Genomic DNA, 144,179 nt, shown 5'->3' on the forward strand with positions numbered 1-144,179 from the left:
GACATGTGTTGTGTAAGTTATAACTATTTATACACCATGTATACGTAAATAATATAACATATTTTTATGTAAAGACCGTTAGAAATAACAAATTTCCTAATATAAAAGTAACCAAAAATAAGACATCTAAAATCAACCGAAAATTTTAATTTAGAGTTAATTGCCCATGGTCTTAGATATGTATGCTTTAGACTATTTTAGAGTTTATTAAAATAAAAAAGATTATTATAGCAAATAGCAATAATTATAAACGTATCTATATGTTTTTAACGCGTAAACGCATCGCTGGCTCGTTGAAGTAGTTTTTTATTGACACGTATACAGTAAATGCGTCTATAACATCAAAAATACTATTCTTATCAGGAAATAATATTTAAATAGATTGTTATAAAGAAGACCTAAATTTTCGACGTTAGTCTTAAATCACCTGAATCGCGGATGTATTGGTATCTATTTAGTATTTACACCACTCTGATAAAATGATGATTGCTATAAAATATACTTAGAAAAATATGTGTCTCAGATAGATATAATATCTTAGTTAATATAACTATTAAGAATAGGTTGTTATCAATAAAAATATGTACACTAAATAAAACCTTAAAATCTAATCGATATACGTATTATCTAGCAAGACTTTTCATGCTAATAAATTGATTTCCTGTTTATACATTTTTATAAATGTTTTCTATTTTTTTGTGATATTTTTAATTATAATTCTCCATTTAAAACATAAAAAATTGCCTTTTATAAATTTTTATCTTTACGAAAATTAGTCAAGTTATAGCTCAAGAATATAAAACTTGATACCTATTTAAAATTTATACAATATCAGTAGCTACGTGCATGCAATCGATAATACATACAGTTTATATTTCAATAAATTTAAGCTGCAAGTAATTCGATGAAATAATGATTTGACCAAATTTATTTCGTTGTATTATTCGAATTGTCTGTACACAGTAAAGAATTCACAACGAAAATACACATATAACCGATATAGTAAACACAACCTTTCGATTAACACTACAGAAAAACAACTGTTCAATTAAATTGCAAAAAAAGTTGAGGATAAGATGTAACTACCATATAAAATGTGTTTGGTAAAAATAAAATAATTTGCTACTAAAACTATAAGAATTTAATTACAGTATTAAAGTCATTAACGCTTATTTCTTGTCTGCTATGTAACGACGTTTCAATTGAAATACAAATCATGAATATCGACTATTACATCGATTTAACTAGGTATGTACTAAAATTATAAAATTGTAACATCTTAAACATTTTTAATTTATTGAATTTTAATTTTTAATATTCTTATAACTTAATTAGCCATTTATTATTGGTTACTCGTCAGCGACCTATTGAACTAATACATAAAATCTAATATAATAGGTATAGTTTTTATCACAAATAATATATTATGTTGAACTAAACGATTCATTATAATAATATAAAAATATTTGTGATATATCATTAGGTACTTAGATGATACCTAATAAATCAAATAAATTATACCTATTAAACAGAATTGGTAAATTTTTATTTTGTATTAGTTTAAGTTATTTCGAGTATATGTCAATATTATCAAATGCGTTAGACGATATTAAAGTATCGTAATTGAATAAAATTTAAAATATTTTAGAAATTTTACACTTGAACTTTTGTATTTTTTTTATTTATTATGTATGTATATTTAATTAAAATAATATATCTAAAATATTAAAGTGAATATTTTCATTATAATAATTTTCCTGGTAAAATTGATGTATATTTAGGAGTTATTATCAATTGCGCTTAAAATTACTATTGTATGTACCTATCAATTGCGCTATATAAATTTTAGGGTCGGTAGACCGATTGCGCCCAAAACATTTTAAAATACTTAATGAAAACTTATTAATTAGTTATAATTAAACAATAAATGAATACACACATCGATTTTTTGCGAGAACCTATAAATACATAATATAATATTAATAATTAAATATAGTTAATTATTTAAAATTAAAGTTATATCAGTTACATATTATAATTCACATTTAAACTTTTTTACAACAATAATAAGTAAAAGAGAAAATTGTAAAAAAAAATACACGATAAAAATAAATTAGAAAATAATGAACTAATCAATTAATAATACGTGTAGTAATTCCATAGTATAAAAATAGTTAATCAATATATCTAAAATCTAAATCGAATTTTTACGTCGGCAAATCATATCAGTCCGATCGTCGATCTAGGTGCCTCCGACTACTTAGTCGGGCAACACTATTTTTTGTCAATGATCGTAATAATATTACTAGACGTTAATTTTGTCTACGTCTGAAACGCGGACAGACTCGGTGAGCTCCCCGAGTCTCCAACGTAACGGCCAACACGCACTTACTCCTCTGTCTCTACAAACGTTAATTTCGGCCAAAATAAAAAAAAACCTCGTTTCGTAGTTCACGGAGGCCTAGTGCCGTAACATCCACTCGAGCAGCCAGGAAAATGCACTAATAAAACGTTTCTCTTACATATTAAGAACTTATAGTTTATATACATACTATACATACATTATATAACTATATTGCCACGGATAATTAAACATACTGTAACATTAGTAACTCGTTAGTTACTCTGACTTCAAACCTAAAATTATTTGTACAAAAACAATGATAAAGTTGTAGGCTGTTAGTATTAAAAATAATAATAGGCATTTGTTGGAGTTTTAATGGGGAATCCTAATATCCGTTGATCTGCGTTATCTCGACGGCCTTAGTCTAGCGATCTCTTAGTTTATATTGGGACATTCAATATTTATGGGTATAGTATAACAGTAATTGTATGCCTAAGACGGAGTGCAACAGCCAACATCACATGCGAGTGTGACGTCCTTTTAACAGAAATCTTTGGGTAATATTGATGTGGATACTATATGGTTTCCAGTTTAATACTTATGTTGACCAGTTTAAAAGTGTGGAATATTTTAACAATATGAACAGTAAATAAACTATTTTTTTTTTCTGGATATTAGCCCCTAAATAATCCTTTGCCCCCAGGGCTAAGAAATTCTAGTCGCCGCACTGCGGAAGCTCCTCCTCTCTCTCCCGTACTGTAGACGCGGCGCACGACAATGCGTAATATTATACCATCTCTTACGTACCGCCGAAATGTCGGGCAGACCAAACGGCGGGGTAACCAGAAGGCAAAAAAAAAGAAAAACTCGAGTTAAAGGCGCCGAACGCCTTTAATGATAATAATGATAATAATGATAATAATAATAATAATAATAATAATGTTTACATATTATAATAATATAATATTATTATAAGCATTATTGTTGTCGGACGCACGTCGAACACACACAAAGCGCCCCGGGAAAAACGTATTGTGCGTTAATCGATTTCGGTGGTGGCGGAATACGCGGAAAACAGAAAGGCCGATCCGAAGACCACACACGCCGTCACCGATGTTTTGTGCGCCGTACAGCGCACGTAGGTATAATAGCGTTTGCTTGGCAGGTTCACGACGACGTATCGTGTGAGTCCGCGCCGACTTCTGGACGCGATGGAAACGACGAACCGTGAACGAGACACTCGGCCCCGAGACCGTGCATCGCGTTCGACCGGCGTTGTTATGATTTTTGTGTTTTGGTATTATTTATTATTATCATAACAACAACAACAACAACAACCCGCCGCTGTCGTCGCGGCTTCCGCGGTGTTTGTTTTATTCAGTCCGCTTGACTAAACGTTTTTATTGAATTCCCCGCGTACTCGCGCGCCGCGGTTAGCTCGGGTATATTATACACACACGCGCACACACACACTCATACACACATACACATATATATAGGTACTAGATTTACCGCGAGCGCACAAAGGGTCCGCCGAAACAACGACGACCGCGGCCACGACGACGTTACAACATATCATAATAATAATAAAATATATTATATTATTATATTATTATTATTGTATACTGTGTACACGCGGCGGCGCACCGATACGCCCGTGTAACAATAACGATGATGAATTATTATTATTATTATTATTACATGTGTGCGCCGCCGCCGTATCGCGTTATTCAATATATTATATTATTATTATTATATAATGTACGCGTACAAGCCAACATTGTTGCGAGTAGGTACGAACGCGGAAACTATCCCGCGAGCGCAGATCCGTATTGTTGTCGTCGTTGTTGTTGTTGTTGTTGCTGCTGTTGTTATTATACCTACGCGCATAGAGGGGTACCGGCTCTTATCCCGCTGGGGGCTCGAGATGTGCGGTGGCGGTAGCCGAGACTGGTATAAGGTTATATTATGTGTGTACGCTCCGCCTATAACATGGTCGTTAACGTCAACCGCGCACGGAGGGTATCGTCTCGATATTGTTACCGAACGTATATTATATTTTATATATTTGTGTGTGTACACGCAAACACTCCACACACACACACACACACATACACAACAACAGTCGTGCCGAACCGTAGCGCAACAGACTCTCAGCTCGCCGCTGCGGCGGTCGTCGAGCTCTCCTTCCTGGTTCCACGGACCACGATCGTTTTCATTATTATTATACCGCACTGTGGGACGTGTATTTCGGTTGTTATAATACCTGTGTGCGTGCGTGCACATTATACCGGCGCGAAGGGAAATATTGGGGGGGAGGAGAGAGAGGGGACCTACTAACTGCAGTTTCGGCGATTATCTTTGCCCACCACGCGTAAGCTACCGATTACGTTACTCCGACGGCCATTTTAAATGAAATTCGTATCCCATAGCGCCGGTGGTTACAGTATTGTGGTATTGTGTTATGCGAGTCCGTCGATCGAAGTGCACGACACGAGCATGCGATTTTATCCATACGAAATTATCGTATACCCCACCTCATCATATTTCATCGCTATCTATCCGAACTTGGCGACCGATTATTGCACACCGAACCGGACGTGAAGTATCGTCTTGCTTAACTCACTGAAAACCTAACGTTACACGGATGTATATAGTAATAGGCTATTTGTGGACCTCCCATCTGTACCGTTATACCATATTATAATAATATCAATTCATCAAAATCGCCAGATTACATAACAGTATGGCCCAGACGTCAATGACCTAGTACACCTGTCTGAGAAAATGTGTACCCTTAAATATTTAAAAATGACTAAAAAAAATCGTAAAATATAAGTAAGGCAGTGGGCGCAATAGGCATATTAACGAGTTAAAAATTAATTTGTTTTTAATTTTTTTAACTAATTATTACTATTGGATTTCCATTAATTTGATCACTAACTCAATTGTTTTTTATTTAACGTAAAATCAACTAATCATTAAATTTATTTTTATTTTTTTATTGTATTTATTCTAATCGTACTTAGTTCTGTGATTTATGTATATTTCAACTAAATAGCAATATATTTTGACATTATTTATACGACAGTTTAATTAATTTTTTCCAAAAACGAATTAAATATTAGGTACTAATATATTAGCAATGTTGGGCTCAAATTTTTTTTATCAAGATAATAACGAGATTTTAAAATCTATACAAATTGTTTTACATTTTTTATTTTAAGTATTGTATGATATTTTAAATCCGTATTTATTGAAAATATTATTGTTTATAGAAAATAATAATTTAAGTGATGACTGAATGTTTCAAGTTAATAAGATTAGTATGTTTATACAATAAAACGAAAATCGTAAAAAGTAAATCGTTATTATACATTTAAATACTAAAAAATGCTAAAATTTTTACTTCAATCACATCAAATTTTTAAATCCTAAATGTTAAAAATAAAAATGTATCAATAAAATAATTTTTAAATTTTCGTGGTCTTGATGAATTTTGTAAAAATTTAACTTTAAATGCTTAAAAAAAATCTGAGTACGCATTTGAATAACTTTAAATTAAGTTTAGAAAAAATTACTCGGAAAAATTTAAATGTGTAAAAAACATAAAAAAAATTAAAATATTTTGAACATTTTATATCAGTTTAAAAGATAATAATAATTTGATAAAATATCCAAGTTTCGATACCTATATTTATTTTTGAATTACATTAAAAAACATTACATATTTTATTAAAATCCAATTTTGCATAAAACTCTAATTATTTTTAAAAATGTAAAGAATTTTTATTTTTGACTTCTTGATAAGTACTTACAACTTACAAGGTCCAACTTTCCATTAAAAGCTATCCTCAAAATGCAAAATCAAAGTTTTTTTACTACTCAAACAGTCAAACATGTAATTAAGTAATTATTGGTACAAAAATCAAAAACACATCTTACTAAAATAATAAATTCGTTGTCTTGCTTAGAATCTAAAATTTATTCGAAATTTGAGCCTTTTTAATTGATAATTAAGTGTCAATGGTTGTTAACGTTATTAAAATTCCCTGTTTTTTTGTTAGTGTAGACAGTGTAGTACTATAGTCTATAGCTTAATATGCGTATTGATGACATCATACTTACGAATCTATATATTGTAGTACATATTATAGCAGTTACGTTATTATATTCATAGGCGGAGCTACTGGGCGTGCAGGGTATGTAGCTGCACGCCCTAATCATCAACAAAAGGGCTGTTTTAAATAAGATTTAATGGCCACCAAATTTTTAAGTTTTTTGATTATGCAATATAATTTTAGTAAATAGTAAATTATGTAATAGAAAATTATATAAAAGATATTTAAATATCAAAAAATCATTATCAATAATTATTTTAACGTAACTGTTATAATCAAATATATACATAATATTTAATTATGCATCAGTAAAGTATACATACTAAATTTAGTACAATTTAATTTTTGGTAAAAACAATTCAGTGCTTTGTGATAATATATTAATACCGTAAACTATGGGTAAATAAACAGCAGTCGGTGGTCAACTAATTAAACAATATTTTATTCAACGTTATCTACTTGAGTGGTATTATTGATCATACCTACAATAGTTATGACAAAAGAAAATAACTTTGATGGTTGTTTTCATTTTGTAAGATTATGTTAAGTGCTTAGGTGATAGTAAAATTGCAAGTTTATCATGACTGTGTTTCTGTAAAAATTAATTTTATTTTTGGCCAATTTTAAGTTTTCTTAACAAAATATTTAATTATGAAACAAATGTTTAATTTTTGTTCAATTTTAGATTATACATTACATATTTTTAATATTACCTTAGTAATATATTTTCTTTTTATTGCATTTTATGGTATCTTTAACAATAATTATAATTGTTATAGTAGTTTTTACTTACATTTTTTTGTATTTTATTTTGTTTAAAAACAAGCTGTATAAATATTGTTCTTTAATTTATAAGTACCAACCTAAATAAATTAAACAAAGGTATCTATATACAATTATATGGTGATAAAAATTCATGTCACAGGCGTTTTTATCATATAAATATTTAAAATAGAAAACATGCATGACACGAAAGGTGTTTATTAAAGAAAATCTAAAATTACTTGTACATTTAATTTTGTTTTAAATTATTAGGGGGTTAACTTAAGAAAATCATTTTGAAACTTATAATATTTTTGCAAACATAATGTAAAGACATTTTTTTTTATAAATTATAATGGTTGAATAACACTTATCAATGCAAAACTTTATGCTTAAGATTTGAGAGTGATTTAAAGTTGACCCCCAAAACTTCAAACTACTAAAACATTTTTATTAATAATTGATATCAGTATAAAGTATTTTATAATATTATTGTGCTCTAGTTTACTTAGAACTATTGTATTGGTGATGTGAAAATTAGGTTACAAAACATTTCAAAAAAAAGTTACTCAAGTATCGGGTTTATGAAAAAAAAAATAATCTGACATAATGTGAATTGTGAAAATATTTTAGTAACATAGATTTTATTTACATGTTTCTTTATCAAGTTTTAGAAGTATATAGGAGCCCCAATAGGTACTCGTATCTAAATCAAGCATGGTACCTATAGTAATATATTCAGTATAATTTATAATAAAATATTATTTTATTAATTTCATATTAATTAAGTTTTATAACTTTTAAGTGTTATTATTAAATACAAAAAACATATTATTTGTAAATTTTAGAAAAAAGTTTTATAACACAACCTTAATACCGCATATAGTAACTATAAAATAATAACCAATTCATTAATAAGTAATAACTAACAATCTAAATTGTAGCCATCTATCCCAGAATGCAAAATTATACATATTACCCTTATGTACCTATAATAAATTTTAATGGAAAATTTATAAAAAAAAAGTGTAATGTAAACGCAATTCCGCGTCTATGAAAATTAAATCATTGACGCCATTACTGAATACGTGAAATCTGTAATTTGGTTGAAAACTTCATATTGATAGAAAAATTTACGAAATCGACAACATTTGTTTGCTGATTTCATGAATTATGCAAACTTTTTTCTGCCAGATGCATATAACTATAAATTATTCAAATAAATAGCAATTTTGTGCATGATAGTCACAGATTTAATTTTTTTTTTTTTAGATTTATTTGTAGCTATTTAGACCCATTGCCGCTTCTATTTTAACTCACCATGCTATTATTTATCCAATGCTAGTCTTTCTCCATCCTTGATTCCTTGGAGCCTCAGATCTTCTTTGACACGATCGCTCTACCGCTGTCTTAAGTCGTCCTCTTCACAGATTTAAATGTATTAAATATTAATAAAAAAAATACACGACAAGAAATCTTTTATACCGAAATCGTTATATTTAATATTCACAAATAAATGAAAAAAAAAATACTAGTCTACAACCACATATTGTGTTTTATTAAAAATAATAAAAATTCGATTTTAATATTTGTCGATAACATTTTTGAAATCTGTTTAATTGGACTAACTAATGTTTATAAATATTAAAATTTATATTGCCTATTCATGGTGTAATTATTTTCAAAATTAGATATTTAAATAAAGAACAACGATTTTAGTTATTTTATTGCGATTAAAAAATATTTTTCTTGGCGATTTGAAATTTAATTGTTTATTAATATATTATTTTATAGATGTAATGACTTTTAAAAAAAATTAAAATAATTGTATGCTACTGTCTATATCACGAATCCATTCACATCGTTTTACAGTAATTTGAAATTGACTCAAAAGTTAACATTTTAACAATACCTGATATATAATATAAATATTATGTAATAATTTAATAATTGAACATTAATAACAAAATCAATGTAACGAATAAACGTTATGATGATGTAACAATCTGTTTTCGAAAATAATGATTTGTTATTGAATTCAAACACATAGATTACAACCACTCATTTAATAACGAGGTACACTCAACATTCATTGTATTTCCTTTTTTTTCCTTTTTAAATCCTTGATAATTTTTAAAAGTACTAAAAATTGTCTACTTTTCTGATCAAAAACATTATGATGGGAATAAAAACAAACAAATAAAATACAAGTACCTATATAAAAACAAATTTGTGAAACCTACAATATCATTTATACATAGCACACTAAAAAATCTCTACCTTTTCTAACTTAGCACGCATCAAATTTCAAATTATTCAATTTTTTATTTTTATTTACATGATAGCTGTAAAATGAATTCAGCAACTTTTATAATAACAGTTTCTTTGTATTATATTATTTTTTTTTTGAATTTGGACCCTGTTTTCGGTTATTGCACTTATTAAGTATAATATTTCAAATATTTTTTTTATATTATGATAATAATAAATTTATAGTCCCCCTTTTGAAAAAATGTATTACGTTTTCCCATTCATAACTCCTCTCGAAATATAAAACAGGAAATTCAAATAAATTTAATACAAGTTGTCCGATCTGTATGCCGTACAAACGAATAAATAAAACTGAGTACTATTTTTAGGTATATGATGTTTTTAAATTTTAAAATCATTAATAACAAATAATATTATAAGTTAAAACATTTATAACCTATGCACTTTTTAAACAAGTAAACTTATAAGTGAAACAAATGACATCCAGTGAAAATATTTTATCAACTAGTTAACTGTTTTCTTAATGACTGCATAATATACTATATAAAATTGAGTGTATTTATTTTGAGAAAATAATTTTTTGTCACATAAGTAGTGAGAATTCCTTAAAATTGCACTGAATCTAACTGACATAATAATATACATAACTTACATAAAAATTATTAGTATGTATTTTTTTTTATTTTATATTTCTTATCTTATGTTATGTCAAAATGTGATGCTTATTGGCATTTTTGTTATATTTTTATATTAAGATAACCCAGGGGTCTCCATATAAGTCTTCACAGTAAAGCTAATCTTTATTCTTCGGATATTAAAAATATAGCATCAAACAAATATCAAATTATTGTAGTAACTAAACAGTATACATACAGCATACTGATTATTAACATTTCAAAGTCACATCTTAACTATTTTCATTTTTATAATAAGGTTTAAAACACTGTTAATTCCCTAATATTATTTTATTTTTAATAAAATTACATAAGCTATTATTTGTATTTTTTATTTTTTCTACGTATAGAATTTTTTTATTGTTTTAATTATATTTTATTTTCATCATTTTAGGTATTTTTAAATATTGTTATTGCGTGATAATTAATTATTGACATAGTTACTGAACATATATAAAGAATCATACACTTTTCGACTTTATGAAATTCGTACTTAGTCTTTTAGGACACTTCTATTATTACTGAAAAATTAAGAAAAAAAAATTAATTTAATTAATATTATTGCGTTATAATAACAATGTATATTTTATTTTTCTCTTATATCTAAAATAATAATAAAATAATACTTTTTGGTCATACATTGGACGCTGACATTGTACTACTGTCTACTAATATACACGTTAATACATTATAGTTTTGAAAAAATAACTCAATAATATTATTATAACTAGTTATTATTAAAAAAAAAGAAATAATTTATGAATTAATTCCAAATTTACTTGGTTAGCTTCATAATAATAATTATGACTCATGCCCATTCAAAAAGTTATAAGAAGAACTTGACGTTGGTACAGGAATAGTACGAAAGGATTAATAATTTATAGTTTTCGTTTCATTACTTCTCCGACTGTATTAAACGTATTCACTGACTGAACGGAAGAGGAATTGAAAACGTTATTTATCGTATGTTTTTTCGTGCCTACTAACAACGCCACAACGGTATAATAATCAAAAGTCGTGTAAAATGAAACGATGAATTTTACGAGAAATCTGGTAGCTCAGACGTGACATACGATATAATGTTATAAATATTAAAATATTAGTAAGCCGTTCCTTTCAAAAACCGCTGATCCGTTCATAACGCTTGTTGAAGTCTTCGGTATGAACAGGCGGCTATTCTTTGTCTACCTTATTGAGATGTGTGTTTGTTCGTGCCGACTACGAACAAAGTACAAAAAAAAACCTATAGATCTTGAATATTTTAATAGCTATCCTAATCGTAATGTGAAAACAAAAAATTAAAATTAAAATAATAATAATATTATAATAATGACAAAAAAACGAACGAATAAAAACCGGTGTGGGGTGCCCGTATAGGTGGTGTGGTTTTTCGGTAAACTTAATACCATGATTAGACACGGATGATGATAATAATATGACAGTGTAAATAACTCGTTGGTGCCCGTACGGGCGGGGACCCTCGGCATCGCTTCTGCACGACTTTTTTGCGATTCGTCGTATCCGACGTCCATCGTCCTCGCGCGCGGTGACTTGTCCTGCGGCGGCGGAGGAACATAAACGTACACGACGACGTCTCCGGCCAACTCGCGCGCGCGGACCAACTGTTTCGCGTAAGCCTTTATAGTAATAAATTATTATTATTATTATTACATATAATCGTATATGCAATGACGTAGCTACGAAAGGGTCAGAGGGGGTGCTTGCCCCCCAACCTTCTCTGAAAATTTTAGAGAAAAAGTAAATGATACAGGAAAGACTTGAGTCATTGATTTTGGTATATCTATTGAAAAAGAAATTTTAGAAAAACTTCTAATTCAACTGCGCCACTGATCGTAGGGTACAAACTGGCGTGTGTGACGACAAACACTCGGGTAATAATAATTAGGGATGGACCGATACTACTTATTACCGATATCCAATACACCGATACATGCTGCCGATATAAAACCGATATCCGATAATGTATGGAAATCTTGAAACAACATTTTTGGAAAAAATACATGAGCGCCTCTTAGTTCAAATTTAGCACCCCTTATTTTTCATACCTAACTGTTATTATTTTAGTGAAATACCATGGCTCTGTGGAATACTGAAATATTAACAGTTTTAGCATACCACATTTTAGAGGTTTAGTTGCGCCTATGTCACCAACCTATACATCACAAAACCGATACCCGATAACACAAAAATTACCTAGCGAAGTGAAATTACGTTGAATATTAATGGTAATAAATGATTATTTAATAGTTATTTTTATTTGAGTCTTTAATATTTTCAAGCTATAATAAACGGACTTCACTATAAATTTTCGTTAATAAATTTAAAAATATAAAATAATAGAAATTAATAATAATGTCATAGTTAAATGACTACGAATTACGACAAATAGCACTCGTAAGCTGTATAGTTAATAAAAGTATTTGATATTTCACTGTACATGACGTGCACTTTTGAATAATAATTGTGATGCTATGGATAGATTTTTTTTATCGGTATCGGTGGGTGGAAGTATCGGTTTCGAAAAAGACCGATATCGGCCGATATTCAGTGTCGGTTCTCTAGTATCGGCCCATCCCTAAATCATATTATACCTATAAAACATATTATTGTGAAACGGCCGGGCGCGAAAATCCAATAACTTCCTCGGGCGGGTGTGTGTGCGCGTGTGTGGCAAGTATCTATATACATATTATACGGGTACCCGAAGGCCGCTGAAGCGTGGTTATTGAAAAATAAACAAAAACGCATCGGATATCGATGGCCAATTCTCCGGGACGCGGAGATATTATTATTTTTGTAATAATAATAATAACAATATTCTTATTATTCCGTCCCGCGCGTAAACTGGTTTCGGTCGGTGTGCGTGTGTGCGCGCTCACACGGACACACACACACGCCGCGCGGGGATGCGGCAACAAGTTAATAGAAAATTTCCGCTTAATTAACCCGGTCGCGTATACGGTAGTACATAATATTATTTATATTGTATTTATCGGCGGCGGCGGCGTGTGGTTTATAAACCGCACCTACCTGGCCTGCCGACCATATTATGTACGCGTATTATAATGCGCGCGTACAATGCGCCTCCTCGTCCACGCTACCCTTCTACGAAACGAGAACCGATCCCCTCGCTGGCGCGCGGAGCACCGAAGTGGCGACGGCGGTGGCGGTGACCGCGGTAGTGGTGGTAGGTAGCAATAGTCGAAAAAAAAAAATGTATACATTTTATTCGTGTGTGTGCGTGTGTGTGCGCGTGTGTGTGCACTCGTTTTTCTTTCTTTTTTTTTTTTTCGGTAACGCATTTATCTTTGGCCGATTTGTGTGTGTTATCTGCACCACCGCGACGGCGGTCAGTAGCCATCTAGACCGTCTCCGATAAACAGTCTCCGCGGGACTCGCCAACTGCCGCTACCAGTCACCGCGGTAACACGCGCGTCAACCGTATACCTACTTCGGTGCCCGCCGGTTTCGTGTCACCTAATACTCACGGGTAAGTCGGAGCAGGCTTTCACGCGTAATCTTAACCGAAATTTTCTCTCTCTCTCTCTCTCTCTCTTTCTCTTTCTCTCTATTCATTTGTTTTTATTCCACTCCGTTTGTAATTTTATACGCCATTTTGGTTCTCTTCAGTTTGTCAAACATTGCTTTTCCACTCGTTCGCCTAAATCTCACAATGATTTTATTCTGTTTTATCTGTATCGCTTTGACTGCTATTGTTAAGAAAAAATAACCCCAAATCAATTAAAATAACGTCGTTCTCTGATTACACCGTCAATCCTTTGACATTGCGAATGTATATTAATTCGACTACATATTTTCAAACTAGGTATAGTGCTTTTATATTATAATATACAACTTAGATGATAAGTATACTTTAACTCGACTGCCTTCTTTGAAAAATTGCTTTAGCGTTGTGTTATTTGTTTTGTCTACTGCCAAGATGAGCATATTTATATTTGGCACTCATTCCGTTTACTGTGTCTTGTGACAAGAGCACTGATTGACTTCGTCTAATAACTATAAACTTTTAAATCATTTTCTTTATTCTCTATCTTACTCGGCGAAAAGTTTGACGCGTTGTAGAATATAAATACTATACTTAACTAATACAGTACCTATATACTATTTTGCATACACCTCCAAAATATGATTCTTATCATTTAACCTAATTATATTGTCTATGTTTTGAAATTGAAACATTTATTGTACTTAATTATAATTTATTTTAAATTTAAACAGTAAGCAAAATTATTTTGATGTTTTATCTTAATTTTTCAAATTTTAAACATTTAAAACCCTGATCTAAATTAATTCTCACTTTTAAATTACAGGGCATTTTTTAATTTCCGTCAATTACTACTCAATACCATGCAATACTGCTTAAAACTCTCCATAGTACTTGCGTTCAAAATTATAATAAGGAAGTTGCGTCTAAATGAAAAAAAATCAGCAAGTTTCTTAGGTGATTTGTGTCCCGCGCTCCTTTTTAACATAGTTTCGTCATTATAACTGCGATAACTACCGACATGATAATTAATTGGTTTATTATAGTAAACGAAGCAAAATATGTATCAAGAATGCCAAAAATCTTTTGTACCTATAAATATAAAAAACAGAATAATATTTATCATAATTTATATTTTCTGTTAAAATATTTCACATAAAGCATAAAAAATAAATAATTATAATTAGAATAACTATGTATAATAAAATAAAATTGTAACGAAAAACACGTACAGTAAATACATATTATTTAATTTCTCTGTATATTTTATTAGTTACCTATAGGTACTGTTTAAACTTATAAAATACATTTTTATTTAAAAAGCCTCAAAAGTATAATAGTAATTTCGGTAAATAATAAAAGTAATTATATAATATTTATAATTGAATTGTTATAAAAATATACTATACAGGTCGAAATTAAAAAAAAAAAATTAAGTGTAAAATATTTTTATTTTTTTAAATGTTTTATTTGTTTTTTTAAGAATTTTTTTTATTTTTTATTTATTTAAAGTACATATAAGAATAAATATATTATATGTTATTATTATAAAGTTATACAAAAGTACTTATCTTCATACATAGGTAAATAGGTTTAATATTTCTACAGTCAAATTCATACAATTAACAACTTTTCATAAATAATTGATGTTGATAATTTTGTATAATATCATTGTATAGCCCGCAACAATAATTTAATATTTATTAATTAACTTTTTTTGGGGGAAACAAGTGTAAACAGCACTTAATGCCTTTACGTCATACAATTGATTTATACAGCTGTTTACATATTGCGTTCCATTCATAAGAATTGTGATAAGTGACTTACAAATTGCACCGGGCTATTCTATACTAATTGCATCCCGATCATCTGATGAAATATGAGTTTTATGACTAATTATTATCATCCATCGAACAATAATTCAAAACTTATGAATAAAATTGATACGGTTAGTACCTAGCTTAGCGTTTTGATTATGCGTCATTGACCATCGTACGTTATTCTATTTTTAATTCTTAAAACCTGAGTTTAATGGTAAGATTGATAAGTCATGTTATAAATGGTGAAAAAAATAATATTTTTACGTACCTTATTAGTATTTAATATTGCTATTGACAGTCTTAAGTCTGAATTACATGGATAAGGAAATAATGTGTTTAGACTGGACGTAATAATTAGTATAGTTCTTACATATTATCTGGATGTAATTTGTTTGCTGCATCTGAGTTGGGTCCGAAAATAATATTAGTTTTACATTTTACACGAATTGGGTCCGAGCGTGTAAAATGATGTGTTTGAATTGGGCCCGTGTATAATTCTATTATTTATCGTATCGTAGTAATAATTTAAATCAACGTTTATATTAAAATTAGAAGTCTGGAGGGAAGAAGAAAAATCTGTAAAATATAGAATTCCTTATAAATAAGGAAGATTTCGTAAAGGAAAAGATGACTGAAAAAATATTGGGAAAAATTAATTTCTATGAATTTGTTAAATATATATCTTATAAATTTCAACCCAATTATTAATTAAAAATTAAAGAAAAAAACCTTATTGACAATTAGATGACAGATGGTTGTAAATTACGAAAATAAAATAGTAAACATTAGAAAAAAAAAATTTTTAACTATACCTGTAAAGACTAGATGTTATTAGACAGTCCTAAGTCTGTAAAAATGATAAGGAAAGTGTTAGTACACTAGTATAGCAGGCTTTTTAATACGGGACATAATTGGTAAACAATTTTAATCTGGGACCCAACTAGTATACATCAGAATAATTCACGTATACGTTATCAGCGGACAGAGAATTCAATTCTAGACGGATGAATTCATACAATAACAACCTTAATAAAGAAAATGCTTATAATATAACGTATAGTGTATGTATTATATTATCTTATTATTTATATTTTATTAACAATTAGATTAGTTATAATAAAATATAATCGTCGTCGTCATTGACGACTTAAATCTGTCTCTGATGATATATACACTATAATCTTATAACAATAATGTATTAATGTGTAATATGTCATATTTGTATTAGTGTAAATCAATATGGCAATAATAATATATGCTTTTGCTCTGTATTAAATATTTTAATCAAAGCTATCTCAGTCAAATATTATATTATTTTTTTATTCAAGATACATATTGTATTTAATAATTATGATAAGTTATTAATAAATATCCACTGATGTCTTGCTCCAATTATACAATATCTCAACATGAACTAATTTAATTTTATAAAAAAAAGAAAATTAAATTTTCTTTTTCAATTTAGCTAAAATGCTACTTTCAGATTATGAGATAAGTTCAAAAAGTACTCCTTCCTCCGCTTTCCAAATATATTATTTTATCGTTTATTTTTGTATTCTACTTTGATCTATTGTTTGTTATTTGTTATACCTATTATTAGATGTTTCTGTATTATAAATAATATCTAAATAATATACACAAAAAAAAAAAAAAAATATTATAAATACCTTGTGTAATGTTCATGTTTAACATGAAGTAGAATTAAATGATCATTAATATTTCTAAGAATAACTATATTATTGAAATAATAATTTAATTTTGATCTAAACAAAATCAGGCTGTAGCCCATAAGTGTCAAATATGACCCAAACGCAACCCAATAGCGCAGAAAGAATATTCCATAAGTGCAAAAAAAATGCATTTTTAGCAAACCATAAGTGCAAATAAAATTTATAAAAATAAAGTGTATTTTATATGTTAGATATAAGTTTATACTGTATATTAAATTGTATAGTTATCTTAAATGATTATCAACCTTCACTATAATTCGTTATGATAAAATACGGTATGATAATACTAAACTTCAACTAAACTTGATCACTGTTGATATACCTATTTTTGAATTATAAAAATACTATATATTTAATTGAAATGAATAATTTAATTTAATAACTAATAATTTTAAAATGAAACTTATAGTATAACGGGTACAATATTTATTTTTGCGCTTTTATCTCACTACTAAGATATAAAAGCACGAAATGAATTTGCGCTTTTGGTCTATCGAAAAAATCGACAATTTGCACTTTTGGGTTTTACCGTAAAATCGTTAATGATTGGATACCTTTGAAATTGTCATTAATTACGTTTTATAGGAATAAAATGTGATTTAATAATATAATAAAAATTAATATTTTACAATAATTGCTTTACTATCAAATAATTGGTGTCTTTATATTATTAAAATAAAACATGAAAGAAATAAAAGTTATTAATATATAGGGTATATGTTATAATATTTATAGCTTTTAAATAGACCATGTTATATGTAATACTGGTAATAATTATGATATGAATAATGACTATGATGTCGTTATGTATAGGTATAATATTAGTAATTATTATTTATAGTTCATACTTAAATATTAATTATCTAATTAAATATACTAAACAACTTAAAAAAAGTGTGATAATAAATTATTATACTATTAATATTATCTTAAGTAATAGTTGTAGTCAATAGGTATAGATAATAAAATTACCTGAACAGAGCTAGTTCTTAGCAAGGTAAATTATTTTGATTTAAAATGCACAATATAGTTAACATTTAGTAAAAGAAAATTAAAGTGTATAGAATAATATTTCTTTAATTTATACATCTATTGTTTGTGTAAATTTGTTTATAAAATACCTAATTATTCTTTGACATATAGATATTGTCTTTTGAACATGGTAGTTAGAGAATTTGACTAATTTGTAACATTGATAGTAGTATAATTACATAATATGCAAATTATATAAATTCGCTTCAAAATCATTATTTTTCGTTTAACAACTTGGCATTTATGTTCTTGGATTAATAAATTATTTTCGACCAAGTAGATAATGCATGTAAATTAAAGATTTATTAGAATAATATATTTTACTGAATATAAAATATATGCATTATATAGGATTATTTATATTTTATCTTTATTTTTAGTTTTTACTATGTGACATGTATCCTAGTATCAAAAAAGTAAAACAATTTTACAGTTGTTTTTATGATTTAGATGATAAGAATATTATAAATAAAATAAAATTGTTTTTACAATTTATTCTAAAAATATGAATTTCATTAATAGTTGAATTAAATATTAATTAGTTTTAGACGATAAATTGAATAAATATTTGAGTTTCATTAAATAACTTACGCTCTTAAAATTTCAAAACTTCATTTGTTAAATCTAAAACATTTAAAATAATTAACTTAAAAAAGTACCTTAATGATGTAGATAAATTTTAGGGTTAAATTATTTGAATTTTTAATGATTTGGAAGTATCATTTTAATTTTTAAACCTAGAAATCACATATATACAGCATCTTGTATCTATCTATTTAAAAATTAAATTTAATCAAAAATTCTTTATGATTAATTAAAATAATAAATAAATGATATCGTAAAATTCACTAAAAATGTATAAAATACCATTGATGCTAATGATAATTACTTATTGTTATTGAAATAAGGTTTACGTCATTTAACTACGAATCGGAGCGGGTGCTTAATAAAGACGACTTAAAGTTACCTTTTTAAGTCACTAAGCTACACACAAACTAATTTTTATTCATGTCTGTAGCAACAATACTGTTTAATGTGAAATTGTGTGTACTAATTATTAATTATTAGTAAATATTAAATTTTATAAAAAACATTTTATATAAATTGATTAATTTTTTGATTATTAAAGCATTTAAGCATAAGTACTATTTTATAATATAATACGCTGTATAATATAAGAGCTTTTCTTTAATAACAAATTTTATTTTACATTATTTAAAACTAAAAGCTTTAGAATTTTTAAGTTTATCGTTTTTAAAAATGTAAACGTTTTATATACTTACTGCGTTGACACTATCTTACCTACGCATAACATTGTGAATTTTATGATTAAAAAATCTGTTTTACTCTGTTACTTTTAATATTAGAATCAATATTAAAGAATTTACTTACTATCAAATTTAAAGGAAATAACATTATCTTAGAATTAAGGAACCTCGAAAAGTTTTTTATTTTTTATATTGTAATTTTTAACCAAGTCATGAGCATTTTAAATAGTAAATTTAATGAATTGTATAATTATCATAACTTGTTTCAAAATTTAAATACCAAGAATACCTCTATTTAACAATAATATTTATTGGTAATACCGTTATGACTAGGATATGAAATAAAAGATAATATAGTATAGTGTTCAGACTTTTTACAATTCACAAAAATAATAAATCTTGCGAAAAAGTATTTCCATAAAACCAATATATTTGAAAATATTAATTTATTGTGATGAAACAGAAATATAAAATAGTTTTAATTACTTCGTTGTTTTTTTTCCGTATATTGTTTTCTCTTTTATAATTAAATTAAAAAATTTCAATTATTCTTTGTCATTATAATTAATGTTATATATTCGGGCGGTATATCTAATCATAGCAATGATTATTTAAAATAAAAATGGATATTTTTTTAAATAATTTAATATACATTTATTTTAATTTTATCCAATGAAATTATATCAATATGTGTAATTTCCTTGAAAATTATTTGGTAAATTATAAAACGTAACAAAGTTCAAACTTGTTGAATAAATTAATTTATTCGAAAATTAAATTTTAATTGCTAAATTATATTATATCTAATTGAATAATGGATATGATTATTATATTTAATACGATTTTGATGTTTTAATTATTATAATACAATATATTTATTTATTATATAGACCAATACCGCGAATTATATCAAAAATCTCAGAATCTGAAACTACAGCAATGAACTTAAACACCTCAGAACGTCCTGAAAATGACAAAGTTTTAAAAACACAAAACGATGATGACCAAAGAAGAAAACCCATGTTTTTATTTAGCGTAGATTACATATTGAATAAAGCCGGGGAGACGAATGCTAAAGATGATACCGATCAACAAAATAAACAGCACTTTGACTGGTTGTATTGTACACGATTCAAGCCTCCAAAACTTGACAGTGAGTAAAAATTTATATGATTTTATACGTATACTCATAATGCACGATATAAAAAATACTAAAAAATAAATACAGTGGAAAAAATACATAATATTAAATGGACAGTTAAGTATTCTTCTATTATAAAGTATTTTAAACAAAATAAAAGTAGTTGTTTCCTTTTTAATTGCTTTAAGAAAAATAATATTGAACTATATTAAAATAAAACAAGGTTAAATTTATATCTAGAACTACTAAAAAAAGAAGATATTAAATTCAAAATGGGTAAGTTTCAATCGTTTTTGGTTTACAACTTAAAATGTATTTATTTTTTATTTATTTACTCATGAAGGGTAAGAAGGTACAGAAATATATACGCGTAGAACAATAATAATTACAACGTGCATACAATTTAAATTAATAATATTTAAAAATAGGTATATGAGGATATTTTTATAATTTAACAATGATAAATAATTAATTAGTAATAGATTAAAAAAAAAGGTACATGGTAAAATTAAATATTAAATTTAAAAAATAGTAACTAATAAGTATATTAGTTAATATACTATTATATACTAAATATATCTTTGATTTGTTAACATTAACAAATTTTAATAATTTTTCTGTAAATTCAAATTCTTTATTTTCTAAAAAGTCAAAATTCATAAAATTTAACTACAATTTATTTTGCTTATATCATTTTTAATATTATAGTTAAGTTCACTAATAATTGTGCCTGAAATAAACTTCTATAATTTGCTAAAAAAAAAAAAAAAACAATAGCAAACCTAACTATAGTTATATATTGCTTAGTATATTTTATTGTATTGTATTTGTAGGTGACTATTTGAAATATTTTAATTATGAATAAAAAAATACGTATTTATTAACAATAGTGGTTATTTTATCTTCAAACTTTTTCAAACCTCTATAAACTTAAAATCTTATCCAGATAATATTGATTTTTATTTTTTTACTTTCCATATCACTCAACTATAGACAGTATAAATTCACTAATCAACAAAAATAAAGCTACCGAATCAAATATCAATAAATATGTTCCTAAATTATAAAAATATTTTTTATAAGATGAAAGTTTTTTTATTCTCAATTTATAGGTATACAGAACATGTTAAATAAGAAATTATATAATTTTCATTAAAAATTAAAATATAGAAAAATGGCAAACCTAATAAATATATAATAGCTGTTATAAGTTATAAATGGCTTATAATTTATAATATTTAAAATCAATAAGAATAATAATAAAACATAAAAACTAAAATGTTTATTGTAAGTATTATTTACTATTATCTATTACTATATTAAATGAAATAATTATATATTATGTTGATATGTGTATTAATATATGGTTATTTTTTTTTTCTATAACAATATTATAATAATATACGAATGTTTAGGAATAAAAAGGAAGGATGGGCAACATAGACAAAAACGGAGACCTGGACGTAATCCCAGGATACCATTTACCACTCAACAAGTTACGGTATTGGAACATGAATTCCGCCGGAGCGCATATTTAGGAGGAACTAACGATGTACATGTATTGTCTGACAGATTGCGACTATCAGAAAGTAGAGTGAGTATCTGTATAAAAAAAACTATATTATTTAAGTACTTAAAACTTAAAGTAATCAAAATATGTTTCCGGCAAAAAACAATTATATCATAAATATAATACATGGTAACTGGGAAGAAAGTGATTTATATTTATTATATAAATACCTGTCTTATTAACTTTAAAACAATGATAAATCATTCAATCTCTAAGCAAATTAATTTAATTTGAGTAAACATTCACAATTTACGATAGTCATAAATAATAACCTAACTGGTAATTAATAGATTAAAAAGTGGGCATATCACTAAATTATATTCATCTCATTTTATTTATATACATATATATGAGTTATTTTAATTTAAATAGTAAATATTTTAATCTAAAACATAATTAAAAAAAAAATTATACATACATATGATATTAAGGTTTAAAAGAATTTTTTTATTTCAAATATCTTAAATTTTCGTAAACTCATAGAAAGGTATCTACGAAAGTTAGAGTTTACGAAAATTTAAGTTTGATTTTAATTTTTGATTTATCCCACTTTGAGATAAAGTATCCAATTCGAAATTTTACTATTGGTTTTTAATCTTATTTTTAATATGTATATAAATATTGGGCCTGTGGCGGTTAACTGTCCAATTTAAAGTTATGTGCTATCCTTCCAAAAGATAAATTAAGATAATTAAGTAAGTAAAATAAAAAAGATAAATTCTTTAATAACAATAGTATTATACTTTTATTATTATGCCAAGAATCATATATTATCGTTATTAATGAATTGGGCATTTTTTGAAAACTATCAAAAACTGGTTTTATGATCAAAAAACATGTTATCGGCGAACTAGGCACATGTAAACCACAATAGGTGTTAAGCATAACTTCACCGTAAATTAAAATAGTCGTATTAAATTTGAATTTAATAATAAATCAATATGATAAAAAATGAGTTATAGCAAACAAATTCTGTTAGCCTATTTGTTTACAATATCATTCCCGATTTGGACAAATTTCTTAAAATTTGAAATTTTAACCTTCATAAAAAAATTATTCTGGCTTTAAGTTAAATCTTTTTTTTCTTAAATTCTTATAACGAAAATTTGGAAAAATTGAATAATATTTTCAACCCTGAACTATAAAAATTATAAATCAATACATTTTTAAACAAAAGCAAGTTTGAAAATGTTCACGGTTTTGATGAAATTTATTAGGTAATCTTTGAAAATTAAACCCTAATAAAAATTGTGAATATACACTACGAAATTTTTCAATTGTTATAACTTATAAGAAACTAGTGAAGGACATACTATTAAAATTTAAAGTTCTTTAACTTGTAATCAAAAAAAATCAACAAAATTTGTTTAAGTTTAAACTTTAAACATTTTGAATGTTCATAAATAGCTCAAAGAGAATCAAAATATTTTTAAAAATAAATAGTTTATAGATAATACTAATAATATAATTATTTTATAAATTTTAGACGATATACCGGTTATTTGTTTTTAGAAGGCTATATTTCAATAAAGTAATTAAGTTAGTTTTATGCATATTAAAAATCGAAATGCTGATCTTGATAAACATTTTTCAAATTATAATACTAATCATTAAATACTACACAGGTACCTACTAAAAATACTTTATATTTTTATATTTATGTTTGCATCATTATTTTTAATATTTTTAAAAAAAGAAACTTTTAAATATAATTATTACACTATAATATTATAAACTTAATTTATCTCTGAAGTTACAATATCTATTGTATATTATATCGTATTATATTTTTATCTTACTTAAATGAATTGTGATAGATTAAATAATTGGTAGAAAAAAAAATGTTTGATATTTTAAATAATTGTTATTAATGAATCAGATTATTTTTATTTTGAAAATAAAGATTTTAATCTTTTTTTCAAAAGTCGATATTATTGTCTTAAGGTAAAAAAAAAAATTTACAAATGTTTATTAATTGGAAAATATAATGATAAAAATAAGTATTTAAAATTAAAAACAATTTATTGAAGAATTATTTTTTGATTAAACCTATAATATTAAATATTTTCTATTCAATGATAAAAATTAGAATTATTCTCTGCTCCCCCCTCCCAAAAAAAAATTGTTTTAAAATAGATACATTCCTTATCTCTACTAGAATCTAAAATATGAAAATATACACTAAAAGAATAACATATTTTTAATTTTAAAATCATTTTGAAATTGACATGCACTTAGAATAACTAAAAAAATTTAATAATTCATAATCCAGCTTCTAATATTATAAGATACTCGGAATAATACTCACGTACTTGTATAGCCTATTCAAAACGCCGTGTGATCGTACATTTTGTACCATCAAAATTAGTTTTAAAATATTTCATAATAATTATTACGAATTTTTATTTATAAAATACTGATAATTTAAATCCATTAATAAGACTGGATAATGGACGAGTTAATTATATATTTGAACTGAGTAAAGTTGTTGGTTAAAAATGTTGAAGGTATAATTTACTTATTTTTTCAAATTCAGTTAAAAATATTAAGTTTTATGATATAGAAACCCACAATAACTGAGTTTAATTGTTTAAAATATATATTTAGACAAAATATAGTTTAAAATAGATACTAGTGTGGTATCAAAAATATATTATTTTAATTGGACAAGTCTGATAATGGTATCAAGAGTAAATTTAAGAGTTAATTTTCTACTATGTATAATTAATAATTATCTAATTTCATTTATAATTTATTTATTTATAAATAAAGGAAACCAGTATTTGATTTAAAGAAACTTACTATTTATTAATATTAATATTAAATTAAATTAATTACTTTTAATTTAAGTTAATAAAAATTAAATGCAATAAAGTTTTGTTAAAACATAAAATGTTTAACTCGCTTAGACTATATATTTCTAATCGAAATTCAAATAATATTCATTATTAGTTATTATTAAACTTTACTCCTAAACACACACACACACGTGCGCGCGCGCGCGCACATATGCACTCGAATTGAATGCCTCTATTTGATGAACCCTCTTAAACACAAACAGTTTACATTTAGAACCATTGAAACAGTTTTATCATTTTTATATTTATGCAAATATTATCCAAATAATATTTGATATGTTTGTCAGAAAACATGTTAAAATAAATTATAAATTTTAACCCTGTACCGGATGATTTGACGAGGAAACCTCCAGTGCAGACATAGTAGATGAACCAATCTGATAGACAAGTAGGCATGTTGTTTAACAGCTGGTATGTTGGTAAGATGCGTAATGCGAATGTCTAACTAGCCGAGTGTTTTGTATACTAAAATATTAAATTATTAAATTCAACACTAGTTATGGAAATATAATATTTTAACAATAATTTTATATAAAAATGTTTATTGGGTTTTTTCTAAAGGAACCGATTTTCTAAGGAATGTTATGTAATATTATAATTTGTAACATTTTTTTACAGATAAAAATATGGTTTCAAAATCGTAGGGCCAGAGAACGTAGAGATCATCACAGTGGATGTTCACCTGGATCATCTAGTACTAACTCTACTAATTATTCTCAACAACAACTGCCAATATCATCTACGTCTGCATTCAAACCATTGATGCCATCACACACTTATATTGAAGGAAATGATTCTTCGTCTTGAAAACAAAACTTATAAAATATATCTTAGCAAACAAAATTAATTAAATGCAAAATGTTCCCTGCAAACTTTACATGAAATATTTTAAATATAAGTTTGTATCATTTTAATATAATGTGATTTATATATAATTGGAATTGTTTTCAATATCTTAGATTTTTATACGTTGCACGTTGTATTAATCATTATTTTTAATAATGTGCCATGCAGGCTTATGTAATATAAAGTATTAAATTTGAAAACGACTAAAAAATTTCGATTGAGTGACAAATTTAACTGAAATAAAATTTTTTTCCGTACCTATTTGTTGTAATCGAAATTTAAAGCGTTGGAAAATTTAAATTAAATGTAAATATTTTAAAATTGTATAAAAATAAATAAACTGTATGAATATAATCTTGTATTGAAATAAGGTTGTTAATTTTTTAAAAGAGCTAAGATAATTTCAATAATTTGAAAATGTGGTTTATTACTATTATTTTTACAGATTTGCTATACTTATTTTAATTATGATTAAGATAGATTTAAAATTGGATTTACCTACCATTTAAATTGCACTGGACCTTTCGTTAATAATGATTAGTAAACGTATTTTAAAAATATTTTATTCTTATTATTTATTATATAAATTACTTATCATTAGATTTATGTAAAATTATATAATCAATATAAAGATGAGACAAATTTTCACTTATTCTCACCAATAACAGAAATGTAAAATTTTAACTTATACAGTTATACGACACTGTATAATACATACTTTGAAAAGCTAAATACTATAATATCGTACTAATTGCAAGTTCTATTAAGCGTGTCGTATCATAATAATATTACAGAAATAGTTTACGTTTCAATACAGTTGTACAAATTGCTGGTTTTTACTTAAGCCGACCATGATAAAAATAGTCTTTACGATGCTAAGTAAAAAAACATTGAAATGTAATACTGTAATGTAACAATTATAATATGTTTATTATTTGTCGGTACGCTCTATACGTAAATGACACCTGTTTACACCCACACAATATTACACGGAAAAACAAGCTAAAACATAATACCTTCACATCCACAACGTTAGGAAGGAGAAGGCAAATACCACTAACGCGTACTGTTCACTACTGTTTGTTACCCAAACCCACTATTAAATAATCAGTCTAAAATCGATATCAAACTATAGCTAAAAGTGTTAAAACACGATTTCATAGTCGGATTATGTCCTAAATGATGAGCATTGGATAACCATATTATGAAGCACGAAATAAATTGAAGAATAGTGATTAGTGATAGTACCGATCTTAGATTTTGATATCACTACATATTATTTGACAACAGAATACTCGAAATATGCAACAATTCACTTTAAAATACACGAAAAATAAACATTTATTATATTTTATGAATGATGTTATTCCAGAAACATAGAGTAAAGTATAATTGTAATAATATTTTAGTATTTTTTAGCCACTATAATTTAGATTTAGACTAAAACTTGTAACTGATTATGCTAGATGATTAGTGATAAACACATAAATACAATCAAATGTATTTATATAGTTAGGTAAATATTTAAGTAGAACCAGACGCATGATATCCCGACTACATACGATGATATACCTTTTTGAGAACACGATTGCGCATGTTGTTTGAATAACAATGGAAACCTATAAATATGACACAATTCTATATCTATTTCTATTAAACGTTGCCAAATTCAAAATTTACAATTTTTACGTAAAACTTAGTGTTTAATTTTCACAGTTGTATTTATAGTATTATAATTATGCTAAACCAAAATTTGAAATATTTTGAATATTCATCAATTTACTATCAAATAACTTTTATTTGTATACTATTAATTTATTAGGTAACGTATAAAATAGAAACGTAAAACTTTTCTTTTTTAAAGTAACTTCTAAACTTTAAAAAAATATATATGCTCTATAAATAACGAATGAAATCGTGTTATGATGACCTACTGCTGAAAAACACGGTACCCAATATTATACCTAATTATTTAACTTCCACCCGCTATCGTAATTCTAATATTATGGAGGTAAATGTTGTAACTATATTTATATTTTTATAATTCACAATTATAACTGTTGTTTATTTGTTTTTATCAATATTATAAAAATGCGTTTTTCCCTTTTAAAATGTGAATTATTTGATTTGTAAGTGCACGTTTTTTTTTAGATATTTATCAACTGAAATAAATAATATTATTTAGGTAAGTACGTTATATTTTTCAAAAATATTTATTGAACGGATAATTTTGAAGTGCAATTAATTTATACCAATGACAAGAACATATTAATAGATAGTTTTTAGAAGTAGTTTTTAAATTATACCAATGAAAATATCAATAAAATATACATTTCTTAAAATAAGATTAGAAATAAAGAAGAGCACTACCTAACTGTATTAAATTTTAATAAGGTAAAAAACTAGTAGCAAGATTTTTAAAATTTACAAAATGGGAATTTCCACTTTAATGTAGATAATAATATTATGTATAATTTTTGGTTAAATAATTATACTAAGATAAATAAGGCCTGAAACATAGGTTTATTAATAATATGCCTGGTGAAGATTAGGTTAATTTTTTTTCCTTTGTAGATTTAATATTGTTATTTATTAAAATATATTATTGTAATACATTCCTACTTATTCATATTTTGAACTAAAATGAAACAAATTTCATGATTGTGAAATAAGGCAAAAAACACCCAGATATTATCAAAGGTACCTCTAAAACTAAGATTTTTGTATTGTTCTGTACTTTCTCAAATAGTAAAATATAATTAGTTCATTACTTAATGTCTATATAAGTATTGTATAACTTTACAAGATCAACTAATAAGCCCAACGTAGATTGATTGCTGAATCCAACGAGTTGTTAAGAATAGCAATGAAAATGGTTGGTTTGATATTCCTATTTATGAAAAATGGTTTGTTTCATGCTTTTTATTGTTATCCAAACATTTATATGGGATGAAATAATAATTATTAATTAGCAATAATTTAGCCTGTTATTTATCGCAAATGGTACCTTTTTTTAATTTGTGATGAAAATAATATTTATTTTTTATTAACCCATAAAGCCATAAAAGTCACATGTCACACATCTATTTCAATCTCTTGTTTTTGTTACTTTTCGGTTGTTAAAATGGAATGTAGGAAAGTTTTGGATAAACTAGAAGAGACAATTATTTTAGTTCTGTATCTAAGTATGAACTCTTAAGTTTCCTTAAAATAACAGCTAGTTAACACCTTATGTTGAAAATATGACTGGTGATTTATATTAATAGTATCACTGCATTGAGTAAAAACAAATAACATTTTACACTTGATAAAAATGCAAGTGTCGATTGAGCTAATATAATTTAATCAATAAAAAAAATATTAATTCATTACTAACAACTATTTAGCATAAATCAAACGATTTAAAAAAGTAAATAGATTTATCACTTTCTAATAGATTATGGACTATATATTTTATGTTTGGCCACTATTACTAAAATCATAGTTATTTATTTTATAAACAAAAAAGCTGCTGTGATAATTTTTCAGAAAAAATAATTTCTAAATTTGGCCAGACGTGTATATAATACTGTTTATTTTGTTCTATTCTTGGAAAATTTATTTTTAACTGTAATAATAGATAAATGTAGTTCTTAATAGGTAGTTAAAAGTTTAAAACTTGAAACCCATTCACAATTTACAGATTATTTTTACCCCTGATGTTTTTTTGGAGTTGTTGACTCAACGATTGCTTTATGTGGTGAGTTATGTAAATAACATGAATATTATATTTGCATATATTATACTCTATTCTGTACATCTGATAAGTCTAAAATATAATCATGACTATTTTATCTTACCATCTGTAATACTCCAAGCTGGTATTTCTATCTTTATTCTAAATTTTCAGTTAAAATATAATATATATGCAATCATTTATTATGTAGAAATATTTAAGTTAGGTTAAAATGTTAATACTTCTCGAAATACACTCATAGTGACCAATTAAACAAACATATAATTTATATTTTTATGAAAAGTTTCCGGGAAATATATCTACCTTTAAGATATAATATCATAAATTATCATAGATTACTTTGAAAACCGTGATGTATTATTAACATTCTAGTAATATCAACGTACAATTTATAAACATATATAATATATATTATATAAATAATTATTTTCAACGAGCATTGCAAAAATGAGTACAAAATTCTCCAATAATGGTGTGAAATTAAGTTCATCAAAAAAGTTAAAAATACAAAAACAATATAAAAAACCATGTGAAGTGTTCTTAAAAGGACGCAAGGATGATAAAAAAAATTCGAAATCTATGATAACCGATGAAAGTTCCAAACATCAACTGCGCAATGACTTGGACCAGTATAAATTACAAGAGCGTATATGCAAGCTAGACAAATTAGGTAAATCGATTCAATCTTTACCGGGCAAACGAGTGTTAGACAAAAACACATACGGGCGGTTAAAAAATGCTTCTGTGGTGGTAACTGCGGAAGAACGGCAAAAGGCTATTCTACAGCATATTGCCAACGAAGAACGGCTTAAGGCTGAAAGCGAAACCAGAAAAGAACAATTACAAAAATTTAACATGTTGACAAAAACTAAAGGACCAAAACTTGCTCAGGTCAGCAGTATATTTTAAATAATAAAACAAACTATAATTATTTAAAATCACAAAATATCAAGAAAAACGATTTTAATTTTTAAACGGAATTATTATTTTGCATATTTTATTATTAAATATTTATTTTTTTATATTTCGTATTTATGTTATATACTTGATAAGTATTATCACAATCAGTATTGTACATTGTAATTACTTGTATCTAGAATTTAATTTCTCTGTGCCTCATAATAATCCTTGCTAAAAAAATTTTGTTTTTAACAGTTGGACGATGAAGCGAACAAAAAGACCAACTATCTTCTGAATAGAGCATATGAATTAAAGCAGGAACAAGAGTACGAAATAAAACAATGCAATTCATTAATATTGAGTACCAAATGCCATGCAATTAGATGTGCACAAATTGAAGAAAAAGAACTTATACAGTAAGTAATATAGATAAACAACAGTATTTCCTCACCATTTAATTTCAACGACACACTGAAAATATAGAAAATACACAAGCTAATAAATATATTGAACATTTGCCTCTTGATTTAACAATCAAAATATGTTGATGGTAAATAAGTTTTTTTTATTAAATTTTAGGAATAAATTTCAAATGTATTCGATATACATCGTAATACTACAGTGATTTATAGAATGCAAATGGAATTATTATTAATTATTTATTTTATGGAATTTGCATTCCATAGATGCACTTATATATTCTACAAATTAATTATTGAAAACAATAATCGCTTTATCAACGTTTAAATGGTTTTAAACATAATAAAAGTGATTACTTTTTTTTTTTTTTAATTTGAATTACTTTCCTTAACTAGATGATATAGTTTATATACAAGAAAATTATACGATAGGGCCACTAAATTATATTTTAAATTTAATTTTACTAAATCATTTTTAATTAAAAAAATATATTAATAATCTTTACAATTATTTAACATTATATAATAAAGCTAGTAATTTGTTTTAATTTGTACTAAAGAAAAAACAATTAATAACAATTTATTAAAATGTTGTTGTGTTTGATAATATTTCTTAAATCTGAAAGTTGAAAAATAAAAGTATCGCTAATGATTAACTCCTTTCTTAATGACAAATATCTAGATTAACAATAATCAAAAATTATGCGTTATTACATATAAAAAAAAGTAGGCAAGTGGGTACCATTTAGTAGTAAATTAGGTAAGTAATGGAGTACTATTATGGATATGTTCATTTTGAATTCAATGATATATCATTTTATGAGAAAAGTAATTTTAAGCAGAGACAGTCTGTCAACCTATATCATTATTTCATGATATGTTTTTTGGTATAGCTATTAAAGTCATTTATTTTACTTTTAAAATTACGTTAGGTTCGTCTAAGTTTTAATTTAAAATGTCTATAAAAAATAATAACCTTTATATATTTATTAGATTTTATAGCTTTAGTATAAATTACTTATAAGTAGGATCCGAATATAAATACATTTGCATGTTTTTTTCTAAACAGGCCAAAAAATAGCTAGGTGAGCTTTAAGTTTGATTTGTAATCAATAGATCTAAAATAGCAAGTTTTATTTTGTATTTTACGATTTTTTTATTGCATGTTTACTGTTTTTAAATGTTTAATATGCAATATTTTGCTTATTTGAATTAAAATAACATATTTATAGTTATATTTATAGTCCATGTAATTTGGAAAAATCGTTTTCTTATCTTATCTGAAACTTATCGAGACAAGTAGTCATATTTTATTAAGTAGGTTTTAGTGAATCATACATTAGTCGTGTTTGTCGTGATCTGAGTGCGCATAACTTTCATTCGATTTTATTTATTTATATTTAATGAAAATAAAAGATTTTTTTTAATCATTTTTTTTTTTATATTTATTTATTTTTTAGGGTATATTTCTATAAAATAAGAGCATAAGTGCATATTTCTGAGGTTTTTAGAGCATATAAATCCGGGCCTTACTTTTAAAGAATATTGTATAAAAGTTTCAAAACTTACATACAAAAAAGAAAAATTTTTATGAATTTCTAACTACAAAAAGTTATCAACTTTTTTTCTTCAAAATTCTAATTTTATATGCATTAAAAAAAAACTGTGCTTGTGTATTTTTTATATATATATATATATACAAACAACTTATATTATTTTAAATTAACATGTCAATAAATAGCTTAAAAATTGTCAAAATGCTTTAAATTTTTTTATTGTAAATAAAAATACAATAATATTTTGTAAAGATTTCAAGTTCATATGGTTATTTGTTTTTGATTTACACCTAAAAAACAAAATCAATTTGGTAAAATACTGAATTTGCGTAAAAATCCTCATTTATCTAGTTTTTTTAAAATTTTTCTTAATTATTAAATGTAGTTTTAGGAATATTTTACTTTTACTCTCTCTCCCCTTCCCCCACCAAAAAAACATACTAACTAAGTCTAATTTTTTACCAGAAACAACCCTTTATTTTTGAAAACAGAAGTATTTTTATTGTCCCAAAAATTGTTTACAGATACAAAAAAAAAAAAAAAAAAACAAAATACATATCATTGTAAAATCAATACGTTCATCGCTCCACTCAGGATCTAAAATGTATAGATAGCCTACATTACAACTAAAAATCAGAAATTAGCTATTAATAATTTTTATATTTCACGTAAAGTAAAATTCTAAACCAACACCTCTGGAGTCATCAGTTAAATGTTAAAAGCTTAAAGTTTATAAGTAATGTATAATTTACTTTAAATTATTAGTTTATATAAAACCAACTCCGTTATATAGACGTTGATACTATTTAATACACATTCCCATTAATGAAAAATTAAAATACGTTATAGAAAAGAAATGAAACAAGAACAACGCAGATCGGAAGAAATCATGGAACAACAACGTTTATTAGCAGCTAAGCAGTATAAAAAGGCAGTAGAAGCTGACAGATTAAAAAAAAAATTACAAGCGACAGAAATTATACAACAAATGAAAGAAAATGAGATCACCAGAGAATGGGATGCTGCTAGAGCTTCAGAAGTATAACTAATAATCCATTATATTTTATTATTTAAATATCAATTATTATTGTATTAAAACTATTTGTTTAGGATGCAAGGATTCGCACCGAAGCTGCAATCGAGGCTCAACGTGCCGAAGTGATAGACTATAAGAATAAATTGATAAAACAAGCTGAGATGAGAAAAGAATTTTTACAAATAAATGCACAGTTAAAAGATTTAAAAACAATAGAAAAAGAATTAGTCAAATTTGAAATCCTACAGGTACTTTTACAAATATATATATATATATATATATATATATATTAAAGGTAGTATAGTTTATACCTATATACCTTTTGTATTGCTAGAATAAAATTGCATTGAATTGAATTTACTAAAACTAAATATTTTTACCCTCACCATACATACACATAAAATGGTAGGCAAAAGGGTACTGCTCTGCTATACAAAAATACATTAGATGTTGAGTAGATCACTTTAATAGGTATGATAAATTTAATTTCAATGATATATCATTGTATACAAAAAATGATTCCGATCAAAGGTGGTCTGTCAGTCTATATAATTAGACACTAAGTATATTTCATAATATGTTTTTTGATATAGCTATTAAAGTCATTTATTTAACTTTTAATAAAACATTAAGTTGTGAATTTAAGTTAATAATACTTTATTATAAATACCGTAAAACTTGAATAGGTTCTAGTATAAACAGACAATAATTTTAAAATTGATCTCTATATTTAGAAAGTTTTATTGCTATATTAAAATTCATAGTATATACAAAAGTTTTATGTACCCAAGAAAATTTTTTTTGAATTATAACAACAAAAAAAACAACATCATTATTTATCATTGACACATGTAATTTTGTACAAATTTAAAATAAAAAAATAGATATGAAAAATAATTGCGATCTTTAGACTTTTTTAGTCTCAGTATGAACTACTATTGTGGAACATAGTATTAAATTTTCATACCTTAGCTATAAAAATTGAAAATCTTATAAATTTTGTACTTCAAAATAATCGTTATTAATACATTTTTGGGATTTTTACGGATTTTTCAAAATTTAGATTTTAATACTTATAAAAAAAGGCGATGAAAAATAAAAAAATATATACATCATTGTAAAATCAATACATTCATCACTCTGCTTAAAATCTAAAATGCTATTTGTTTTTAAATTTGTATTGTCTTTATATATAGATACAAGAATACGATCGAAAAAAGAATGAACGGGAAATGGCGTTTGAAGAGGAGGTTAAAAAACTTAAAATGTCTAAAGAAAAAGAAATCGCCAAGATTCAAGCGAATCAAAAAGCCTCGCAAGATTTTCAGGCGGCTAAGGATGAGCTAAACGCACTCCGAACACAAGACAAAGTAATTTTTTAAATAATCTGAAAGCCACGTATTACATTTATAACATATAAATTGGGCACATAGGTAGAACGAGAATGGCGACGTAAAGAACGCGAAGAAGCTATAAGAAAGATAAAACAAAATGAAGATTTGAAGCAAGCTCGACTACAACAAATTGAAGGACAAAGGGAAAATTATGCTTTCGAAATTCAAAGAGAGAAAGAAGAATTTGACAAAATTATTAAACTTAACGTGGAGGAAATCGAAAGAACCAAAGAATTTGATAGACAAACTAAAATGGTATGATTCTGTTGATTAAAATTATTGTATACAGTTTTGATTAAAACCTAATTTCTTTGATGTTAGAAACTCGATACACACAGGAAGAATTTACTGAAGCAGATTAGTGAAAAAGAATTGGAAAGAATCAAAGAAAGAAGACAATTTTTCCAGGAAGGCGTCACATACCAACAAGGTGAAGCTGCCAGGAAAAAAGAATTACGTGCTACAATGCAAAAGAAAGTCGAAGAACTTAGGTAAAATCAATTATAATATTTATAATAAATTAAAAAAGTTATTATATTTGTATTGTCATTTTAGGGCATTTAAATTACCAACAAAGTATGTACAAGGTGTTGAGAGACAATTAAAATTAAGAGACTGATATCGCAACAACAATTGTTAATAAAAGTACATTTGAATTCATTTTATTGTTATAATCATAATATTATATCAACTGAATAGTGTTATTGATGAATAATATTATTTATAAACGTAAAATAAAATAAATTGTAAATTATAGGTACAATCAAAAATATTACTAAATATATTATATTTATAATCATACCTGAGTTAACCAATGCAGAGACAAACACAATGTATACTAAAAAAATAATTTTATTTTTATGAGTTGGTTTTAAATAATTTTAAGAGGTACTCGGTGTCTTAGTCTAAGAAATATACATGAAACGTCAAACAACAATATAAAATAATAAATGCGTATTTACCTTATATCTATTATATGAAATGTATTATTATACATAAAAACTGCGAATTGTGACTAATAATGTTATTAATTATTATAATTATTTATATTAAACAATATACAGCTTTTACTGTCCCAATTTAAAATTTATAAAGCAGGTATACTATAAAATATAAAATACAAATATGAACTGTACTGTACTAGTAAAACCATACTTGTACGTCGCGTGATGGTGAGGATTGATTAATTTTTAAAGTATTATTGCTAATTGATAACTGATAACCGATAAGAAAGTGTTTAATTTATTTATAAAAAATATTAAATAAAACAGCAGGGATAACAATACATGAAGTATAATTATTTAAATGTTTATCTCTAATTGTATGTAAATAATAATAATTTAAAATATATATTTAGTATAAAATATATTTTGATATAAAAAGTTATTAGATTATATTATGAACATTAATAATAAACAAGTTCGTAATTATTTAAGCTTATAAAAATTAAAAACTAAAAGTTGATGTATATAATTTTATAGTTATTTTTACCTTCTTTTCATCAGTTATAAAAATTATTTAGTAAAATCTGAGAAAAATATGAATTTAACTCTTTAAATAGTCCACAAATGTATCAATGTTTTAACCGGTAGATAGCGTACGTATTATTTAAAAATCAAACAATAATTTTATTACTATCAAATACATATAAAATCATGAAATAATATTTCAGTAATGAATTTAGTTTAGGTACATTTTATTTTGAGGTAATAACGTATAAACTATTAAAATATAATATAACTATAAAATATAATAAGATACAAAATAATAGAATTTTTTTTTTTTAATAATTATCGTTTCTTTTCTTTTCAAGTAATTTGGTTAGAAATTTGATGCGTTAAAATAACAAATAAAATTATTTAAGTAGATAACTAAAATGAATCAAGATAAGCAAAAACTGAAGAACGTGAGTAATTTTAGTCGAAATATTATCTGTGCCTATTTGCTTTTTAATAATGACAAAAGAAATAATATAAATAAATAAAAACAATTATCATAAAATTATAATTAATTAATAAAATTAGATACAAGAATTTTACCGACAAAGCAAAGTAATATTCTTTAGTTATAAAATAATAGTTCAACAAAGTTAAATAATTGTTTGGTATTATTTTACCTGGCTACATAACCAATTAATTAATTAAAAAATTCACTGATATTTATTGAGCCTTAAAGTTTGTAAATAATAATTAATAATTAATAGTTAATTAATTAATTTATATTAATTATTATTTGGACCATTATTTCATTATTAATTAATATTAAATGTTTAGTAAATGTATAACCAATAAGTATTAAACTTTAGTCTTTTGATTACTTATTTATGACTTAATGAATATTCATTACCTATTTGAATACTTAATTTTTTTTTTTTATTTATTTATTTAAGAAGTATAGAAAATTTAAAATTTATATGCATATTACAATTTACAATAAGCAGATTGATTTAAAATGTGCAATATGTATGTCAAAATGGTATAAGGTAAATTAGAAATTATTATTATTTTTTTTTTTTTTAAATATAATACCTATTTACTGTTTACTACAATAAACAATAAAACAAATAAAATTACTCAAATAATTTTGATTTGTTTTGATTCGGCTATTAAAGTATTAAATTGCTAATTATCAGCTATTTTTTCATTATAAATATCGAAAATTAATATGTTTACTGATCAAAATACCAATGTATAAAAATGATAATGATTTAATTCACACTAAACTATAACTATCTATTATTATCATTTTTATTATAATATAAGATATACGTATGTATCAGAGGAAAGGCTGTTTAAATTGCATTTAAAGTTAAATATTTACACATTAGTACTTCTCCTAAAGGTGATAACAAACGAAAATATACACTCATTTATCACTCTGCTCGGAATCTTAAAAATAATTAGTTCAAAACTTTTTCATGTTATACAGTGTATACATCCAAAAAAGCTTTACATATTGTTTTCCCTTTTGATAAAACCTCACAGGAATTCATATTGAAGTTTAAGGATGTTAAAATTAATTTAGTTTTTCATAAAAAAACTCAGAAAATTAACTTCATTATTAATATTTAGAATTATCCAAAATAATAATCAATATTAGAAATAAAATTAGACAAGTACTTATTTACAACTTACTTATATATTTTTATTTTTATTATAACATTACTAAGCAATAACCATATTAAAATAATAAAAAGTGTTACCAAGACTTAAATAAAGAAAATAACTTATCATGTATCAAATATCTTATAGTGGACTTAATTTTAAAATTAACAATCACTATTAAAGTTTATAATCCAGAGACCACAGTGCAATATTTTATATACTTTATTTCGTAGATGAAAATCTAATTTTTGAATTATTAAAGAAATTAATACTCATTAAGTTATTATGATATTAAAACTTCTAAAGTAAATTACGTATTAAATAACGTTTATATCTCCATTAACCTAGTTAATATAAAATTATTAGCATCCGACTTAAAAACAATCCGTAGGAAACTAGGGAAGTAAACGATATTTTACACTTTATGTTTAACTTATTATAATAGATTATTAATAGATGTTCTTCATAAACTTCCATTAAAAAAATTAATTATTTTAAATTATTTATGTACTTATAAATTAATTTTTTGACAGCATAACTCAAATCAAATCATAAAATAAAATAGATAAAATCAGATTTTAACCATTAACCTTTACATATTTTACTTTTGCATACATGAAACGCTACCTACCTACTAATTAATAATAATGATAATATCCAGTTATTTAAAACCCGATTTTGAGAGAGAGCTTAATTTAATATAGTGCTAATAACCTTATATGTATTCAACATTTTTAATAACAACATAAAGCTAAAAATCAAATTTGTTTAAAAATGTATTATAAACGTCTAAAGGTTTACACATTGAGGTAACGGAGGTAGTAATAAAATGTAGTCAGACAAAATTTACCGATGCAGTGAAAGATAATAAAATTTTACCACCACCGCTGCAGTGTGTAAACATACATATTTTTATAATTTATTATAATTTTTTCAATTTAAATAATTATAAATATTTTTTAAATTTATTTTTATTTTTTTATTGAATGTAAATTAATATATAAGGAGATGTGAAAAAATCAAAATACAATCTTTAGGAATTATTTAATGAACATATAATTTAAAATAAATTGATATTAATTTTCTACAAATTATTGAAATAACACATTTTTAAATTTGTATATTTTATTGATTATTAGTTATTACACGGTGAATATAATGTGTATATGTAGTTGAGATAAATATTTAGTTTTTAAATTTATTAAATCAAATTATATTAAAAATAAAATTAAAAATAAGAATAGATGATTCTAAAATGAAAGAATTTAATGATTAATTTTAACATTCGATAACTTATACAGTTAAATCTCTAAACAGGTATCTGTTATTTAATGGTAGAAGGGGGTAGGTGAAAAAATTAATAATATCAAAAAAATGAGACATATATATATTTATATTATTTGCATGTATGAATATACTTGTATGTATTACATATTATTAAAAAAACAAAGCAATTACCGACTGATATAGACGATATTGTCATTCCCTACAACGGATAAAATAAACTATGATAGTATAATAATTTGTAAAATGTATATTGTGCCTATTAAAATTAAGGTGCAATAAAACTAATCGAAATTTAGCTATAAAGTGTCCATTATTTAGAGTGTCCTGTACATAATGGTTTTTCTATAGATAATTATTGAAAATATTACTGTTTCAGAAAAAATGTCCACTATTTGGAGATGTCACTGTATTTCAATTAATAAAAAAAATCAAATTTAGGTGCTGTAGTGATTGATTTTACTCTCATTTTACATTCATGTGCTCAATTCTTTATTTATATATTATTTTTTTCTTCAAATTTTATTATTATAGGTACGTTGTTTATATAGATTGTTAATATTTTTAATTATAAAGAAAAATAAACAACAAAAATATTTTATTTATATTATATTATATATAAATTATATAATTTATATATTTAACTTGATAAATTTATGTATATACTTTTTATGTTTGTATTGTAATTTAATTAATAGATTGTATATTTTTTATACCTATAAATAACGAAGAAATTTAAGAACATAGTATAATTCGTTATTATTATGTGTGGCCTAAATCAAAAAAGGAGTTTGCGCTCACAATACTTGCTGGGTGATTTTTCCACCCTGCGCTCGTTGTTCCTTCGTTATAAAAGCTGGAACTGTTAAAGTATTACTCAGAATCTATTTAGTATACTTCGTACTCTAACGTCTATCGTTTTACGTCATCTATACGCATCTTAAAAGTAAGGTTTTTATGTTTTATTTTATCGATATAAAATCAAATGGACAAATTTTATATTATACATAATATACTTACAAACACTTTTAATATCCATAATAGTTATTATAATAAATAATAAAATAAAAATTATATTATATTGTATATTATGATTTTTAATATCTAATATTAAGGCATCTAATATAATATTATATTTATATAATTAGTTTACTATTTAAAAGTATTTTGTTGAACAATTTTTTTATGGAATTATTACAATATATTAAACAAAAAAAAAATATATAACTATCAAACAAATAATTAGTAGGCAATTAAATATGAGTATATTTATTTGTAACTACATGTTATTAGTTTCAATACAAATATTGGTTATATGATTTGTTTGATAACTTAATTATCCAGTTATAATTATAATACAATACAATATAATATTATAAAATAACCATATTTTTTATCAAAATAATTAAACCAATTTAATAAGTAATCATTAGAAATCTTGAAAAAAATTATAATTCATCCCTTTAAAATAAATAACAATTTGTAAATTTATAAACATTTAAATTTTGTGTTTGTACACACGGTATTATGCATGTTGTCTACCATAATTAGTTTTAAATATTATTCTCATTACTATGTTATCTGTAAATTATTATAAAAATATTATTTTTTTTCCTGATACATAAATTGTATTATTCGTAATACAAGTAAACTGTTAAAAATAAAGTATCTGCATTTTATTTTTTGTAAAGATTCATAAAAGTAAAAAATGTTTTAAAGGTAGTATTTTATATTTATATTTTTTTTATTAGAAGAATAAAAGTTGTAACCACTACTCACTAGATATTTGGAGAAATAAATTATATTATAATACATGATAATTTTTTAAATATACAGGACATATAGGTATTTAGTAATAAAATATTTATGTTATTTTTTGTCATTTATTTAATTAAATACTAGGTAGGTACATAATTAAAGCTAGAGTTTTTTTTTTTTGTTTTTTTATTGATCTTACATATTTTATTTATGATAGTTATTAGCTTTAATAACTTAAAGTTAATTGTTGTTTTAAATACGCCTTATAAATCATAGGTACTAATTTAATTTAAAAATATAAAAGCTAAGAATTTGTAATATTATAAATAATGATAACCAGTAAATAAAATTCTGTTAAGTCCTTTAAAATTATAAACGATTATTTGAAATAGTATTTAAATAATATTTGTTATTTTTTCATTAAAAATAGTACGTAATAAACAAACCATAATCATTTTTTAAAATTAAAATATCATTATTTAATTTTTTTAATGATTCATAATGAGTTATGTTAGATATAAATCATACAAATAAAATATCAATTAATTTAAACATAATTCGATCGGTATTTTTTTTAAAGTTTTTTTAATTATCATGAGTTGATCTCTGATTTGGGATAGATTTAATATACGTATACCTTGTTTTTTGGGATTAGTTCATTATATAAAAAAATAAATAAATGGCTAATAAATAAAATAGTATAGTTAAGATATATAATATTTTATACTTTTATAGTGTAAAAATAGGGGGCAAAAATGAATTTTATTATGGTGGAGATAGACATTTAACAAGGTTTTGATTCAGCCTGTGTTTATTTAATTAACAAATATTTTATCTTTTAACATTATTGGAACATAGGTTCTTATTTTAATTTATTAAATAAATATATTTTAAGCAATAATCTATATTAGATTAAAAATAAATAAATTCTATAATTAAATTATTATTATTATTTAAAAATAGCCTGTGCCGAAACAATACTAAAATATAATAAAATACAGAACTTGTATAATTAAGTTATATTGAATAATAATAAGATAACAATGTAAAATGTTTGAAAAATATAGCTATTTTAATAAAATATTATGACTCACTCAGCATAAAAATTAATTGCAAGTCTATGGTTTAAATAATAAAATACATATTAGTTTTTAAGTATAATTTAATTAATTTATACTCTATTGCATTTGATGTTTTATTAAAAAGTTGAATATATTTTTGTGGATTCATACTTAATTTAATGATTATAGGTTGAATTATTACAAACTAAAAATAACATTAATCTAAAGATCGTATAAATACAGGTGCAGATTCAGCAGGAGGCGGAGGGACACCCCCTCCCCTCGTAATCTGTGTTTTATTTAGGAAAAATACTTGGTAAAAAAAAAAAAAAAATCATAACAAATTTTAAGTTATTTGTATAGTATATAAGTTATTTTTAATATCACCCCTCCCGCCATAATCTCGGGCTGGATCCGCTACTGTATAAATATGATACATTATTTTGTGTACTAAAAAAAATAAATATAATTCAATTTGTTAAAATACAAGATAAACGTGATGCTCGAATTAAATAAGCCATATTATTTCACTCACTTGGATATGAATTATTATAAATTATGAACTAATTATTTTATCAATCACTTATTCGTTATTTTTACTTATTAGTCATTATTACAAACACAGAATGAATTTTAGTATTTCCTAGTACTAACTTATACTATAAAAAAAAAAAATTACAGATATGATTGATAGATAGTGATAGTAATAGTGTATATTATGATAGTGTTTCAAATATTTTTGAATTTCGTCATATTATGAAATTATTTTAGAATAATAGACAAAAAAAAACTGTAAAACTACACGAGAAAATTATTAAAATCTAATTTTAAACTTATACCTAAGTATTTTTATTAACAACAATTTCAAGACTTTAGTTAGGTTACTTATTTAAATTGAATGACAAAATTCATAGAAGTCCACGCACCTAACTAACTCATATTGTTCGAATACACTATTCAGTCGATTCATCCAAAAAATTCATGCTGGCTGTAAAAAAACTGAAAGTTTAATATCCTCCTATAGACATTTGCTAACACATTACTTTATGGTTAACTAATATGAATAAATATAAGGTTTTTGAATAATAGCTGCTAGGTGCAGTATTTTGTCGTACCCATAAGTATACACTCCAAACATAATATATTATCGGTCATTATGTAAACACATTATTACGTTAACGACAGCTATTGTTTTAATGTAATGCGAAACACTGGAATGTGTTCTAAGATGAATTTCATAAATAACTACAAACTGTTCCAGGTTACTACCTAAACACTATATTATTTTAATTTTAATGTACGTGTCATTACAACCAATCGGTAATAAAAAATAAAAATAAGACCTTCTGAATACAATATATATAATATTACCTAAATGAATGCACTTCTATGAAATAATTATTTTGTATGATATTTAATAGTACTTACTGGCTTCTGTATATAGTATGTATAATAAAACGTAATATATAACACATAACTTAATATTTTATTTGTTAGCTGTCGAAACCACGCGTTAACGAAGAAAAAAACGTTAAAAACTCAAATGAAAATAATATTTAGTAGGTACCTGCTATGTGACTAAGTGATTTCATTACATTATAACTTTGCTTTAATAATAAATTTTATAGCTGTGAATATAAACAGAAATTTAAATAACATTCGTAATGGTATAACTTTCGTAAAACTAAGAAAAAATTAATAAAAGTTTGTACGAATAAAAAAAAATATATTAAATACTTATTTAATAACTACATTGAATAAACAACATTAAAAAACCACCAATCTTAATTTAGATTCGAATTTTTTTATAATTTTAACATTAATATATTTTATTTTTTTTTACAATGTGATTTGTAAAGTTTACTAAATATATTTATAAACATATAACAAACACATTTATGACTATTTTTTATTTTACAAATTTATTAAAAATAATTTAACTTTTTTTTTATCCTAGAAATTAAAAATGAAATACTTCATTACCGTTTTTATGGTTTTCCATATATATTTCATTATGTTACAAAGAACATCAACTGCATTGCCTCTAGATAACTACTCCGATAAAGATTCGTTTGGTAAGTATAGAATTTAATTTTTTTTTAACTAGTTAGGAAAAACATTTAGTATTTAACTAGTAATCTAACAACAGTGCTATGATAAGTTCACTTAGCTAAGGTCAAATATTTTAATAAAAAAGCTCTATTTTTTAAATTGATATTTTTAGTATATTTTTACTAGGTATGTAAAAATAACATAAATAATAACAGTGCTATCTTAGACGATAAAGATATTATCCTCAAATAGGTTATTTAAATTTTAAAATGTTTGCAAAATATAAAATTAGATTAAAAAATCTAATGTTGTTGAGTGAAAATATTATTTTTTTTATTTTAATATTTTCACTGTTTATTATATTATTATTTATATTCTTTTAAACAATTTTAACAATTACAAAAACATATGCGTTTTGATTAATATTTTAAGAAATGAAATTCACTTATAAATTGTCTTGATTAAGAGAATTTAGTTGGTATTCAGGAATTTCATTCTTTATAAAATAGTTATGTAATTAACGGAATAATTTTTCACGTATGATATTTAAACTTCAATAATAATAACCTACCTTAAACCAAAATTACCTTTGTAAAATATAAATATTAAAAATTATAATAATTTATAATCAAAAGTTTATTATTTTATTATTTTATCACATTTGTGTTAAAGACTTTTAATAATTAATCATGCCTAATTCATAATGAATATCAATAATAATAAGCAATAACACAATCACTACTTATATAATATTAAGTAGTATAGGTAATAAAATTAGGTACGTAATTTAATAAGCACATCGATTAAATAGTATTTTAAATTATGTATTAAAAAATATTATCATACAATACCTTATACATTAGCATTTTACATATTTAATAGAATTCTGTGAAAAATAATGATATACCTAATATATTTTATTAAATTATAATTGAAAGAAAAAATATAGTGTTTGGTTTTAATATACTATTTAAATACGCAATTATGTTTTTAAATTTCTTAAAAGAACTGTTCTTTTGACTGGGGGGTCTCAATATGAATACTCTATAATATTTTCTTCATCTTCGTGTTTACGTTTCTTATACGTGATAATTAAAATGATTTACTTACCACGTCGAACAGCACTTTAAAGGCAAATCCACGTGTATAAGTATTTTATGAAGACAAAATTATATCACATACGAAATGTAATCTAACATTACTTTACGTTATTATATTGTTTCGTATTCTACTAATTTTATTAAATTTGATATCTTATTAAGATAATATTGAAAATCTTTTTTTTTCTGTTCTTGGCTCTTTTGTATTTTTCATTATATCTTGCGGCTCACGATCGACTCTCTTATTGCTGGCCACCTCTAATATAGTACTTTACTTAATTTAAAATATTGATTCCTTTGGGATTTTGATCTAAATTTAACTGATATGATAGCTATCTATTTAGCACCCATTTTTATATAGTATATTCCATTGCTATACAATTAAATAAATTCAGATTACCTACCTAAACCTAATGCAATTTTATTTAATTTCTTTGACACTCCTTGAACTAAATACTATATTTTATTTGATAAGTCAATTTTAAAGCTAATAATTTATACAGTCTATAACAAAAAGGTCACCAAAATCTTAATAACCTGCATTCCTATGCCCCTTGGTTATTATCAGTATATTATTATTTTTAATGTTTGATTTTAACCGTGTAATAAAAAAAAAAAAAAACGCCTTGACTAAACGTTTTTTAGTTCAGATGTAGATAAACGATAATTATTAATATTTTGTGATTAGTTATAATAATATGAAGAAAAATAAAGTTGTTAGATTCTACGGAAAATAATATTTGTGAGCTAAAATTAAACCGTACGTGTTGTGTAATTAAATTTGTCATTTACAAATATAAAGTACAATATATGAGCATATTTATATTATTATTTTTTAAGTTTTTGTACTTAAAAATAATTGAAAATAGAATTGTAATAATTCTATATTTTACAATATGTGTTAAATAATAAGATGTGTTTTAAAAATATAAAAATTAAAAAATGACATGTAGATATATTTTTATTTTTGTTTCAGAAGAAAATGAAATTGCACTATTTACAGGCATAGAAGACATGGATAAGGATGTAGAAGATGATGGATTGATTTTAGATTTTCCTGATATACAAAAAAGGTAATAACCAACATATTATGCAGTAATACAATAACTATTAAAATATCATTTTTCCATTGAATCAATTTGTTACATACAATTTAAAATTAAAAACACTTTTTATGGGAATAATATAATATAGTAAACATTTTCTGTTTTGTCTATTTTTTTTTTTTTTTGTTAAATAAGGAAAACGTCGACTCATAAAATCTTTCGTAGACATTGTGTGCCAAGAGGAGGAAACTGCGATCACAGGCCCAAGTATTGCTGTAACAGTAGTTCTTGTCGTTGCAATCTTTGGGGAGCGAATTGCAAATGTCAAAGAATGGGAATCTTTCAAAAGTGGGGAAAGTAAATAACTTAGAATTATAATGACTAATAATTAAAGAATTGTTTCAAGATTAATTCATTCTATCAAAATAATATCTTTTTGCTTCAATTACAACGATGTAATAAATACATTTTTATTTGTTTGTCATTTGTTATGTTTTCTTTAAAATAAAACTAATACCTCATAGTCTATAATTAATTGTTTTTTATAAAAGTTAGATTTTCAGTTTTTATGGTTATATCTTTATTACCTTACAATATTGTTAGTATTGTATATTAGTATATTACCAACTTTTTTATTCATTTAAAAAATTATATCTGTGTTAAAAAAAAAAAATCATTTTTCTACCAATTCTAATTGAATTTTATTTAAATAAATCGTATTATTTGTTAGTAACGATTATTTTTTTTTAATAAAAATATTTAATATATATACTTTTATTATAAGGTTGAAATTAATGTAGGTCATCACAATATTTAAACAATATCGTAAACATAGTTTCACAAACGCTAATTGAAAAAAAAATTGATTAAAACTGTTTTTAAAAACTTTTTCTGACCAAAGCTTAATCTACATTCTATAATTTTTAAATTTTAAGTTAAAGATTATAATATTTTCAGAATTTAAATTACACAAATTTAGTAAAGTTATTTTGGTTAATTGATTATATACTATATAGTAATCATAATCTTAATTTGTAAGTAAATATCAGTAATTTACATAATGGATTCTAAAAGTTAGTTCTAAATATGAAGTAAAATTATTAATAATAAATATAGGTAACTAGATATAAACATATTATATAATCAATATATAACCAATACAATTCAGTTAATTTTATGAAATGTTATAGTTTATTGAATAATTTGAACGGCGAAGACGTTTTTTTAAGTATTTCTTTAACATAATTTATATTCCTAAAAGGGCTTAATCGATACTAATATAGTTAGTGTAATTATTTTTATTTTTTAATTATGTAATTATAATAAGCACATTAAATAAATATTATTGTTTCTTCAAATATTTCCAATACTTTCTTGTTCTGCGTATTAACCACTAAAATTTAATAAATATGTGAAGTATACTGTATAATTTTAAAATTACCAAAGTAATAATTAATTACGTAATTATAATTTAGCAATATTTTTTTTTTATAAGTTATTATAATAACCACAACATTTGGATTGTATATTACATTGATTACTGGAAAAATATTTTTGGATTAAGTGTGGTCTTTTTCAGCGCTTTCTTTTTATTTTTAATTTACATAAATTTACTTTTTTCAATAGTTATAATATTATGTTTTACTTGCATAACAGTAATGTCTAATCTGACTAACATGTTTAGTTGCATCTTGTTTATAAAATTCTATGACAAAAATGTATAATTATTTTGACGGTTACTATACGTAATATACATATTATAATTATAATGATGCGTACAAAATATTATTCTAAATCGATGCCTTAAAAATCACGACGGCACATCATAAAGATTACATAATATATTGTATTATAATACCTATCTAAATATTATTTCCAAAATTCTAAACATACTTTTCTGTGCAACTGATTGTCATAATATCTAATGCATATTTTCACCCTGGCAGCCCAACCTATACTATAAGTATGCATAAGACTAGGTATTTTCCCGCTGAGACATAGATAATTTTATTTCGCCGGCTATCAGAATCTATAAATAGTAGCAAAAGGTCGTACCACCCTCAATCGTTATATTATATTACTAATACTGCAATATTATGAATGCTCGCCTCGTCATCTTATCCTAGAGATTTAATGAAACGAGAATTTTAACTGTCAGTCTATTTGTTCCAATTTAAACATCTCGTTGTTTACTTCTTGAAATTTAATATTTTCTATTGCATTTAAATAATAATAGTGTATAAAAATGTCGAAACTGTCATTAGTATTTCGTATATTATTTATGATCGGTATTGTATAAATTGTTAATGTGCATTATAGATTTTAAATATTAGAATCTTAAATAAATTCTGAATTTCTGAATAAATAAGAAGGAAATTAAAAAAATGAAGTTCTCATACAAAATACTTACAATTTAATATTTTAGAAAACTAATAAATTCTTTGCTACCACTTTAAATTTGAAATTAATGTTTACCTACTTAACAAAAAAAAAAAAAACTAAACTTAAATTATTTTCATATACAATGAAAATAACTATGTTAAAAAAATTACGATATTATAGGTTTAAACTTAACTTTAAACTTTTAAATATAATAAAATACTGCACTAAATCAATTATACAGTACACCTATGAAAAAAATCATGTTATTATTGAAATTGTTTTTGATATTCACTTACATACTTTGCTTTAATCTTTCAATAAAATCCTTTACTGGTATATAACAAAGAAGAGACTCAAATAGCAAATAATAATAAGACCGTGAACGTAAGCTATAATCTTAGCTTAAACACGTTACATAAACCACCATTCGAGATCTTCTAGGGTTTAAGCGTAATTTTAATTTCTCGAGAGAACGTGTATCGAATTCCATGAAAGGGATGAAGTTTCATGTGCCAGAGTAAAACATGATGACATTTTAACAGAATAATTACTAAATATTTTATATAAATTTATAGGAATACATGTCGTGGACTCAAAACCGAAATATTGAATTGTTAAGGAAAGCAATTTTAAACTTCTAACTACAATATTTTGAATAATTGTTAAAATTCAAAAATTAACAAAGCTTTTATGCGTTAAGTATTAAAATTTATTTTTGTTCTTAATAATAATGTATATGAACAAAAAACAACAACGTAAGATATTTCTATTAAAATTCTAACTATTCTATGTTTGAACTTTTAAGTTGTTAATATACAGTGTTTCACGATGAACAGACAGTCGCAATAACTTTTGTTCTGATAAACATTTTCAACTTTTTTTTTTTTTAATTGTCAATTTTCGTCTGTGTTACATTTAAAATATTTCTCGATTTTTTTCAATATTTTGTATGCAAAATTAAAAAAATTAATAAAATTTTCTATTTGATATTTAAAACATTAAGATCGCCATTTTGTAAATCTGATTTTTAAAAAAATGTTCGAATCAAAAACTTTTTCTAAAGTTGAGTCAATAATTTTTAAGCAATTTTTAAAATTTGTTTTAATTAAAATGTATTTCTTGTTTATTAGTGTTACACCGATTATCGATTATCCAGAAAATCTATTTAAAATAGTATAAAATTGCGAAAGCTTTAAAATATCGTAGCAAATAAACGGCTGAACATTTTTTATGTAAAAATATATTAATTGCCATTCGCCATTATTTGAGAGCAAAAGTTATATTTTATATTATTTTAGAGGTAGGTAATAAAATACATATATAGCAATTGAGAAAACGTAACCTAAACCGTAATTATTGGAGTCTAATAAACCATTAACGAGATACCTATAATATTAATCAGATATTTCGATATTTTACGAATATTTAAAATATTATTTAATACTTTGATTAGATATTTAATTCGTTGTAATAAGAAATATTTTTGGTAAGTTAGATTTTTTTCAATTTTCATTAACTACTTATTTCCAAACCTTGACCGTTGTATACAAATGTTCACTGTAAGTAAGAGAAAATTATCTTCATCTACTTGTATTTTAGAAACTAAGAACAAAAAACAAATTTTCTAGGAATAAAATAAATTGCATAGTACCATATTTAAAACTGTCGATAATTTAAGATTATTCGTGGTTTTATATCTTATTATTTGAATGCTAGGTGAGTATATAATATTGGGTAGATAATACAATGTATATTTTTAAATATATAATGGTACTCTGAATATTTTAAAAAAAATTACTTCAACTTTAGTTTGGAAAAAAATGTATACTAATATTCAATTTAAAAACCAGAAAATAAACATTCAAATATAAATTTACAAATACCTTTACAGGTATAAAATATATTTTGTTTATAATATATTCGTATTTACTTTTAAAGATTTTATCAACAATTGTTTACGATAATGTATACTTAATTATTTTAATTTATATAATAAAATGTTTAATAATGACGTAACACATTAACATATACCTAATGTTGTATTTTATATCTTTGTTATATTTCTTATGATTTAAGTTGATATTTTTAAAAGATAGGTTTATCATAATGATATTTTAGGCCATCTATCAATATGCGGTTTATCAATTAACATGTTCTACCGTAATAAAAATTACAGTATAGTATTTGGCCTATACCTACATTCTCAATTTAAACAAAGTTAAAAGGACCTCTAAATTGTTGTCATTTGTTAAATAGACGTTGAGAGATGCCTCTGCAGAAATTTATCCAGTCACTACCACATTTGTGGCATTGTGTTGTATAAGGTAGCAGGTTATGATCTTAAAAGTATTTAACTATGGATTTTTCAGTCAAAAAAGTATTCTACAATTCTTTTAATTCAGTTCAATACACCACAAACCACATTAAACCATTTAAACTATTTTTATGCCAACAACAAACTCTCACCTCGATATGGTTCGCTTATGATTGCGACGTAGATTGGGTAGATTATCTTTAATTAATAAGGTTATCGATGATAACCATTGAGAAGTACAGAGATAAAATGCATAAAATGATATAAAATACCAGTGCGAGCATTTAATCAATGGTAGAACACAAAATATTAGTAGACCACATATTGGGAGATAGCCATATTATATTTATAATAAAGTTTTATTTAATCCCAGCAAGCTGCAACTCACAAACAAATTAATAATTTCAATATTAATTATTAAATTTATGAATTCAGTCATGATACATATTTAATAATTAAGTATACCTAATATTATAATGAATGTAAGTGATCGTTATACTTTATGATGAAAGAAAAAAAAAATTGGTTTTAATAATTTTTAGAAGTCTTACTATTTTAAAATTAATTTATAAAATTAATGAATCTATACTGAATATATTATGAATAAAGTATAATACACACACACACATATATATATATATACACTTGATTATGAAGTATTTTATAATATTGCATAATACCTATCTTTTTTTTTTTAATGTACAAAATTATACTTAAAAAGTGAAAACAGACGCAATATTAGCAGTATTTAACTTATATGGTGGTACAAAATAATTAAATATCAACAAATAGTATCATTTTAATATTTTGTACAATATTATTAATTATTATGTCTATTACATCTATCACCTTTTTACTTGTATTGATGAGTACAAAATAAACTAAAAATATAACATTGGTCAACAACGGAATCGTGATGACGAACAGAACCTAGACATGAAAACAGGTTTTCGATATGATTGTAAAATACATAATATGTTGATGTTATTATTCCACATCTTGTAGGTCCAAATATAATATACCCAATTTATATTATAAGTTATAACGTCTAGAAAACAGTCTTAATAATATATGTATACGTATACGTATTGCGTTTACGTTCTTATATACAAGAACTTTTTACACCGAGATTATTTAAGTTCAATGATATTAAATTTTGGGTATTCATGTTATTCAAATACAAGAAAGTTTAAAAATAAAAAACTCGATGATTCATGAAATGCTTAGATGTGTGGTTGTTTGAAATTATAATCGGTAAAGTGAACGAATAAAAAAATCATTGAAACATCGAACCCGCGGGATAGCTGTACGAAATATATTTTAATATTTACAATTAAATCAAACACGCATTTTATCGATACGTCTTCGTGGTAAATAATTAATTGTATTTGTTTACGACGCATAGGTACTAGGTAGGTACTTATAATTAAAAACAAAAACAAAATTCGTACCTACTCTATACTTGAGTCGTAATATTATAACACGGGTTTCAACATCGGGCCCTACTGCAGCTGGTGCAGCATGCATATTATTATAATAATATCATATTACCCACCACTATTCAGTATAATATGCTTCTATAGATATTATATTCACTTGCAGTCTTCGCAAGTTGTTATGCCGCGCCAACGGCATGTGGCGGTAACCGGAACTGGCGGGGCGCAGAACCGTTGTGACCGTCTCACGTCACCATAATAATATAATATGTGATCACTCTTTGCCGTAACAATAGTAAGTACGATTAGAAATATTAGTAGAGATACATGCTGAGTAAAATTAGTAACAACTAATAACAATGCGAGCGCGCACACCGTGCGATACCTACGTCTCTGTCGTCGGCGTATGCTCTCTACAACATAATAATATAATAAACCTACTTCTTTAAAGTACGATACCATAATTATTTTTGCATCGAAAGCTCATAAACTAACAATTATTATTACTATTATTATTATTATTATAATTCATTGTTTTAACGATAATAACCATTGTATCACGATTACATGACATCGATATCGGTTCTTCCGTCCGGCGAGAATCGACGATAACTCTGTTAACCCGGCCCGGCAGCTACAGGTATAGTAGACCAAGGTTTACCCTCCCCGATAATATTTACACATCGTGTGGCATCGGACTAAAGGTGCGCGGCGATCACGACATGTAAGGTTCAGCGGCGGCGCGCCGGTCCGTCGCGTCCTCGTCACGTTCGGCCGGCTACGGGTATACCGTACATGCGATATTGCGCGCGTACACCGCAGACGATACGCCGTCCAACCGGCGGCAGCGTCGGCGCAGTCTTCCGTGGCAGTCCAGCGTCCGAATAAAATTAACGACGACGAGGACAAGATAAAAAAGAAGAGAAAAAATATACCGGGTAACACGATTCACACGAGTCCCACTACCGCTGCCGCCGCCGCCCCACTCTTTCCAAAAAAAACAACTCTTGTGTTGGTAATATTAAACGTATTTCGTGTGTGCGTGTAGCGCGTGTACCTACAAAATATTATATTACATACCTATATTATTATTATTATCGTTATTATCATTTCAATTTTTAACCACCGGCCGATAGCGCAGCCTCACTATGTGTTATTATAAATACAACATAATATGTACTTACGACGTCATAATGACATTACATGGGTGGTTTATTTACCTACTGCAGGTGCGCGCATTTTATAACATTCTAATAGTAGGTATATGGTTTATAGGTATAATAGGTACTGGTAATACGGTAATGTACATACCTATTCCTCTACATAATAAAACTAATATAGGTATACCGTATACGGCGTATACGCACGTGATGCGCGTTTTTAAAACATTACATTATATCATTGAATGCACCGTGGTATAGGTACGTACCGTGGTATAAGATTATTATTATTATTATTACACGTTATACGCACAGGTATTATACACCTATACCTACAACTCCGACAGCCGACGTATAGCGCGGGCTCCGCGGCGCGCGCGCGTGTGTGTGTGTGTGTGTTGTTGGTTACGTGTATTCGTTCGGCCGCCCCACCATCGGACGGGTTTTGTTTTGTTGTCGTGTGTATGGTTTTTTTTTTTTCCACCGCCGCCGTCGTGGAGAGAGAGCTTGCTGGCCTACTCTGTAACCACACCGTTTGCCAGCAGTGTACCAGCGACGTGTAATACGGCCAGTAAGTTGTTATACGATATTTTACCAATTATTGTTGTTGTTGTTGTAACTGTTATCATCGCCATAGTTGTTATCGTTGTTTAAATATATATTATTCAGTTAAAATATTATAACAATACTTATACGTACGCGCACCGTCCGCTTGTACCGCCGTAAAATTATCACGGGTCATATTATTTATCATAATATAATATCTTGGGAACGATGTACCCGTCGATGAGAAAAATGTAACTACTCGTTACCCGTAAACCGACCGCGGGAGACAAACAGCCGACTTTCGAACTTGGCTTCGAGCACTGCATACCTGACGTAGTAAACAATTCTACTGGAAACGTCGCGCGCGAAGATCGGCGGTTGCCGTACGCCGTATCGTCCTATTGCAGCTGCTGCCGCCACTCACGAACGTGTGTCTGCTAGGTATATCGTATTATAAGTAAGTCAAAAAATGTTTTGAAATTCACTAATATATAAGTTATAACAATATCATCACGATTATAAGCGACAACCATGATGTATACCTATACTGTATTATTCTAATACGAGTACCTACACGTATTTGACAATCTATTAAAATACTATCGATATTGACGTCATCGCTATAATACTTTTTCACACAATAGATCGCTGTAAGATATAGGTAACAAATAAATAAATAAGAATTTTAATAATATGCTAGAATGTAAACAATTTATACCTAATGCACGAATTACGTCCGCTTTGTTTTTTTTTCTTGTGAAATTTGGAAAAAGTTTTTCCGCACCAAGTGACGTTGCATTTCAAATTTCCATGCCAACCAGCAGGTCGCGGGAAACGTTTGTGTGTCTGTGTGTGCGTGTGTGCTTATGTGTCGTGTGTGTGCGCGCGCGCGCGCCTAGCGTCCGAGTCGCGTTTAGGTATAATATTATTATGCGGTGTGTTTGTGTGAACGCGCGGGCGGGAGCGTATTGCCGTCCTTCGCAACGATTTCCGACTGCTAATCAATTGCGTCAAAAACAAAAAAATAAATAATAATCATAAAAATACCTACATTACCGAGTCACTCTTTTTCCAAGACACTTAACCGTGCTTAACCCTGCTCGTTGGTCGCTGACTAGTTTCACAACACGTAAAACAATTATTTTATTTTATAATAATATATTATACGTCTGTATATAATAATATCGATGTATAGTGATCCCCTTGATCAACATGCATACGGAATAAGAAAAAAAAGAGTCCACTTCTCGTTGTTATAACACACACGTGTACTGTAGTTAGATCTCTACCTATACTCATATTTTATAACTAGAGGTAATACAGGTTTTGGTTAACGCGCGCGCGCATATCCTTAAAATTCCGATATAATATTATTATGCATTATTATTGATTACACTTTGGCCATACTCAAACACTGTAACACCAGAAACGACGTCATCGGTTTTATTTTCTTGCAAATCGACCGTTTTTGCTTTTTATAGGTATCCACACGAAACACGCGAATTAATATACACAGTTATTGGCGTCTATTGCGCGTGTCCATCGTATTGTGCAGTATTACATAGGTAGGTGGGTGTATAGGTGTACGTGTTAAAATCCATTCGTTTTAAAACCGTCAAATAGTGTACAATTGAACCATTATTGTTCAGTCGAATTTCAGTTTTGTTACGCCCTGTCACGTCCTGTATATCTACCGTACCAATCTATTTATTTTAAATATCCGTATTTCAAAAAAAAATGTATATATATTAAATAATACTATTGCGATGTAGTATAAAAAATTACATAGCTTATAATATTATCACTTTTGAATTATCTCTCAATAGAATTTAATTCGTTATTATATTTAAGAAACCTATACAATTTAAAGTGTACACTTGCCCCTAATTAAGACAATATTATTCATATAGTATATTTTCAATAGTGTCATATTACTAAGCATTAAAATGTATAAGCTTATAACATGAAATTAAATTAAAAAAACAAAACCTCATTGTATCCGTGTTATGGTTCATTAGATATTAACTTATATAAGTTCCAACTATTATTATTGTAAATGTTATTCTATTAAAAAACAAATTCAAAATCATATCAAATTAAAATGTTTTATTTTAACAAAAGAAAGCGATATTGAACTAAATATCCATGATTATTTGATTAGTTATTAATTATTATTTAAAATTACATAGTTGTAGATTTTGACCAAATGTAAGAATTATAATCAATATAATACCTGTATTATATATGGTTATTGAATATCTTTTACCTAAATTTACTGTTTTTAAAAAAAATTAATACCACATTTTTAAGAAAAAAAAATATTCGAAAGTTTTTTTTCAACCATTAGTTAAAAATGTATTGTTTATTTACAATATTTTGTTAAAATCTTTTTAATAACATATACAATTACCATTTGCTGATATCGTATTATTTCAACGTAGATTTAACATTATTCCTTTATTCCAATTAAAATAAAAAATGTATCAATAATGACATTAATAATTTATCAATAAATACTAAATATACTGGATATATTAAATAGCAAGAATATTATTAAGCTATTATGGTAAGGTACTTGGAATTTTGACAACAAATTTACATTTATTTTGTTTTTGTAAATTTCATATTTTAAAATTTTAAAAAGAGTATTACGACACATTTTTTTAAAAAGATACCTTAGAATTTAATGCTTAAATAATATTATTACCTTTAAATTTTATAATAAGCCAATTCAGGCCAATTAAATATAAGACTATGGTAAATGAATTCTTCTGAACATAATTATTGTCTATGTTATGTATTAGTAAGACGGAGAAAATAGCATATGCGGGTACCTATTGAAATAATTTCCATAAATCTAAATGAAATCATGATGAATATTTTTAACTTCCGTTTTCCTTATATATTAAAAATGTCAACTGTGGAGTACCATATTATTCCTACGGTTTAGATTTTTTTAAATGTAATAATGACGAGTGTATACTCGTATTTTATAATATTTATACCTATTAAGTATTAACTACTAATATTAAAGTAATAAAGTTGATAATTTCAAAATACATTTATTTAAATATATATTTCTTGTTGGTATAATAGGTACAATATCTTCTAACTTAAAAGTTAAACATTTTATTTTATATTTTATTGTTATAAAATTAAACCATTGAACAACTATTTTAATTCAACACGGCGTCATACGGTTGATTTTAGGATTAAATGTTTTTCAATATCTCATAGTAACCAATAATTTAATTTTTAAAAGTTGAATATGAGATTCTATGTATTTTATTTAATATTAATCTCAAATCCTATGCTTAAAATTTTATTTTAATTAAAAATTTGCATGATATGCAAAATTAGATATTGATAATCGACAAAAAAAAAAAAAAATCGAGATAAAAATTTAATAATATTCATAATAAGGTGATTATAATGATTTTAGCATTTATAGTGATATCCATATGGTATAATATTATATTACAACGGAAATAAATTTTAATCGATATAAATTGCGAGTGAAACTTAAATATTTAAACGGACGTTCAACGCGATAAACATAATCCATTAAAAAAAGAATGTAATCTTGTAGAAGTATTTTAAAATTGATAATAACAGAATAAATAAAAACTAGATTGAGGTAGTCAAGGGAATAAAAATAGACGTACTTATGCTCAAAGAAGAATTTGAAAAAAAAAATATAAACCAATTGAACAATATTAATATAATATTGAAATAATTTTATTAACCAGAACATAGATATTTATATATTGTTTAAAAACTTAGTTATGATACCTACCTACAGTTAAATGTTACAAAAACTTTGTTTTTATTATACATATTATTTTAAGTGTATGTATTTATTTGATGAATATGATTGAAATTAATCAATTAAAAGTTACTTAACCTTAAATATTATAGCATTGTTGTTGTTTTTTTTTTTTTTTAATATTATTACTAATTTTAATTTAATATCTTAAGTACCTATTAGTTTTAAAAAAAATTAAATTGATAATAATTATTTAATTGGACGGATGAATAAATAAATTGAACGTGGTATCTTTGCACAAACAATATTTTAATATAAAGATGGTCATTGGTCTAGTGATTAAATTATATATTTCTTCATTCTTTATTAATAAAATAATATTTTTTTCAATGTCTATTTACAGTTAACGACAAAAGTATACTGACCACTAGACCAAATAAATATTTTTAGGTAACTATTCACTTGTGACCGTTACGTTTTGTTAGGTTACATTAAGGTTAGGTAACTAGATAATTTGGCGCGAATCATTTATACACGCACAATACGGATGATATTTGACCGAGTTTATGTAATCGAGTTGGTTCCAATCAGCAGCTGGTAACCAATTGTCAATAGAGCATAACGTTGGTCAGTTTTACTTTCTATATTATACAAATAACCGTTTTACTTCATTTTAGGTATGTATTTTTATCTCTAAAAATAATGATTAATCTATTAAAAATTGTACTTACATAGTAACTTATGTTTTAAGTTGTCTTTTCGTTGGTTTATTATAATTTCCAATTTACACACATTCTCATTTTACTTATATATATTGTATCAGCATATTTGGTATTTTAAAAAACATTTACCCGTTGTTTATACCAAAATATATGCTGTATATATATATGGTTAAATAAATAAGTATATAAAGGCATAGATATAATAAATTTCTCAACGAATAAAAAAATCTTAATTTTATGTGGGTTGTTTGAGTGTTTTTTTTTTTAACGTCTAGTCATATGCATAACATAATATTACGTAAAGATTTAAAATTATAATTTATATTAATAATAAAGATATCTGAATTAAATACAATAAATACATTCAATATAATTGTATTTTAAAAAGTATCTAAATAGTCATAATTTATGTCATACAATTTAAAGCCATATAATAAATATTAATTTTTATGACCATAATTTATGAACATTTAATTAATTTTAATAGGAATTCTCGCATCTCGCTTCTAATAAACTAAAATGTTTTTGTCAAATTTTTAAATTAAAATCTTATAATATTGCTAATTAAGGTGTATTTTTTATATACTCGCGTTCTTAATATCTTGTACTGATTATAGAAGTATGTTGTACTTGTGTAGTGTGTACATAGTTATATCAATAATGTGTTTCCTAATAAGTAATAATAAAACTAAATAAACATTAAATGTACAAAAAAAAATGTAGCTACCTATTTTTTTCATGTGTGCTAATATAATAATTTATAATCATTATAGGTACTCCTATATTAATTATTTTATGATTAGATGATTACTCAATGATTTAATAAAAAATCAAAACTATTTTGATTTCTAGTAACTTAGAAATATCAAATTATATTAAGTAAAATATTATTTTAAATTTAAATTATGTTTACAATATGTGGAATAAATAATAAGTTCATTCAATAAGTAAATTTGAGATAAAATGTTTAAATAATCAAAATATGAGAGTAGAAGTCACCTAGTGGTACACTTCTAAGTGAAACTTGGGGCTATATCTAAATGTGCTTTAATTTTCTTATAAAATTAATATTTAATATTTAACACATCAGGTATTATTATGGTATAATTTATATATTAAATATTATTATATAGATACCTAATAATAGAAAAGTCCGACAACAATAAATTACTATTTAATTATTTTTGTCATTATTTGACGATTAAAAAAGCTGAAATAAATAAACATGTATACCTATGCTAAGATAAAAATTACGTCTATAAAATTACATCAACAATAAATGTAAGTAAACATAGTGAAATTATAATTCAATTGTTATAAAAGCAATAAGTAAAACAGTAGAACAAATATATATTATTTTAATTATATAAAACAATAGTGAATTTATAGTTTTTTTTTTACTTGGCGTATTGAATCATAATACTTACTTTTGTTAGATTTTAAATAAAATAAAATATGTATTTTAAAACACTAATATCTTTATTTTTGAAGATAAATAACTATATTACCACCAAAGTTTAGGAGTTATCCTCATCAGTCATTACTATAGTGGATAGTACAGTAAACAACCAATCATTTATTTTAGGTTAAGCAGTATTTATTAAATTATTTTATTTCTTTTCACCTCTGTTTGAACTATATTTGGCCTGTTAATAATTTGCACATGGGTTTAACAACCTATAAATTGAGGACAATTATTATAAGATTTATTCCAATGTCACAATCATCCTCGTAAATTGCTATAAAGACTATTTTAACGATAGCAATATTTTCAAACATCATACCATTACTTATGCATATCGTATATATAATTTGAATACATTTATGGGTACCTAAAGAAAAAGCTTTTCTGAAAAAAATTAAAACGTAACTTATTAATTAGGCTGTTTGTTTCAATAATTTGTATGCTATTCCTTATAGATAATTATTAATTGTAGGTCGCTTATGAATCATAACTAATTTTTGTGTTAAACAAAAACTAAATAATATGTTTTAATATAGTAAGTAAGACGATTTTCTTCGTATGAAACAGTTATTTCATAAGTTCTTATAACGCAAATTTTAATGATTACGAATTTCGGTCAAAACATTAAATAGGTCATAGTAATATAATCATATAATATATTTCTTATCTATTGAGAATTAAATAGTGAAATATATCAAATTAGCTACGATAAAATAAATGTATTAAATTATAATTTTAGATTTTGTCAAGGTACATATTATTATCATGTATAATTTAAATATTAAATTTATATTGTAATGACTGATTAGATTTTGTTTAATTTTAAAAGTAGATTTTTGAATTTTATAATAGTATAATTATACTTTTCATTAAAATAGTAATTAATTATTTTTTTGAATTTATGAACCATTAATTAAAACATATTTGATAAATAATATTAATTGAATAAATATTAAAAAAATAAAAAATGTATTAAGCACCTATCTAATATTCTAATAACCTAATATATTATGTAATGCAATACAAGGATACTGAGGTACAAACATATTTTTGTTAAACAATACATCATATTATTATTATTTTAAAATTTATGAATGAAATTTAAATAAGTATTTAATAGAATAAAATAACTTCATGAGATAGTAAATTATTTTTACTTGTTTATCTGTGTTTAGAATTGGTCTATATGTAATGTAATAATATAACAATATCTTATGTATAGAAGTATATTATAGCTCACTCTATGAAACTCAATATATAGTTCAATATAAATCAATTTTCGATTCTTTTATTTAAAATGACAAGAAATAAACCTTTAAGTTTTAGATATCGATATTTAATTATAGAAGAAAATCGTTTCTTGGATATTTGGTTACCAACTAGTGACAATGATAATTAATTTACCTTTGACGCTACATTAGAAAATATCGTTTATATTAATATAGGTAACCTAAATTCACTATATAGACAATTAACTATGTCATTGCAAGTGGGCTGGGGTTAATAAATTACACTAGTCAGGTCAAATGACTAAAATGTTATGTACCTTAGACTCTAATTGCTCGCGCCTATTTTATAATGTGTCTGAGAGAAGAAATTTTATTGTCTTCAGCAACCATCATGTAAATTAATACTCGCTTTAATTATATTCAAAACAGTTGAGTTATACTTTTCTTAGAAAAACATTTTCTAAGCAGGAATAGTTAATAATAATATTTGATGATATTATAATAGTAAATTAATTTCGGATAATTTTTTAATTTTTGTATATCGAATTATTTATATTACTAAAATCTATATATTATTGTATATATATAAAACTACGTATTAAAACTTAAAAGTTTACAGCTTAATTTTTTATTAAAAAAAACTTTAATTAAATACATTTTTTGTAAAAAAAAATTAAAAATACATTAGAGATATAGTTACTTTTATTTATTAAGAACATTTTTTCGTTTTATTATAAATATATTAATATAATAGTTTATAATATTATAAATAAATATTACTAAGTGGTTCGCACTTGTTTTAACACTACAATTAAGTGTGTATGTGTGATTTCTTCTTTTAACGTACCTATTAATTTTACTTTATTTTTAAATCTTATTTATAATTTAAATGGTTTCTTCATGTTTAAATATTACTGTTAACTCTAGCTTCTAGATTGTCTATTTTGTAAGAACTTTTTAAATTTTACTTTAAAGTAAATGATACATGTGTTCAAATTTTGTCTTTGTCCTTGTCGTCTTGGTCGTTTTATGATTCTGTCTGATGAATGGCACACGAGCATATTAATAAAGAATACTTTCACCAACAGTAGACACAGACCAAACGCGTCGTCGCACACGTCTATTTTTTTACTATTATTATTATTATTATTATTATTTTTTTTTTTTTTTGTAACGCTAAACTATTATAGTTATACACTATACAGAGTGCTTTTACTTAGTATTTTCATACTTTTATTTTTTGTGTATTTATAATACTTAATATAAATAGTGATAGTTTACATTATGTACTTATAGTACATATTAACATTTTTATAAATAAATTATTAAATCAAAAATTCAATTTACATTTAATTATATTTTAAAAATGTATACTTTTTGTTAGGTATTTATAATATTTATATGTAACAATTGTTTGTATTTAGATTCTAATTAAATTATTAGTTATATTAAATCATAAATGCAAATAATAGTATTGTGTTTAATAAAAAATGTTGTATAATATTTAAATGTTTTAGTTTTTAAATAACTCTTACACCGTGTATTTTGTTTTAACAGTTTTTTTTAAATCTGTTTATGAGGTACATAAAATTATACCACCTACTACCAACTATAATTTCTAATGGGACGGGTTTTATGTAAAAAAAAAAAAAAACAGTTATTTCTTATAGTTTTTCCGTTGACTTGAAATAATTACTAAACCATATTATATTTTATTTTATTTGGGTGTTTGATAAACTTAAAATAATATTTTATCAGTGAATTAATCGTGGACAATAATGTAGCTATTTACCATTCATAATACAGTTATGGAATACATTCTAAGTTTGCTGATATGGCAATGACGAGTATTGAATTATACAAGTACTTATGTATGTACTAACATACTTCATAATATATTATTATAGGTAGGTACTAAAATAACTTATTACTCTTTCACCGTCATCTATGCTGCTATATGACGGTTGTTCCTTGTGATATTTTTTATTTTTGTTTAATAAACGACAGCAGTTGCAGCAACTATTCGCAGAGATATTGGTTGTGGCTTTGATGACATTGCACCATGTTGGCAAAGGTAATATAGTGACTATGAATAAAATAAATAAAAATAAAAATGCATACAATAAAGAGTGAAAACCAGTTCCGGGGATCGTGTGATGTAGAGAGCGTCGATAATGTTGGATAGGCAGATATGAAATCCATAATAAACACATATACTTCTCTGTACTCAAACCTAAAACAAATCGGAGTGACTTACTGCAGACGAATTTTTTTTATACAAACAAAGGACAAATACGTTTGACAAATTATAGGGATAATGTTATAACTAGACAATTATTCTATTGTTAAAATTTAATTATTTAATGAATATTATTATATAAATATTTAAACTTTGTTTCATTGATTAATTATACGCTAAAATGTAGTTACCTGAGTATTAAGTTGATAATAATATTTAATTATATCACTAACAATGATAATTTATAATTATCTGAATTCATAATAATTTACATATGCATTCTCACTACTGACGAAGAAAATATTTCCCATTCGTCTATAATCGAAAAAATATGAATTCTGTGTGTTTAAAAACATAGATATTATTAATAACAACTTGATTGTTCTAGATGATAATCAACGTACGGACAGTTGACATGGCTAATATGGATGCTAAAAAAGTAGACGAATGGACGTGGAGCAAATTGGACAGCTGAATGACACCGACTGCGGATTTGTGTGTGAGGCTGGCTAAGAAGCGTCGGGAAACACCATGTGGTTTGGCGTAAAATGGCTGATCCAAATAAGAGTAAAGCGTTGTATTCGTCCGGGGTGGCATTCCTAGGGTTCGCGTGTTTTGCACTAGCCGCCACTGCCATTGGGTTGCCGTTATGGGGTTACTACGAAAATCCTCAAGGTGAGTTATGAGCATGGTATAATAAACTATTACGATCAATAAATTGTGTAAAATTGCCAATTTGAGTATTATATCATTTATAAATTATTGAAGAAAATGAACCTATACTAATAAACAAAATATGAATGATTTTTAAATTGTATTACATAATCATTAGTATTATCGGATTTGTGCCTAATCCATAACTACTTAAATAATATATAAATTACGTATTAAATTTTAATTATTTTTTTTTTTACTTTTATTTATTTCTCAAAAAATAATAATAATAATGGTCCTTACCGAGACTCTTATATGATTATATTATGTACAAGTTAAGAAGAAATTCAGTTAAATTAATCATTATAACTCGGTATACATAGTTATCCGTTTAATAATATGTTTATTATAACATATCTGTGTAATATATTATATTATAAAACCTAGGTAAAATTAGGTACTAATTCTAGTTGTATGTGTATATGTTATGTTTATAATTTGAAACAATAAATTTAAAATTTATAACGATAAATAATTAGAGCTATTTCACCTAGCAGTACTCCTAAAAAATGTCTTAACAAAACAACATAGTTATATGTGTCGACCATTTTATTGAAGCATTGTTAAAAAAAAAAAAAAACATGAACATAAGATTAGCATATCAACAGACAACATTTGTTTATATTTCAATCAATAACTTTCATAAAAGCTTAATATTATTTGCCGAGTTTTCATTAAATTTACATAAACTAATTTATTCTGACAGTTTCTATCAACTCCATTATTTTGATTTGATGGAGCCGTACATTAATATTTATTAGGTACACAGAAATGAGTTTTTGTGATCAAATAAAAAGAAATTATTCATCTTTCAGACTAAATTATTCTTCTCAAACACCATTATTGTGTGTAATATTTATTTAGTTCTTAATCTTTATTTATTATATTTTAGTATAATTCTAAATATTCAATTGTCAATCCATCAATATGTTTATTCTGAAATACTTAGTTTTTTTTAGGTTAATAAGTAATAATTTTTAATAATTAAATTGCTAATAATATTAATTAAGTATTTGTCAAATTTATATATTTTATATTATAAAGTATTCACCTATATAGAAAATACTTTATTTATAGTAAATAATTAGGTAGGTAGTAAGTAGGTATAATAATAATAATATAATGATACTTATGGTATATTTTTATGAGTAAACATTCACCTAAATTACACAGTATTTTAATTAAATTTGTGATAGTTTTGAAATATATAAAATTCTTGATGATGCTTAAATTTTTTTAAATCATTTTATGAATAAAATAAAAAATATTTTATGGTACAACAAACATCTTATATTTATATAATTTATAAGAATTTTAACGCATGATTAAATATTTTATTTAATAGTACTGTCTTAATATGTTTGTATTTTATTTTTATTGATAAAGTGAATTTTAATGTTTTTTTGGTAGATTATACCTATTAATAAACAAGTAATAGTAAACTTGAAAAAATTATTTTTATTTTTGAAAACGGATGAAGTCAATGATGAAATCGAACTTAGGATAAGTTGGGAGGGATACATGATACAGTTAAATTTATCAACTTATTGTGACCTCAATTAGGTTATTTTGTCGATTTATCGATAAAAATACATAATAAATTATTTAATTCAAACTTCAATATATAAGTGAGTAATTATGTATGCGAGACTTATGCCTCTACATCAAACCATCATTCAGCTATGGGTATTTGATTGGGTACAACTAGTCTAATAATTGCTAAAATGTTCAATTGTTACTTCACTAGTTGGTGCATGTATATATTCAAGGACATATTATATTATGTTCTATAATATATTATATTTAATGAATTAAGAATATGTATATATTATATATTATTTTTATCAAACTAGGTCAATTTATTGTTTTTCTTAACAGACAATAGTTAGGTATCGACTAAAAATAAATTATAATATGGTATTTTTTTTTTTTTTTTGTAGTTTTTTGGTGGTATTTAATGCTTAAAATTGGAAACAATGAAATCTTAAGTTTCTCATAGTTTACATTATAATATGTCTCGTATAAAACACAATACACAAGATATAATATAATGGTTCATACAATTTACCAAAGTAAATTACTTCCGTTTTTTTTTTAAATAACTGTGTAATTTAATATTTTTTTAATGAATTATATTTCGTTAGTATTAAAGTCATAGTTTTATATGTGTATGTATCTATTTATTTTTAAGCTTATAAATCTTATACTATATGTACAAAATTTATATTTTCTACAATTTAAATATACGCATGTATTTAATAATTTATATAGGTAGAATAATTAAAATAATTTAGTCTGTTACTAATAGAGTATTAAATTTTTTATACTTTAAAATAATTTCTTGAATAATAATTACTTGGATATAACAATTAACTCGGTGATAAACATAAAAATAAAATACCTATAGTATATTTTTCATTAACTATGATTCATTATATGTGACTCATTAAAATACTGTCGTTTGCTTAATGGACACGTAGAGTTGATTATATCGTATCAATAACTTGTATAGATCATCATAGTACTTTAATGTGTAATTGTTTAACAGTTTTTATTTCATGATATTATTTAGGTTATGATGTTTTATGTTGCTTAGAAATTGCTCTACCTGATAAAAAAAAAAAAGTTTGGTATGTTATAACTATAGTACCTATTATAGTTCTTGGTATGTTTTATGATTATGTAGAATTAAATTCCGTTACCTACCATGTCATAATACTTTTTATATTTGTAAAATATAATTCAATCATAGAGTACATAAATATGCAATTAGAACACTATGATTGAATGGAAAATTTATATTTTGTTACATAATACATTTATTGTTTTGAAAATAATTATAACTAAATTCGATTAATTTAATAATTTTTTTGTATTAAATATTAAAATATTTTTACAGATGCATTGTAAAATCATTAAGTAGGTACAATAAATTTTTATTTAAAAATACTAAAATTAAAACTAATACAATTAAATACCTATATCTTGTTAACATTTTAAATCACTAGCTAGTTGTTTATATCATAATAATTAAGGTCAGACTTCACAAAATATTTTATGACAGAAATAATATGTGTTTTGAAAAGTTAATAATAATTTATAATACCAATTTTAATAATTTATTTGTAGCCTTATTAGGGGTCTATTATATTAAGTGTTTTAGCTATGTGTAGCTAAATGAATGCTTAAATAATTTTTGAATTTTTACGTTTTAATACAGCTTTTCTGCCATCCTAATACTTATTGATGTGCTATATTTGAAAACATACAAATTATATAAAAAATAAGTGACCAAGTACCTATGTAATTTAAATTATAGAATTTTAATCAGTTTTAATTTATATATTATATAGACTATAATTAAAGTTTTTAAGACTGAAAAGTATTTGTAATTTGCAAATTACAATTTCAACACATCAGCTACGAATAAACTTTAAAAAACTTTATGCACTTACAACAGATTAATGTATAAATTATTTTTATATTTAATACTATGTGTTTAAAAAATATATACATAATATGATGAAAAAATATGATTATAATCGTAATTTCAAAACTAATCAAAAATATAATAACATTAAAAAAAACTATGTTATTTTATAAAACATACTTATATTATGCGTTATTCCGTTATACATATATAATTATATATAATAAACACATTTATATTAAGTTTTTTATAGATATAAAAAAATTTTAATTTTCTAGGTAAATTAAAATAATCTCTAGAAAAATACTAACCTGACTGTTTAATTTAAAATTTGAATTAATTAATTTAATAAATATTTTCAAACAATTTATAATTTAGCAATAACAATGTTTATTTATAAATGAATTAACTACGTAGATACTGTTTTATATCTTTACTTAACTTTTATTCTTTATTCCCTTCCTCAATTACATAATTAGTATTAAACTATCAATTGTTTGAAATATTAATTATAAATACATCTATAATCATTATTATATTTTAATGTTTATAATTTTAATTGTAAATCTATCATAAAAATGTTAACTTTTAAATAGTTTTTGTTACTAATATACATATAATAAATATGAGTATGTAGTAAATATATTTTAACTGATGACTCAAGTTTTAAAATTAAATGGTTTCTTGACAATCTACGTATGTTATAAGGGATATATATAAAAAAAAATTAAACTTTATTTATAAACTTTGAATTCTACAGTAACATTTTTAAACAGATTATTAATTTAATAAATAACTAATATTATCATGATATGTTTTAATTTTTTCCAAACCTTAATAATTTAGGTAGGTTATTAGTTAATAGTAGGTATATTACAAAATAAATACTATTAAATAATAGAGAATTAAGTATCTAGGTCAAGGAAGTGGTGGTAATTGACAAAAGGGACAGTTGAATGTAATAAATTATGTTTATTAATTATGTGGTGACACCTAACTATTTATTGAACCCGTTCAAAAAAATAAATAAATAAAATAAAAGCCATTGATAATTGCATTATAAATTAAATTTTTAAATATTAAATGCATTATTAAGCACAAGTATCAATAATAACTTATTTAATGATTTTTCTGATATACTTAAATATTCTATGTGAATAATAAATGTAATACGTAAATATTATTTTAAGATTTATATGTTATTAAGTTGAACAAAGCCAATTGTATTTTTTCAATTTTGTTACATAAAGTGATTTAAGTGGACAAATACTGATAAATCATAATATCTATGTATTACACTGAATCTATTTTTAGGTACAATGAAATAATAACATTAATCGTTAAAAAAAAAAAACCATGTTTGATTACATTCAAAATATAATTAATTTTCCATTATTTATATTTGATAATATTTTATTTGGTTTGTTTAAAAATAATTTTTCTTATTAAATTTCAAATAATTTGTAAAATTAATTTTAGAACAAATAAAATAAATCATAAATACATAATTGTACTCAGACATGATACTTGTACGTTTTCATTTCATTTATCTAAAATCCTAAAACTATGATATAAAATAATATTATATTATAATATAATTGTAATAGTTATTTATTATCTGTAAAATGGCAATTTTATGTATAAAAATATTCGATATGTGAGTCGAAAGAAAAGCTATCTTCATTATTCACTATCCACTCTTTTTTTCTTACCTTTCTGAAAAGAAAAGGTAAAATACGTTTTTACAGTAATTATGGATTTAATGATTTTGATATTGAAACGATTTTTTTCTTTTGTCCACGATACATTTATTATTGACAATATTCTTTCTATATGTGCATTTGTTCTAAAAACAGCCAATAACTCAAAAACTGTTGAAAAGTTGTTGATGGAAATGTTATTTATTTCTAGCGTTTTAAATGTATTACAAAATTTTTCTTTTTCATACTTATCATTAATTAAATTTTTTATTGGCATCAGCTCTTGATCCACGAAAACTTTTAATTGTTACTTATAATTTTGGCTTTAAAACTGTTTTAAATTTGCTTCATGCATTGATTTCTTTTTAAGGTTGTATATAATAACATGGAAAATGGGATTAAAAATGGGACCACCTTCTAAAAACGGGATAAATAACGTCCCGTTTTAAACGGGACGTCTGGTCACCCTAAATTAGACCCAATTTTCTACAAGAAATACCCTACGAAGTGGAATATTGGATATTTGTTTTTAATATAGAAAGTGTCTTTAAAGTCAGACACAAGAAATAAAAAAAAAAATATCATCATTAAAACTATACATTTATTATTGCTTTTCTCAGAATCGAATACTATGAAATTTTAACTACAAAAGAATTCGCAATCTTGTTAAAGTTTGTCCAAAATTCCAATTTAAAACATTCATAAAATATAAATGTGAATTCACACCACTTTTTTCTTTTTTTTTTAAATTCCAATAAGAATAATTTTTAATGAATCTCGTATTATATATTCTAGATTTTTGTTTGAAAATAAAAATATTACTATCAACATTTATAAAAAAAAAAGTCAAAAATGTTCAATCTATAAATAGCTTTAAAGTTTCCAAAATATTTAATAACAATTTCAAATACCTTCGATTATTCATTCTTGAATTACAATAAAATAAATCTAAATCAACTTTTCAAAATTTAGTGTTGTATAATTAATATTCCTCTTTTTCCTTCTTCTTTTTTTTACTGATCTTATATTTTAAGCCCGATAACTAAGGCCATAAGCTATGGATAGGAACAGTAGGTATTTTGTGTAAGGTTTGGTTGGTAGGGTTGGAACACGTGTGTGATTTTTTTCCTTCTATTAAATTCTAAATGAAGCAATGAGTCTATAGATTTTAAAATTATATTTATAAAACTGTTGCTTAAAAATGAATACAAGAATTCCACAATGGTAGTTCTTATACATATATCTATATAAAATATTTAAAGTATTATATATACATAATTTATTTTTATAAGCATTTTAAATTAAATTTTGACAAAATTCGTCAAACTCACAAACTTTTGCTAAATGTTTTGCAGTTAAAAATTTATAAAATATTAAATGTCTATAATTAAAGTTTGAGAAATTAATATTAAGTTCTTTATAAGTAGTTCATACTAAATTAATATATATATATATATATCATTAATCAAATTTTTTTTAATAAACATTTATAGTTAAAATTTGAACGAAATTACATAATTAGGCATGGATAATAATATTAATTATTTTGTTTTAACTCAAAAACATTATTTGTGAGAATGTAATACTTACTTATAATGAATTATAATTTATAATAAATAAAAATACGCAGATTAATTTTAAGATATCACCTATGTATACTCTATTAACATATTCACACTGTTTTATGGAAAAATAACTTAAAACTTATAAAACGAAATAAATATACGATTATAATAATAATTAAATACTAATAATGAAATAAATTTGTTTTTTTTTTTGCTAAAATTAAATCGACCATTATTGCAATATTTAAATTGTAAAATAAATCACTTTAAAAGAAACATGAAAAAACTTATTATGAAATATATTTAATGATGTAAGCTGTCAGATAATATTTGCTCAAAATTGAATTTGAATTTAATACATTCGTTTTAGCAGTGACTTACTCTACAGTCACTATCTATTGTATAGTAGAGCGGTACTTGTTTCACTACCCTTTTTTTTATTAGCTTTTTTTTACTACAGGTTTTCCATTATTTTTTTTCCCTGTTCTTAAGAACGTATTTTTTTACATGGATTTTTATTTTATTAAGTACCAACTAAACTTATAATCTTGTCAAAAACAAACACAAAAAATTTTTAATGTTTGGTTTCATTAAATAGAATGTGCCACGTGCGTATAAATACCAAGTTTATTCATCCTATATGTATCTCTTCGTTAAATATTATTTATAAATACAGCAACAATTATATAATATGGTAGTTGATTACTCGACCTTGATAATATCACGTACTTTAAAATATTAGTTTATTTTACACATCAGGTCTTTGACATAAAGTTAATGAAGTTTTTTTTATAAATTTCAGTTGTCACTAGAAATTCCTCTTAAACTTCTTAACATTTTCTGTTTTGTTTAAAACTAAAACCGAAACGAATAAGTATTTTTTTTTTTTGCATCTATAAGAGTGTCAGTTATATAGCAATATATAATAGTATTTTAATTTTAACGAAGGAAAATAAATATCAAATGTGTAAAATGCTGTTCGTTATTTTAACATTTAACAAATGAACTTCGAGAATTTCTACATTGTTATACGAATACACTATATACCTATTTCTACTCTTGTAGCTAGGATGATATATTATATTCATAAGTTTGAATGTAGTTTACTGTTGTTTATATAATTGTATAACACTTTTAAACTTGTTTTAAATTGTAACGAAATATTAGTCCATTAGTGGATATCAATCATTCATTTTTATTACAAATAGTAAGTACGCAGTATTATATAAATCGGCACATGCTATGTGATGCAGTAATCTTGATCAAGAATTTGCTCGTTGTTGTTAAATTACGAGCCGATGTATAAAAATAAAGATACATAGCTGTTATGATGGGGAGAAGGAGTTATTAAAATATGTGTGCGTTGGACAGGTAAATAAAACGTGGTCATGCCACGGGGGCCATGGATTTTACTTTTGTAGCTTATGCACATTGTCTGAATACAATCAGGTTGTTGAACTCATGAACCTGGCCGAATAATATAATATTAAAACAAATCCAGTGTGATAAATTTGGTCTTTGTTTCTCTTTAAAATTCTATAAAATCAATTTATCTTTAAAAGTTTTTATAAGTTTTTTTTTTGATAAGTACTTTCTATTTTAGTACTTAAATATAGCTAAAATTTATTTCATTAGAAATTATATTTTTATTATTATTTTACATTTTGAGTTATGAAAATGATATTTCTTTCAGTAGGTAAATATTATCGTATAATAACATCATCATGTAAAACCTTCATAAGAATTTAAGAGAATAAAAAATCAATCAAAACAATGAAAATTAGTCGTAAATTTGACATGTAATGATGTGATAATATTTTTGTTTTATTTTAACGGAAAAAACACTCATTAGTTGTAAAAAAAAAAAATAAATGATATAGATTATTTATTATTGCGAAAAAAAATTTGTTATTTTACAGAACCAAAATAACTAATGTTTAATCAAGAATTTTTTTAAACTGTATATAATAAACCACGAATTTAATTATATGTATAATGACAAATACTTAAAATTTAGTACGTAAGAAAGCACATCAGTGTAATATTTATCTTTTTTTAATACACATGTTAATATAGTTAAAATCTCTTTGCATTCCGTTCATTGTGATTATATTATTAAAGTTATTGTATCGTTAATTATCGTAGCTATTATAAAGAATAATATTATTTTCGTTTTTAAAATATTTTAATTTTTTTGTCATCATTAATAATATCAAATAATTCTAAAAATGAAATACTTATAACTTTTATAAACAAAAATATAAAAAAAAAAGCTCCAGATAAAATATTGATTATAGTATTTTTATAATTTTTTTATGAGTAATAACACTTGCATTTCATTAATGTATTTACATTAAATAAAATACGACAAGAAGCTTTTACTATATATTTTACGTGTGTAAGACAGAAAAGACTATATAAAATTTTTTAAGCTTTTAAAAAAATAATATACAAAACAAACACAATTTAGCAGATACAACATTTATAATAAATAATAAAAACATGTAAATTAACTTTTAAAAGATTAAAAAAAAAGAAAATATAACGTAAAAACTTTTTTAAATATATCTACATTTTCTTATTTTTCAAAATATGTGAAACTTAAATACTATGTCATTACGTCAAATAAGTTGTAATTTATTAATGAATATAATACTTTGAATACGTTTTTATTAATACACAAGATAAACTAACTGCTCTCAATAAAAAATCCTTTGTATACAGAAACAATATTTGCTTGTATACGTTTTAAGAAGTTACCTAATTACAGGAAAATAATTATTTTTTTTAGTAATTTTATTTACAACGAATTATTATAGAAACATAATTATTAGCTATAATACCATTCAGATTATTAACATTTTCTAAAAACAGCTAATTAATGATTGTAAAAGTGTAGTTGTAAATATTTATTTAAAAAAATATGTATGTACTAAAACTGACGTCTATACTCGCAATTATACGTCATCATAACATAAGTTCACTATAGTTCATTATACGTATTTATCAGTTCTTGTATGGGCGTATGGCTTTATACTTAATAGTATACTGATTGTTGTAAATTCAAAACATGTTACAAAAATATTTCGTGATTGAGAATATCTTAATAATTAATACATTATGATTTTATGTGTATGTTTTATTATTTACATATTTTGATCAAATTGATTTTATTTTTATTTATAATATTCAAGTTGTCCTCTGTTGTATAATTATTATTTTTTTCGAACGACATTAGATACTACATTTTTATCAGCAGAATTGTTTTTCCTATACATATTAAATAGTACCTAAAACTTATTATCTTGTTACATATTAATGTCCCGCCTACGATAAACGTAATCCTTTTTGCCTTTGATTGAAACAAGACAGCCAGTTTGACGACACACCATTATACCGATAATCATCATTGTCTACATAAACGCGCCCCGTATTCTCATATACTATGTTACCTGTATATGTCTCGTCACGATCAAAACAATGACCATCATACAAAAACAAAATATGACGTTCATTACAGTATTGTACGAAGTTATTGTTGTTATTCAGTTTTTATTATCGATTCACCTATAGAATATTATACAATTTTATATTGTACACGGGAGATCGATCGTGTGACCTGATCTGATAACGTCCGCTCCTGCACACATGCATTTTAATAATAAAACCCGAACAGCGTTTTGTACCTGTACATGTGGTTTAGTATATTATTATATTACATCTAACCATGTAATGTACGAATAATGATATACTAATACTGTCAATGGCAATTCCGGTATGTAACGGTAAGCCGCACAAATTATTCTACACGTTTGTCGCTGTACGGTTTAAAATATATAGGTACATACCTATTACCACATAATATTATTTTTATTTCAGAAACTACAGTATTTTATAGTCTATATTATATGCCAATATATGCCATGTATAAGTCACAAGTACACCAATTCGTGTAATCGTGCTTCGTATTGTACGAAAATGTCCGTACTCGTTAATAATTAATATTTTATTTCATGCATTCGCCGTTCATAATATTACTAATTATATTATTATTTCTGTCTGCTCTAATACTCATAGATTAACATAATAAAAATAATTAGATATTAATAAAAAATTATAATGTAATATTTACGAATTTGTTAAATCATCGTGCGTTAAATGGTATAATTTTCTATCAACCGGTTGTTTTAATGCTCAACAAAAAATTATTTTTCAATAACAAACATTGTTGATACTTCTTACAAAACTACCGTAAATTAGATTCTATAATTATGTATATATATTATATATTATATGAGTGCGTGTGTTTGACTTCGCGTAAGTGCTCGACACCCACCCACTCGAATATTCTCGTTTAAATTCTCAATTAATTAAATCTAAAAAGGGCCTTGAGCAATCAAATGTATATAGTACACTAGTAATGCACTAAAACTTTTATCAATTTTGAAACCTTAATACATTTTTACAGAACTTTTTATCTGTATTTAAAGTGTTGATATAATAATATCGAATATCGAATTTCCTGTTGGTTTAATTTTAATTTTAAAATATTCGAAACGTCAGTACTTACAGATTTATTATTATTGTTGGTGCATTTTTTAGAAAAATATTTTAATAAAATATGCTTAAATTATTTGATATCAAGTTAAATTTTAAAATAACTTTGAAAATTAATATTTCAGTAACAAAAACAGTATAATATTATAAATATTATATATTCTGAAAAAATCTTGGTTTATTTTTAGCAATAAATAATACTTAAATGAAAAAAATAATATTGATGAAATATAAACACATATTAAAATAATATATAGATAGGTAGGTACGTCATGTTAAATAATAATTTAATTATGTTAATAAATATAATTATCATTATGATACATTAAAATAATTCATTGAAGTTCATCATTTTTTTAATATTTGTCAATTAGTAAATTAATAACTAATATTTTAGTTTATAACTTTAAATTTAATGTATGTTTGTATTGAACATATTATATATATGTTTAAATATTATAATATTCAAAAACCTACACAAACAGCCTTATACTTTTATTGTATATATTTACAAACAACAATTACAAATCATATTAAAATTATCCAATATTTGTTTGCTACATACGTAAATAAATCACTTTGTATGAAATTTTAAACCTCGTGATAGTGTTGACAATAAATGTGTACAATAAATTTTTTTAGGTATAAAATTGAAACATCACTGATTCTGAACGGAACGATTTTATATTGACGATGTGTATTTGTTTCATAATGTCTGTAAATACGTTTTGGAAAATATCCAAAATAATGATAGACTATCTCAGCTCAGAATTTTTACTTGTATTTATGTAATGATTAAAATTATTTATTATTAATTTCAAATTTAACACATCCATAGTGAGTTATACTCAATGACGAGGTATTATACTCGGAGCCTTCTATACTGAAGAGAGGCATCCCCAATATTTGTATTCATTGTTTCTAAAACAATTTTTAATGTCATTAAAAACAGCTATCGAGTATAAATTTTTATATCACTTAAATATGTTAATTTTTGAATCATCCAGTATTGTTATAACTTATAAGTTATAACTATTAAATTAAATGTATGTTATAGTATTGTTTAATCAATTATTATAAATTTCCCCATAGCTGTTTAACTACTCAAACATTTAAAAAATCAATAACAAACGTTATGTGTAAAGTAAAAAGATATTTTTGTTAAATATTAGCAACAATAATTTATATTTAATTTAAAAATAATATCAAAGATGATATTATTATCACATTATTGAGAATTGTATATTAAAAACATGATAATAGTTGGTATGTTTGTGTTTAATCGCTTCGTCCTTGGTTATTATATGTGTCGTGAGAAAAACCATCTTTGTACCCGGCTGAGTCTTTGTACAGAACTTGAATTGCGGAATACACATGACGAATTTATATTCACTCCTATAGAATGTTCATGTGCGCTTTTAAAAAGATAATAATACGGTTTTTGCTCCCTATCCTTTCAAATGAATATTACGGTTTGATTAGTTCGCGTACCTATCGAATAATGCACATTCTTTCCCGAACAACCGCTCCGGGAGGAAGAGTGCACTCACCATGTCAAAGAAGTTTTAAAAAAATTACAAGCATATACAATTATAACCAATTTATTTTAAATTCTGAGCGAAAGCAAGAATATATATGTTTTATCATTATGTAGATATTTTAATCATTTTTTTTACGACGGTACTAATTTTTCTTGAATAAGTTAAAGGCGTGATTCAATAGACTCATGTTTTTTATGTTTATGGTAGCAAATTAAAGCATTTAAGTTGTACATAAATGTTAATTTTCTTACGCTTTTACAGTGTAGTGTGTAAATAACACTAAAAATCGCTCAAATCTACTTTATGCTATCAGATAATTGCTTAAATAAGTAGTTTATATTGGTATTTCAATAATTATATTTCTACATATAATATGCAAATAACCAATGTTTATATCAAATAATTTAAATTTTCTTTTATCAGTATGTTAGAAAATATGAAATATTACCTACAACCTACACGTTTTATTTAACTGATAGGTTTACACCCGTTTTATAAATTAAATTATTGACTGTGTAGAAATTAGACTCTTCCTTCTCCATCTTAAAATTCTTAACAGTGATTTTTAAGAACATTCGTCGTTATATTCACATTGTAATGTGGTCACGTGAAAATCACTGCCTAATGAAATACTTCATTTTATATGATTGCAATAACGTCATATAATAATCGTGATCAAACAATCAAAACGATCAAATAAACTACTTACAATTTATAAACGTAAAGACAAAAATGACAGGTATAACTATTATAGTTGAGAAAATTATGTGCATCACACAATAGAAACTCTCTTGAAAGAGAAGGCGAAAACTGACATTTATTCTTGTTATATTTGTAGAACAATCAAATCACTGTTACTATCTGCTAGACATTAATTGATGGGAAAAATTATAAAAAAAATAATTTATTTTTATTTTTTAGTGATATGAAAATATGTACCCAGTTTAATATTATTAATATATTTTAAAAATAAAATATCTATCTTACAAAAGTAAGGTTTTAAATCAATAATTTCGATTGAAGAATTCGTATTTACATTTGACACGCACCCGTGTATTGTAAATGCAAAAGAATCGTATCATTCGTATAAACTTTAAAGTATTATTTAATTTGTCTTTTAAAATAAAACGCATAAAATTTATGTCATTGTATTTTTATTACATAGAAATGTATTAATAACTTGCAATTTTATTTTTACGATTATAATTTTTTATTTGTAGTTTTAATTTTACAAGAAATAAAATAAAATTGTTGTCACTAAAGCAGAAAAATTACAAATACCTGTTTATATTGATATTACTTAAACCAACTATGTAACAAAATAAAATAAATTATTTTATACATTTAACTTGTGTCTACTGAGTACCTTTTCGCCTTGTAATTCCCCGTTATTTAATTTGATGTAAAAATTACCTATTTTACAAAAAAAAAAAAAAATGTGTAGATTGTAATTATGTTTCTTGATAAAAAAAAAAAAAATGAAAAAATTGAATTTGATATAAAAGTGGTAAAAGTGTGTCAGTGTATTGTGAATAAAAGTTTTCTGTAATATATAATATTAATTAGAGGAAATAAAATTACGATTGATATAAAATTTAAGTATATATTTTTAGGGCAACTAAATTAATCATAATTAGTGTTTATTCATAAAATAGCGTGTATTAAGACGTTTTAATGTATTTATACTTGAAATGTTAACGAACCAAATCTTAAAATACATTTATTTTTATTCACAATATATTATGATATAATCAAAAAATATTGAACTTGTATGTAATTGTGTGTGGACGTTCGGTATACTTCTATGGTGACCAATTATCAAAATCAAAAAAAAATACATTTGAAAACGTTGCTCATCTATAATAAACAACTTCTCACTTGAAAAAATTGGTCAATGAATATATTATTTTATACCTATTTTTCCCATATATGATTTTCATCTATACAATTTGTTTTTTACTCAATTATTTCAATGTCTATTATCTACTATAAAAACTAATTATTTGAAACTTAATAGGTACATTGAAAGCTTCAGAAATATTTTAATGTATAATTAATTATTAAAAAAAATAAAACGTTAAATATAAACTATATTTATTAATATGCATTTGGTAGAATCATAAGATATAAATGAATATTAAAATTATATAAATCATCATCATGCATAAAAAAATCCCCGTTATACTTTCGAAAAATGAGTACAATTGCATGTACTAACACTACTGTTAAAGACATAGGTATACTTGATCGATCAATCTCGTTTCCTGCAATTCTCATGATATCGCTATTACACGAAGAGATCGATTCTCGTCTTCACCATCGTGTTTGACATTGATCGTAATTATTATTATTATTATTATTATTATTATTACATAATAACAATATATGCAATTTATCGCGTTCGTAATAATTAACGAATAAGAACAAATCGTGCGAATTGATATGGCGTTCGTCTTGCGATGTTATTAGTGAAACTACAATAACAAGTCGCGTGTATATTATATACAATGTGTCTAATTATTATTATCGTTGTCGTCGTACCATTATTATTATTACTATTATTATTATTTTCTCCTCAACTCACAATACAAGTCGTCTGCAACCGCTGCTACGTTAAAACATTATATTATTTTGTATAATAGTCTTTGAGATTGCAAAGTGTACGGTGTATACTGCGTACGCACTGACATGCGTCCATAGCCCGTTCCCTATCGACCACAGTAATATCCCCGGTGACGCCGCCACCGACAATAATATGTTTCATCCTCCGACACGGTTTAACCTTATTGTAAAAGTTTAACGGTTCGGTCACGCGATCCGCTGCTATGCGGTTACGCCGTAGTCGTAAGCATACTTACCCAAGTATCTGTGCCTATGTGTACCTCGTACTCGTACGAGAGCGCGCGTAATAAGCATTTTATACTTAACGAACGCTCGTAAAATAGCGTGAAACGGATGTACTGGCTGTTACTATTTGCGCACTGTTCCGTCGAAATATTATTGTACGCACATATATTTACCTAGTACCTACCACCTAAATTATACAGTTTTTCGATGAAATAATAATATTATTCAACGCGCAGACATACTCTTTCGTCCAGATATGACTATACTCGCCTGTTCACACATCTTCCATTCACGTGTTATACCTAACTTATGAGTTGTGTGTTTACTACTTGTGTCCTAGACAATTTCACGCGATCGTCAGTACCAGCGTCGCAGACGAATAACCGACTTCGCGGTCGTGGCGCGTATTTTAGTATAATTCAGATACACGCGTCCGCGTATATTATTATTTCATAATAATTGCATGCGTGTAATAAAATCTTCGTTGAAATTAGAAACAAAAGGTATACCGCTGAAATGCAGTGTGGAAATAGTCGGAAATATTAGATGAAAACAATCTTTGATTTAGGTCGTTCGTAATCTAGCCCGATTGTCGTTTTAATTAGCATATAAAGTACTATAATATTATTATAGCGTTATACGCACAATTCTTATGTATTTAATTTAATATTATATCATGTATGTTATCTACACTCCATTCTATATTTGTCGTTTTCGCACGTAGTACTACCAGACTGTAAAAAAAAAATATGTGCAGTATTCACAAGCGACAAAAATTATACTTATCTATTGCCAACTCGACGTTGTCTTATTACGGCTATTAAAGAAAAAAACATCTAGAAGATTAAATGTACAGTATTACATTTTTGAACAACTGTGAGACAAGTTGAAAAATAGTTGCAAATATTTATAACAAGTTCATGTGACAAACGAAAAAATTATAAAGCTATTTTAATTTTCTCTTACAGTTACTCAAGTACTGAAAATGTATTATATCTATTCATGTCGCAATACGAAACGTTATCCAAACTATTTATATTAGCTTTCTTTTCGGCGTTTATAAAGTTATAACAGCCACCATTTTTTTAAAACTTTCTATTAATATTATTTACCTGTCCATGAACCATTGATTATTGAGTACCCATATTATGTTATGTTCATATTTGCACCAAGTTAGGTGTATTGTCTAAATAGGTACTGGATAAAACGTAACAGTGTTAACAAATTTACACACATACTGTGTCCAAATATTTAATATTGACTTTATTAATTTCGAAGTTGGTTGTTATTTTTTTTTTTTACCGATCATTCAGATGGTTTGAATATTGTTAGTACATAAATATACTAATGAAAAGTGATTAGAACTTTACAAAGAAATACAGAATAAACAAATACTATATTATAAATGTAATGTTGATTATTATTTGTTAAAAAAAAAATATTTAACAAAATATGTTGTGTTATTAACACATATTTAGTTATAATTATTAACGTATTTATTACAATTCAAACATTTTACTAGTATTTATTTAATTATATATTACGCATCCTTAATAATAATCAGTAGCGATATATACATTTTTTAAGTAAATTAATAATATACATGCTAAATCATAATTAAAAACCTATATTATTTAACGTATTTCATAAAATTTCTAAAATGAATATCGCTAAGTATAGGAATTGAAAATGCCAGAAAATTAAAGTGTATTAATTTAACTCTTATGAATTTAAAGCTAACCTAATATACTAATTAATGTAGAAACCAGTATAAAAAACACAAGTTTGTAAACTTAATATTATATTTTATAAATAATACATTATTTATCATAATAAATTTGTTTTAATAATAGCTTAATAATTTGTTATTATTATTATACTCTCATTAAATATTGTCTGTTATTAGTAGTTTTCACACGTATAACATAATTTAAATATTTTACAAATATGTTTTAGGTTCAACAAACTTTAGCTACACCTTACATGTTACATAGTTACAATATTCTACAACAAAACATGACTCTTCTAACAATGTGAAAAATAATAAATAATACAAAGATGAAACTTTTTCCTCTAAGTGTGCAATACATACTTTAAAAACAAACATACTTTATAAATACAATATACTTATAGTCAGTAGTCACTCATAATATTTGTTCACAAATCATTTAAGTAGGTAAAGATTTACTTAACAGTTAACACCAAACCTGAATAGAATGGTTTGTAAAACAAGCTATTATTTATTTTTTTTTTTTTTATTATTATTATGTACTACAGGGATCATAATATTTACAGTTGCCATGGATTAAAGTATTATAAAGATAACATTTATTATTTTTATTATTTAAGATTTGCATACAGACATTATGAATTATAACAAATAAATTTGAAAATATAAACATAAATATAGTTTTGTAGTGATCAGTATAATACTATATGTTAATGATTATAACGTTGTAATTACGATAACATTTGTGCATAAACGTTGGTTGCCGTCCAAACAATGTAAGAGTATTAAAAATAAATTGAATGAACAGTAATTTGTTGTATTAAAACAATAAACAAATATTAAAATTTACAATGTAATAATTAAAACAAAATAAAAAGACTGTCAAATAACTAAGTTACTGCTCTGCTATACAGTAGGTGTCGAACTTTTTCATAATCAACGTTACCAAACAATTAATTTAATAATGATATTAAAATTTTAACATACTGTTACAAACTTTAACATTATTCATATTTTTTTCACCAAAATATAATCTAGATCCTCTATTAGTTACCAAAAATCACCCTGAAAATTACAAATCGATTAACTATGAATTTACTAATATAGTAATGTAAGATATAGAATGTTTATGTTAAATTTTTAATAGTACAAAATTTGTACCTATTACACTACTGACAGTTAGGTATTTTAATAAAACAATATATTTTTATCGAGTACCTATTTCACATTGAAAGCTACAAAAAAAAAATCAATTCCTATTTAAGTAAAACCTAATACTGAGTACAATAAACTATTATTAAAACCTTTATTACTAGTATAATTTAATATAAATACCTCTTTCCAAGTTGTTCGAAAATCGTATTAGAACATTTTTTTTTTTTAGAAACCGGAAAATTTCTAACGCTAATACATAATGCACTATTCTTCTTTTGTTATTACTATGTAAAATAATTTAATTTAAAAACTCTTCAAAATTCATAAGTTGTAACTCACAATACGTGATGCATGAAAAAAAAGGTTATTGAATAATGAGTGCAAACAGCGATCTTTTTTTCGAGATCGTATTTATGAAACATCTCTATATACCAATTATACGTATTTTAATTTAATATTCGTGTATTTTTAGCAATAGACCCTTTCGATTGGATAATTAATAATACATATTTAAATTTCTAAAATAAAAATACTGTAAAGAATTCAGAAGCCATATTTTGGCTCACTTTATTGTATATCGTAACAAAATAGACTAAGAAACCTATTACTATAGGTATACCTATTGTCAAAATGTTGTGATCACAAGTGAACTCTTTAAAGTTTAAAGCAATTTTAGTATAATAAGTCATAAAGTCCTCGTATTCGATAAAACGATTTAAAACGAAATATCTATAGTGAATTAGATATTCATGAGGGCTCATATAATACGGCATAGATATATTAACATTATTAACAGTTTTATAGTCGGCTATTCCTTACGCTCATTGAACTACAAAATAAATGACATCTAATATCGATCTTATGAACTTCCAGAAAAGTTATTGATACAGCTACTTGAAACTTTCAAAACACCTCTTCTATCCTAAATTGTGCGGCTACAAAAATAAGAACCACTAAAACTATGTAGGCATCCATCTCAACCCTAGTTTCCTAGGAATTTAAAATATAAGTATAAAATGGTATAGTTTTACAAAATCCACAATTTTTTTTTTTTTTTAATTTCATTGCATCGTTGCTAAAGTGCCAGTATCAACTAGGGTAGTAAGGTCCAATTATACGTTCAAGAAACTTGCGGTTTTTTAATAGTAACTTGTAAAGAATATCTTTTCAAAAATAACACAACAAATATTTGAATAATATTTTTTACAATTAATGTTCAATACCATTAATTTTAATTTCTCTTTTAAGAATTAACATTACTTCTGATTTGCTTAACAATTCACGGAAACAAAATTAATTTGTTTTATAAATAATAACATACTATTACTATCATAAAGTATTTTCCATATCAATAAAAATACAAAAAACATATCTAATATACTTATTTGATTAGTTTACTTAAAATAAATTGAACGTGATTCAAAATGTATTCAAGTACAAACAAAAATTTATAATACTTTACAGGAATATAAGATACGAATGCTGTAACATTTTCTCACATAACTGTTTAACGTGATAATGTATTAATTTAACATACCTATTGTATAACCATTACTGTTATATTATGTAATGTAAATTTGAAGGTTTTCTTGTGGTATATCTACATCCTAATATTTCCTTGTTACGAGTATACATTTCCTCGGTTGATTGATTTTTATATATCTACACTTCTAAATATAAGGAAAAAACGTTAGATTATTAACATATATATATATTTATATCGGTTTAATTAATAACTCAAATTAAAATTGAATATTTAAATATTAAAGATTAATCTCTATAATATTTTACCTACATGCTTAAAATGTTCAAGTCAAATTTAATTTATTTCAATAGGCGCATTGTATTACAAAAAGATTCTTTATTTAAATTATTATATCAACTGCACAACTTGAATGAACATTTTAGTCGTACAACTTACGACGGCACAATAAATGATCTAATTTTAATTTTAACTGTATATTATATTTGTGAGAATTAATGTTATCTGTTATTGAAATGTTTAGCAAAATATTTGAATTGCTCTATGAATTTTTTAATATACTCATAATTGTGGTTAATTTTATAATTCCATTATTTATCATGTGTTGCAGCCGAAATCGGGACTTCAGGAATCGATCGTGGTTATTTTGGACCATGGCAAATGTGCAAACAATCGTACTATGGACGAACGAAATGTGGAGACTCTATATCCAGATTTCATCCTGTGGGTAAGTCATCACGTTCACATTGTATTTCAACGGTTTCCGCTAAGATGCGTGGGAGCCTCTATATGTGAATTTCCGGTTAATTATAATAATATTCTCGTTTGGTGTTTTTTGATAGAAACGGTGAAGGTAGCCGGATATTTTGCCATAGCGGGCACACTGAGTTTGGCCGTATTTTGCATCCTGAGCATAGTGCAATTAGCCATGGTGGTATCAAAGGAAAAAGTCGTATTTGCCTATAGCAAGACCGTGGTTACCAAATTGGTGTTTGCATTCGCAGCAAGTAAATATATTATCCATACGTTAAATCTTAAAGATAATTTATACCATAATACTACAACAAACCTATTATGCGCATACACGAATGAAATGTCTAACTTGATGACTTTACTTTTTGTATATAGCTCTGCTGGCAATCATCGCGGCCGGGTTATTCGCTCTTCAAACCGACGACAAAGACAATAGCTACCAAGTGACCCGAGGGGAATCGTTTTATATGCAGGTGAATAAGACAAATTATTTTCCTATTCTCCACTCTTGAAATATTTAAGTTATCTGTTATGCATGTGCACCTAATTAGTAAGTGAATTAAAAAAAAAAAAAAAAAAAAAAAAAATTTACAACACAAAAATATTTTTATTTTATAAGATACCTATAATGTATTTTAATAATTTACAATGTAATCCATAACATGATACAATTATAATATGTAATTATACTATAATATTAAAGATAGATTGGTATCTATTCGTTTACATATTATTAAATAAAAATCTCATATTAGATTAAAATATTAAAAATAAATTGCTTTCATAGGTAATGTACTAACGATAAATATCCTACATTATAATATAATTATATTTATGAAATAAGTTTTTTTACCTTTTTTTTTTACAAAATATAATTCAAAATGAATAAATTGTACTTTTTTTAAAATAATTGTGAAATACTAACAAAAACACCGAAAATAGGTATATTTATGTTACCCCAGTTTTAACAAAATCAATTTTAATTTTTTATTCAATACAAAAAAATTATAATACTTGATATTTTCATATAAAATAGGTATAAAATAATTTTTATCTGAAAAGTGCAGATGATTTAATGTTAAAAATGTTCATCAAATTATTTTTACATTATTCATATTCAATGATTTACGATTTATTATTAAATTAAAATTTATCATAATATAATATAATGTGCTAATATTATTTATTATTTCAATTTGATGACTAATTCAATGACGAGGTACACTAGTAAAGCGGAACTATACCTGAAGCACCTACGCAGTCACTTATTCAATAATAATTTTGATTAAAACTAATATCAAGTTTTTCAAAACAGTGCGTCATTATAATATCAAATTATAATAAAATAAAAAAAAAGATTTAACCTACTTTTAAAATCCTCTCCTTCAAAGTATTAAATCAACTTAAAATTTAAATATTTAAATTTTAATAAAAATCACATAATATTTATTTATTTTAATGTTATTAGAACTGATTAAAATATCATTATTGTGTTAAGTAAAAATTAAAATACATAAAATAATTTATAATTTTATTGTGTATTGTTTTTCTAAAAACGTTTTTCATGGACAATCTGTTCTATTTGTATCTTTTAAAATAAAGAACACGATTTCTTTTCAAGCATAATATTTGGTTATACACGCACTTGTATCTTGTACCTACTACATAATTTAATATTGTACACGCCAAATTGTATTCTTGAACTAATGTATTTTTCAAATGTATATACTACTGGTTCTTTTATCTTTTGTTAAACGTTAATAATGAACCAGTTTAAACCAGTATAATATTATAAAGTGTACTAACATACTTACATACGTATTTAATATATTATGGTAGTATATTATTAAATATACTCTTATGAATACTATAAATGCATTTTGTTTAGTAAAAAACATATGGATTATCAAAATGATTCTTTGTTAAAACTTGTTGTTATAAGTATAAATGGTACAATAGTATAACAATATATTAAACTATCATTATAATTAACAAACAATTTTCTTACTCAACAGATTGGCTTAATTATATTGAACTTTTTACTATTCGTGGCTGCAATATATGATTTAATATTTTCCCGTCGCTTGGGCGGTGATCCGACCATCAGTAACCGTGATCCATCTGGTGTCGAAGCTACTACATTCAATAATCCTGCCTTTAAGGAGAAGAGGTCAATGAATCCAAGTGAGTTAATAATAATAACAAAACATAAACACATCATAAAACATACTTTGACTAATGGTGTTTTAATTTTTAAATTTTTAACTATAAATATTAAAATGTAGTTATAAGTTATATAAGGATCTGAATCCTGGATCTATACTCATTATTTCGGTTAATTACTGTAAAAAAAGTACATTCCTAAAATCTACTTATATTACTGTATTAAATTAAATTATCTCTTTTTACAATTGTATTAAAAAATAATTTATATAAATTATAATAATTTATTGTAAAGTTCTGTTAACGAGAACAAGAATATGTACAATTTTAAATCTATATTTTTAGAAGTGGACTGGTACATCAATGATTTATATCAGTACTCTTAGTCAACTAAGCATTTAATACTTGTTAAGTAAAAAATAATATAATTAATTCAATATTTCTTACAACATGTACATTTACGCTGAAATTCTCAAATGATTGTTTAGAATTTTAGATTGTAGTCATACGAGTAGATGGAATTAAAAATATACCTAGGTGGCAGTCTTTAAGAAAATTAAAAAACTAAAATTATCATCATTCCAAAAAAACGTAAAAAAAATGTTGTTAAAAACACAGTACTTTGAAAATGTTAAATGTAATTTATTGAACTGGTTTGTAAGTTCTTAAATAGTCAAGTTGACCAATGACCCATTGGTTTGTAGTGTTTATACATCATCTAAAACAATGTACTAAGTGTTATCTCTGAACAGTTGTATATTATATATAATATATTTTCAGGAGGTGGAGGAGGAGTTGGCGTCGGTGGCAGTGGTAAAATATCGGTGACAGACGCCAGCGGAAAGCCGTACTTGAGCGGCACGACCAACGGCAGTACGATGTCGATGACCACTACCCTTAGCTCAAATGGTTCGTCGATAACACCAGTGATCCGCAGCCCATTGCGGTCGAGTCTAAAGAAGCCACGGTCGGCTAACGGAAACGGGACCGGAGGAAGCGTTGGCGGTCTGGGCATACAAAATCCCGGTTTCAGCGGCACGTCGCCGACTCTGTCCCGGAACGGGAGCGTGAAAAAAGTTCGGATACAGACCCAGAGTACGGCCGTGTAAGACCGAGAAATCGATACGCATCGACTTGACGGAATAAAATATTAATACATAAGTAGTCCAAAAACGAAGGAAAAACATATTCTGGCGAATATTTCTTACAACGATTCTCGTTATCGTTGGCATACAGAGAACTCGCGGGATGGTTTTGACTTTCGAGGGTTGTACTCACATCATACCAATCACTGTATAATTATAATATAATATAGTTGTATACGTCTTGTGATTTAATTATACATATTATACGTATAATACATTATACAATATGTAAGATACTAATCACAATAATATCAAAACGACGAGGCAACATTGTTAACAGTTGTATTGCAGTGATAAACGCGATGCGCATATCAATATTATTTTAAGACATTGTTTACGAGGGTAAAATATAATATTATATGGCAACGAGCGTCTAGTTGACGTACGCGCGCACACACTATTATTATTATTTTATTTTTTAAGATACGTCATATTTTACGCGCACCCGTTTCATCATCATCATTATTATTATTATTATTGTTATTATTTTATTTTTCGTTTCGTTTGGAATTTAGTTGTTATTTAATCAAAATTTTTTATTATTTTTACGCATTTAATATATTTATTTTATAGTATTGTGCCAATGTTGGTTCAACGAACGTGTACTGTAGTATATAATATTAAATAGAAAATAATAATTTAAAAATTAAATAGTTTTTTTCACTTATCCTTCTAGAATAGCGCCGTGTTATTGAAATTTACGGCAAAGCTTAATACATTATTTGTTTATTCTCCATTGCTTGCATCGAAATACCTTTGTTTTCATCGGCGAAGATCATAATATTCATTATTCGTTCATTTTCATTATTAAAACGATTATTTTAAAATTCAGTTATTATACATTGTATTTTGTTTGATTGAAAATTTGAGTTCACCATATTATGTGTATAATTCAAAAATTTAAAACATAATATTTTAGGATATTGTTCGTTAATTTTTATCTAATATAATCGTTAAATTCACTATATTTAGTGTGCCATCCGGAAAATTCGTTAAAAAAACTTGTTTGTACTCGGCATTTTTTTATTTCGTGAATGTACACAAAACAAATTGCACACAATATATAATACGTATTACGTTATTTCCTACGTATAAATATTGTATAATAGTAACAATAATAATAATAACAAAATATAATATACCTATTATTCATAATTTCTTTTATTGAGCATAAAAATTCAAATGCATCCAAGTACCTAGTAGTTTTTTTGTATGTAATTCAGTAAGTTAATTTCGCGATTCAATTATCAGATTCATATAGTATATCAATAATAATTCATCATAATTTAAATAAAAATACATGGATCTCGCATAGTGAAGTATTTTTATTATTTTTATTTTTTGTTAACATTGTGTACAATCAAAAAAAAAAAAAAAACAAACAAACAAACTAAAAATTATAGTAAATAAATAATAAAAATGTTACCTTGACACCAAAATTTGTTCAAAATAAAACTGACACTGTTATGTTTTATAAAAACATACTTCTAACAATTTTATAAATTGTATTGTTCACATAATATTTTTTTACAATTTATAATTGTAGTTATGTTGTGCACAAATTATATAAAAATATTTTTTTATCTTTTTTTTTTTTTTAAGTCTTAACCTTATCCAAAGCAAATTTTTAAGTGTCATATTTGCTAAGTTCTAATAATGTATTTAATATATTTATTGTAGTAAGTATCTAATATGATATCCAATTTAGTAATATAAGATAGCAGCTATTATATTTTTGTAGTTATATTATAATGTACAGAGTAATACTATGTATATATATACATATGTAATATTATATTTATGTATTTTTTTTTTTTTTTTACCAAAAGCACTATAATTGTGTATTAAAACATATAAATTATATGCACACACACATATATAATACATACTTTTATTATATCAATGAATCATTCAATTAAAAATCAAGTGCACTTGCATGTCTATCACTATATTTAAGAAATTTTTGAATTGTTATGAAAATGCTATGAATCTTTGTTTTTTTTTATTGCAGCTGCTTTATTATTACTTTAGATTAAGTTATTTAGTCGTTTATATAACAGGTAATATATTGTATAAAAATTGTTTTTGAATTACACATGAACAAATTTTGAAAATTATATAAAGATCTATTTAGGTATTTTATAAACCAAATAACCATCACTTTAATGAACTATATTTAGCAAGACAAATGATAAATATGAACATTAAAATGCATGTATGCTTACATCAAATGTATGTTTAAACAACAATTTAATTTTATAACCATAGTTATAAAGTATTCATAAGTTAGTTTGGTCAGAGTTAGTATTGTTAATAAATTGTATAAGAAATTTGAATAATTTAATTAGTCAGGTGTGTGTTATGTTCAAATACTCAGAACAATATTTAATAATTATCACAGTAGCCAATAATACATACTGACATACTTATTAATTATTCTAACTTTTTATACTCTGACTAATATATTAATGGATTATTTTTGATAAAAATGAACCTATGTATTTGTATTTTATTATATAAGAATAATTTTATATTTAACCAAATGTATACCGTCCAAGTATGAGAAATTTTAAAATTAGAAGTTCTGTGATCTGTTTTCAGAGTAATTTTGAACGTGCAATAAATTTGTTGATTGAATATTTTATAAAATTATTTTACAATATTGTTGTCCATATAATAAATAGATTATTAATTAAGTTTTAAGTTTTTTTTTTTTTTTTTTATTGTTACAATTACAATTTATTTTTTCTAATTACAAATTTTATTTGATGATATTAATAATTTGAGTAATTTAAATTACTTAAAGACATACTAATTGTTTTGAATTCATTATTTATTATAGTTCAAATGTATTATAAACTGTTATTTATACATTATATTATTTATTATAATATTTTAATATACTAATATTGTACACTGATATGTACAATATCAACTACATATTGTCGGAGAAATAAAATATAAATGATTTAATTTTTGTCCATATGAATTCATACAAATATACATATTTTACCATATTTTATCATTACTGGCTTTAAATTTACCCTATGTCTATTTTTTGGTGACAATATTTTACAAAAAGTGGTTTACTAATGAATATGGTAATAGACATATATAATAAATAAAAATTAGTAAATGCTAAATAAATTATATAGATCATATTATAATTTTTCATTTCTTGAAACAAATATATTTTTACAGTGTTCAAAACATTTTAAATACATGAAATTGTTGCATTTTTATGTGGAAACTAGAATCAAAACTAATTTATTATATTTTATTAATAATATTAACTATTATTGTTATAAGTTATTTAATAACTCTTTTTAGATTTTGAGAGAAGCAATGGAAAGAATAATATGATTTAAAATTTATACAATTATTTACATGAAAAAATGATAGCTAATGATTGAAAATTTAATAAAAGGTTCCTCGTAAGTTATTCTAGCAGAAATCTAAAAATTTCAAAAATACAAATGTACAATTTTTTTGCAGACATTTGAAAATTATAGATAAGTTATTATATTTTTGGTATATAAATAATTACATTTCAATTAGTTATTCCTAGTTTATTTTCTATGAATATTATGAATCTATTACTTTTTTATCTTATTCACACACAATTTAACAATATGTTGGTATTGACTATTGAATCTAAAGTTAATAACAATTTTTTTAGAAAAAATTAATTCAACCTACTATATAGTAAAATTGTAAAATAGTAAATAATAAAATATACTTAATACTATAATAGGCTGATAGCCTCTCTTGTTCCATATAACACTAAAAAATAACATATTATACATGTATTATTTTTATATAAGCTTAATATAATCAATGATATTAAATGTTTAATAAACAGTTATATTACATGGTACATGTACACTTAATTTAAAAACTTAACTCTAATATAAATGCCTCCTTAAAAAGTCGTAAAAGATTTATGCCTAAATGTAAATTATGTAAATTTGAGGTGAACTAAGAATTTCCAAGAAAAATTATAATAGTTTGGAAAATAATATTCTTTAGGACGCAAAAAGTAATCAATTCTTAGTATTTTCCCTAATAACTATGCAAAATTAATAAAATTAAGTGGCAAAATAGGAATTATTATGCAATATCTACCAGTTTTGAAAAATTAATTTTGTTTATTCATGGTAATTTAAAAAAAAATAAGCCATGGATACTTGAAATTTTTAACAAACATTTATTTTAGAATCATTTAGTTATAATAAAACAATTTCAAGTGAATTATTGTAATTCAAATAATATTAATCAAAGAAACTTAACAAATTCCACTATTACCTATTTATATTATCAGTTTTTGAAATATTTATACTAATTTTAAGCTATTTGTAGACATTTTAATTTGTGTACTTTTACATTTTTCAAACAAAGTTCATTTTGTGACAAAAGAAGACTCTTTAGAATATTTAAAGCTATCTAAAAAAAAAAACAAATGTACCGAATACTGGAAAACATAAAAAAGCAAAAACTAAATATATTAAATAATCAATTCAAATTTTAAATTAAGTAAATATATTTTTTACTTGATAATTATATATTATGATGATATCAATAAATACTATATTTTTACTATTATATAGTTTTTAATAACTAAAAATAATTTCATTATAGGTACAACGCGAATTGATAATAATATGGTTCTAAAATAGTTTAAAGATAGTTAATGTGTTCATGTTTCATAATGAAAAACAAAATATAATAGAATATATATGCACTATAATAGATCTAATTTTTTAGTCTTTACTTATCTGCTTAAATTATCTTGGTATTAATAAAGTTTTAAATAGTGTAAACTTTACAAATTTGAACCAGAATCAAACACTTATGGAATTCATCAATTTTTATTTTGTAAGTAATTATGGCAAAAATCCAGAAAGTGTTAAGAAAATGAAACCAATGACCAACATGATTGTGTTACAAAAAAACATAAAATTTAAGAAATTAGATTTGGACATAAGATATATTAAAATATGTATCCGTTCAAAAATAATTTTAAGATTTAACAAAATATCAATTGATTATAAGTGAATCACAAAATAAAGCTTGATGATAGTTGGCTTGTAAAGAATTATTACATGATGTAATTCTGTGATTTTACCATGTGCAATTAATAAAATCAGATAAACCTATCTAAAATAAAATGTTTATGCAGGATTTCGAATATACAATCAACTTCCTACCTAATTTTTAATTGTATGTACAAATATCATATAAAAAATAAATGATTTTTTTTTTTTTGAATATTTTATGATAAAATAATTAAAATTATTGAAGCACATTAAATTGTTAATGTTTATAAATTTATTATAATAATAATAAGTTAATAATAATTAAAATACAATTATTGGTATAATACCTACTTATTTATAATAACTAAATGTTATATACAACTAAAATAATTATGCTGTTATAATGTTAACTAATAATATTATAAATAATTAATAAAAAGAAGGTATTTATCATTCTTTTCAAAGTAATCATAAAAATTGTATACTTATTGGCTATGATAAATCTGTATAAATAATCCAGAGACGTCGATACTCCTAAATAGCTAATCGTACAATAAATATTATTTTTATAGGTACCAATTATCTATTACCTATATTAGTCTGAAGTTCTGCACCGTCAACTGTCAAGTTAGAATCTTATGACGTCACGAGTATTATTTAAAAATTAATTAACTTAGGGAAATACCATTATTTTTCATATAATTTACTATTTATCTAACATGGATTGAGTGTGGTTGTTAATCTTATTTATTACCTTTCTTTGCTTGTTATCACCAGTTAATGCCGACCAGTATCATAAACGTAATCATGTAGTATACAATTTATTTTATCAATTAACTGTAATCACAATTCACGACACCGATAACCATGCAACGGACTGCTTAGCTTATGAAGTATCGTTATTCCGGTTATTCATTACTTATTGGCATTCTCGGCATTTTTCCGTTGATCATTGACTAGTTATATTCTTGAATTTAGATATTTTAATATTTATTATTATTGTCAGTGATTCTAATAATGTATTATACTCGTATAGCATATAACCAGTGAGTTTTCCTACTATAGTAGAGTTTTTATTCTTTAATTATTATCCAATTGATGTGTAATTTAATGTTTTTGAGAACAGGTATGAAATGTGTTTTAAAGTTTGACGAAATTATATAATTTAAAGACAACAACATAATATAAAATATTATACTATGTACGTATATTATACTTCTCAGTAGTGATATAAATTGATATTAATATTATATTATTTTATATTTGAATAGATACAAGAGCTATTTGATTAAAAAATTATAAACTTAATAAAATGGATAACCTGGATCTTACGGAGTTAAAAATTGTTATCCGTTCCGTTTTAGTTGCATGCCAAAACCCTTTAACAGTTGAAGAATTATGGAAAAAAGTGACTTACATGTTTGGTGGACCACAAAAATTACAAATACAAATGCATGGTCACATGACACCTTTTGATTTTCTTAAAAGTATACCAGATGTTGTTCAGGTATTTATTTTTAAAATTTAATTGATGGTTCAAATTATGACTTATATATACCTAAATATAAAATAAATTTAAATCTTTTAAGTTCTACAAGGTAGACTATAGTAAATAATTTATTTGTTAATATAGTTGGAAGATCCAGAAGATACAAACTCTATTATTAATTTAATAAGTTCAAAATTGAGTAGACATATGGAGATATTAGTTTCAAAAAATATAATAAGGCCACCTAAAGATAGAAATCATCTCCAAGAATTATTGATACCATATAGAACACAATGTGCATTTATCAGAATATTTTATGAATTATATCCAGAAGTAAGATATCCTAATGTTTGAATATGAATTAATAATTATATTCACCCTTTGATTAATGTTTACATATATTAACATAATTTAGAATGTATATTTTACACAATAAGCTCTATGATATTAGTTTAAAAAAAAATAATATTTATTTATGTAATTCATCAATTATGAATATTTTGCTGTTTAATAAAAATAATAAACTAAAAATAAATATTTACCGTCATCTTTAAATTTATATCTTTCATTTTAACTATGTATAACACATATAACTTAAATGTACTTCATTACTTTAGATAAATTAAAAGTATATTATTTTAATTTTTTTTTTTTTAATTCATGAAAGTATTATTGTTAAAAAAAAAATTATTGACAGAGTTAAGTATGAAAAAGCGATTCTATTTTAATACATCTTTTCATAAAATTTAAGCTCAAATACTTGTAAGTTGTTAAACTATTATTGCACAACTGCAACACAACATTAACCGCGGTCTCTCTATTTTTTTTTTATACTTTATTTAATTTACATAATTTATGTATTTTAATGATTGTTATTAAGCCACTATTATTTATACAAATAAAAATATATACAGTGTTAATTATTGAAATATTTTTTAAAAAAATATTGATTTCCTTACAAACAATAAATTTTAGTAGTTTACCAATCATTTCTCTATATATTATATTTATATCTATTAAATTAATAATTTATAAAAATTATTATTTATCTATTAAATTATATTTTAACTTATTTTCTTCAAATATGTTAACAGGGATTATCAATAAGTGATTTTGAATCAGATGTTTTGTGTATTCCAATATTTCAGTCATACACCAGCTGTGTTAATAAACTATTGTACAATTTAGACCATATATTTTTAAAAAAGGAAAGAGAAATGATAAGCTTGCATCCAAAAATAATAAATAGCTTAAAAATAATTGAAACAGAAGGTAACAATTATTTATTATTATTTTTCACAAAATTTAAAAATATTTCTAAGTGATTTTTTGTCTTTTTTTTGAAATATATATATAATGTAATTTATAAATCTCATTATTTTACTTTAAAGTAACATCATCTCTACTATTTTTTTATTTTTTATTTCTATAATTAATGCTAATTTTTGTAATTAAAATAAGCCATGTATATATGTAGAAGTTAATACAGTATTGTATAACTTTTAATTGGTTGTGGATGATTAACAAGCATTAACAAAACAGACCAAATACTCTGAAATTACTTTAATACTGCAAATACGACTAAGATTACAACATCACGGTTCACTTAGGTTACTACAACTGAGTGACATAATAACCACAACAACTTAACAATAGAAATAAATAACAATAAACTGATACAGTGAAACCTGTATATAATGGACAGTCATGGTACCAAAATAATTGTTCGTTATACACAAGTGCCCTTTGTAGACAAGTTTCAGTGTTTTAAAAATAAAATTAATCTACAAACATAATATGTTTAATAAAAAATGAAAATTTTGTACGTATGTTTTATTAATATTGTACATAGATATAGTAAAAAATAGACAAACCGCTAAAGTCTACAATAAATAATGTCCACCTTTTGTTTTAAATTCAAAGCTTTACGCCGTATGGGAAGTGGCATTGCAAAAAAAAAATATATACAACTCTGACTGCAAACCAATAGAAACTAATTAAAGTTGTTAGATTTATTTATATTATCATTTACACGTATTGCAATTTACAACTGGATTTATTTCTGTTAAATTGTATTTATGTATTTCAACTTCATTAATTCAATAGATACTCACAATTAATGTTATCAAAATTGGCGATAATATAATAGTTCGTAATCCCTATTTTCACGTGTACCTAATTGAGTTCCGTATTGACACTGTTTCATAATTTGTACATACATGTAACAAAACGTACATTTGGACTTTAACTAGGATTTTCCTCTGTTATAAAATCACTAAGGTAAATTTTAGTTTCCATTATAGACTGGTCAAAATACATTGGAATACATATCTTTTGCTGGAATCTGGTCATTTTGTCTGTTAAGAGAGAGTTTGTTAAGTCCGGTTTCACTGTAATAATATAATATAATACATATAATCCCACATACATTTGCTATAAAAATATTTAAGCTATGTAAATTTAATTAATAATTTATGATGACCTTAAAAAAAAAAGAAATTTGTTTTCAAAATAATTCAATTTTTGATTTTTAGATAAATTTACAGCAATAGATATACATAACATTGATGAATATTCATTGAACAAGTAACTATATTTTATTATTTAAAACAAAATAATTGTTTCAAAAAATTTCAACTGATAATTTTTTAGTAAATATGATGATCAACAAATTTCGAATGGACTGGAATACCCATTATTTAATATTTTAGAAGAAACAGTTAAAACTAAAATTGAACAACTATTAAATGAAGTACCTGGTTGGATATCTGATGGACAAATATGTAATTTATACATGGTCAGATAAGAATATTTTATAATTTATTTATTTTTTTAATTTTAAATATATAATTCTTGTACATGAATGTTTTTTAATTTTTCTTTATTGAAATTTTAATTAAGTAAAATAAATTTTACTTTTTCACTTTTATATTTTTTGATTTTTTTTAAAGTTATTGAAAATATTTTACAATTTATGCACTGACATATTTTCATAGAAAATATTAACAGATTTACTGAATTTGAACATGGATTTGTTAAAGAGTATATTTTTATTGTAATTGTTATCATTTTCTTTATTTTATATTTAATTCTATTGATGAATTGGATTATAATATTAGTTTTGATCAATGAACACAGTTCTTTTTATTACATTCTTGTTATTCTGAAAACATACATTATATTTGTTTACAAAAGTCCTAGATGTCATATTAATTTTGTTTTTTTAATTCATTAATTATTTTCTTTATCCAGAAAAAATTTGGTTCTGTATTTACTCATAGTAGACGATGGGGTTTTACAAGAGTTAGTCAAATGTTTTCTAAGCTACCAGAACTGTGCTGTGTTCATTTCTCAGAAGATGAGATAAAAATATTTTCATTAAAAAATCATACTTGTGTTAAGAATCTTAAAAAGTCAGATGTATTAGAAGAAGCAAATGGTGATGTATTATTGTAATAATTATTTTAATTATATTTTATAGTTAACATTTTATTTTATAGATAACTTAGAGACCAGATTTGTTCCTGTTAATGCAAAAAACATGTATGATGAACCCAGTGAAAATGATGGAACATTAAAAGCATTTTTAGTATGTTATTTTATTTATTACTTATTAAATATTAATTATTATTGGTGTTGGATAACTTTTATAATTACAAAATTATTGAAATCTATTGGCTAATATCTAAAAAAAATAAACCGACAGCATACAGCTGTTTGTGATATACTCTAGACTAGCGTTTCTCAAACTGTGGGTTGCGACCCACTGGTAGATTGTCAATCAATTTTTGGTGGGTCACGATCAATTTTTTTGAATTATATAGATTCCAAAAAATGTATGTTAAATTGATATTAAATACATTATTATAATTAAAAGTACATTTGTAAAAATTTATTGATTTTAAACCTATACAATAATAAAAATAATTAGGTTAAAAGTACCTAATAAACAAATTTTGTTAAAAAAATTAAAATTATATTATATTATTATTATCATTGAAAACTGGTTACCATTGTGTTGTCTTCTTAAGAAAACGCCATACCCACATATATTGTCTCCATCTCACAAACAATCAATGTTGCAAAATTTTGTTCAATAAAACTAATCTTGTGTGTTTAGCTTAAATATTAGAGTAAAGTAACTTATCAAATTTAAAGGTAAGAAAATTATCTGTGTTTTCTTTTTTGTATTTTACAATACTTTAAAATTTTTGTGGATTTTGAAGACTTTTAAATATTGATATTTTACATGATCATAACTCATTTGTAAAATTAAAACATTGTAAAAATCTGACAAAAGAATACAGATAATATTCTTACCTTTAGGTTCTAATGAACAAAAATTTGTCATGTTGTACGTTTATAAGAAGAAAACAATACATGTAGGCGTGACATCTGTTTTACTTAAATAGAATATAATAGTTTAGTCTGTATGCAGCTTAATAACTATATTCGTTAATCGTTACCATTATTCTTTCCAAGAATACAGTTTTCAAGTATTATAAATTATACAAAATAAACAAGCTTGTTCTAGAAGTATTCTGTCTTTTTACACATATTAATTAACATATGTGATGCATAATTCTATAATGTTACTTTTAAATAACAAACAGTAGTTAATCTTTTCTTATAATAAATTATAAAGTAACTTTTATAGTAGTAGGTACAATACTACCAAACACTCCATTATTAATTAATGATTAATGAATATTTTTAATCTATTTGCAGAGAAATGATCCTTACTTAGAAGCTTCCTTAAGTGATTGTTTTTTAAAGCAAGAAATTCAACATTTTGAACTGAAAATCAATAATTCATTTGATGTCAATGTCTGTAGAGTTGATACAAGTTATATGCCAACCATAATATGTCAATGCATGGATCAATATCATGAATTTCAGAAGTTATTAGTTGATATGAAGTAACTATATAACAATATATCACACTATTCCATTTATTTTAAATTAATAAACATAGAATAAGATTTGATAGTAAGGTTATCTTACTCTAACAAACTCACAAATGTTTAAAATTATGAATTGAAAGTAAATTTTAGAGTATATTATTTTATTTATTTTTTAATGTCCGTCATATTGTTCTTAAAAAATTAATTATAAAAATAAAAAAATAAAATGGTTTTTACAAAACAAAAATTATTTTAAGTAATTTGAATTCTTAATTATTACCGTTTAAGACATTTAAAAATAGAACTTTAGTGCGTAGTATATGAAATAGTTTTTAACTAGTTACATAAAGGTTTCATTAATATTTCGCCAATTAATTTAAAATTTAAAATTTAAAATTATAATTACTTATTTATTGAAATTAATTAATATTTATAGAAACTTTTATTTCATGAATGAATCAAAGTTTTTATTTGATACAAGTATAACCATGGTGAAACATACATATGCATATTTTTTGGATGATTTTTGGTTTCGAGGGATTGTTACTGATGTCAAATTAGAAAGATTAGAAGTAAGTATAATTATTTTTAGGTTATTAATATATCTACAATTCTGTTAACATTAAAAATAATTAAAATAATATGTGTTATTATTTGTTTTAATCTTAGTCTTACCACCTTGATACTCAAAGTTAAAAATCAATGAAATAACTAATAATTAATTTAATTTAAAATAAATTTAAACTGTGTACATTCAATCTATGTAATAAATATTAACTAATATTATTTATATGTTAATACCTAAAATATATTAATTTTTAATATAGTTAGTATTTTTTTTTTAACAAAAATAGTAGATAAAATGAATAAAACTATTTTAAATATGTATTTTGAACCTAATATTCATAGTTAAAAAGTTCCATTGGTTCATCACTATTACTCGTTCAATTATACTTCAAATATAGTTATGATTACAACCATCTTATTGTTTTGATGCATTTTATCATAAATAATTTATGTAGATACTAAAATAATACTTTTGATATTTTTTTTTATCATATCAATTATCAGATTGTAATTATTTATTATCAAAATATTAACTGATATATTTTTGAATACTGTTTACATGAACATATGTGTATAAAATACATATTACTTATTTATATATATATATATATATATATATATATATATACATGTTTTATTGAAACTACTAGTATCTAGTAATATTATACTAAGATTTAATAGTTGGTTATTTAACTTTTGCATTATATTAAATATTGTTTACTTATAACTTTAGATGATAAATATTGATGATGGTTCGATGCATACTATTCCACCGGAGGACATCAGGTTATTGCATGTACGATTTGCCCAACTACCAGCACAATCAGTTACTTGTAAATTACATGGAATAGATTCTATTGCCGAAGATGAGCTTTTGAATATTTTTGATAAAAAATGTAAAATTTACGTTGTTTCTACTGATCTACAAAATAAAGTAATTTGTTTCAACTATCTTTAAAGAATACCTATTTTTTTTTACATAATAATTAGTTTAAATTATATTTTGCATACATCTTTAAATCATTCAATATTTTGATAAGTGTAAATTTTATTTGGTATTATTTCAGTCTACAAGTGTCAAAATTAAATTGATGGATTCTGCATCAGATAAATACTTAAATGATGAATGGATTGAAAGTGGTGTTGCTCAACAAGATTCAGATGAAGAATAATAAAGATATAATTGTATTTAGCTATAGACTATACTAATAATTAAATCCATAAGCTATAGAAATAAAACAAAGGAGTTACTATTTTATTTTTGGTTATTCACATATTTTTATATTGTTAAATTTAAACTTTACATATAATCTGTTCCTATAAAAATTAAAATATCAAAATCTGAGACTAATTATAAAAAAAATAAATTGGTTTCTTAGAAATTCATATTACTTTTTTTAATATATTATATTATTGTTGATACATTTAACCATGGGTGTAAGGTGGTCAATTTTTTTTTTTTGGGGGGGGGGGGGGGGGGGGGCTAAGCCCACTAACTATGCCTACACATTTAACAGACGTAAGCTTTTTGAATATATGATTGAATACAATTGACTATAATTACAAATAACAACCAAACATGATTTTACAATAATTTGATTACTTTTACATAATATAAATACTGAAATTTAGGTTTAGAATATCTGAAAAATAAGAATAGTTAAATATCAAATCAATGTTGTACTTTGATACATTAGCAGCTAATATTTCAGTGTTTCTTTAACTGTGTTCGTGGAGATCATTTTGGGACTCCATGAAACTTATGAGCTTTTTTTCAAAGTTTTTAAGAAAATTGCTTAAAAGATTAGTAGCGACTAGTGAGGGGAAAAATATGTTTTGTATAATACAAAAAATATTTGCTTTTTAAATAATAATATATATGGTAAAGTACTGTTATATCCCATTCTGATTTGGTACAGTTGTTTTATTTTTTTGATAATGGATTCTTCTTGAGGAAAGAAAATTACAAATGCAGTTTTGGTCGATAATATTACTTTTATTAATTTACTTAACGGATTATCTTAGATTTACATTGTAGTATAAAACGTCTTGTTAATCAAGGCTTGCGATCTACTGGTACAAGAAAATATGCTGACAACGAATATCGCATACACTATACACATCAAAATTACTTACGTGCTATAATCTCAATGCTTAATATGGGGTTTTTAACACCCCCTAGGTAAGATGGAAAATCATCGATCCACATTTACACAATTTTGGGTGATGATTTTCCATGGGGTTCCGAGCATGTTTCTAATAATATATCCTCATTTATTTTGGGTGCTATTTCTAATTGTCTCAGTCAATTAGACTATTGTCAATTAAACAATTGTTTCAACTTAATACAAAATATATTTTTCTTTCTTAAATATAGTAATAATAAAATGGAGCTCACGGTGATGACTGTTATCATTATTAAAATATATTTAATATAACTGACATGCTTATTGTTTCCTCTGGTATTTTTGTGAATGAATTTTGAAGTAAACTTAATGATTTAGAAATTTCCGTTAATTTATTTAAATTGTTTTTTATAATTGGGATTTGTTTTGGAGATGGAAAATTTTGTATCTCGTTATCAATTAAATGTTCCCATTTGCTCAAGTCCATTGAGATGTTCAAACTAGGAACGTAATTTACAAGCATTCGAAATTATTTTCCTATTTGGTTTCAATTTAACTTCGTTTTCGGCCGTGTTTGCTTCACGATAATTATCTAAGCTTAACATTCCTGTACCGGCCATTTACTTTTTCTATTATTGGTTTTGTCATATTTTGACAAGTGATTAAAATATTTTCATTATTTGTTATATATATCCAAGTATTCCTATTCTCTAACTTATGCCATATATTATGATTAAATTGAACATGCTTAACGTTACATAATTTGGGGATTGTTCCTGGATTACGAAATAACATTGCTTCACATGAGTCTTTTACATTTTGAATAGGTTAATCGTGGTTACTAATAATTACATTTGTCATGGTTTTACGATTTGATAATTGCTGGGAACTTAGCTTTATAAATATAAGCATGACTTATCTATAGCTATATAATCTGATGTGGGTTCTATAATTATGTAAATATTATCATGTATCTTAATAGGTAAAGGTATAGATTTATACATTATAAACTTAAAGTTATCAATTAATGGTATTTCTATTATAAATATTAATACATTTTCTACATAAACTACATTTATTTCGCCTATCCGTAATAATTCTGACACACCTTTATTAGACAATTACCTGGTAACGTTAAAATGTATACGATTGAATAATAACGAAAATTGTTTGAGTTAGTTGTTTATTGCATCAGCTACTAATATATATTTTAATATATATTTCAATAAGTTCTATTACAAAATTTTTAATATCGTCAAGACTAACATTACAAAAAATGCAAAACAAACTCACAAGAAAAGCGTCATGGGAGGATATGTATCGACAGCATAGAAATAATGTAAAATAAATGTTGTATCAATGTAAAGAAAAAAATACATAATTTCTAAAACTAAAAATGTTCGAGTACATAATATATACATAATAAACATGTAGGAACGCAAAAATATGTATAGTTTGTAACATATTAACTATATCTGTATTATAAACGGTACTTTCTTTCGTAAGACAGACTTAAGTGATAAGTATTTGATGTTTTCGATGACTTGTTAATATACCTATTATTAAGAAAAATTAAAATAATTTATGATATTTATGTTTATATTAATTTGTCAATTTGAATTCAATGTCTGCCCGATTATCATCTATAGCTCTAAATTTAAGCATTGTTACGTCCATCTACAACTGGCTGTATATTATTATAATATATTTTTCGCTGTACAAGCCTTTTAGGCTTTCTGCTGCTAAAACTAATTATTTCCATTTTCCTCTGTCCTTTGCCATATCCCAGTTTATTTCTCTTGATTGCATAAGTTCCATCATTGTCTCCCGAACATTGTCCATCCACCTTCAACGTGGTCTCCCTTGTTCCTTCCTAAGCATATTAAATTTATTATGATTGTGACCCGAACTTACTAAACATTGTACCTTGTAATAAAATCACAACACGATTTTTGTTTCTAGATAAGAAGTGCTAGACCAAAAGTGGATAACAAAGCACCCTCGCTTAAAGTTACAGCGTATTACAAGCCTGGAACCATTGAAAGAAACACGGCAAGACTAGCACAAATAGAAGAGGACAATTTTAAATTAATAAAAAATATTAACATAATTTATCGTACCAAGGTAAAAAATATAATTTTGTTAATAATTATATGATATGATTTCCATATTTTCTATATTTTTTACTTTTAATTTTATACTTTTGACAATTGATTAAAGCTCATTTTAATTATAAAATAGTTTTTACTCTATTACAACATTATGTAAAGTAATTTAAGTTTAATTTTCGTATTTTTCGATATGATTAGATTCAACTATTAAACTCTTTGTTCATACATTTTTTTATTATTTGTGTTTTTTATTTATTGTATGAACAATACAATTTTATTATAACTTATTATGCTGACAAAAACTATTAATTATATTTTATGCCATGCATATATTATTTATATCTAATTACTATTATTATTATCTTCTTATTGTATAAACAACATCAATATTATTTTATCATGTTAACCCTTAAGAAGACAGATACTGTTGAATGGAATATCATTGGCCCAAATTTTACTTTTTTTATTCATTTCGATAAATATGGAGAACATTTTTGTGAAAGTTGGATAACTTATATTTTTTTCTTCTAAAATATGATTCAACTACTGTATATTACTGTACCACCGCATCTCATTAACTACAAACTCATCTAAATACTCTCTCATAGTGGTTCACCAACTGAAAAATAAAAATCAATGAATCTAAGTCCTCTTTTGTGACTTTCTCACTAAGACCTCTAAACTGCCCAGCTGTAACAATCAACAACATCATAATTTCTCAGTTGACAGAAGTAAAATATCTTGGTCTTACATTCGACAGACGCCTTACCTGGTCTCTCCATCTCAAAGACAAGCGTAAGAAACTTAAGTTTAGACTTCACACCTGCTAAAGCCATTGTTTCGTTCGAATCTTACCTTACCCATCAAAATCATTCTCTATAAAACTCTTCTTCAACCAATAATGGACATACGGTATAGTAATCTGGGGTTCTGCTAAGAACTCGAACAAGAAAACTATACAAGCTTTCCAAAATATCACTCTTCGTTTAATCACTGGTGCACCCTGGTTCGTTTCGAACGAAACCATAAACTCCGACCTCAAATCACCTTCCATCGACGATACAGCTGCTATCTACTATAAACGCTTCAACGTCAAACTTCTAAATATTCCTAACCATCTAATCAATGTGTTAGCCTCACTAACCTAACCTAACCTAATCTAACCAGACGCCTTTAGAGGAATTGTGCCGTGATTTGATAACTTAAGTTAAAACTTATAAATATAAGAGGTGTCACAAATGTGTGATTCCCTCCTCATGTGTTTATTCCTGTAAATTGTCTGTACATTTTTATTAGTATTACTTATTGTACTATGTATAGAACGTAATTCTTCAAATAAAATCAAATATTTAAAAGAAAAAAATTTCTTCATTATTTGATAACAATTGTTATTAATTTCACTAAATTAAGTTTTGAACAATTATTTTCATATAATTCATTACATATTGAAACCTCTATTCCTACCCGCAGATTGATACAATTTTGAAGAAATTACGTTAAATAGTTCAGCTGGCAGCTATTATGTCATAATTTATATTTTTCCAATTTATGCATCAAAGTTATTATTAAAGGCTAGTGTTGCCCCATTTGACGGTATTGAAAAAAACAACCTACTCGTATAATTATAAAGTATGGGTTTTTAGAACCCCTTTTGTGTCTTGATTACATATTTATTTATTTTTTTAATTGGTATAATCGAAGTTACAATATGTGTTTTAAAAGACACAATACCTTGATCCCGTATTAATCGATGTGTATTTCAAAAGACATATTATCTTAAATGCTATCATAAAATTAACATATAATTTACTTATGGTTTATATATGTTTAGATCAATTTGATTGAAAACAGATTAAAACTAAGAAACTAAATGATATTTTTCAAGCAAATTTACGACAAAAATAATTATAATACTTATATTTTTTATTTACTTTAGAATAGTTTTGGTAAATAATAAAATGATAAAATGAAAGTCTGTAGACTTTCAAAACCACTTAACTAATATTTTTTGTTTTTTTTTTCGCTAATTATTTCATGTGAATATGCTCTCGCGTATTCACGTGAAATAAAGGTTCGATTTGTAAGACCCGTTCTTTAACATTTTGTATAATATTGTTCACGTGAATTTGTGAATTATTGTATTCACGTATTTACACGTTTTTTAGATATACGACGACGTTTTCTAGATTTTTATTTCTATTATTTTCTAAACTTTAGGAAGATGTATTAATATAATTTACTAAAATTGTATCAAAACTAAAATTTCTTGATGGAAGATGTATTATTTTCATTTTCAGAACTACCAAACCTTATTATAACTTCTTCGGAATTAAATGGATTTTTAAATCCCAATTGAAACCTTTATAATATGTATTTATTGAATATTTTATATTTATTAATAAATTATTTACATCCTAGTAAAACTACAATAATATTTTTTTTTCTGTTTCTATTTTTGTAATAAATGTGTTGGTAGGAATGATATACTAATGTATTTATATTTTATACGTACCTAACAATTGTTTGATTTTAATGACCTGAATAAAAAACATAATTTTAATTACTTTTTTGTCACTGATTCTTTTGGTAATTTAATTTGATGTACATTTTGTAAATGTCTTATTAGAGACCTAGTAGTTTCACTGACAAAGGAGTATAAATTTTGATCATCATCACATATATCACAATAGTCGCGATCTCCTTCTTACTTAGCATAGTGCTACACCCAACTTTTTCTTTTACCCATTTTTTGTAAAAAATTATATACTGTAATAACTGTGTGTAACTTTTAATGTGGCTACACCCAAACCTAACGGTTGACTGTTGCAACTAATATAAATTATAAAACTAAAACTCTACACATAATATCTAATCTTTCACAAAAAACATTGTAAGTGTTTTATTTTGTTATATTCACGTGTTTATGATACCCGTGTATGTATGTCTATATTCATTTAAAAAAACATGATCGCTATAATGTCACCCGTTTATTACGGATTTGTGTGGAATATTGAGTGCGGTAATTTTAACGGAAAAGTTCCACAAAAAAATATTGTTCTTATTTGACCTGAGCCTTCACATTTAGCAAAATCTTCATGCATACCCAAAGTGTTTTAAACTTTATTTTACAGATGAATTAATTTAATATTTATTTATACTAATCAAGAAATACAACGCCAAAAGGAAAACTATTTTTATAGTTAAAACAAGTTATTATAAAACAAGTGCAAACCTATTTGATTTAACATTGCTTGAACTCAATGCTTTGTTTGGTTTATTGAAGTTAATGTGCAAGTAGATTGGTTTTACAATGATATGTTTTTTTTCTTTTTTTGTCTCTAAGGTGCAATGAAAACAATTCAGTTTTTCATTTTGAGGGTAGTTTTAGATAGAAAATTAAATCTAGTTAGTATTTTTAAAACAAAAGTAAACATTTTTCAGTACTTTTCAAAATAATAAGGAAAAACAAATAATTATTATGGAAAAACCGGGAACTTTTATAAAAAAACATTTTTTTGATTAAATAAATCAATTTTTTTTTTTTGTTATAATTAAAGCGCGGATTTTTATGCACTTAAAAGTATCGAAATATGGCATATAATATGCAGTAAAAATAATGAAAATATGCAGTAAAAATTATGAAAATATGCAAAAATATACAAGAATTTTTTATTTATTTAAAATTTACAATAAAACTTATAATAATTAATTACTTAAATACTTAATAATAAATAATTTAGGAAATTTTCTAAACTTAATTTATTTTTAAAATTGTATTTATTATTAAAATTAATAATCATATGCATTTCAAGTTTTTCTTTTGTGAAGTTGTATCATTTATCGATTAACATATTTTTAAAGACTGAGAACGAACGTTTGACGTCAACCGAAGTTATTGGGGCATATTTGAAGCAATTTAGTATTGTCGGATCTTGATAAAGATCTTCAAGATGAACGTTTTCACTTAATAACACTGAATTAATTTTTCGTAGAATTTTCAGATCTTCATTTTTATTGGAAAGCTCGTTTAATTTTGTTGTAAGTGTTACACCTTTCAATCCAGGAATAGAATGCATTTTTTCTTTCGTTTCGTCAATTATTGAAAAGCTTAGATATAAAGTCATATTTCGAGTTTCCAGTTTTTTTTATGACTATTTTTATCACTAAAAATGCCAAATGAATAGATATAAATTTTAAATCATTCTACTTGACAAAATATTATCCTATACATTTTTTTAAATTTTCGCTTCAATATGCAATAAATTTTGAATTTTGTCAAAATATGCAAAAATATGCAATAACCTTCAAATATGCAGAAATATGCAAAAAAAAATTTCACCATTAGCTTCAAATTATGATAATTCGTGGAGATAACTGACAAAAATCCAAAAATATTAAAAGGAAAAAAATATGCAATGGCATAGAAATCCGCGCTCTAGTTATAATTATTATAGTATAACCATAGACTTTATTAATTAAATTTTGAACAATATTTTCAAACATCAACGCCAAAATCAGTTAGCAGAATAATTTAGAGTCGTTAGCGAATGATAAAAATGTTAGGGTATTAACATATGAACTTAATGTATATTGTATACATCACAGGTTGTAACATGAATATCACTTTAATTATTAAATACATTATTTACCTTATAACTTTAAAGTTATGATATTAGTTATATCTAATTAATAAAGTGTGGTTCAGGGTAAAACCGATTGTTTTAGATCAAACTTATTCAACAATAGAGTAAAAGTTAAAAGTAACAATGTTAACATGATGAAATTAAAACAAAAAATATTTAAAGAAAACGTTGAAATTCTAGATAAAATTGTTCGCGTAGTAAGTACATATATAAGTATTTAAAATATAGAACAAAAATTGGTATGAACGAAATTGTAAATGCCTATGTAATGTAACTTTATTATGAATATTCTAGAAACCTAAAGTCGATTTTAATGAAATGGAAGAACACTACAAAAATCACCTTAAGTTAATAATGTCCATGACCAATTTTCCGGAAAGTTATAAGAAGAAAAAGTCTTATGATCCGCTTATTGTCAACATGAAATTACCAAAAAATCTACGAATTAAAAAATCCAAGTAAAATTTACATTACATTAGCGTCTTTTATTTTTGGACTTTCGTCGATAACATGTAACATGAGTATAATTATTATCATAGATGTTATTTGGATATCAATAATTTAACAGAGAACAGGTCGCTGGGTCGTATGACGATTGAAGTATACGATAGCATCGTTCCCAAAACAGCTGAAAATTTCAAAATGCTGTGCCAACAGAGATTGGGTGAACTTGATTACAGTGGAACGCAAATCTTCCGCATCATACCGGGGCTATTTTGTTTAGCAGGAGACGTCGAATACTCGATTGGACTTGGTGGTGTATCAGCTATAAATAACGAACGATATTTCGATGACGAAAACTACACGCTCAGCCACAATGCACCCGGTACGGTTGTTGTTACAACTTTTTATCAAAAATGACCTTTTCCGTTTTCCACCAAACTTTTAAAAAAAAAATCATTCTTTTTTTCTGCAAATTAAAAATTAAAGATTTATACATTTGGAACCTTTTTATGTTATAATTCAATATTTTAATAATATCTATTTTTTATTAAATAATAACTGAATAGACGTATGCAGTGTGTTAATAATTTGTTTATAAATACTGATTAATTTTATTTTGGGCAATTTCTAAATATAATTTCAACGACTTAATTTATTCCTTCATACGCTTAATAAAATTTAAAGTTACTAATATTTACTACTAAATATTTTTTTATTAACACGATTTTAGTTGAATATACAACTCATTGATCGATGTTCACTATCCGCCATCGGATTTAATACATATTTTAAAGACGTATAAAAGACATATGATATATTGTACGTTTACAAAATCAACTATTTAAGGTGTAAATTTCAAATTATGTACAAATTATAAGCCATAAGAACATATTATGAAACTTTTTATTAACTTATAATAATTAGTCAAATAACCAAGTCAACAACAGTAGTTCTATAATTATAGTTATAAAATATATATAACTCAATTATGTTAAATATACTAAATTATGGTTTAGACATTTTTTGAAATTCGCACACCACTACTTTCACGGTAAAAGAAGAGTATCGTTAATTTGTTTATTGTTTTAATTAATTTGACATTTATTTTAATTCTGAAAAATAAATTATTGAAATTTAATAGTGTATTTATAAATTTATTTATTTATTTGACATTGCTTTAATATCATATACAATAGAAAACTTATAGACATATTTATAAAATTGCATATTTCATTTAAGTTATAAATGTTGTGATTAAGATAATTTTAAAATATGTTAGTGTTAATATTTATTACATTTTTTAAAGTATTCACTAATAGTTCACACGAAACTTCTTTATTCTCTTTTATTGAAATAGGTTTTTTCTTCAGGTCATCAAATAATTGCCAGTTTTTTATTTCTCTCTTAATATAAGTATTGTAATGTCCTATTGTCGATCTTAATTTCAATTTCTCTAGACTAAAACTTATTACTCCCCTAAGTTCATAAAGTTCATAAGATATGGAGTTGTATATCAAATGTGGTGGGATATCTGATAATCGCATTTTCACTTGTGCAGTATTTTCTGAACTTTGATTATTGGAAACACCTACCTCTGAAAAATTACAGTAATTTTTAATTTTACTAATTTATTTTATAATTGAATATAAAGTAGTTATTTAATTTATAAAAGAATAATATTTGTTTGTATATAGTAAAATTATTTACCTTCCCAATAAAATATATCAATAAATAAATGCTTGTCAGAAAGTTCTGTTATACACTTTTTTGTTTTTTCACGACATTTTTTACTTCGAATTCTTACATGTTGACTCACCACATCGGAAACAACTGTCCAAAAAATATTAAAAATTATTTATTTTCCCATTTTTTTTTTTTTTTATTATTATTATTATTATTATTATTAATTAAAGACCCGCAGTGACTGTGGCTATTGGTCTGGCTTTACGGTACATATTATTATATATTGCTTAACCTATTAACTTAAAATTAAACATTCATATTTTATTACACAAATTGGATTTTTTTAAGAACATTAAAAGATTTTGTGTTGACTTTGGCTCCAGACTCAGGATTTTGTATAGATATGTGAAGCGTAGTATGTCTTCGCGGTCAGGTTAAACACATCGTCAGCTTAGTCGAACTACTTGTTAGTTTAAAGTTTAATGAAGTGCATTTTACTTTTTCTTTCAATGTAGGAAATTCTTCAAATATTGAATTGATAATATTAGTTATGGTGGTATCACAACTATCTAAAGTAATACCTACCTACTGCAACTGCTAAATTTTAGAATTAGTTTTACTAATTGTACCTTTGTGCATCATTTATTTGCTATTTTCATGTATATTTTTAACCCATGTCTGAAATGAATTGTGATCCAGAAATCCTTCGGTATGATGTTCAATTACTTCTTCTAAAACATTCTTTCTCCATCTTCTGTTTCGCAATTAGTCAATACTTCTTCGAATACAGTATCATTTATATAACTTAAACTATAAAAATTCAATAGTAATTATTAAAAATGTGGTTCCACTAAAATTTTAATATTTTCCATAGGAAGAAACTGGTGTGATGTCTTGCCATCCCCCCCCCCCACACTTGAAATTGAAATTTTGGACGAAGTAGTGGCATGCAAATTCATACAAATTCCTTGCTGAATAATAACATAATTTTTTTACAGATTTTGAATTGGGGGGAAGGGTCAGCCCAACGCAAGTAAGATATAGGGCCCTTGAACGTTCATCGAGAATCAGTGGTTGTATGTATGAAACCAGAAAGAACACGTTTGCATAAATAAATAACTTTTTATTTTTAAAGATTATACTTAATGTGCCAACATAGGTTGTTGTGTTTGGTGACCGTGCAACTATACCTTGTGTGGCCATAGTCCTGACATTTGAAGAACTTTTGACGTCGAACATGCGCCTGACACTACAATTAACGTGGTCAATTCTAAAACTGGAGGAAACCAGCACCTTTACTGAGTTCGAGGGCACAGAAAAAGTTATGGTTTTGGTCCCTCATCCGACTCTTCTTTTGCTTATAATCTTAATATTTATCGATGACACTGCTGCTGCCTCAATTGCCTATGAGATTTTTTCATCGGATGCTTCTTCGTCCGCGTCTCTGATTTCTAGTTTTGTGGTGTTTGTTAATCTAGTGAAAGTTACGCCACCACCCACTGCTCGGAGTATGTCTTTAGTCAAATTTTCTGTGTTGGTTGACTTCCGATCAAGGACCACACGAAAGCCACTTTCCCTGGTCTCGCCGCACTAATGCTATTACTTACTGCTTTTACTCCCTTACCAGCTTTAATTTTCTTTAGTATGTCAGTGTACTCATCTTTCCAACTCTGGAAATGACTACGTCAAGTCTGAATTTGGCTTGGATATTTTGCGCTCTTTCTTTGGTCTTTTCTTCACCATTGGCCATGCTTCCAGCGGCACTTAAGGTTTGAAGCTGAGGTGGTACAAGGGCTGGTTCTAGTTATTTCTAGCCATAGAGGTTTTCTTGGAGTCTGCATTAGTGATAGCTTGACTATAATTGCCTCGAGCTTCGCGTCTTGCTTGTCTAGTCGGTTGTATACTTCTAAGTACCCTTTAGGGTGCGTATTGGGTTTCAGCACATGGCTTGAAGGACTTAATCTAGATATAACTGAACGTTGTCAGTGGTTAAGCAATAAGCTTCTGATTTTGTGAGGCTTGGTGGAGGATGTCGATGAGAAGGGTGTTCAGTGGTATTCTGTTCGCGGCTAATTCCTCGATTATAGCAACTATGTTTGAGATGCTTTCTTTTACTTTGGCACTCCTGGTGAAGGAAGATAGTTGGCTAAGAGAGTCGACTTTGCTACACAGCCTATTAATGATAATATTCTGCCCCTTAACTAGTGCTCTTAAATTGGCCATCGATTGGATCAGTGTGAACCATCCTTCGTTTTCAGCTTGGAAGCTATGAGTCTGTCTTCTAGGGATTTCCTTTTTTCTAGTTGCGTCCTCCCTTGGGAGACGACTGTTTCAGCATTAGTAGTAACTAGAAAAGTGAAAGTCTGGCTGACCACTTTGTAATTACCATCTAAGTAATGGGAAATGTAATATTATTTAATATTAAATAGTAACATACAATAGGGAAAGTGTGTTTGGCAACAACACATGAGTAAAAAAATAATGAATTATTGTATTACATATTAAAGCGATGCCGTCGGTTTACTACATTACTTCAAATTCATGATACTCATATGTCTATGACACAGGTACTTTATCTATGTACAATTTAGAAAAAAATGAAAACGCTTCACAATTTATGATCACGTTTAAACCACTGACAGTACTAAACGGTAGACATGTCGTTTTTGGTAGAGTCATTGGCGGAATGAAAACGTTAAAACTCGTATGTATCTAGTTCACCAAAACGGTTATAAAAATTGATGAAATTTTTAACCGTATTATTTTTTTTTTTTTTTTTTTTTAGATAGAAGATTCAGGATTCGCGTCTGGTAAACCAAAACATAAAATCGTGATTATTAAATGTGGAGTATTTAACAACTGTTAAATATTTATGTGAAATTGGCATTAAATTGTATAGGTAATTCAATGATGTTCATGCCTGTGTTAATATTACCATTGCTCATTGTCTCTCATCGTGGTAATTGTCGTTATCATACATATAGAGAATTGTGTATACAATAATGGCTGATATGTATAAATTTTAACACCCGCAACAATACAATATATTTTTAATGTCATTATAAACAATTAAGCTTGTGTCTGTTGATTTATATCTTAAAAATCATTCGTGGCATTATATTTTTTACACAATAATATTAAATGTATACATGTGATTTATTTTATTATTTAGGTATTACATATTTACGAACTGAGCCTTTTTTACAATGATATTAAATGAATTTAATTAACAGAAAATATGTGCATAATAAATGAACGGTAAACAAAAATATAAGGTGATATTATAAAAATACAAAGAAGAGAATAAAATTAAAACAATATCAACTATAACCATTGAAAAAATGTAAAGTGTTGGTTCACATTGGCAATAGAAATTAATCACCTTAGGGGCTCATTCACTAAGTAATTAGAGGTAGAATGTGGAACATAAAATGGAATAGTCGATTGGGTGGAACGGCCAGGTATCTAAAAACAAATTAAAGGTTAGGTGAATCGACTTGGTCATTCAATAACCCTTCGAGGAATCTAAGACCAGAATTGTGTTTACGTTCAACTAAAGAAGATAGGCAAAGATATAGGAAAGACAAAGACTTCTTGGATAATTTGAACAAGTTAGACAGAAATATGAAGTATCTTTTCATATTTTTTTCCTGCGCAAACACAACATCTTTAACGAAGTTCCCTTCCATTTTTTCCTACCTTATGTGTTTTTGGAATGGGTTTTCTTTTAGCATCTTGTCTTAGTTTTGGATATGCTGATAAAAGTTCAATAAGAATAGACAAACGAAAATCATAAAATGTCATCTTAAATCAGACTTGTGATTGATTGTACAAATTATAAGAATACCTAACAACATTTGGATTACATGTATTCTTATTTTCTTATACTAATGAATGATTTTTCTTAAAAATGGATTGTAACTATTCATCTGGTCTTGTCAATCAATTTCAATCATAATTTTATTATAATTTGCAAATGGTACTGGTTTTAGTTTTTTCATAACCTTTTACATTTTCACAAGTATTAAATTATTTTGGAATTCAGTATAAATATACATAACATCTTGTTTATCCCATTTACCAATCATCACATCATTAAAGTACATTGCATTTGTTTTCCCGGGTTTTAATTTGATTTTACCACAACCTCAGGAATAATTTTTGATTAAATTTTAATGTAGCCCGCATTATATGATTTTTTTTTTTATGTAATAATTGTTCTGCTAAATCAATACTATTATAAAAATTGTCCATATAGATTGAATGACCATTATTCAATTTTTTGGGCATAGATATAATACTACTTTTTCAGCGAATCGCGGATGAAAAGTTTGTTTTAAAAAAAGTCGGACAATAGGTCCGGGATTCAGTTTTTATTTGGTTAATATTTTTATTAAATTGCAATAATAGCCAATAGATAACATTGCATTTTAACTGTTTTATTAAATCAAATATGCAATCACCTCATTAATTATATCATATTATCGTTTATCAGATACAATTAGTCTGATGACTGTTTCCAAACTTTTTGAACACTCTGTAAATCATCAATCTCAAAATAAGTTTAAACATTTTTATAATTTGACCATATAGTTTATCGTTCAACTTCTAATAATTACTTACCTACATTATTGAAAACTGATACTAATATAATACATCTTTCCGTGTGTTTCCGGGCAAAAGACCAGAGTGAGCTCCCGGGAGCTAAGCACCCCAAAAACCCGCCCGGAGCGCCACCTTACCTTAGACGCCATAATGAGCTACTACCGCAGCCTGTACCCGACGGTTTCCCACCCGAATCAAACCCCTTCTACTAAGATGTTACTCTCACAACCACCACAAGTCCTTTCTCTAGTGCGGCGATCCCGTCACGGACGAGCGCGGGTCCTCGGTGAACATTCACGGTCGTGCGACCCGTTAGCGGGCCTGCCCGCCGAGGCTGGTCTCCTATTCCCGCGATACGAAATTCGAGCTCAGCGCTCTAGTCCTTGCAACTGCCGGTCCGCGATAGACCCCAGGACAGCGCGCGAAGTCTGCTACAGGGCTATCTTGTGTGCGTACGGTTTTCTTTTTAACAGATTGCCGTCTCTGTTTAGGTATCTAAAATTGCACTTGACTCTCCCCCTCCCCCGGTTGAATGTGCGTAACGTAGCACTCGAAGGGGGAGCAGGCCCTTATTTACGAGACTTATAAGACCTAATTAAACTCCTGTTGAGGCACCCGGTTCTACGCTCCCCGAAGGGTGTACGCCACTGACAACGGGCGTTTCGCACCTGGCCGCGGGACTGCTGTGGAGTCTCCCGATCTTTCCCACTGCAACCAGCAATAACTGTCATATCCTGATAGGCGGCTACCGAGAAGCCGTCCCCCGGCTTCTGCCGCGCATTCCTCAACGGTTCGTGCTGCCGCCCCAACCACCCCCCCCCCCCGCGGAAGGGACGCATAGCACTCCCACGACGGAGTTGGATCTCGCCGCATAAGTCGTGTTCTTGACACCAGTCACTGCGGTCGGTCATCGTGGTACAACTGCCTGATCTTCCCCGGCAACACGCGGGATCCGGCTCGGAGAACAAACCGCACCCACACAAGCTGGATCGGGCCAGAGGAACCCGGGACTACACCGCTTGAACCGCGATAGTTATCGCAGAACATCACGGTTTGCCACGGTAGAGCCGAATATAGTCAATAACTTCTCGTTTTGTGGTTCACTTCTTGGCGACTCCCCGATCAACGGTTCGGTCAAACAGAATCCAGAGAAGCCCCAAATGTTTCTTCTGTCAGGCCCCGGCTGCCTCTGAGGTCCTTCACGAAAGTTCCACGCGCTGAGAGTACGCCCAAAGCCCTCAGATAGCCCGGTGAGCACGCGTGGGTCGTTCGAAGCGAGACTTGGTTCCTACGGCCAACGAGCAATCATCTTTCCGACACAGGTCACTCACATACCTTATCAAGTCCAGTTCTCAGTGCTGTTTATCATCCATGCACGGTTAACGTTTTTCCCTCGCCGCAGAATCGTCGACGAGTGCGATTTGATAGGATGGACCGATTTTAGCCGCTGCGATCCCCGGGTGACCGCGACGTTTCCATCCACCGCTACGAAGAAGCCTCGGTTCATCGGTACGAGCGCGGTTCCACCGGCGGTCGAATCGAAACTCAGCCCATATATAAATATTATTTAAATTTTTTATTGTTGAAATTAATACCTCAAAATAATAATAAAAATAATATTGATTACATAGTTTTATCATAATATTAAAAAACTTAAACTATCAACAATCTTCTTTGTGATGCTCTTGTGCTTCAGTTATTGGCCAATGGATTATTTCATCATAGAATGGCATTTTATCAGCAGGTATATGACAAAGAAGACTTTTAATATTATTCATTTTTTTATTTATGATGATCAGAAAATCTGGATAAATCTGACGAGATATTGCAAGAGAAAAATATTCGCTGATAAAGTTGTCGATGTAAGGATGAACGAGCGGATACCAGGTTTGAACGAATCATAAATGAAATGAAAATAATCGGATATTTTAAATGTAATTTTTTATGCTTTTAATACGTTTTTTCCATGGATTTTTATTAAAAGAACATTTTTCTTGTAAAAATCTGGCCACCAATTGTTATAATCAATAATATATTTTGTTTTGACTTTTTCAACTGAAAACTTATGAGTGTTTGATAATTGCTGAATGAGCTCAATAAAATCGTCGTGTGCGTATATTCGGTCTTGTTTCCTTACTTTAAGCTTGAGGTTTGACTATGCCAAAATCTCTATCACAAGTGACCTCTTATTGGAAAAATATGTTCTATTTTTTATTTTATTTTTTTTTTGAAACGTCTGCTAAGATGCCTGTGCTATAAGAAAACGAACAATTGTATGATTACGGTTTTAACCCAAACATCCATCTGAGAAAATAAATAACTCATCGACAGTTTCATGAATATATTTGTCAATATACATTTTTAAAAATGTGCATAGTTCATTTGGTCCCTTATATGTCTTTCGCAAAATGTTAAACTTAGCGATGCAAATAATATGTTTAAAAGCTTTAACATAAATATTCAACTCTTTTGCAACAACAGCAAAAACACAAGAGGAACATAAAATTCATCTTTATATCTTTATAGTAGCCATAAATCATAAAAATTGGAGTAAAGTATTTAGGACAGCTATAAAACGTCCCGTCAATATTTATATTTTTACATCGCACAAGACATCTAAATTAATTTTCGTTGAAAACCCTACCATCGAATTTTCGAAATCATTTAAAAACATTTAAAAGTTTTCATCATTATTTGTTATAAAATTCATAGATTTTAATGCATTTTGAGTCACGTATGTACTTTTAGATAATTTAGGATGAAGCAGTGAATGAACACGGTGAATGTTTTGTTTAATTAAAATAACATCGTTTGTTATGAGAGATGAAATGTCACCTTTTTTAAGCTTATTATGTAAAATTTTTGATGACCGGGCAGAAATATCACCCGCAGTTTAACAACTATCTAGTAAGTAGTTTTTCGTCACATTCATCATGATTTTGTTCATTGCAGATGTCTAACATAATAATATCAGAAGTTAGTTAAAAAAAAAAAAAAACTCTTACACGAGTTTTTACTACATGTCTACCGTTGAACCTCACCTTGCAACATTTTATGAAATCAAAACTTAAAACCTTTAATAATTCTTGTTTTTCACTTAACATTGTAATAACACAAAAATAAGAGAAATTAAAATTAAAATGTAAAACTTATCAAAAATTATTATAAAAGGGTATATGTTAAGAGTATGACGTGGCCAGACTGACACTAGGGACACAAGCCTTGTATGTAAGTCCAGTACTAATAAATATTGAATGTACTTGTTCTTGCGTTATTACCTTCCTCCTGTTCTTCGGAGGGTTCTCGAGATCGTGATTCGAGAATATGATCAAATACCCCGTATGTAAATTAAATAGTAAAATATTTCGTACTGACAATAAGTATGTAGGGCATGCACCTTACCTGGTTCGCCGCGGTGAATACCTGTAGTACGATCCTCAGAGAAAGATGTAAGATAATACAAGTTGCGATATGATTTAAGGAAAACTTAAATTTAAATAAGAAAAACAACACTGATTTATCTTAGAAAAAGAAAGAAGTCCAGCTGTCGCTCGCAGTCTTGAGTTGTGGGATGTATGATAGGTCTTGGGAAGAACTCCTGCTCGTTTTTCTGGTGCGCCTGCACTGTGTTTTTGTCGGTGCTCATGCACTCGATAGTTTGGCTGATGCTCATGCACTCGATGGTTTGGCTAGTGCTCATGCACTGACTAGAGAAGACGACGTGATCAAGACAGCCAGGGTCCCCGATGACATAGAGCCTCATTGGACCATCCCTTGTCTTTGGCGGCACACGAAAATAGGTCAAACGCTTTGTGCCATATGGTCGCAATAGCGTTTGGGTTTCCACGTGGCCAAACAATGTAGATCGTCTCTCTCGTCAGTGATCAATAGGGATTATAGGTTTTTATTGAAGGCTATCTGCGTGCGACAACTTGACCGTTACTTTATTTAACTAAATGATAAAATATACAATAAATTATGATGTGTGAGCATATCATTACAACATATACACCATTTTTCACTCGTAATAATTTATAATAATTGTGTGTTCACGAAGTGTTCGGCTCTACTGGTTGATTATGAACGAGTGCATACCACCAGGCTGTTGACGAATATTCGTTATCGTTGCGTACCTACCAATCAAAATATGATGTACAAAGTTCAAAGTCGTCACTTGCTATATGGTATACTAATTAGGTAGTTATGATATTTTATCTATACGGACTCAATTCAAAGATATTAAGATAATAAACCGAACTCAAATCAAACACTTAAAAGTAGCATGGATTCAATTCAATATCACCGGTTCCCACACCATGTAAGATAATTATTAATAACTTTTATCTTGTTTATGTATTTATTTATAGTTATGTGCTTGAAAATTAAATAATTAATAAATCATAATAAACCGTTATAGTTTATAATGTTAGTTACAGTTTCCCTAGTTATCTCATCCATCTTTCAAAAAAATGCATAAAATAAATATTTAATGTTTATTTTTTAGTTTGTGTATTTATATTATATGTACCTATAATAAATTAATTGTATATCATAATATAAGATGGAGGAAATAGAAGAAAATATAACTTTAAAATCGTTAAGCGAAGAAGCTTTGTACGAGCATGCAGATGAAAGTACACTGGTATCATGTACTGACAATAGTATACATGTAAGGTAAATCTTCCAATATCTATTAATCGAGCTATTGTTTGTATTATTTTATTATTTTGTTTAAACGTTTAGCTTAAATATATCGTTACAATTATCTTTAAAAAAATAAGCTATATTTATTTTTATTATTTTTTATTGTTAAAATCTTTGAAATTTTTATTTTGTTATGTAATAATTTATATTTTGAATTCCTCAATATAAAATAGAATATTTTTGAACTATTAGTTCATTTATTATTTTTAAGTATTTATTTAAATTTAGATAATTGAAGTGGTGGAGTAACATTTTATTGATTATTATAATGTATTAGAAAAGTTTTAAATTCTGACAATATTTGGGAAAAATTTAAACTTAAAATGATAATGAAAAAATTTTGTATATACGAGTGTACTTGATATATTTAAATACTTATAATAAAACCTCATGAAAAACTTTGTATTAAATGTTTATATTTTTTTATGAATTGAACAGTTTTTTAATGGTCGTGAGTTCTCAATTTATTACGCATAAAAATTTAGAAAATAATTAATAATTCGCTAGAATTTTCAAGTTAGACTTTTAAATTTGTACAAATGGTTATAGTGTTGTTGTAGGTTTCCCATTTACTGTTACTTCAGAAAGCGCTGGCTGTATAAGGACTTGTGGCCGAACGAAGCCCACGACATTCATCACTGTCAAAATTAATCACTTCTCGTAAATAGTATATTTCTAAAGATTCTGTTAAATTCTTTTCTATTTTGCATATTATTGTAATGTTTGATTTTGTCGTAATTTAGCCGCACCAATGTTACCAAAGATTTTTCAATGTTAACCGTACTAGTTGATGCTTCTAAGTAATCTAAGTTTAAAAAAAATGTATAATATATGTTTTTCAATGTCATGACAAAAATATTAAACATATCATCTAATATATAAAATTCTCGTGTCACAACGGAAAATGTTTGTCATCAAACTCTACCGAAACGGTTTGACTGATTTTCACGAAATGTTGTGTGTATATTCATTATTCAGTAGGTCTGAGAGAGTGATGTAAACTATTTTTCATACTCTTAGGCGTAAAGGGTGACTTTCCGCAAATATAACAATATACAAATATTATTTAATTTAATTCTAATAACAGAATAGTTTAATTCTTTCTTCAATCTCATGAATTTATTTAGTACAACATTAAGTACTTCAACGTGATCGATTTGTGTTTTGTACAATAAACAATGCCAGCAAGACACAAAGGGTTTGATTTGGCCCTTCAAACGACTAAACTACAGCCAATAGATATAGAAGGGCATAAAGAACAGACGAACAAATCCAACAGGATAATGAAGATTTATATTAATATCTCATCGGAGCCGCGACGGTGTTTGCCTAATAATCAGTGCATAATTTATACATGTTTTAATAATTGATTATATTATTTATTCGGAACGTCAAAAATATCTTATTAAAAATATTTTGTTAATATCAATTCTATAATTAATTAATAAAATTAATAAATACCTACACAAATAGTTTTTTTTTTTAATTATTATTTATTTAAATTAAATAATAAGAAAATACTACATAAAGGCGACGAAACAAAAACAAAAGCCCATTACAAAAATGTTTTCTTTAATTGTAGTAGAAAAATTTCCTTTTTAAATGAAGTTAGTTTGATAATAAAAAAAAAAAAAACAATGCGCCCTATTTTACATTCTTTTAACATATTTAACTTGCATAATTTACATTTTATATTTTATATTCCAACTCTCGTGTATTCAAGAAAATAAACTATTTCAGATGGCTGAAACCAAACAATGTCGATGAATTGAAGTTCGTATCCAAAGATGTTTTATTGATACGAGCTGGAAAGACCATAATATTTTATGACGTTGTTACTCAAAAAGAAGATATCTTAATAGTTGGCAGTAAGTCATTTCCAAATAACAGTGATGGGAAACAAGAATTACCTTTAGAAGGCATTGGGTGTGTTGATTGCTGTGATATAAATTTATTGGCTTTGGCTGAACAACCACCAATATCTAAGGTGGTTATATGTTCATACCCTGAACTAAAAGTGTTAAAAACTCTTATTGGTATGTATGGAAAATAAATATGTTTTATAAAATAATTTTACAGCTACAATTTTAATGTAATATAAATGTTAAAATGAAGCAATTTATGTTCTAATTTGTTTACTTATATAAACTTAAACCAAATGTTTTTATTTTCATTGGAGCTTATTTTAAACTTAATTTTTTTTTTTTTTTTTATTGTTTTAATACTTATTGACTCGCCCATTATATAATAATGATATATGATTTCAAAAAAATTGAATCTTAAAATTGTAATACATTTCAGATAATAGCTGTTCTGCACCTTATAAGTCTATACTGTTTTTAAGATTGGAGTATTTAATCGGCTTGCGTGATTATCCAGCATTTGATTTGATAGTGTGGGCATGGAGAATCGGAGAAAAACTTTTGGCCGTTGACACCGGATTTATTCAGCCGAATCAATATTTAAAGTAAAAGCCTGATTGGTGTACCAAATTATAAAAGCATATTAAATAAAAAAGTATGCAATGTATACTATAATATTATACTGCAAAATGCTATACGATATTGATAGATTCCTCTGGGTTTCGGATATATACTGCAATTTGTTTAATTATTGTGAAATATAGACCAGTGCTTCTCAACCTAGGTGGTTGCTACCATATGATTTAAATCAATACGAAAAGCTCAAATATTAAAATAAAACCAATAAATATTACAATATTACTTAATACTTGGAAATTTGTTATATTTTAAAATGGGAAAACAAACGCATTATTATTACTTTTTTAGTGCCTAATACTATTGTTTGACGTTTATTAAAGAATTTATAATAAACGTCGAATATAGTTTATTAACTTATGATAAGGCTTTTTGCTACAGTGTAAGTGATTATAAATTCAAAAAAATACTTATGTCTTATGACTTATAGTAATGAAAATACACTTCGTGAAAAAATTACAAATATCAATATTTTACGCAATACAACTTGACCAATCTACTAATATTAATAATGAAGCTATATTGTTAATTTATATGAAATACCAATCTAAACGATAAATAAGAATTTTTTTATTACATAAATTTAAAAACATACTGTATTTCTAGAGAAATTTTCAAAATCAACTAATTTAATTTCTAAAAAATTAATTTACAATTTTCTAACTATATTGGTATTTGTACTGATGGAACAGTAGCTATAACCGGAAAATGTAATAGTCTTATCACACGTGCTTAACAAAATTCCTAAAAAAAGCATATATATGAACTCACTGTTTCATTCACCGTGGACAATTAGCCACTAAAGATATAAACGAAAACATTTTGATATTTTAAATATATTTGAGAAAAAAAATCACTACTTGGTGATTATTTTGAAAAAAGTTATATTGTTAGCAAAACTTATATATATTTCCGATATATTTTGAATTCTAAATGAGTTAAATTTAAGTATACAAGGACCACGAAATTATCTTTTCTATATCTTACTACAAAATTTGTTGTATTTCTAAAAAAAATATTGAACTATGGACAAATCTAATCTAATGTTTTTATAATAATAACCTATTATTCATGTGACCATTTTCAATATTTTATGTAGTAAATAGTAATTTATCTCAAAATATTCAATTTAAAAAATATTTTGGAAAATTAAGAAGAGTAGAGTAAATGCTCCAGCTTGTCCCCCCTCCAAGCGCGTATGGAGCAAAATATACGTATTGGTTTGATATTTTTATTTTAAATAATTCCTTTGATAAGTAATAATAATAATTATTATTATTTATTTTTACATGACTAGTATTTTTTTTACTGTATTTTACTGCTAATGTTTTCATATTTTTTATAGTAAAAACTAAATTAATTATTGTGTAAATAAATACCATTAAATTTTCATTTCTATATTATTTTTAAATGATTTAATCCAGCCCTGAGGTTTGTTTTAAGATTGAAATTATGTCTACGTCTAAAACTAAATAAATTATAATATGATCGTTGTCACATCGCAGTCTTTCAACGATAACTACAACTGGCAGAAACGACGTGTACCTTTGCCAGACTGAACTCAACGTCGGGTGTATGCTCCAATTGTGGACATTGCACGTAGCTTGCAAAGCAGTGTATGCAGAGAAGACTCAGGTCAAGGCGCCTCTAAACGCTACAGGATCGGGTTGCTGGACGCCATACGGATGGTACGTGTTCTGTGACTCATTGGCAAACGTTTTCCGAGTACAACCAGGTACTCCGGAACCAGAAATCGTTGTAACAACAGCGGTAGATCCAATCTTAGTGAAACGTGATAGCGACGATGATGTTCCGACCGCGATGGTATGCCCCAGCAAACAGGGTTTTATACTGTATGCGGTCAATCAAAGTTGTCAGCTGACGGTGATTATATAGTTCAATACTATTATAGTTTTAATTTTGTTTATGAGGTTAATTATTCGTTCGGAAGTGTAAAGGACAGTGGCGCCGAACCTATACCAGTGGCGTTTCCTGACTTTCGGCGTTAGGCGTTAATGTGTGAGGAAAACAATTAGGAAAACTCCCCTTACGGAAAATAAATTCGTATCAACTATTAACAATCAACATATTATTAAAATTATTTATTTTAAATACTTTTAAATTTTTAAAAATACATCCAAATCCAACATCTATAAAATTAAATATAATATAAAACTGAAAATGTACAAATTAATATAATAATGAATATATTATGTTTTCGACGATCGGCGTTGCAGTCTTGCAGTACGAGTGTACGACGTAAACAGGATAACGTGCAGCCGCGACGATCCCCACTAACGGTCCAAACACAGTGTATAGGCTAGCGCTAGACTAGTGAGTAGTGGCTAGTCGTTAATTTCATTTTCAACGACTTGGTCTAGTATTAACATGGCACCGAAGTTATCCGAAAATATCACGACAAATTACGAATATGAGATATTAGACACCACAAGTCGTTGTTCGAAACATTAACGTCCTACACGGCTACACCCTACGGCCTACACAAACACAACATAATACAATATTATTCCGTAATCGGCGTAATCTTATTGGACGCCGTTGCGCGTCGTAGCTGCAGACGGCGCGGGCGAATGGTCGAGTTTAGAGCTTAAAATAGACAATAGTAACAATAGTTTATTATTTGATATTATTATTTTTACATGACAATTATTTTAAGATTTTGTAAATAAAATTATATAACCATGTAATATACTAATATGAATTACAAATTACAATATTACACACATGTATGACATCAATGTTTAGGGCGTTAACACACAACTTGCACACCCAGAGAAAACGCCACTGACCTATACATGAACTGAAACGATCGCTTCATATAATAAAGAAGGTGGGGTGGTTTTATTTGTAGATATGTGTTTTTGTTTTTACATTACATAATACATGTACTAAATAATTAAAAAAATAACTAAAAGATCAACTAGAAAATAATGTGTTAAAATCCTCAGTGGTGGATGGGTGTATAAATATTTTGATTTTGCTTCATTTAAATTTGGGAAAATTCGTTTAAAAATGAGAAATTTTTTTTATCCTGTTAATGATATTTTCATAGCCAGTCGGTGGTTATCAAAACTTATGACTTATTTACGCCCCAATACCGTCAACAGATTTAAAAACGAAAAATTATGTACATAAATATTATGATAGTTATTAATTATTAAAAAACAGGAATCTACTAATTATGTACAATATTACTCAGTTATTTCAACACAAAAATAGCCAAGTAAAAAAAAAGGGTAAAAAATAATCGAATTTGAAAAAAAAAATTAGTAGTCATTTTTTTTACTGTTATAATAAAAATACGCAATATATATTAAAATTTTTATTATTCTTCAGTCAATGGAACGCTCAAAAGTAATTTGATTAATATTGATAATTTTAACCTCCTCCATTAAAATTTTTATAGCAGCGACGTAACAGGAATTTTACATATTTATTAAATCGAAGATACATTTATTGAGTAGCATTCGTTGTTACACATATTTTTTTATATGTATTTTTTTATTTATTTGTATATATACTTATACCTTTATTTTATAACTAAATAAATTATACTATGATGTGATTATTTGCAGTTTTTTAAAGACACCAGAGGTATTTTTACTAAAATATGGATGATAGTCGTCGATTACATATTACAGTGTATTGTAGCTGTAAAAAATTATGTTTACGGCTGGTCGAACGAGGTATATTTACATAATACTTCCTTAAATTAGTATAATATGTTCCATTAAAATTTTGATAAAAATATTAAATACTTTTTTTTCTCACCTTCAAGGGAATCTTATTACAACTGACACAGAAAAATCAAAAAATAATGAAAGTTTATGGATCAAAAATCAAACATTTTACGTTTATTAAACCTACAAATGAAACAGTAGCCACCATTAATGATAAAAACATCTTGCAAATCTGGGATGTTTTGACTGGAGAATTTGTAAACATTTTTAATATTTCTTAAAATAGGGTAGGCAATCTCCTAATATTTCTTGCTATATTGTAGAAAAGTAAGGTAAAATTAAATGGCACTGCAACGGATTTATGTAGTAATCCGTTTTATAACTATATTGGTATTACATTTAAAAACGGCAAAATGGAATTTCTAAGAACTGATCCTAAAGTTAACGAAATAGAGTTGATTACAAAAATAGTGCTATGTGATGAAGATTTATCTTCAGTAAAATTTTTTTCAGATGGAAACACTATTAGCGCCACTAGTTTTCCAACTGGTCAATTTTTCTATATTGACGTAAGTAAACTGAAATTAAGTACCTAATACATTTAAAATTATCATTATATCGTATTTAATGATTTAATTAAACATTAATTACAACTCTATAGTCTATAATACAAAAAATCAAAAATAATGAAAAACAAGTTGGTATCATTGTATTTATATGCATTAAGTACAGCCCCGGATTAAGGTTGGATTGGGCCCCAGGACACCATACACTTAGTGGGCCCCCTTTCAACTTTACCTTCAAAAAATTTTAACACTACATTTTAAAGACTGTATACTCATATTATTATTAATTCTTGTACAAAAAAAAAAATAATGTTTTGTAATAATTTATTATACATACATTAAAATATTATATACATAATATAGAAAACACTGTTTTGTTTTAGTTAAAAAGAATAATAGCTTAAATTTTTTTCCTTGCTTTTTCTTTAGCGAATTTTTGAATCGTTTCATTAAAATCAATCAATTTCAAAATATCATTTTCAGAGTACAATACCATTAAAGATGTTAAATTTTCCTGAGTCTGGCTTGTTCTATATTTATTTTTTATTCTTGTTAATTTGGAAAATGCTCTTTCGGTTGAACAATTGGCCACTGGGATAGTTAAGTATAACCTAAGAGCAATTAAAATATTTGGGAATACTTCCTGCAATGATTTTTCGTAGAACCATTTTAATAAACTAAATGCATCACTTTCATCAAATGTTACTTTACTTAAATGTAAAAATGTTTGAAATTGAATAATTTCATTTTCAAGTGAAGAGTCAACATCATTTTTATATGTAGAAATACAATTCTTAATACTCTTTTGGACTTCACAAAATTCTATTTTTAGAGTTAGATTAATTATATTGCCTCCATATTTAGATAATAAAAACATGGACTGGACAATAAAACGTCTTATCATATATAAATTATATGGGTACCTTATGCGAATAGATCAAAAATGCCTAATATCAATTATTACCATATATACGTTATCAATTATTAGAATATAATTTTAATATTTATTATCATTTAGTAATTTTTCGTGATATAAAATTAAGAACAAAAAAAAGTATAAAAATTCTTTATAACTATTTTAAATGTATTAAAAACATATATTTTACAAATAAAGATGGGCCCTCAAAATCAATGGGCCCAGGACAAATCTTATATTTATAATCCGGGCTTGATTAAGTAGTTAAACGATATTAATTAGTAAATATTTTTTGAAGTAATAGTATAATAAAAATATAATTTAGGTACTTTTCTTATCTTTTAGATAAAATTAGGACAGACATGCTCTGTGATTAAAGAACATCATTTGGGAAAATACGTTATTGATGTTGACATAATAGATTTTAAAAACTCATCATTTTTAACAGTAGTTTTATATTCAAATCAAAAAAATGCTGAAAACGCTGGTAATAATATTATAATATTTGATTTAAATTTCAATGTGATTTTTAAGTTAAAGGATACCCAATATTATTACATATCGGTATTTAAATGGAGTCCGTGTAACGTGCCAGATGCAATAAATGTAGCATTTTCTGTCTTATTGTCGAATGTTATTCACTTATACACAATAAATCTCTTAAAAGTATGTTAAATTAAATACTATTTTTGAAATTATTATTAATTTCAAATTATATTTTTCGTTAAGGATAAAGTGATTGACTTACAAAATATACCATTAGATCGGCAATTAAGAAATATTAAAACATATGTGTGTGAAAACCATTGTATTATATTTAGTCCAAATGGCACTTATAGCCTTTATGAATTTGATGATGATGGACAGTGGAAAAAAATTATTATGGTAAACTGCAGTCATTGGTTTCTGGGGTTGATAGCTGCTGAATTCGATGTAAATATCTGTAACATATTAACACTAAGTGATCAAGGAAACTTTGTGTGTACAAGCTTAAAGTAAATATTTCGAGAAAAATAATTAAAATATGTTTTGATTTTTTTACTAATATAAATTTGATAACAATAATATTGAATTTTAGAGGCACTTTTAATCACATAAATCGAATTTATAAAATCAATGAACCAATTATTGTGGACAATTTTAAAACGAAAGGAATTGGTATTGAGAATGAACTAGAATGTTAGTTTCATTGACATAGAAAATTAGAAAAATGAAATAAATAATTAATTTATGAAATTCCACAGCTCCAAAACGTATGACTTGGTTAATGATTAATAAAGAAAACGAATTGAATGCAAGTAAAGTGGCATACAGTAACCAAAAAAATAAAATAATTCAAGATTTTGAAAAAATAAAAACTAAAGTAAAAAAACGTTTAAAAACCTATGTACTAAAATAGTATTTTATTTCAATTTACTAATTCATAATCAAAGTTGAAAATTTGAAGTTAGATATGAATATGTTCACTTCATACAAAGAATATCTCTTTGAAACTATTTTCTTATGACATTTTAGACATTTCGTAGTATACTTTTTTCGGGTAATTAATTACGCATTCCATAACTGTACTAATGAACTAAGTTACATCCATTACATTCAAGATTTTGTAGTGACGTAGAGTATAAATTGTATATAATTAGTATCTATATGTCTATAAAAAAAAAATAAAATTTTTAATCTATTAGTTGTTCTATATGAATTATATGTAAATATCTACTATTTTTAACTTCCAAGTGCCAATTCTGTAAGTTTTCACAACATTAATCATTAATACCTACCATTTAATATACGAAATATGGTATTAAGAAATATTGATTTTAATCCATACCTACAATTAATAGCGTTAATAATTTAGTTATACATTTTATATTGTAAATCAAGGAAGTTTAGGTAATATGTATTTTTTTTCTGAAACGAGTCTTTTTTATCATTGAAATATTATTCTCAACTCGATAGGTATGTGTGTATATTATATATACATAATTTACGTAAAACATATTATACATAATAATATATATTGTATAATCAGGGGCACAATTTCATTGAAAAAACTGAGGGTGCTTAAGCTCCTTTATCTTTTTTTATGATGTTGTCTTAAGGTTATGGATACAGTTACTATTAAAATCTAAATTAACATGAAACAACTTGGGGGTGCTAAGCACACCCAAGCCTACCTCCCTCAAATTGCGCCTTTGTGTATAATGTATATAATATATACATGTTATGTTATATACCAGATCAGAACGAGTAAACATTGGTTTTAATTTCCATTAACATATTAAATATAAACAACATTAATTTTATGCACAATCATCTTATTAGTCTAGTCAAAAAAGAAAAGAATCTAGCATTTTAAAAAAGTTGAAAACAATTACTATACGCCTATTTTAATACCTACATAAAGCAATGACAAATAAAACTGTAATATATATTTTAATAAATAAAATATTTAATTTTTATAATATTATTGTGTATCAATCCCAATTAGTCTAATAATCGATTTCAAATTTAGTGAGTACTTTGTATAAGTAATAATAAAACAATACATACTATTTTTTTTTTTTTTTTTTTATTAATCTTATTTTAAGCTTGACAACTAAGACTGTTAGTTGTGGATCGGAACAGTAGGTTTTTTTGTGTAGGGATTATTTTTAAGGTTGAAACACGTGTGTTTATGTGTGTGCGCCATAGATTCGTCACTAAGAATCTGGATAATTACCCATCCACGAAGAGCTAGCGACGCCGGCCAATGCTTGACCTCAGAACACATATGAGACCAACCACCGCGCCACACCAGGCCACATTTCCTATTTTTAATAACCCTATTAAATATGTATCTTATTTTTACTGGATAAAATTTCTAAAAATATAACTGACAATAATTTCATAAAATATACATATACATTAATAAGTTAAATATATTCTACTATTAACGAATACGTTAAATGTTTGAATTTTAGCTACTTCATTTATTTGAAACAAATATCAATAAACCAAATTGCATGCAAATAAATATAGAAGAATTCGATTTAAATGTAGATTATACACTAAGTTTTAAAAAAAAGTGTAAGATAGAACGTAAAAAATACGAAGAAAAAAATCTTGGTGACATTTCCAATTTTAAAATAGAAACTGAAAATATTATAAAGGAAAAATGGGAAACTTTATTTATCAAACCAAAATCTATATATGTAAGTATAATACAAAAATAAAAAACTATATTCATGATTTTAAATAAAAATTTAATTTTAGTGTTTAAAAAATATATATAAAGTAGATAACTATTCAATAAGCACAATAGACGAAGAAATAACCAATAAGGCAAATAAAATCATAGAAAAAAGAATATTTATCAAAGATATATCAGAACAAATATCCACAGAAGCTTTATTTTTTAAGTAAAAGTCTAAGTATATTTTGTGTATAATTAAGTGTAAAAAAAATTACTTCCTAGAGATAATTTTGAGGTATTGGATGTTGAATCAAATTCAGAATTAAATTATAAATATAATAATGATGTATCAATAACGGGTTCAATGAGTTATAAGTTGGTTGAAACTATAGATACTCTAAATTCTCAATACAATTATTATAGATTAGAAATTGCCGAAGATGAAATTATTTTACTTAAAGTATGTAAATAATAATATATTAATATGTTAATAAATCATTCTATTTATTATTGCTAACAAACATTTTACTTATTTAGTTTATGATTAACAAATTAAAACATAGATTTAATCAGCTATTTGATGATTTGTTTATTGAAAAACAACGGCAATTAGATAATTTGAAGGAATATCAGGATAGGTTAATTGTAATTGAAACTGAATTGAAATTAGCGTGCAAAGGTATTAAATAATTGTAATTGATTAACTAAAAAAATCCATGAATTAAGTTGTATTTTTTTTTTTTTTTTCTAAGTTGAATTAACTGGATATATGCCAGTAAATTTTAAATGGAATAAATATGAACAAACCGAAACACTGTTATACGTTAATGATGATGAAGTTCCTGTAGAACTGTACCATTCTAGTAATATTGAAATGTCAATCAATGAAGAAAAAAATAGTAAATTGTTAACATTGGACAACTTTAAACAGCAAGCATTGATGATTATGATGGATGGAGTGCTGGAAAAAAGGTGGGAAGATGAGTTAAAAAAAGATGTGCCTAAACCTCAATGCATGGTAGTGTGTATTTTTTTAATATTTGGTAAATTGTATAGTACAATAATCATTTTTTTTTATAGTTAAATAAAAATCCAGAAGAATTTACAGCTGACGATTTCAAGGCTATTAATGTTTATGAAAAACTAACTTTAATTCTGAATGATGAAAGAATAAAATACAAAAATATTCTTGAAGAAGAAAAAATTAAAATCTACTATCATATAGAACAGATTATATTGGAATTTGATAACAATGTATTTATGCTATTTCAAATGAAATTGAAGTATAATTCAGCTATCAACCAGGAGCATTTAAAAATTCTTAGGCTTTCAAAAATTTTAAATGATAACGATCAACGAAAACGCCAAATTAAAGAATACAAGTATATTATTTTTTATTTTTATGATAATTATCCTCATTTTTTTAATAATGTTTGAAGTGAAATCATTTTGAAGTCAAGAGAAACTATCATGGAAATTGAAGAAATTATTGTGGAAACGAATAAAAGTATAACAAAAACCGAGCCAACTTCTTTGCTAAATTCTATAGAAATATTGGATCATAAAAGCAACAACCTTAATAAACGTTTTAAATCTGAGTTTCCTTCCAAACTTAAATACGAACAAGCGTTAATTGCCTACAAGTAACATTTCTTAGAACTACACCTCTTAAATATATATTTTTTATTATTATTATTATTAGAATATAGTATACAAACTATTACTAGTTAGAACAATAAGTAAAATAGTTGGAAGAGTTTAAGACTTAAATAAAAACGGATTAAAGAAGTCTTCCATTAAAAGCACTTTGTCGGTTATCTACTCATATATATATGCATTTACAATGACATTATATTACAGTTATATTAGATTTATATTTACTAAATTAGTAGGTTCCAACACCACTGCCGTTTTAATTTTTTTCTTGGGTTGCCTGATATACTTTCTGATGCAAGTCTTTTGATTAAGGGATTGGTGTGGTTTTAGATATTTAAGTTGAATCGCTTGTAAAATATTTTAGCTACATTGTGGACGGGTGAGATGGTAAGATTGTTATATAAGGTCTAGTTAGATATATATAAGGGCGCTTTAGTTATAGCACAGAGGATTTTAGATTGAAAGCGCTGAATATGGTTCATGTTAGAGATTTTCGCAGAACCCTATACTTGGATTACGTCCACGTTAAAAAAAAAAAAAAAAAAATAAAACTGTTTAATATACAGTTTGTATATTAATAGCTTGGTTGATAACTTTATGTGGCTGGAAGTTATGATAGAACGGAAAAAACGAAGTCGATCTTTTAAAAACAAAAGTTTGTTTCGAAGATAAAAAGAGGGACCATGTAAAACGTTGATCATTGAATCCTAGGTAGCGAGTGCTCTGTGTGGTTATCAGTTTGATTGTTTAAGGTGATAGGTGGGCATTTTTCCTTTCTAATAGTGAAGGTAGTGTATCGATTTTGACTCGTTTATTTTCACTCCCCACTTTTGTATCATTTTTCAATGTGCGAGAGATTCTTTTATACATGTGAGGAAGCGACGGTTGATTCATGGCTATTTACTATGAGAGCTTTGTCATCGAAAAGTCAGTAATGAGACTAGTGGATAGTATGGATTGATCATATATGAAAATGTTAAACAGCGGAGTAGTTGTGACTGCGCCTTGGGATACTCCTGCATTAAATGGCTTTGCTAAATAGATAGCTGTATCATAGCGAACCGAAAAGAAATGATCTTCTAGGTAACATTTAAGTATAAGGTAGTAATTAGATTGTAGGATGAGCTTCAATTTGAATAGAAGACCTGCGTGCCAGACACAGTCAAACACTAGGGAAACATATAGGAAGGCCCCAGTACAATATTGTTTATCTTCTAAAGAAAATTATATTTTATCAACTATTCGGTGAATTTGATCTATTGTAGAGTTGATACTTTAAGTTGGGTAAGATTTTTGTTTCTTCAATAATATTTAGGATTCTTTTAAGTAAGATTTTTTCAAATACTTTTGACAATATTGGAAGTAAGCTAATAGACCTATATGATGATGGGGAGTCTGGTGGTTTTTCTGGTTTAAGAATAAGTATAATAGTAGAATACTTCCATAGAATAGGAGAATACGATAGCCGGAGCATTGAATTAAATATATGAGTCAGAAGTATGATAACTTTTTTGGAAGCTGATTAAGTATTTCTAATATTATTAAATCATAGCCAGGAGACTTTTTTCGAGGGAATTTGGATATTGTGTATTTAACTTTCGCAGAAGAGGTATGTTTTGATGGGAGGGACATTTGCAATGGCAAAGTTGAGAAATTGTTTAACCATGTTAATATTTTCCGGAAGAAGTATGGTATTATATGGTTGAAATGTTTCAGTAAGGTGGTTTATAAATAATATTAGCTTTATCCACGAGTGTACTTAATTTCCATTAGTATTTCATAAAATAGATGGGGGGGGGGTTTACATATATAAAGAAGCTGTTTGGTAACCTAAAAAAAAGAACCGTCTTTTTTCGTGAGCGATTCTATAGGCTTAGTATAAGATTCATTTCTATAGTTGGCTAGGTTCCGTTTGAGTTTTTGCGCGAGTGCATTATATTGGTATTTTTAAGAGGGGTATATTGATCTTTGCCATTGGCAGCAGACACGTTTTTGTGATATGAGGTTACGAATATATTAGGGAATAATCTTGTTGGATGTGTATGATTTCGGGGGTCGTGCAGATTCCATGCTAAAGTTTGGATGTTAGATGTGAAAAGATTAACTGCATCATTAATATCATTGTTCGTTTTTGACCGGACTTTTGAACTAGTATTTTGTAGTATTGATTTATGAAAGTTTTCCCAGTTGATATGCTTATACAACGAAGTAGGGCTGTATTGATTGGACAGAGGCTGGGAGTCAATTGTAGTACGGGGGAGTGATCTTAAAATGGAACATGGGTATTTATAATTGAATATTAGAGTGTATAAGATATTTCTTTTTTTCCGTTTGAGTAGTTTCGTGTTCTGTCTCATTTAGATCAGGGACACCACGGTCAATAGTATCTTGTTTATTTTCCTTTTTAAATAATAATGAATGACGGTTTGGTGAGTAGAAAAGTTTTGTTTTCTTTGTCACAGGTTGACGGCTGGTTGGAGTGGCCAGGATTATTAATGTTGAAAGAGGCGTGTGTTTTGATTTGGATTTTTGTTGCTGTCATACGGCGCCAGATTGATTGGGTTATTATTGATTAATTGATTATTATGTATCTTGATTGCCTCTACCATTTTAGATTGCGTGCTACTATTTCTGTTCTTGTTAATTGGCATCATGTAACCATGTGGTTATCTTATCTGCGGTCCAAAGTCATCGTATTCACGCGCCTGGGGACGCAATGTAGATAGAGGTGTTATTTGTTGTAATTGATTATTTACCTTCTTCCCAGTTGTGGTGATTTAGAGTAATTGATTGGCTTGAAATGATAATGTAAAAATGTTGTGATATTTTTTATAGTGAAATAAAAAAAAAAAATGAAATATACATGCGCACTCTATAGCTGTTCACGCTGAACTGCAAATCTTATATATCTAATAAATTTTAATTCTTAGTCGGAGACCTAAAATGCATGGCAATAAAAATTATTCTTCATTACTTGGTTACCAATTTGTCGACACTATAATGGATCCAACAAATGATAAACTACATAATTTGACAACAGAGTTCGTTGAATATTTAGATACACTAAATATGTATGACGACTATAAATATGTAGAAGATTTTAAATTGAATATGAGCAATGATACTTGGCATAAAGTTTGCAATTTTAGACGTATGAAAATTGAAACTGAATTTAATATCAATACTTGTCAAAAACACGCAATAGACAACGATTATTTAATAGAAAATTTAAAATACAGTAAAAAAAACAAGGAAACAATGATTGAGGAATTAAAGATATCTATAATTAGACTGGAAAATCAAGCTTCTTATTATGAAGATAACCCCGAGGTCAGATTAAGATTTTTAATAACGAAAATAAAAATTACTTAATATTTATTTTTAATTTAAATTATAGATTCAATTAGTAATAAAACAAAGAAATGTTGAAACGGTTCTAACAGGAAACTTCGGTGATTTTGAAAATACATCACTTATTTCCAAAAATACTATAGATGAAGTGAACACTGAAATTAAAGTAGACTGTTAAATACTTTTGTTTTATATATACAAAAAATGTAGATAATAGTTGGTAAAAAGTGAAACGATATGTAATTTATTATATGTTTCAATTTATTTTATGTAATTTACATTAATATAAACATTAGATAAAGCCTTGATTAATTGATTCTCTCAGTGACTCAGTGTTCTGACCATGATCTCTCTCTCTCTCTCTCTCTCTCGGCTTTTAAAGGCCATTGAGGCCCATTACTGCAACACATATTTGCTTCCACCTGTCTCTATCCTGAGCTACTGCTTCCATAATATATCTTGTTTTCCAAATTTTTCAAAAATTTTTTTTACTTTGTCTATCCATCTTTGTTTTGGTCTACCTAGTGGTCTTTTCCCAAGGAGATTCCATTTTAATACCGCTTTCATTAAGCTATTTGACCTCAATACGTGGCCAGCCCATGCGATTCTTCTATATTGTAGTACTGCTACGATGTTCGATTCTTTATATAGTTGTTGTAATTCAATGTTGCTTCTAATTTCATATTGTTGTGTGATATTATTTTGTTTTGGCCCATATATTCTTCTTAATATTCGCCTTTCAAAGATTGCTATTTTATCTTCATATCCTTAGGTCATTAGCCATATTTCACAAGCATATAAAAGAACTGGTTTGATAATTACTTAATATTGAGTAATTTTTGATTTAATTGATACTTGTTTTGATTTAAATATGCTCGTTAACCCATAATAGCATTTGCTTGCTGCAGTAGTTCTTATATTAATTTCTTCGTAATTATTATTTTTGCTATTTATTGTAACACCCAGATATTTAAAATTATGTACCCTTTCAAACTTAAAATTCTTAACTTCTGTATATTCTGCATGATTTTCTCGTCTTGATATTATCATATATTTAGTCTTTGATTTGTTGATTTGTAATCCAATGTCTTTACTATTTTTAATTAGTTCCTTAGTACCCATTATTACTTCTTGTTTATTTAATCCTAATATGATATCATCTACATACGCTAAAATTCCGCATTTTCTTTTGTTTCCTTCCAAGTTTAACCCATCATTCTTACTCTTCGTTTTCTTTACTACCGTTTCTAGTGCTATATTAAAGAGTACTAGGGATAATGCATCTCCCTATCGAAGTCCAGTCTTAACTTCAAATTCATCTGACATATGTTGGTTGTATTTAATTTTACATCTCGTTTTATCCATGCATAGTTTGATCATTTTCATTATTTTGGACGGTATTCCGAAGGTTATGAATGCATTTCATAACACTTCTTTATTGACTGAGTCATATGCTTGTTTATAGTCAACAAACAAAAAATGTAAGTCCCTGTCGAATTCATAATATTTCTCAACTAGTTGTTTAACCGTGAAAATGTGGTCTATGGTGGATTTTCCTCTCATAAAACCACACTGGTAATCCCCAATAATATCTTTTGTATACGGCGTTATCCTGTTTAACATGATACCTGATAATATTTTATACATTATGTTCAACAGTGATATTCCTCAGTAGTTTTGATAACTCGAAACATCTCCCTTTATATAGATTGGACAGATTATTACTAATTGCCATTCTTTTGGTATTTCTTCTGTTTTCCATATTTCTGTGATTAATTTACCTTTTTCATTTATCAATTCTTCTCAACCGTACTTAAAAAGTTCCGCGGCTAACCCATCTTCACCTGGTGATTTGTTGTTTTTCAATCCATTTATCACTATACTAATTTCCTCGTCTGTTGGGTCCATGTCTTCGGGTTTTGCAGTGTAGTACTCTATTTGTGGATGGAATTGTCGTGTGTGCGGATTGAGTAATTCATTGAAATAATTTCCAAATTGTTTTGCAATTTCTTCTCTATCCGTTACAAGTGTTCAGTTTTTATCTCTTATTATTTCTGTTCTGGGAGTATATTCCATTTTATGTTCTTTTGTTTGTTTGTTTGAAGAATAGCCTTGGGTTTGTACTATTTTTTCGATCTGTTCTATTCTTTCCTTTTCCCATAGCCGTTTTTCTCTTCTTATTGTGCGTTTAGCTTCTCTAAGTTTCTATGCAAATGCATTATTATTTTCTGTGTTTGGGTTTGTAAGCATCAATGATCTTGCTTTATCCCTTTCTTCGATAGCTCTCTGATATTTATCGTTAAACCATTTATGTTTTTTATTTACTCTTTTCTTTTTTCCTAAGTGTTCCACAGCGGTTGTTTTTATTATATCCTCTACTTTTTTCCAACGGGTTTCAATATTTTCTGCTTCTACTCCCTTTTTTGGTTTATTTTTAAGATCGTTCTTACATCGATGGGATATTTCTGAATTTTTTATATTGTTTGTATCAATTTTGTCTTCTATTTTCACCTTTTTTGTCCATCTTCGTGGTAACTTAATTTTGATTTTTGTTTTAACTAAGAAATGGTCTGACTGAGCAGGTACTCCCCGATAACTCCTGACATCTTTTATGATATTGCTAATTTTCGAATCTGTTGTGATCAATTGATGTTATATCAATTTGATTTTTGTTACTGCCTCCAGGCGAGACCCATGTTTCTTTATGATTATTTTTGTGTGGGAAAAAAGTACTACTTATTCTTAACCCTTTAGATATTGAAAATTAATTAGTCTGTTTCCATTATTGTTGGAGAGTGTGTGGAAGCTTTCTTTTCCAATTGTTGATCTGTATATTTCTTCCTTTCCAACTTTTGCGTTGAAATCTCCGAGGATAATCTTCGGATGATTCTTGGGTATTGATTCATATATATTATTCAGATCTTCATAAAATGCTTCTTTTTCATCTTGTTGCTTGTCCTCTATAAGCGCATAGCCATTTATTAGTATTAAATTCATGTGTTAACATTCAAGTTTAATATAACATAGTCTATCACTATACGGTTCAAATTGTTTTAAGTATGGTAGATATTCATTGTTAATAATAAATCCTACCCCTCTTTCATGTTTTTGACCACCTCCATAAAAAACCGTAAAATTATTCGATTTAGATTTCTATCTCCTATCCATCAAACTTCTTGAATTGCCGTTATTGCATTTCTGTATCGTTCTAAATTAATCTCTACAATTGTCAGTGCGCCCGCCATAAATAGCGACTGTACATTCCAAGTTCTTAGATTAAACTTATCCAAATAATTGTTCATACGAGGCTTGGTTTTGTGTTGTTCTGAAACCCATATTTTTTTCATGTGTGAGGTGATTAGCCTTATGCCAAACCCCCATTAATGGAGGACCTAACAGGTTGGGGGATTTCCCCCCTCTCCTTGCTGGAATCGTTCGCCTGGAACTTTCCACCAGCAAGGGGTTATTGCGATACCTTAGTATCGGGCGATGGGGGCACCAATTTCCCTACGCCAGTTCTGACCATGATACAAACTTTTTTCTGTATAATGTATTAATGTAAATATAATTAACAATATGGATTATTAAGAAAATATATTTCATTTTCAGGAAATGGGTAACTCTAAAATCGATACTGTATCTAGTTTACTTAGATTCAAATGTAGACATAGATTATTAGAATGGGAATATGAAATGTTAAAAAATCATAAAATTCAATTATACACATTTCGTTTTGATTTTATAACATCAATGAAAATAACTGAAAACATGTTATATTATTTCAAATTCAAAATAAAAGGAATAAATATTACTGAAAAAGCTAAGCAAAATTTAGATAAAGAACTATACGCAATTAAATTTGTAAGCTATTAACGATACGATTTCAATTTAGTAATTACTATAATAGATATTAAAATATAACGAATTTTAAATTAGACTTACTTAAAAACGAAAGAAAATCTTAAGTTGAAATTAAATGATCTGAATAAAGTAACGAGTAAAACTAAAATGAGGAATAAAAAGGCTGACGAAGACATTGGCCAAATGAAGTGGGAATTAAATGAATTAAAGCGCCAAATCAATTTCAGTTTGAATGATAACCTGATACATCATAGTGGTGAAAAGTAAATATCCATCAAATTTTTTATACTATTTATATATTATATTTATAGATAGTATATTTCCAACTGAGGTGCTTCTAAATTATGATCGTAAATTATAACAGAATGAGGCCGTTTGCTTAAACTAATTCTGCGCAGATACCTATATATTAACTCATGATTACATCTGTAATATTAAGCTCAACTATTATCTCAAGAAATAACATTATTTTATCGGAATTTTGTTTTAGAATAAAAAATATTATGAGATTTGCAAAAATAAATAAAAAAGTTCTAGAATTAAACAAAGAAATTTCAGAATTGGAGGATGAATGGGAACAATTACAGCTGCTCCACGGAAAACATCCAGCTAGATAAGTTAATATTCTAAAATATAAGCAAACAAAAATTATTATCAAACTATTATGAATACTTCTAAATCTAAAATTTCACAGACTCTAATCCAAAAGGTTCTAAAAGAATATTTGAAAAAATCACTTTTTTCGTCATTTAGACTGTCGGATATTTATATAATTATTATATATATATATATATATATTAAATGGTCATCGAATTTATCTGACCCAACCGACTTATCTATCTTCCCTCATTAGCGATTATCATCGACGATCGCGGACAAAGTCCGTGCGATTATCGCATGTCCAGTGAGTCGCCCGGCCGTACTAGTCAGTTGTTGCGTATGCGCATTCTCCGTTGTGCCAAGTGCGATCCGTGCCTTTTGGTGTTGCCAACGGCCATTTTGTCGAAAGTTCTGCAGCCCATTGTGTCGCGTGTGACCAATTTTTTGTTGTCTCGCGTTATACCGCATTATGAGACCTTTTCGGTACGTAAATTGGTGCACGGGAGTGTTCCGACGCCCTGATACTCGTCTTGGGTGGTGCCGTCGTTTTTTTTACGTGAGTCGTGCGTCACGAATATATATATAAACCACGGGTTTGGTGGACCGGTTTGTACGTCACTCGTCCATCTTCGATCTGTTGTCGCGTCGCCCTCAGCGCCGATAACATTTGACGTCGTGGGACAGGTCAACAAACTCCGTCGCGAGGCCTTTCCGTGATAACGGTGATAAACGTCTCGGTGCTATCACGGTCGTATTATCTTTTATTGTTATTGTTATATTATTATTATTATTTTTTGTATATTATTGCCGTTCAGGCGTACTTATTATTTAAATTCAATTCATGCAAATTAATTATTATTATATATTATATTATTAGTGTGGAGACGTCCACTTATTATTATTATTATTTATTACGTGTTTTTTAATATTTCTAAAATAGTACGGCGATGTGATTGACACGTCATATATTATATATATATATATATATAATTTGTGTTATTTATTTTTATATCATTTAATATATTAGCAGTCACCTTTTCTCTCGACACATATATGCAGGTGTTTGGTGTGGGGGTACATTAAGTGGTTGAGTTGTAATTGTACTAGTAAATATTATCATTATTATTGAATGTAACCAAGCCGGTTGACGTCCTCTGGGTCGACAATAAAGGTTCGTGCTACATAGACAAAGCGTTTTACCATGCTTTTTTTCTAGCTAATAAAAAGTTTAATACGTAAAAAACCAAAGAACTTATTCAATGCAAACAAGCACAATATAACTTTAAAATAACACTATTGAAAACCTTAGATGGAACTATATTTTACTTATTTGATGTTAGAACAAAAACGTTCTATCGAATTCAAAAACAATTTTATTCGAACAAAAAGTTCAATGTGTAATTTTTAAAACGACATAAAATAATTTGTACAATAATATGATAACTATAATTATTCTGAAATTACAACACAGTACTTCCACAAATTTTCAAAATAATCCTATGAGTATTGAGTGTGTTATTAAAAAAATAGAATTTAACATTTGTATATGACTATTATATACGTAAATTTGAAATGAAAAATTATTTATGATTTAAGAAAAATTAAAAAAAAAACAAATTGAACAATAAGACAAGTATTATTTTCTAGGATAAGAATTGATAAAATATTGGAAAAACTACAAAAAAAAAAAATTAAAATAAGTAGACCTTCTAGAGTAAAAACATTGAAAAAAATTGGGTTTTGTTTCAAAATGATCTAATGCATATTTAGTGTGGTATTCAGCTTTCAGTTTTGTAAACTTGTATTGTGGATTATTTTTAGCAAGATAGGTAAATTATTTAACGACTTCAATTAACTGTTAAAAAATACAAAATGAACAGAAAAAACATACTTGCAGAGTAACAAAACATGAACAATCTTTAGGTGTGGGTTTCAAGATGATCCAATGAGCATTGAGTGTTATTAAAAAAACAGAATTTAACATTTGTATATGCCTATAATACTAGTAGGTACATTTAGAATTATAAATGTTTTTATGATTTAAAAAAAACAAAATAAACTTTAAGTAGAATATTCTAAGGTAAGAAGTGATGACAAATCTTTTGCTATAAGTTTCAAGATGATCCAATGGGTATTGAGTGTGTTATTAAAAAAACAGAATTTAACATTTATATATGCCTATAAAACTAGTACATTTAGAATGAAAAATTTATTTACGACTTAGAAAAAATTAAAAAAAAAAACAAATTGAGAATTTATGACAAATCTTTTGGTGTAGGTTAAAAAATAATCCATTGGATATTGAAAGTTTTATAAGTGATCTAACGTAAATTCTAACACATTTATAATAACATTATTGTAAAACAGTTGCTTAATATTTAAAAACTAGTTCTTAATAAAATTAATCAGATGTTCATTTACAAAATGTTGTCTTAAGGCCAAATTCACATCAATGTAAGCTATAGCATTTTCACAAGTATACGATAAACAGATGTTCCTATATGCATGGTCAACCATCCTAAAACAAAAAAATAATTTATAACAATAAACATAAGTATTGACTGAGACTAGGCAATGAAAACCTTAATGCTCAACACAGGCACATGCCATAAATCTTACGATGGAGATTTAATCAATCGTGAACAGGCATACACATGAAGTCTGAAGCATATACAGTGAAACCTCAGAATAGCAGACATTCATGGTCACCAATATTTTGTCCGTTATTCGGAGGTGTCCGTTATTCAGAGGAGATACATTTTTGAAATCTATTTGTATAATAATGTACTATGTATGAATATATACATACATATAATATTATTACTTATTATTTATTGTAAATTATTATATTTTTATATTTTTACAAATTATTATTAATTACATATTATTATTAATATTATTTAAAGTATATTTTTACAGTCAAAATCAAAATTATGTACATGTATTTTTAAATTATTTTTGTTTGAAAAAATCGGTGAGCTTTGTTTATAATTAACGTAGTCATCACGTCGAAAACCGTCACTAACTGACATATTTTTGTCATAACACATAACCGCTTCACCTATAACCGAATTTGTCGTAATCGTATCGTCCCAT

At 25.8% G+C, this 144,179-nt stretch overlaps 7 protein-coding genes and 1 long non-coding RNA gene across 10 annotated transcripts in view; 7 read left to right on the forward strand and 1 right to left on the reverse strand.

Moving 5' to 3' along the window:
* Nucleotides 1–1,186: 1,186 nt before the first annotated feature.
* On the forward strand, nucleotides 1,187–26,104 carry LOC112591373 (homeobox protein MSX-1-like). Of its 2 annotated transcripts, none has more exons than XM_025335180.1 (4): nucleotides 1,187–1,248; nucleotides 20,439–20,701; nucleotides 22,105–22,283; nucleotides 25,736–26,104. In XM_025335180.1, the coding sequence occupies exons 1-4, from the start codon at nucleotides 1,217–1,219 to the stop codon at nucleotides 25,922–25,924; spliced, it is 663 nt and encodes a 220-aa protein (XP_025190965.1). In that variant the 5' UTR covers nucleotides 1,187–1,216; the 3' UTR covers nucleotides 25,925–26,104. The 2 variants fall into 2 exon arrangements, with proteins under 2 accessions (XP_025190965.1, XP_025190966.1); XM_025335181.1 differs by lacking the exon at nucleotides 1,187–1,248 and adding an exon at nucleotides 13,506–13,683 and having other exon boundaries at nucleotides 25,736–26,102.
* Nucleotides 26,105–30,146: 4,042 nt separating this feature from the next.
* LOC112591380 (cilia- and flagella-associated protein 45-like) lies at nucleotides 30,147–35,649 on the forward strand. Its single transcript, XM_025335189.1, has 8 exons — nucleotides 30,147–30,590; nucleotides 30,855–31,015; nucleotides 33,424–33,613; nucleotides 33,685–33,858; nucleotides 34,807–34,980; nucleotides 35,044–35,259; nucleotides 35,326–35,495; nucleotides 35,560–35,649. Exons 1-8 carry the CDS (start codon nucleotides 30,147–30,149, stop codon nucleotides 35,621–35,623), a joined length of 1,593 nt encoding a protein of 530 aa, XP_025190974.1. The 3' UTR covers nucleotides 35,624–35,649.
* Nucleotides 35,650–40,290: 4,641 nt separating this feature from the next.
* Nucleotides 40,291–46,855, forward strand: LOC112591379. The gene is made up of 4 exons (XM_025335188.1): nucleotides 40,291–40,338; nucleotides 44,169–44,286; nucleotides 46,340–46,436; nucleotides 46,605–46,855. The coding sequence occupies exons 2-4, from the start codon at nucleotides 44,178–44,180 to the stop codon at nucleotides 46,768–46,770; spliced, it is 372 nt and encodes a 123-aa protein (XP_025190973.1). The 5' UTR covers nucleotides 40,291–40,338; nucleotides 44,169–44,177; the 3' UTR covers nucleotides 46,771–46,855.
* Nucleotides 46,856–54,222: 7,367 nt separating this feature from the next.
* Nucleotides 54,223–89,285, forward strand: LOC112591353. The gene is made up of 7 exons (XM_025335145.1): nucleotides 54,223–54,704; nucleotides 64,057–64,343; nucleotides 85,000–85,116; nucleotides 85,232–85,396; nucleotides 85,518–85,615; nucleotides 87,158–87,326; nucleotides 88,086–89,285. Exons 2-7 carry the CDS (start codon nucleotides 64,217–64,219, stop codon nucleotides 88,412–88,414), a joined length of 1,005 nt encoding a protein of 334 aa, XP_025190930.1. The 5' UTR covers nucleotides 54,223–54,704; nucleotides 64,057–64,216; the 3' UTR covers nucleotides 88,415–89,285.
* A 5,063-nt stretch (nucleotides 89,286–94,348) lies between these two features.
* On the forward strand, nucleotides 94,349–101,688 carry LOC112591360. Of its 2 annotated transcripts, XM_025335156.1 has the most exons (13): nucleotides 94,349–94,532; nucleotides 94,613–94,687; nucleotides 94,758–94,993; nucleotides 95,120–95,308; nucleotides 96,070–96,247; nucleotides 97,510–97,561; nucleotides 97,628–97,772; nucleotides 98,228–98,414; nucleotides 98,476–98,564; nucleotides 99,704–99,894; nucleotides 100,316–100,451; nucleotides 101,180–101,380; nucleotides 101,514–101,688. In XM_025335156.1, the coding sequence occupies exons 3-13, from the start codon at nucleotides 94,799–94,801 to the stop codon at nucleotides 101,616–101,618; spliced, it is 1,668 nt and encodes a 555-aa protein (XP_025190941.1). In that variant the 5' UTR covers nucleotides 94,349–94,532; nucleotides 94,613–94,687; nucleotides 94,758–94,798; the 3' UTR covers nucleotides 101,619–101,688. The 2 variants fall into 2 exon arrangements, with proteins under 2 accessions (XP_025190941.1, XP_025190942.1); XM_025335157.1 differs by lacking the exon at nucleotides 94,613–94,687 and having other exon boundaries at nucleotides 94,349–94,612.
* Nucleotides 101,689–102,843: 1,155 nt separating this feature from the next.
* LOC112591361 (peptidyl-prolyl cis-trans isomerase CYP19-4-like) lies at nucleotides 102,844–114,471 on the forward strand. Its single transcript, XM_025335158.1, has 7 exons — nucleotides 102,844–103,911; nucleotides 104,535–104,696; nucleotides 109,389–109,523; nucleotides 109,621–109,784; nucleotides 109,866–110,152; nucleotides 114,021–114,157; nucleotides 114,239–114,471. Exons 1-7 carry the CDS (start codon nucleotides 103,849–103,851, stop codon nucleotides 114,317–114,319), a joined length of 1,029 nt encoding a protein of 342 aa, XP_025190943.1. The 5' UTR covers nucleotides 102,844–103,848; the 3' UTR covers nucleotides 114,320–114,471.
* A 12,903-nt stretch (nucleotides 114,472–127,374) lies between these two features.
* On the forward strand, nucleotides 127,375–141,100 carry LOC112591372 (cilia- and flagella-associated protein 43-like). Its single transcript, XM_025335179.1, has 16 exons — nucleotides 127,375–127,530; nucleotides 129,173–129,438; nucleotides 129,522–129,622; nucleotides 129,688–129,806; nucleotides 131,404–131,634; nucleotides 131,696–131,841; nucleotides 131,898–132,075; nucleotides 132,153–132,294; nucleotides 132,368–132,636; nucleotides 132,696–132,997; nucleotides 133,055–133,258; nucleotides 136,202–136,601; nucleotides 136,669–136,788; nucleotides 140,232–140,483; nucleotides 140,559–140,746; nucleotides 140,974–141,100. Exons 1-16 carry the CDS (start codon nucleotides 127,375–127,377, stop codon nucleotides 141,098–141,100), a joined length of 3,201 nt encoding a protein of 1,066 aa, XP_025190964.1.
* Nucleotides 141,101–143,486: 2,386 nt separating this feature from the next.
* LOC112591387 overlaps nucleotides 143,487–144,179 on the reverse strand; it is a 1,287-nt gene continuing 594 nt past the window's right edge. The window contains exon 3 of the long non-coding RNA XR_003114499.1: nucleotides 143,487–143,601. This is a non-coding gene — a long non-coding RNA (uncharacterized LOC112591387). The remainder of the gene's footprint in view (nucleotides 143,602–144,179) is intronic.

The sequence above is a fragment of the Melanaphis sacchari genome, unplaced genomic scaffold (assembly GCF_002803265.2).
Source record: "Melanaphis sacchari strain LSU unplaced genomic scaffold, SCAv2.0 Contig132_pilon_pilon, whole genome shotgun sequence".
Lineage (NCBI taxonomy): Eukaryota > Metazoa > Arthropoda > Insecta > Hemiptera > Aphididae > Melanaphis > Melanaphis sacchari.

Bases quoted from the DNA above. Each gene is read 5' to 3' on its own strand.
- LOC112591373 (XM_025335180.1), top strand. From the start codon at position 1,217: ATGAATATCGACTATTACATCGATTTAACTAG. The intron at 1,249-20,438 runs GTATGTACTAAA...TTTATTATATAG, and splicing joins TATTACATCGATTTAACTAG to ACCAATACCGCGAATTATAT. The intron at 20,702-22,104 runs GTGAGTAAAAAT...ACGAATGTTTAG, and splicing joins CAAGCCTCCAAAACTTGACA to GAATAAAAAGGAAGGATGGG.
- LOC112591380 (XM_025335189.1), top strand. From the start codon at position 30,147: ATGAGTACAAAATTCTCCAATAATGGTGTGAAATTAAGTTCATCAAAA. The intron at 31,016-33,423 runs GTAAGTAATATA...AATACGTTATAG, and splicing joins GAAGAAAAAGAACTTATACA to AAAAGAAATGAAACAAGAAC. The intron at 35,260-35,325 runs GTATGATTCTGT...CTTTGATGTTAG, and splicing joins TTGATAGACAAACTAAAATG to AAACTCGATACACACAGGAA.
- LOC112591379 (XM_025335188.1), top strand. From the start codon at position 44,178: ATGAAATACTTCATTACCGTTTTTATGGTTTTCCATATATATTTCATT. The intron at 44,287-46,339 runs GTAAGTATAGAA...TTTTTGTTTCAG, and splicing joins CTCCGATAAAGATTCGTTTG to AAGAAAATGAAATTGCACTA. The intron at 46,437-46,604 runs GTAATAACCAAC...TTGTTAAATAAG, and splicing joins TTTCCTGATATACAAAAAAG to GAAAACGTCGACTCATAAAA.
- LOC112591353 (XM_025335145.1), top strand. From the start codon at position 64,217: ATGGCTGATCCAAATAAGAGTAAAGCGTTGTATTCGTCCGGGGTGGCA. The intron at 85,397-85,517 runs GTAAATATATTA...TTTTGTATATAG, and splicing joins GGTGTTTGCATTCGCAGCAA to CTCTGCTGGCAATCATCGCG. The intron at 85,616-87,157 runs GTGAATAAGACA...CTTACTCAACAG, and splicing joins GGGAATCGTTTTATATGCAG to ATTGGCTTAATTATATTGAA.
- LOC112591360 (XM_025335157.1), top strand. From the start codon at position 94,799: ATGGATAACCTGGATCTTACGGAGTTAAAAATTGTTATCCGTTCCGTT. The intron at 96,248-97,509 runs GTAACAATTATT...TTTGATTTTTAG, and splicing joins AAAAATAATTGAAACAGAAG to ATAAATTTACAGCAATAGAT. The intron at 101,381-101,513 runs GTAATTTGTTTC...GTATTATTTCAG, and splicing joins CTACTGATCTACAAAATAAA to TCTACAAGTGTCAAAATTAA.
- LOC112591361 (XM_025335158.1), top strand. From the start codon at position 103,849: ATGCAAAACAAACTCACAAGAAAAGCGTCATGGGAGGATATGTATCGA. The intron at 109,524-109,620 runs GTAAGTACATAT...TGAATATTCTAG, and splicing joins TAGATAAAATTGTTCGCGTA to AAACCTAAAGTCGATTTTAA. The intron at 109,785-109,865 runs GTAAAATTTACA...TTATTATCATAG, and splicing joins CTACGAATTAAAAAATCCAA to ATGTTATTTGGATATCAATA.
- LOC112591372 (XM_025335179.1), top strand. From the start codon at position 127,375: ATGGAATTTCTAAGAACTGATCCTAAAGTTAACGAAATAGAGTTGATT. The intron at 129,807-131,403 runs GTAAAAAAACGT...TTTGAATTTTAG, and splicing joins TTGAAAAAATAAAAACTAAA to CTACTTCATTTATTTGAAAC. The intron at 133,259-136,201 runs GTAACATTTCTT...TTTAATTCTTAG, and splicing joins CAAGCGTTAATTGCCTACAA to TCGGAGACCTAAAATGCATG.